Source organism: Oryctolagus cuniculus, chromosome 15 (genome assembly GCF_964237555.1).
Source record: "Oryctolagus cuniculus chromosome 15, mOryCun1.1, whole genome shotgun sequence".
In the NCBI taxonomy this organism is placed as follows: domain Eukaryota; kingdom Metazoa; phylum Chordata; class Mammalia; order Lagomorpha; family Leporidae; genus Oryctolagus; species Oryctolagus cuniculus.
In genome coordinates, this window is record NC_091446.1 from 75,561,934 (window position 1) to 75,706,112 (window position 144,179).

General features: G+C 43.6%; 1 long non-coding RNA gene and 1 pseudogene across 2 annotated transcripts; both read left to right on the forward strand.

Moving 5' to 3' along the window:
* The first annotated feature begins 1,098 nt into the window (after positions 1–1,098).
* On the forward strand, positions 1,099–121,461 carry LOC138845403 (uncharacterized). 2 transcript variants are annotated; one of them, XR_011382494.1, is made up of 5 exons: positions 1,099–8,229; positions 8,308–8,409; positions 20,771–20,869; positions 102,450–102,535; positions 103,202–110,054. It is a non-coding gene; the product is annotated as an uncharacterized lncRNA (long non-coding RNA). The 2 variants fall into 2 exon arrangements; XR_011382495.1 differs by lacking the exons at positions 102,450–102,535; positions 103,202–110,054 and adding an exon at positions 120,317–121,461.
* On the forward strand, positions 73,639–73,737 carry LOC127488775 (U2 spliceosomal RNA; annotated as a pseudogene).
* Positions 121,462–144,179: the final 22,718 nt, after the last annotated feature.

Genomic DNA, 144,179 nt, shown 5'->3' on the forward strand with positions numbered 1-144,179 from the left:
CATTTTCACAATTCACTACTCTTTGTCAAGCTTACTATGTAAGTCATTTGGTTTGAAACTCTCCTTTAGGTCTTCATTTTCTTGAGAATATTTACTTGTACATACAAAAAAAAATCTGGTTGGAGACCCTAAGGAGATAGAGGAGAAATTTCTGCACCCTTTTAATGACAGAAATATCACATGTTTAAATACGTAATGAAAGGGAAATTTATAACCTTAAGTATATAGACTGTAAGTTAGGATTTACTTCAAGACATTAAAAAGAACACATAAAATTAAACTAAAGAGAGAAGAAGGAAAGACATAGTTAGGACAAAAGCAAATATATTAGAATTGAAAATATAACCATTATACCAATAATCAGCAAAGACAACAGTTCTCTGAACATCCTAAATTAACTGATAACCTCTTCAAGGTATTAAACAAACCAAAGAGGATATTTGACCTAAACTCCATGATTAGACCTGAAAACCATCACCAAGGAACCCATAGACACTTTGGAAAGACAGCAGGTGGGCACTAAGTACAATTTTCTATGAGTAACTGAGAATCTGATGAGATAAATTCCTGGCATGAAGAGTCACAAATAATCAGTATTCCCCAGCTTATCAAAGAAATCAAATCTTCCCAACAACTTAGTTCTGATTGGTGAAATATACCAAATATTTACGAAGTAAATGGCAGGAATGTGAAGCAAACTTTCTAGATAGTGGAAGAAGAGGAAACTTCCCAATTCACTTGATGAGGTCAGCGTAACCAGGAAAACAGTTGGCAAAGAAGCCTGGTTTTGTTGCTTCCCACTCCAGGCTAAAATCATGACCCATGGGAGACTGGAAACCCAGACAGGTCTCTGAGAAATGCAGGGTGGATAACCCAGCATTGAATATTCTGTGTCCAGTTCTAAGCTCCCAATGTGTCATCACTAGCTAGGGAGAAAATTCAAGAAAAGATATATGTTTCAAACACCTAAGTATATGAACCACCAGGTTAACATTCTTGAGACAAAATGTGCAATATATATATATATATATGAGATATATAAAGTCTATATCATATTTTATATATATATATATATATATATATATATATATATATATATATATATATAATGATACAGGGCCTGGGCTTCAGAACAGGCAGGAATCATTGTAGAACTGCAATCTGTACTTTAAAAATTATTTATTATATTTATTTAAGAGTCAGAGAGAGAGAGAGATATAATCCAGGAACTCAATGTGGTGGGGACTCAAGTACCAGAGCCTGCACCTGCTGCCTCCCAGGGTGTGCATTATCAATGGGGAAGTGGGAATTGTGAGCAGACTTAGGATGCAAACCCAGGCATTCTCATGTGGGATGCAGGCATCCCAAGTGGCGTCTCACCTGCTGGGTCCAAGTGCCCGCCCACCCCTGTAACCTGCAGTTTTAGTTGGGGACATGAGGAGTAGAGATGCTCTGAGTTGTTCAACATAGATCCTAGACAATGACATTCTTTAGGACAAACAAGTGCCCTGGCTTCGACCCCACCCATTCTCTTTTATTAGCAAGTGACCTTGCTCAGGCCAGCTGCTTCCTTCAGGTCTGGTGCACAAAATCAGGACAGGGTCCCCAAGCTACTGATCCTGGGACAGCCTGCTGGGACCTTCAAATGTAGCTTAGCTCTTCTTCTTATATCATTAATCGTCAAAATATGGAAGTCAGTATTTATCATCCTAAAATAGCAATAGCCCATATGTCAGGATTTAAACATAGAATAAAGTTTGCATGGCTGGCTCCCCCTTCCCTCCAAATCCATCCCCTCTGGGCTGACATATTTTTGTTTGCTCTGAACTTGGAAATAGAACGTTTGTGGCTCTGAGACTCCTCTTGTCTCTGTCTTTTATGAGAACAGTGTAACATATACTTCTATTTTGGAGGGAGACCTTCTGTTTTGAAAGTTTGGGGAGAGAAAGGCCTGCGGCCTTTTGACAATATAGCATATGTCTCTGTGAAGCAGACTTAGGTTTCTAAAAAGGAGGGTGTTCTTGTGGTTAACCTTTAAGGTGCTAGAGCCAGGGACAGAGAGCATTGCGTAGAATCTCAGAGAAACTGGACTACACTTGAGCGAGTGGTATTGGAAGAACTTGGGTCGAGGTTTCATTTTTGAGGGTATGAGTGTGCAGTGGCAATTGGAAGTGTTTAGAAGACAGGCTAAGAATCCCAGGAGCTGCTGTGTGGGAGACAGATTGGACACTGCAGGCACAAAGATGGGAAGGGGTGTCCACCACCAAAAAAGGTGCCACCTGCTTTATAGGGCTATGTTAGCGAGAAGGTAATTTGCCACACAACCGTGACAGTGGGTGACAGTGGACAATTGCACTTCTGGGATTTTACAGGAGCAGAGAGTGCAGGGAAAAGCACAAGGCCTTCAGGGTCAGGTTGGACTTATGAACTGTTGGGATTGGGACTTAGTATTTCCCATTGCAGCTTTGTTTTATTCTTCTGTGTAAGGGAATTATGGTAATAATAATAATGAACAATGAAGATTTAAAAATGGGAAACACGTAGTACATATCGGGGAAGTAGTATGTAGAGTGACTATTTTTATTATAAAAATAACATATGCACATCCTCCAAGAAAAACTCAGATCTTTCAACTTTAAACATCATTATTGATTGCCATTTTTGGTCACTCTATCTATGATAATTATTCACTTTGTTTTATCTCACATCATTTAATAATCAATCAATGACTGCCCAGGAAATAGCATCTTTTTTTCTAACAATAGCAGTTGCAAAATACAACTGTAATTATACAGTATGCATGAGCTATATGAGGGATCTTCAAAGTGGAAAATGTACATCATGAAAAAACTATGCACGCATTAAAGTAAAATTTCACCAAAACAAACCTTAGTTCCATTTTCTTGCACACTTTTTGAAGTGCCCTTGTACTTGTAAAGGTTTCATTTGAAGACCCTCAAGCACATGCATACAGAACTATGAATCTGAGGCGTTCTTTCAGGCTTCCCTTCTCTTATTCTGAAGACGAGAAATCTGACACTGAGGACTGAAGTGCAGAGTTGGAGATGGCCGGATTTGGACACGGTCTCGAGCGAAGCAGTCATCTGAATGCAGATGGCATTTATCCTGCAACATCCCAGGCAGACCAAGCTCTCTCCTGTGTCTGTTCGTTTGCAGAAGATGGCGCCCACAGATCAGTCATTGACACAGAAGCCCAGTAGTTGCCCTTTGGTACCCAGTGAAAACTGAACCCCTTGAAACTGTCACTGTGGGCCAGGGTCTCCTGTGGAGCCGGTGGATGCTTCTGCCATGGTCTAGGGCCTCAGTGATCTCTTCAGAGGCACTCTGTGTGGTGTCTCCTTTGTCAGGGACATGTTCTGTCATCATCTCCATCCTGGGCCAATGCTCTGAACTGGTCCACTGGGTGGCAAACAGAGCCGGGCGGTGGCTAGCTGCATCAGACAGAAGCTTTGAGTGTAGATTCTGACCTGTGCAATGGGGATAAGTGTCCCTAACCCACAGCCATATTTTGAGATGTGGCAAACACATGTGTCTCATTGCCTCCCCTTCAGGTGAATGCACATGTCTTAACCAGACAAGTGGGATTTCTCTAATACTTATTTTAGAAGATGAGAGAGAGAGTGAGAGATACAGACAGACGAAGAAAATGACTCTCATTCCCTGGTTCACTTCCAAAATACCTGCAACAGTCTGGGCTGGGCCAGGCCAAAGCCAGAAGTTGGTAATTCAGTCCAGGTTTCCTGAGTGGGTGCAGGGACTTAACTGTTTGAACCATCACTACTGCCTCTTGGGGTGTGCATTAGCAGGAAGCTGGAATTGTGAGCAAATCCAGAACACAAACCCAAGCACTCCTGAGGGATGTAGGTGTCCCAACCAGCATCTTAGCTTCTGGCCTGAATGCCCTTCTGGAGAAATGCATTTGTAACTGAGCTGTAGAGTGATGATTGGTGAAGATCTAGAAGTTAGGTTTTTTCCTTGTTGAAGTATAAAGTCCAATATTAAGAAAATGATAAAAGAGAAAGAGATCCATTGCTTTATTTTTTTTAAAAAGTTGCATAATTATATTGCCTCAAAGCTATATAATTAGAAGTTATGATTCTTATCCCATTCCAGTAGCTTTGAGCTTCAACAATTTTTAAATTTAAACTGTACCTATTATGTTTATAAAAGTAGAGAAAAATAAAAATAAAACACAATAAAGCTGCAAATTAAGCAGTAATTATTTTGTATGATCTCCCCTCCTCCTACCCTTGGCTGCAAAGATAAGCAATAGCTCACAGTTGTGGATACTCTATTGCTGGACTGCGTGTTTCTCTTTTTCTAAAAGTCAGAAAAATTAAGCCCTTAGCAATTGATTTCAACATTTTAATTCTTTAGACAAACTGTTGAATATCTATTAAAGGATGTTGCATTGAGTTAGTGAGTTGTTCTTCCTCTTCCCCCCCCTCTCCTCCTCCTCCTTCCTATGCTAATATGGTTCTGATGTCTGAGAGTGACAGGACCTCAGGAGCTGCAGGACTGTGTGAAGTGTGGAAGGCAGCTGGGCAGGGCACCTTGACCTTCTCCTTTGTCCGTAGCCAGGTCCTGGCCTGGGTCAGACTCCACTTTAGCCGAGAGTTCCTAGCTAGAGAAGAGCAGGCTGAGGAAGGTGCTGGAAGGAGTGAGCAGGAGAAGAGGTCCTTCTAGGATAGCAAGCAGACAGCAACCCAGCCCTCAGGAGGGTGGAGCATCAGGTTTCACTCGGCCTGAAGCTGAAATCTTGCCTGTTTCAAGCATTCAATCTAAAGGAGCAGGAAGTAGAAGCCCACAGAGTTTGGAGGCAAAGAAGTTTCTGCTATCCAATGAGTGTGGGAGTCACAGTCCTTATCAGGACTTCTGAGCTGATGTGAGTGATGCCAGGAGCTGGATCCCACTGCAGCACAAACAGAACCGGCAGGGCTGAGCCACTGAACCCCGAGTCAGGAGCAGGGCAGCCAGTTCATGAACAGCCTTCAGGTGCCCACAGGAGCTCATTCATCTGCTTTTAGCCTTCCTCCAGTGTGGTTCCCGGACTCCACCCCCTCTGTACCAGCACAGGTCCCATTCAGTGCTGAAGGAGCAGGTTGGCAACATGGTCAGATGTTCACAGCTCTGAGACCAAGAACTCAACTTCCCCCTGTCACTGGGCCAGCAGTCCAGACAGATCATTCCTGAGCACCCAGGACCTGAGGCCAGGGACCCGGAGCTTGTGGAGCAGCTTTTGCCCAGTGATACCCGCATCTCCTGCTCCCCTCCAACCTCACAGTTCTTCCCCTGCTCAGATAAGATACTCACACCAGGCCTGGAGATTAATTATTTAGTGTCAGTAGAGGATGGTATTTTTGATGATGAAGAGATTCACATAACTGCTAAGTATTATTATAATTGGGGCACTAAGCAGATACATTTATCTTGCATCTACTAATTAGGTGGAGAAGTAAATTAATTTTCCCTATCCATGCTCATTTTGCTTGTTGGTTATTTTTATATCAAGTGCAAGGAGAAAGCCTTATCTGGCTCCATATGGATTATATAGGCTGTGCTCTTCTGTCCGGCCAATTTAGATAAAACTGGATCCGCCCTAGAGAAATTTCATTTGGGGGAGTGGAGTGGGAGGAGGAGATAAGGGCTCCTTGTCTAAGGGAGTTATAAATAGTGGGCAAATAAATAGAAAGTCCCAGCTGCTGTTGGAAAAAAAAAAAAAACTGTGGTTTTCTTTTTTCCCCTGCTACTGTATAATTAGCGTGAGTCACTGTCCTCTTGGCTGGGAGTGTGTGAGGGAGAGGACAAGGAGGGTGGAGGAAGACACGGGGTGTGTCTTCCCCAAGGAGGAGACAGGCAGGCCTGTTGAAGAGGATGCTGTGCTCACTGGGTTTCCCACCACCAGCAGGAAGCTCAGAAGAAAGCCACACAAGCAGCTGTCCGGTGCTGCTGATGCCAGGTGGGAGGAAAGAAGCATCATGGTCCAAATGGGCCCTGGGACCGTGCTGTGGATGCAGGTGAAGGGTGCATAGCACCTGCACTTCCTGTTCCCCAGGAAGTCCCAGGGCTGCCAGCCCTTGCATTTCCCATCCTGCATTCCCAAGCACATGTACCTTCTAGAGGGCTGCTCCTCTGGTCCTTGGTGGTTCACTGTGGCCCACAGTCACATTCCCAGAGAAAGGCAAGGCCTCCACTAGCCTGACTGTATCTGAGAAAAACCTGCTGTTCTCAGGGGTCTCACCAGGGTGGGGTGTGACACCTGAACTTGTGGGAAGCCATTCAGTAAGCTGTCCTCCCTGTCTGCTGCTCTGTTCCCACCCACTGCCTCCCAACACACACACACACACACACACACACAGGCATGCAAACTCATGCAAAAGCAGCTGGACTCAGCAGAACCTCCATGGGATGGTCTCCAGCCTGCTCTCTGGCTGCCTGCCATCTTTGCTTTACCACTGCTTTGCCAGGTGGGGGCACTGATCCACTCCAAGACAGAGGCTCTCCAACTAAGGTAGAGGTGAGCTAGACACTGAGCGCAGGAACTTTAAACAGGTGCTCCGTCTTGGGAGATCCTGAGCCTGCACATCTTGCCGAGGGAGAGTCTCCTGAAATTGTGGGCTCTGAGTGTCTGACCCACTCAGCCTAGTCCTGGCTGTGCTCTGGGGCTTCCCTGGTTTTACTCAGTAAACACACAGTGACGAGTTGAATGATGGCCCCCAAAGATGCCCAGGTCCTAATCCCTGCCCTTTGAGGATGCTGATGAAGTTGAGTTTTGAGACAGAAGAATGCCCTGGATTATGTGGGTGGGTTCTGACTGTCACTGCAAGTGTCCTTAGAGGAAAGCAGCAGCACTTTTGACTACAAGGACAGACAAGGCGATGCCATGGTCTTAGGAGAGATCGGACGGCTGCACTGTGGGCTTTGGAGATAGAAGGAAGCTGCCAGCCAATGGCTGTGGGCAGCCAGGACTGGCACAGGCAGGGCCGTGGGGAGTTTGGACCCACTGGAACCCATTCTGGGAACCCGACTGTGAGAGAACAACTTGGTGGTTCTCCGCTCAGCTTCTCACTACTCCAACATCCCCCAAACGGCCTGCATTGCTTAAAAACACACACCGACAGCTGGGCAGAGGGTGGACACTCACTGAGCCAGACACCAGGTCTAATTCTTCAGACACCGAGATTCAGCTTTTGCAGCTGCAAAGCTCAGGGTCGATACCGGTGAAGGCGTGGTGCCTGGGAAAGGGGTGGGAGACTCAGCAAGAATCACAGGTTACTTTATCTCCTCAAGGGTAGCGCACAAGAGAGGTCACTGCGATGTTTACCTAATCAAGGCAGCCAAATTCATGATGAAGATTCAAACAAGGAAATAGAAGATGAGAGGGATAATTCATTTGTCCAGGCTCCTAGTTCAAAAGCGGCATGACAGACTCTTATCTCCCAATCCTTATTATCGCCTTCAGATCAGGAACCCAGAGCCCCCTCCTATAACTTGCCAGATCTGCCATTTAACTTCTGCCACTGGCAGGGAACACTGGCCCAGGAACACTCAGCACTGCCAGCCCTGTGGCTTCCTTTAGATCTGCATGGGGCAAGTTAAGAACTTGCCATGAAGCTCGTGGTTCCCCGCGATGAGCCCCTGGTGTTTCACTTCCACAGGTGTGGCTTTTCTCCCCGTTACCTTGCTGCTCCCCACCCTCACCCAGGCTCTGGCACTGAGCTTTGTGGCATTGATAGAATGGAGAAGCCCCATCTCCCTCGCTTTGGTGGAAACATGGGCTTTCCATGGGTCCTTGTTCCCTCTGCAAACCCCAAACCTGACACTCCATCTCTACCGAGCTTCCTGTGCTCCCCTTGGAAGAGAATGAGCCTGCCCATCCTGGTGCTCCGGGTTCCACCCGCAGCCCAGGCTCACTGCCTCTGAGTGTTTTCCTTCTCCCAATAGGAGACAGCATCTGTATCTTACTAACTCTGTATCTTTTCCCTTAAGCAACTGGGCTCAGTGCCCAGTACATAAAGGTCACTCAATAAATGTTTGTTCAACAATTGAATGAATTAATACATAAATATAATAAAGTGGAATGTTATTATTGATAGAAAATTAATTCTGGTATCTCCGAACAGCACCTTTGACGATTTGCCCCCAGGTGAGATAAAGCCGAGAAGCGACTGAGGAGGATAAATTCCAGGGTGACCCTTTGGAAATGAAGTGAGAGAGCGTGGCACTAGTTTTTCTTTCCTGGTTTTTATATTACATTTCAGTAACTACATCTCTTCTGGCCCACAGTGGAGCTGTGTAACTTACAGAACACATCAACACAGAATGAGATTATGTGGGGAATTGAAGATGAACATCAATTTACTTGTTCCTGAAAATAAAAGTTTCATGGTAAGAAAAATCAGTAATGTGAATCTTCCCTTGAATTCAGAGGCAGATGAATGGGTGCGTCTCAGCCATGATACTCTGAAGGCAGTTCAGCAGATTCTGAGACGTGACAGAGGAAGGATCTGACCAGGAGCTGGCAGAGGTGGGGACAGAGAGGGGCCCCTGAACAAGGCAAAGTCATTTGGAAGGTTCTTGTCTTTCCCCCCTGCACTTAGCTTCTGTCCCTTCCATCCAGAGCCTGGCCTAAGGTTTGTGTGGTTCAAGCCACTTCTGTTCCATCCATCTTAGTCCTTGAGCCCTTCATCTGAGTGATTGTTCTGTCCCGGGCCCCAAATCTGGCTAGGAAATTTGGGAGAGTGTGAGTTGAAGGGATAACTGCAAGCTGCCTGAAGAATATGTTTCAATCCTATAGTACAGAAAAACAAGCCCTATGCAATGTGTCTGGCTTAGGCTAAGTTAGCGCTGTATGTACAGGAGCACTTGCTGGTCTCTGGTTTGGTGGAAATCGAAAGCCATGTGGATTGGACAGAAGCATGGGGAGAACATGACCCAGCCCTGTGATTGGCTGACAGAGGGGCTGTAGGCAGGCCAAGCACCAACCTGACATGGTGCAACGACAACAGGTGTGTCCCCTCTCCCCACAGCCACCCATCTGCCAGGTCTCATGCAGAAATACCATGGCTAACCTGATAAGGGTGTGTTATAATGCTTTGTTAGTTAATGTCAGGACATCCACCTGCCTGACCATTTCTCAGGAAGTTAATTGTCAGTCTCTCCAGGATGGGTTACAAATCTGTGGTTAAGTGTCTTCCACTGTCTTTCACACTACTTTTCAAGGTTCAGTTGCATATTTTCTTTTTTTTTTTTCCTATGCTTCTCACTATGGACATTAAAGGAATACTCTGAGTGTTGCCTACAGGTCATAACATCGGTCTTCAGATCTTGCTTGGGTCCTTCCATCAGAAAGTGATGCTCATGATGCATGCATATGTGTATATGTCTCCATATATGTATATATGCATGCATACATGCATATGTGTGTTTTAATAGAACACATATGAATAAATGGCTCTTAAACTGATGTCATCCTTAAGCAGTAATCATGTATCCAATACCCGTGGCTTCTCTGGAGGCTCTTGAGAATTTGGAACCAGTTAGGCATAAAAAACTGTCGCTTTTGGCACTATACCAATGCTTTGTCAGGGATCTTGGGTTATAAGGAGCAGAAATGCACTCAGCTTCAGGAAGCAGTTGACTGTGAGAGGGTGAACTGCAGCCAGTTCTTGTAGGGTGTGTACCCACTCTGGGCTTGCCTGAGTTAGCTCAAGCCCTCCCTGTTCCTGGGACCATGTGGCCTCCTCTCTCCAGGCAACCTGGCTGGGGCTGCAAGGTTCACAATTGCTGTATTTCTGTGTCCTCACCCTCACATTTGTGGTTTGAATATGACATGATCCCAGCCAACCTCGGCACCTCCTCTGGTTCTGACCCCACATACATTGCAGAGAAGTGTAACGCAGTTTTTGTTTCACAAAGAAAAATGTCCTAGGACAAAAGAAGAAGGTTTCCTTGGGTTGACGCAGTCTCATCTGCTGTGGACAGGCGTGAGGTCAAGGGCAGGTGGCGACCTCCTTGCCATGATGGATTCAGGCCTGATTTGCATTTCTAGTATAGAAGGTCAAAATGCATGGGACAGAAATTAAGAAATGTAAATTTTAAAAATTGCCCTGAATCTTTGATCCATTATTCTATTGGATGGATTGTAGAGTTAGAATATTATACTTAATTCAGCAACAAACTGTCTCCAAAATGTGCAATGAAACATTAACAAGAGTGCAAAGGAAAGACAAATTCTACATTCTCAGCAACAAGGATCAATTAAATTACCACTTAACACAGCCTGCTTCCCATGTGTTGTTTAAACCACTAACTGTTTAGGTTTGATAATCCTTCCATAAGTTGATTTAATAAATAAGATGCAGAAGTATACATATAAGAAAAGCTAAAATATGTTTGCTTAGCAATAAGCATAAATACATTATAGAAATTAGTACTTTCAGGGCCAACATTGTGGTGCAGTGTGTGAAGCTGCCACCTGTGATGCTGGCATTGCATATGCTAGCATTACAGTTCACACTGTGGCTGCTCCACTTCCAATCCAGCTCCCTGATAATACACCTGGAAAGCAGTGGAAGATGGTCCAAGTCCTTGGGCCCATGACACCCATGGGGGGGACCCAGATGGAGTTTCAGGCTCCTGGCTTCAGCCTGGCTCAGCCCTGGCTGTTACAGCATATTGGAGGAGTGAACCAGCAGATGGAAGATTCTCTCTCTCACTCTCACTCTCTTTATGTCTCTCCCTCTCCCTCCCTCTCTCCGTAATTCTACCTTTCCAATAAATAAATAAATAATTAAAAAATAAATTAGTACTTTCCAATGTTTGCCCATGGTAACTTTTGTGTTCATGTGGGTATTTCCGCCCCTTTACCTCAGGTTTTCTGTTTTATATATCTTGTATTTTAAGTACTTTATACTAAAAATAAATTCTAAGTCCTGTGACCCTCTGGCTTCCTCATTCATCTTAGTTTCTGCTTTAGGATTGGACATTTAAACTGAGATGTGTGAGCAGATGAGGTGATAGGCAGACTTGTACTGATATGTGGATCAAAAAGTCAATCCAATGTACTAGATTTGTGGCAAGAAAAATATATTAAGTAGTCTTCATTTTGCCAAATATCAATTAACCTTAAGCCCCTTTTAGACTTGCACAGTATTTTTTTTGTCAACCAGAAGTAACTGATGATTCCTCAATCTGCTGTCTCCAGACCCTTGTGAAGTCTTCTCTTAAAGCCGTCACAAATGGTAGCATTTGAGTGCTACAGTCTGTTACACAATTAAAAGTAATCTTAGAAAATAGCATAGTTTTTTTTTCTTCTTATGGGAGAAAAGTACCTTAAATATGGATATTGGAGATCTATCAATAAAATCTAAAACAGAAACCAGTCAGGCAGAATTTTTAAGGTGATCTCTGGAAAAGTTTGGTGAACTCTTTTGCATCATAATAATTCCTCCTCCCACCTCCCCCTTTTCCTGTCCTGTGCACACTCTTTTGAAAGTGCAGGCTTCTTCATGAGTGAATCAATGCCTTTACATGTAGTCATTATCTGATTACTCCATTTGGAAACTGATGATCCGTTAAATAAATCATTGGGAAGAAAGAAATGCCAACACAGCTGTGTGACATGCCAAGTAGTACTTTAGTCTTTTTCTGAAGCTTAAAAATATTCATGCAAATACAATTTGCAGTATTTTATTTTAATTTATCCACCTATTCACGGATATATTCATTCATGGATTCACTCACTTATTTGACAGGTGTTTGCTGAGAGGCCTGGAAGAGCTCGGGTAGAGAGCACATGGAAAACTATTAGAACTATAGAAGAACTAGAAAGAGCCCTCGCAGGCTGGTTCAGGCAGTCTGCTAGGCCTGGGGGTCAAGTGGTTCACAGGCTAAAGTCCCTGTCCTCATGGGACTTATATTTCAGTGAGGAACACAGAATAAACAGATACATAAAATGCACATGATTTCTCCTATGATGGCCAGGCTGATGGGGCTGTGCCCAGTGCCACTGTACTACCAACTGTCCACATTTGCCAGAGAGCATGGTATTTCCTATTTCTAGCTGGTGAATAGAACAAAGCCCAAAAGAACTGTTTGTATGAAATGCACATCACATTTTCCCCAGCATGAAGTCAGAAACCAAGCTCTCAGAAGTCAGGGACACATATATTATGCACATTATATTATCAAAGTGAAGAAAATGGACCAAGACAGAACTCTGTACTCCTATTTCAACCAAGCTGCCCCCTTTAAGAAGCTGGTATTTGTTCACATACCTAAATAAAATGACAATAGTAAGATAGTAAGGCATGCAAATAAGTCAGACAGTGCAAACAGGCTGGGGCGGAGGAGGGTCCAGGCTGGGACAAGTGTGCTATTTACAGGTACTGTTTGCTCTGCCTTATTATCTGCCTGGCAGAGCTCAGGTTCTGTGTACCGTCCAGGTGCAAGATGTTTGTGAGAGGCCAAGAAATCTCAAGGAGGGATTGCCAGGGAACACAAAACTGATGTCAGCCCTGGACTCTTCAACAAAGAGAGCTCTGGATAGAAAAATCACAGTTATTTATGGCCCATGTCTGGGCCAGTGTTTAAGGAGCGTAGAAATTGCCATTGTGCCCTAACAGGCAAAAAGCTGAACAAACCAAAAAATAAACAGCTCCTCTTAGATTCATTAGTGAGGTGAGATCACAGGATAAATCTCTGCCCTGGACATTGGGAAACCCACAGGCAGATGCAGATAATGGTGATACTGGAGCCAGAAGTCCCCAGCAGCAACCTTGAGGAACTGCTACAGGAACTTTAATTGATGAATTGCTGGAGGCTCCGTGTGCACCAGCCTGTGAGATAAAATCTCAGGAGGAGCTCAGTTATTGAGCGGTCCCCATCCTTTTGTAAGTTTTACCTCCAGGAACTGGAACCAGGAACTCAACAACACAGAAATACTCCCGTGCGCTTCTGGCAGGGCCAGGGGTAAAGGAACCATTGAGAAATAGGCATTCTATCCTTCTAAACTAGGCCTGCACTCAAGAGGAACTGCTACCAGAAACTAATCTACTGGGGTTTTAATAGAGTCAACTGAGCTGGGAGAAGAGAAATACTCAACTACAGCCTCATCTAGACTTGCACTTGGGAGAAGGACATAGTCAATGGCTGTACCATTTGCATTTTGTATAATCTGAGGGAGTGAAAACAAAAATCTCAATCCCAAAACTCCTGGTAAGCTTTTGTGATGCTTATAGACAGGAGCACTGGCTGTGTAGAAGACAGCCCTAATCATGGGCCTCTTTTTGCCACAATGCCTTTTACCCACTTCATCGTGTCCAACTCTCAATGAAAACTTACAAGGCATACTGACAGGCCAAAACCTAACACATTTTTTAAAATACAGTATGAAGAAGCAGAGCAAGCACCAATACTGAACTCAAATGTGGCAGATATATAAAGATGATACCAAGAATTTTCTTTCAATTTTAATGTATTTACTAAAAATGCACTGAGACACACACACACACACACACAGAGACAGAGAGAGAAAACTCCCATTTGCTGGTTAACTCTCCAACTCCTCAAACATTTCAATGCCATGGGCTTGGCCATGCTGAAATTGGGAACATGGAACACCATCCAGATCTTGTCAGTTGCATGGCAAGAACCCAGTCACTGTGCATTAACACTGCCTCACAGAGTCTGCACTGGCAGGAAGCTAGAGTCAGGAATTAAATCCAGGTGCTCTGATATGGGACATGGGTGTCTTAACTGGCATCCTAACCTGCAGGCCAATGCTCATCCCAAGACTGCACATCTAAAGTGACTATGACCAGTATGCCAGGGGCTCTAATGGAAAAAGTAGATAACATACAAGAATAGGTAGGTAATGCAAGCAGGGAGACAGAAATTGTAATCAAAAATGGAAAAGAAATGCCTTAAGGGCTGATTCTGAGGCCAGAGTGCTATTTAGAGATCAAAACCACTGTAGCAGCAGTGAAGAACATGTGTTATCAACTTACTTGTAAACTGGATATGGCTGAGGAAAAACTCTTGGAGCTTGAGGAGTTCTCATTAGAAATTTCCAAAACCGAAAAGCAAAGGGGAAAAAAGAAAGACTGAAGAAACAAAATCTCTGGTAACTATGAGGCAACTGCAAGAAGCATCACATATTCATGGTGAGAGTGTGAGGATGAGAAGAAGAAAAGGAACAGAAGACTTGTTTGAAGAAACAATGACTAAGAATTTCCCTTAATAACCACCAGGCACCAAACCACAAACCCAGGAATCTCAGAGCATCAGGCACTGTAAATCCCAAAAACAAACAAGTGACATCTAGACATATGCTAATCAAACCAGAACATTCTAAAAATAAGAAGAGCATCTTGAAAGAACTTACCTACAGAGGAGTCAAGGTAAAAATCACATGTGACTTCTCAGAAATCACATGTGACTTCTCAGAAACCACATGCACAAAAAGATTATGGAGTAAAATATTAAAGTGTGGCAGGAAACAAAGGAGAGAGGGAGAATGCACAGGGTTAGAATTCTGTACCTGCAATATTATCCTTCAAAAGTGAGAGAGAAATAGAGTTTCTCATACAGACGGATATTTGAGGAATTTGCTGCCAATAGACCTGCTTTGCAAGATATGTTTAAAGGCATTCTTCAGAGAAGAGGAAAAATACAGAGCAAAAATTTAAGTGTGCATAAGGAAAGGAAAAGCATGAGAGAATAAAGAAAACAAGCCAAAATATATTTATTCTTAAATGATGTGGCAGATAGCAATTCGTTGGAAATAATAGTAACTACAAAATCTTCAATTAAAATAAAAGGGGTTTTCAAAAATTCATGGAAGTGCATATATAAGAAAAGTTATTCATGGATGTGAAGATTGTTCACACCCAAATAAAATTATCCTTTAATACCATTTTCCAATAAATTTTTGAAGTATCTACCTGTTCTTACATAAAATCCTGTATTGAGGATATATATATATATATATATATACACATATATATACACACACACACATATATATGTTTATATATAGATACACTTATGGTGCTTATAGGCAACAATGTATCAGTTATACATATCTATATATCTATCTATGTGTATGCTTGTTTATAAGCAAACTGAATAGCAGTAATGGTATAAGGAATAGGAGGGAGAAATTAAGAATATTTTGCTGTTATAAGATTCTATAAGATTCTTTTACTACCTATGAAGCTATGCATTTTTGTTTGTTAGTGGAACTGGATAAGTTGTAAAGGTGTATTGCAAACTGTAGGTCAACCACTAAAAATATGTATAGCTGACACGCTAAGGAAAGAAAATAGAATTATATAAAGTGCTGAATTGAAATAATAAAAGGAAGAAAAGGAATAGAAAAGTTGTGAACATTGAAAATGGATATCAAATATAACATGGACACAAATACTGTAGTATTAATCCACCAATACCAAGAATCATTTTAATCATCAATCATTTAAACATATCAATTGAAAGAGTGCTACAGTGAATTGAAAAACAATATCCTACTATATGTTATCTGCAAAAAGCTCTTTTTAAATACAAAGGTGCATATAGATAAAAAATCAAGGGATGGGGACCAGCACTGTGGCACAGTGGGTAAAGCCACCACCTGCAGTACCGGCATCCCATATGGATGCTGGTTTGAGTCCCAGCTGCTCCTTTTCTGATCCAACTCTGCTGTGGCCTGGGAAAGCAGTGGAAGGTGGCCCAAATCCTTGGGCCCCTGCACCCACATGGGGACCTGGAAGAAGCTCCTGGCTCCTGGCTTCAGATTGGCACAGCTCTGGCCATTGTAGCCATCTGGTGAGTGAACCAATGGATGGAAGACTCTTTCTCTCTCTCCCTCTGCCTCTGCCTCTCTGTAACTCTGCCTTTCAAATAAATAAATAAGTCTTTTCCAAAAAAAAAAAGGTCAAGGGATGAATAAAAACATTCATGCTATGATCACTGATTGAAAGAAAGTTTAATTAGCCATGTTATTTTCAGGCATAGCAGACTTCAAAACAAGAAAAGTTCTCATGAGAAAGAGGAAATTGCCATAGTGATAAAGGGGTCAATTCTCTAGGAAGCCTTAGCAGTCCTTAATGTGTATGGCACATTGTGTTAGAACATCTGGAGCCAAAACAGACCTGTAAGGAGAAATGGGTGAATATCCACTGTTATAGCTGGATGCTTTGAAAGCTGTCTGTCAGAAGTGGACAGATCTAGCTGTCAGAAAGTCAGTAAAGAAATCATTGATACCAACAGCACCTTCAATCAACTGGATATAACCAATATGTATAGACTATGTCATCCAGCAGTCAAATACAATTCTTAAGCTTCTATGGGACATTCATCAAGACAGACAATATCCTGGACCATAAAATACACCTACAGTTTAAAAGGACAAAATACAATTAAACAAACACAATGTCTGCTCTCAGATCATAATGAAACTAAAATATAAATCATGGTAGGAAAACAGGTAGAAAGTCTCAAAATTGTTAGAAAGTAAACCACACACCTATAAATAAGACATGGATCAAAGAGTAAATTCCAAGGGAAATTTTAAAAGTATTTTTAAGTAAATGTGAGGGAAAATACAGCTTGTCAGACTTTGTGGTGTTCAGCAAAAGCAGCACTTAGGTGGAAATTTATGGTATTGAATGCATATATTAGAAATGAAGAAAAATCTAAAATCCATCATCTGAATTTCCACCTTGGGATATTAGAAGAAGAGAAAATTAAATACAAAGTGAGCAGAAGAAAAGAAATAATAAAAGCTTCTCCGGAAACCAATGAAATTGAAATGAGCAAGTGGAATTTTAAATTAAAAATACATTAACATTTACATTAGCACCCCAGAAAAAAGTGAAATACTCAGATATAAATCTAATAAAATATTTTCAAGAAGTAGATGAAGAAAATTGTGACACTTTTTCTCCTCTAAATTCTATGCTTTTTCCACAGAAAATTTCCATTGCTCCAGGGTGTGGGCCATGGTGGCTACCCTGGTCCACCTTCAGCTACCTTAAGACCCAATAGTATTGATTATGATACCTCATGTCTTCATAGCCCATCTCATGTTTCTTCTCACATGGGTGAACTCCTAGTAATTGTGATTCTTTAAAAAAAGTGTATCTTGATGATGGACTGTTACTCAGCTATGACAAGAATGAAATCCTGACATTCACAACAAAATGGAAGCAACTGGAGATCATTATATTAAGTGAAATAAGCCAGACCCCAAAAGACAAATCACTACATGTTTTCTTTTATTTGTTGTAGCTAGTATAGACACAATATAAAGAGTGTGTGTGTATGTTGTATCATTCAGTATGGATCATACTAGTTAAATGACAAAATATTTTTCTTTTCTATGTTAAAGAAATGGAGAGGCAGGGAGAGTGAGGACTCTTGGGTTACCAGAATATGTTGTTCTTAATTTGGATGTTGGTTATGAGTGTGAACAGAGGATGCAAAACTCATTTATTTATACACTTATGTGCATTTCTTGGTATGTATACAGTATTTCAATAAAATGTTAGAAAAGAAAGAAAACATACCCTGGTTTGTCTTTGGCTTCCTGGACACCTTACGGCCTCACTGAAAGATTGACACATCCTTGAGGGGTACATGGGGAATTTCAGCTTTGAAGCTGTTCTTGACAAACATTGCAAGGTGCACACACAAAGAGGCTTTAGTTCTGAATACCAGGTGGCCAATGCTACCACAAACAGATGTGTTAAAGAAGAAGACTTAGTGAAAGGTTAAGGAGAAGTGAGCCTCTTTGGATTTCAGGATCATCACTTGCAGGATATTTCACAGGGTTGCAGAAGACTCGCTAGTGGTTTCCAGATTTTACCCTCTGTGCAAGATAGGCAGGTGGGGAGGATTTTTCAAGAACACTTCTAACAACTAGCATTCTGTGTTTCTTTCTCTAGTTATGCTATAGGGATTTCTGGTGCTCACTGTTTTTCTAATGAATACTTCTGGTATTCTGGGCCAGAATACATCTACTCAGGTTCTTAAAAATCAGTATTTCTACTACATGCCATTTCTACTTTTGAAATTCAATTTGTAGCCGGCGCTGTGGCTCACTAGGCTAATCCTCTGACTTGCGGCGCCAGCACACCGGGTTCTAATCCCGGTCAGGGTGCTGGATTCTGTCCCGCTTGCCCCTCTTCCAGGCCAGCTCTCTGCTGTGGCCAGGGAGTGCAGTGGAGGATGGCCCAAGTACTTGGGCCCTGCACCCCATGGGAGACCAGGAGAAGTACCTGGCTCCTGCCATCGGATCAGCATGGTGCTCCGGCCGTAGCGTGCCAACTGCGGCGGCCATTGGAGGGTGAACCAATGGCAAAGGAAGACCTTTCTGTCTCTCTCTCACTGTCCACTCTGCCTGTCAAAAAATAAAAAAAAAAAAGAAATTCAATTTGTAGTATTTTTTGTTCTTAAGGTCTTTGCATTTTAATGTAACACTCAAGTAAAAGGTACCTTACCCAGGCCACTAGTTTAGATATCTTTGTGGCAACACATCTTGCTCAATTCTCCTAGAAATATCTATAGGTCAGGACAAATATGAATCTCACTAGTATTTTTAATGTATGGTTGTGAAGAAATGATAAATAGACAAAAGATAAACTCAAACATATTTCCGATGTTTTCATGTTAGGGTAAAATTCACTGTATCTCTTTTATTATCTGATCACTGTGAGAAGACAAAAGATCAGATGTCCTGGGCACCAGCTCCTCTCAACTTCACAATTGAACCTGACCCTTACTCTTGTAGGCCTATGTTAACAGGTTGCCTGTTTTTTACCTGTTGCCAGGAATTCCTTGTGCAAAGGCAGCTGACCAAAGCGGAAGTCTTCTAATAGCATTGGAAGTTGAACTGTAGACAAAATATTTTGAATTATTATCATTGGCACTTTTCTGTTCATATGCTGGTGGTCGATGCCACAGTACAGCCCATGGAGTTCCTGCTCACTCTGATCTCACATGTGAATTAGTGCATTGACTTGTGGTTTACCTGGAATAGACTGAACCATCCTGAAGCGTCAGGGTAGGCAGTTTTATATATAGGGCAGACCATACACTCATGGGACAGAGTCTAATTGGCTGCCACATTTTTTCCACATTCTAGTGACTACAAATATGCTTAAATTTGTCATATTTTCATTTTTTAAAAAAGGAAATTTCAATACAATATTTTCTTTGTAGGGCTTGCTTTTGTTGTTCTTGACTTTAAAGGACTCTCTTTAAATTTGAGAGTCAGAGAAACAGAAAGAGATAAAGAGAAATGGACAGGTGTGTGTGTGTGTGTGTGTGTGAACAAGAGAGAGAGGGTGCTCTCATCCACTGGTTCACTCCCCAAATACCCACAATGGCCAGTGCTGGCCTGAAGCCCAAAGCTAGGAGAGAGCCGGGGATGAAATCCAAGTCTCACGTGGATGGCAAGAACCCAATCACTTGAGCCATCACTACACTGCCTCCAGCAGTCTGCTTGCAAGAAAAAGGAGCCATTTCCAGAGCCAGGAATCTAACTGAGGGGGTCTAATGTGGGGCAGGGATCTCAACTGCTCTGTGGCATGCCCTGTCCTACATGGTTCTTTTAAGATAAGGAATATGTAGCAGTGCTCCTCTTTGGGCGGCTCTAGCATTTTCTGCAAACAAAATTACTGGCTATGTGGCTTAGCTCCTGTTTTATTTCTATTAGACAAGGTCTTACTCTGTTTGACCTTTCCTACCTGTGACAAGTGAGTTTTCATTTTCTCTTTATGGATCTGCAAAAATAAGACATCACAATTCCAAATACATGTCACTTCCAAGAAATTTATCACTACTGACAAAGTACATATTTGTTTCCAAAGCACTGACACTGTAGTAGCAGAATTAGGCCATAACTACCAAGATCCCAGCACATTTTTTTCTGTTGCTTTCATAGGTGTTGTGCATCCTACTAATTTAACCATGGCAAGACTATCAGAACCTGATTTTTGCTGAGGATGTGGTCACTAGGAGTTAAAATCCCCGATCTCAAGGTCAAGGATGTGTCAGGTTCTGTAGTTAATTATTTAGTGTCTTCAAATTAAGGCTGCATCTCAATATGGCCCCAGTCACTTTTCAGTTGGTGTGTGTGTGTGTATGTGTGTGTGTGTATGTGTGTGAATGTGTTTGGAGAGGGAGGTGAGGTAATAAACATTTTCTTCCAATTATAATCAGGTAAAGAATCAGGGTATTAGCTGTTTTTCATTCAACTTTAGGGGGTCTGAAATGGACATTTACAGTTTTTTTTTTATTTTTTTGACAGGCAGAGTGGACAGTGAGAGAGAGAGAGACAGAGAGAAAGGTCTTCCTTTTGCCGTTGGTTCACCCTCCAATGGCCGCCGCGGCCGGCGCGCTGTGGCCGGCGCACCGCGCTGATCCGATGGCAGGAGCCAGGAGCCAGGTGCTTTTCCTGGTCTCCCATGGGGTGCAGGGCCCAAGCACCTGGGCCATCCTCCACTGCACTCCCGGGCCACAGCAGAGAGCTGGCCTGGAAGAGGGGCAACCGGGACAGAATCCGGCGCCCCGACCAGGACTAGAACCCGGTGTGCCAGCGCCGCAAGGTGGACATTTACAGTTTTGTGCTACAAAAAATGATGTGTTCCATGGGAGTTCATTCCTTGTTCTACTACCCTCTCCTAGTGAAAGTAATTTATTATTTTTTATCTTTTACTGAATCTGCTTTCGATTTTCTCTTTAGATTGTGACTTGTCAGGATGTCATCCTATTAATGCAGAACAAAAATGCCAAGTTGTATGAAAATACTTCAAAAAAGTTCATGGAAAATCAGAATTAAAAGGTAAATCTATTTGGGTGCAAGTTTTTTAAATACATGCATAATTTTTCACTGTATGCGTTTTTCATGAATTTTTAAAAGACCCTTTGAATGCATTGTTTAGATAAGTAGGTGTGGGTTCTTTCTTAAGAACTGGTGCAGCATTACAGTAATTGGATTGAAGTGTCAAAATCTTACCAAAGTTGGTTTGATTCTGAAACTTTTAAAAGAAAGCAAGAACTTAGAGTTTTCAAAGTTAGCATTCTAATTATAGGAATGCCTATCGGTTTCCCATGGCCAATACACCTGCTTTGGAACTGTGAATGTACAGTGGAGGGCTGAGACATCTAGAAAGGTCAGGTCTTTGATATTTATTGGCTGATATTCTAGTGTTATGAATTTGATAAATTGAAGAATAAATCACCTTTTTTTGTTGAAGTAATGCAAACTTGGATAATGTAATCACAGGTCTATGAATGCCTTCCAATGACATTCTAGAAAAATGCATTGCCTTACAAATGGTATAGGATGTAGTTCCCTTGAGAAGATAGCAACTCCTGATGAATGGATTGTTTTTAGCAGGAAATAAGCTGCTCATGTTAAAGTGATTGAATATTCTCTTTCCAATCTTATATAAAGTGGCCGAACAGAAATGGTTTTTAGTATGATAGGTATTCTCTTGAGTGCCGAAAGCAATAGATCAACTATTAGACTTACAAACATTTTCTTTATGAGTGTTTCCCATATATTTTTCATCTGCTTGGACACAACATGCTATCCTTAAATATTAGATCACAAAAGCCATAAGTCCTACAGTAAATGTAATACATTCTATGTAGTTATTGGGAAATTAATTACTAAGTATTTTGTTTCTTTGATAAAGCTTTTATGAAGTGCTTTGGGGTTTTTAATCTATATTTTTCAAAATATATAATTGCATTCCAGGTTTTTTGTTGAAGCCTTTGACACAAAGAAATATGTCAGAATGTTTTCTTTATATATAATTTCAGCTTTCATATTCTTTGGTTTGTTGACTCCCCCTTTAGGGCATTTTGCTGGAAAGAGACTTACTTTTCACTTGGTGCCTTTGAGAAAGTCATTATTAAAAAAAATGACCACTGGCAATGCCTCTGTCCACCAGCTTGCCGCACTAGTCCACCAATGAGAGAAGCTACAGCCATGCTTGTTAGCCAATTTTTCATATCCACTTACCTAGTTATTATTAGTACACAGGAAAGCTTATTTTAGTAGTTGTTGTTTCCAGGTTAGGCTATTTTCCCCCTATAATTCTAATAATCTGGGTTGGTGACCTCATGATTTGTGCCATGCAAATGTTATGCAGTACTCGTCCACACAGAACGCTTCACAGCATTGCTGGTGATTATATTTCTGGTAAGCAGCCTCTGTAACTCTACTTCTAGAACTCTAGGTGCTTCCCCTTTGATATTACTTTTGGAATAGAGAGCTCCCATCCTCACTCCTCACATCATTAAGCAAGTTTGCAGTCCATGGAAGTGGCCAAACCTTAGCAGGGAAACTGGTTAAGCACAAACTTCTCATCCCTTTAGCCTGGCCCATTTCTCTCCTCTGGCTATATATGTCATTAAACTCTCATTACTTTGAGGAAAACTCAATATAAAATACAAAATGAAGTTCTAGGCCTCAAAAGTTTTATATGTGTATATATATATATATATATATATATATATTTGTTTTGTGTTTTGACAGGCAGAGTTAGACAGTGAGAGAGAGAGAGACAAAGAGAAAGGTCTTCCTCCTGTTGGTTCACCCCACAAATGGCCTCTACGGCCAGTGCGCTGCACCCATCCGAAGCCAGGAGCCAGATGCTTCCTCCTGGTCTCCCATGCAGGTACAGGGCCCAAGCACTTGGGCCATCCTCCACTGCCTTCCCGGGCCACAGCAGAGAGCTGGACTGGAAGAGGAACAACTGGGACAGAAGCCGGCGCCCCAACCAGGACTAGAACTAGGAGTGCTGCTGCCTCAGGCTGAGGATTAGCCTAGCAAGCTGCAATGCCAGCCAAAAGTGATGTATTTTCTTATTGTGTCATTCAACAAATTTGCATTGTGCATCTGCTATGTGTCAGGCTTGGCGCTGTGCTTTTAGGAAAATCCAGGGTAAAATAAGCCATCATTTCTGAAGGAGAATGTAAAAGGGAGAGTAGTAGAAGAGGAAAATTTGGAAATAAACCACAAATGTGAGAGAGAATATTAAGGAAGCCTAATGTTTATTCTTTGGAAAGCTAACAAGATAGACTACAGGAAAAGACTGAACAAGAAAACTGAGAAAATAAAAATCATGCTTAGTGAAAAAAGATGATGACCTTAGACACATTAGAGATTTAAACATACTAAGACAACAGTTATAAAAGAGGAAGCCAGATAGTACACATGTGACAAGCTGCTCAAAATCATTCATAATCTGAGAAATGCAAATGTAAACACCATGAGATATCTTTTTATGCCTTGTGCATTGGCAGAGTCAGAGAGCTAGATGATGTCAAGTGTTAGCAGGTGCTAAGAATCCAGGGATGAAGAACACTGATTCATTGTGAGTACAAATAGACGGGTTCTATCAAGCAGGAGAATTGGCTGATATTGTATAATCTAGTTAAGTATACACTTGTGCTTCATGATCCAACATTTACACTCCTAGTTTTATGCTGTAGGGTGGTTAACTCTAGTGTCAACTAAACTGGGCAATGGTCAATTTTACGTTTGCCCAGATATCCAATCAAATATTATGCTGTGTGTTTCTGGATGAGGTTAACATTTGAATCCATAGGCTGAGTAACACACATGGCTCTCCCTAGTGTGGTGGATCCCATCCAGTCAGTTGAACCCTTCAGTAAAATCAAAAGAATGACCCATCCTTGAGTAGCAGAGCGTTTTCCCTGTTTGATGTCCTCTGAACTAGGGCCCAGGCTTTTGTTTTAAGCTTTGGATTAGAACTGAGACATCAACTCTTCCTGGGTCTTGAACCTGCCAGCTTTGTATCTGCAGGTACACCATTGGCTCTCCTGGGTATCCGGCCTCTGTCTCAGCCTGCAGCTGTGGGAACATTCCAACCTCCACATCTGTAACAGTCAACTTTTCATCTCACTATCCCTCTCTTTTTCTCATTCACACACACACACACACACACACACACACACACAATTTGTTCTGTTCTCAAGAGAAGCTTCACTAATGGACATGTTAAAGCCTTATAAGGATCTTCATTGTGTTTGTGAAGGTACACACTGGATAGGTAAAATGTGATGCAGTTCACATCATGGATGACTAGGCCATGATTGGAAGCAACACACCAAATGTAACAAGATGAGTAGATAATGAAGATTGAATGCTGAATTAAGAAAGTAAGAAGCAGAATGCAATACATTATTCAGTATCATTAGTGTAAAATAATAAGGCATGCATATAAAGCAATAGTATATATTTTATAAGACAAATGTCTATCTTACCAGGATATATTTTTTCACATAAATAGAAATCTATGTGTGCAGGCATGCATGCATAATTCACACACACATGTGGATGGGTGGGTGGATGGATTTTGCCTTACGTGGAGAGAGAAATGAGAGCAGACTATGGAAATAAGAGGGAAAAGATAAAAATTCAAATAAATAAATAATAAGAGCTTTACCTAGGCTAATGCACCAAAAACTGTGGAATGATTAATTATACTCTGCTTCTTAAGGGAGAGAACGAAAATCTGATTGCATCCAACATTAATTAGATTACTTTAGACAAGGCAAATAAACAAGAGTCAAGCTCCTGAGGATCAGAGATTCTGAGAACTGCTAAGTTCCCTTGAGGTTGTTGATCCAATGTACCATGCAAGGCTGAATCATCTCCCCAAGCTCTCTGGGAAAAGGCTGTGCAGCCTGTGCCAGCGCCTTCTGCTGGTGATAAGCTCAGAGCTCATTTTACCTGTGGATACCTGTCTGCTTGAAAGAGCTTCAGTCTACCCCAGGCTCCTGAATGGATCAAGACTTCCTTCTCATAATTTGGTTCCTTTTTCCTAACTTCCTTTGGCTCATTTTGGTCTCAACATATTACCAAAGATATATAAAGACATTTTTCTTGGTATTTAAATCTTGAATGTCTTGACTCCAACTTGGGAAAGCTTGGATAAAGGAAGGGTCCTTTCCTTAATCTTCAACTTCACTGCACAGCATGGAAATATATTTCTCCAGCTCAAAAATCCCATGAGTCATAGAATTACCTTTAATTCTTATCTAACTAAAATGTCACTGAGAATCCCATAAATGAGCATCGATATTGAAATAATTATTACATAAAATATAAGAGTCCAATGTTAAATGTGCAACTTTGGTTTATTAAATAACTTCTATTTGTATGGTCATGGTATCTGGTAAGGACTGAAAGAAAGGAAACTGGGTCCCTACTCAGAAGGAAATGAATACACAGGAGATTTGTGTCATGGAGGCTGCTGCATTCCTTTCATTAGTGTCCATTCACTTAGAAGTAAGCATGGCCCAGCCTGTCTCTGCAAAAGTGTCAACTTAGATAAAATACTATGTGATAGCTAAAACACAAAATACTAAATGGCTCACTCACCATTTTTTGAAAGGATTTATTTATTTATTTATTTATTTATTTTTGACAGGCAGTGTTAGTGAGAGAGAGAGACAAAAAGAAAGGTTGTCCTTCCGTCGGTTCACCCCACAAATGGCCGAAATGGCTGGTGCGATGTGCCGATCTGAAGCCAGGAATCAGGTGCTTCCTCCTGGTCTTCCATACAGGTGCAGGGCCCAAGCAGTTGGGCCATCCTCCACTGCCTTCCTGGGCCACAGCAGATAGCTGGCCTGGAAGAGGAACAACCGGGACAGAACTGGCACCCCAAATGGGACTAGACCCTGGAGTATCGGAACCACAGGCAGAGGATTAGCCAGCCTAGTGAGCCAAGGTGCCGACCTATTTTTTTTTTTGAAAATGGAATTTTCTTTATTTTTTTATTTAGTAAATATAAATTTCGAAAGTACAGTTTATGGGTTACAATGGCTCCCCCCTCCATAATTTCCCTTCCACTCGCACCCCTCCCATCTCCCTCTCCCTCTCCCATTCCATTCACATCAAGATTCATTTTCAATTCTCTTTATATACAGAAGATTGATTTAGTGTATATTAAGTAAAGATTTCATCAGTTTGCACCCACACAGAACACAAAGTGTAAAATACTGTTTCAGTACTAGTTATAGCATTACTTCACATTGGACAAAATATTAAGGACAGATCCCACATGAGAAGTAAGTACACAGTGACTCCTGTTGTTGACTCAACAATTTGACATTCTTGGTTATGGCATCAGTAATCTCCCTAGGCTCTAGTCATGAGTCGCCAAGGCTGTGGAGGCCTTTTGAGTTTGCCAACTTCGATCTTATTCCGACAGGGTCATAGTCAAAGTGGAAGTTCTCTCCTCCCTTCAGAGAAAGGTACCTCCTTCTTGGATGGCTCCATTCTTTCCACTGGGATCTCACTCGCAGAGATCTTTCATTTAGGTGGTTTTTTTTTTTTCATTTTCGATTATCTTAATATACAGAAGATCAGCTTAGTATACATTAAGTAAGGATTTCAACAGTTTGCTCCCACACAGAAACATAAAGTGAAAAATAATAGATGATTTTTTTTTAATGATGATGAAATCAGATCAGACCTATTGTCATGTTTAATCCCAGTGAGAGTCAAGTTGGGAGTTGATAGTTTCTTTTCTTTTCTTTCTTTTTTTTTTTTTTTTTTTTTTTTTTTTACAGAGGATCCGTTTAGTATGCATTAAGTAAAGATTTCAACAGTTTGCACCCCCATAGAAACACAAAGTGAAATATATTATTTGAGTACTCGTTATAGCATTAAATCTGAATGCACAACACATTAAGGACAGAGATCCTACATGAGGAGTAAGTGCACAGTGACTCCTGTTGTTGACTTTACCAATTGACACTCCTGTCTATGGCATCAGTAATCTCCCTATGCTCCAGTCATGAGTTTCCAAGGCTACGGAAGCCCTCTGAGTTCTCCGACTCTTATCTTGTTTAGACAAGGTCATAGTCAAAGTGGAGGTTCTCTCCTCCCTTCAGAGAAAGGTACCTCCTTCTTTGAAGACCTGTTCTTTCCATTGAGATCTCACTCACAGAGATCTTTTGCCAGAGTGTCTTGGCTTTCCATTCCTGAAATACTCTCATGGGCTCTTCAGCCAGATCTGAATGCCTTAAGGGCTGATTCTGAGGCCAGAGTGCTGTTTAGGACATCTGCCATTCTATGAGTCTGCTGTGTATCCTGCTTTCCATGTTGGATCCTTCTCTCCCTTTTTGATTCTACCAGTTAGTATTAGCAGACACTAGTCTTGTTTGTGTGATCCCTTTGACTCTTAGACCTATCACTGTGATCAATTCTGAACTGAAATTGATCACTTGGACTAGTGAGACGGCATTGGTGCATGCCACCTTGATGGGATTGTATTGGAATCCCATGGCACATTTCTAACTCCACCATTTGGGGCAAGTCCGATTGAGCATGTCCCAAATTGTACATCTCCTCCCTCTCATTCCCACTCTTATATTTAACAGGGATCACTTTTCAGTTAAAATTTAAACACCTAAGAATAATTGTTTGTGAATTACAGAGTTCAACCAATAGTACTAGAACAAAACAAAACAAAACAAAAAAACTAAAATTGTGGGGAGCAACTCAGACTAGACTGTTACTGGAATTAAGACTTATTCTATGCATCTGCTCTCCCACAATATGGTGCTGGGAGAGGAGTAAACAACTTCTACACAGCTGCCTCTCGCCAATTTGACTGATGAGCTGCAGGAGCTGATCTTGCTCCTAATTGGAGGAGAGCAGCATGCTCGGCGTGTGGGTAGCAGAGTTGGGATTGGTGGAAGAGGACTATAAAAGAGGAGAGAGACGGCACAGAGGTGGAAGGGTCGGCAGCCAACCCGGAAAGGACCAGCAGCAAACCCGGGAAGGGCTGAGCAGACAAACAGCGCAGGGTCCTGTGTCATTCCTCCACGAATGGGGGAGCGACATAATGGTGCTGTGACTTGGATAGGAAGCCTAGGAGGGATAATGGTGCCGTGACTCGGATATGAAACCTAGGAGGGAAGAAGTGGGAAAATACCAGAGAGAGAGACTAGCAAAGAGCCTAGGGAAAAGCCGGACAGAAAAAGTGCCGGGAGAAATCTAGGGTTGAAAGTGAAAGTGAAAGCAAGAAGAAACGTAGGCTCGGATACGGACTACGGGGGGAAGCTGGGAGAAATCTAAGATTGAAAGTGAAAGTGAAAGCTAGAAGAAACAGACTGGGATATGGACTGTGGGGAGAAGCCAGGAGAAATGAGAGAGAAATATTGTTGGAAGAAAAGTTAGGAAACATACCGGGTAGAGAAAAATATGTTAGGGAAAATGAAGCCGCGGGGGTAGGCCGAAACGGAGACGTAAGCTAGGTTGGGATTCGTCAAGTCAGCCCGGGGAGCAAAAGGTGAAAAACTATACCGGAAGTGGAGACGTAAGCTAGGTTAGGATCCGTCAGATTAACCCAGGGAGCAAAAAGACGGGAAGCCAAACCGAAAAGCGGAGGCGTAAGCTAGGTTGGAATTCATCAGGTTAGCCCGGGGAACTTAGACTGAAGACCGGTAGCAGAAACGTGAGCTAGGCCGTGATTCGCGGAAGCTGCTGAGCACAGAGAAAGCACGTGGGGCACAAGCGGAGAGAGCACACAGGGCGCGAGTGGATAGGAGAGCGCGGGGCTGGCGCGGAGGCCGTGGTGCGGGCATGAAGGGTGCGGAGACCGCGCAGCACGCGCGAAGCCGGGAAGCCACGCAGATAAGAGAAGCGCAGGCTGAAGCCACGCAGAGCCGGGAAGCTGCCGTGGGGTGAGGCGCCGAGAAGCCGCCTCGGGGCAGGCGCCGGGAAGCCGCGGGGATAAGAGAAACAGAAGTATAGAAGTAAAATGAGAGAAATAAGAATGCTGGCAGATAGAAGTAAAATAGGAGAGATAGGAATGCCCAGAGATAGAGAAATAGAGAAAAATAAGGCCTCCCCACAACACAGCAATGAGAGGGCTTGGATTCGGTCTGCCTGATTAGTAAGGCGATAAGCACTTGCAGGCAGCTTGAGCAGAGTGTGCGCTGCAGGGCACTGAACATAGGCATGCATCAGCGCCTAAAAACCTCCTCACAACATGGCAAAGAGAGGACCTGGATTCAGTTTGCCTGATTGGTATGGCTTGTAAGCACCTGTGGGCAACTCTAGCAAGCAGAGCAGAGTGTGCGCCGCTGGGCACCGAAGACAGGCGTGTATCAACGCCAAAGAATAAAAAGAAAAAATAAAAAATTGTGGGGAGCAACTCGGACTAGACTAAGTTACTGGAATTAAGACTTATTCTATGCATCTGCTCTCCCACAGTATGGCGCTGGGAGAGGAGTAAACAACTTCTGCACAGCTGCCTCTTGCCAATTTGACTGATGAGCTGCAGGAGATGATCTTGCTCCTGATTGGAGGAGAGCAGCGTGCTCAGCATGTGGGTAGCAGAGTTGGGATTGATGGAAGAGGAATATAAAGGAGGAGAGAGACAACATGCACCAGGAACATCCGGATAACATCTGAGCAGCCCCCGAGAGAGCTGGCCAGTGGTGTACCACTCCCCTGCGGAAGTGGGGAAAGTGACAGGCGGAGCCGCCCCTCCACGGAGGTGGAGGGGTCGGCAGCCAACCCGGGAAGGACCAGCAGCAAATCCGGGAAGGGCCGAGCAGACAAAAGAACAGTGCAGGGTCCTGTGTCGTTCTTCCGCGAATCGGGGAGCGGCATAAAATGGATAAAGTATTAGATTGTACATCAATAGTCAGGACAAAAGCTGATCAAGTCACTGTTTCTCATAGTGTCCATTTCACTTCAACAAGTTTCCCCTTTGGTGTTCAGTTAGTTGTCACTGATCAGGGAGAACATATGATATTTGTCCTTTTGGGACTGGCTTAATTCACTCAGCATAATGTTTTCCAGATTCCTCCATCTTGTTGCAAATGACCGGATTTCATTGTTTTTGACTGCTGTATAGTATTCTATATCTATATCTATATCTATATCTATATCTATATCTATCTATCTATCTATATATATATATATATATATATATTCTATATAATTTCTTTATCCAGTCTACTGTTGATGGGCATTTGGGTTGGTTCCAGATCTTAGCTATTGTGAATTGAGCTGCAATAAACATTAAGGTGGGCCGGCGCCGCGGCTCACTAGGCTAATCCTCCACTTTGTGGCACCGGCACACTGGGTTCTAGTCCCGGTCGGGGTGCGGGATTCTGTCCCACTTGCCCCTCTTCCAGGCCAGCTCTCTGCTGTGGCCAGGGAGTGCAGTGGAGAATGGCCCAAGTGCTTGGGCCCTGCACCCCATGGGAGACCAGGATAAGTACCTGGCTCCTGCCATCGGATCAGTGCAGTGCACTGGCCACAGCACGCTGGCCGTGGTGGCCATTGGAGGGTGAACCAATGACAAAGGAAGACCTTTCTCTCTGTCTCTCTCTCTCACTGTCCACTCTGCCTGTCAAAAAAATTTTTTTAAAAAATTAAAAAAAAACATTAAGGTGCAGACAGCTTTTCTGTTTGCCAATTTAATTTCCTTTGAGTAAATTCCAAGAAGTGGGATGGCTGGGTTGTATGGTAGGGTTATATTCAGGTTTCTGAGGAATCTCCAGACTGACTTCCCTAGAGGCTTAACCAGTTTGCATTCCCACCAACAGTGGGTTAGTGTCCCTTTTTCCCCACATCCTCTCCAGCATCTATTGTTGGTAGATTTCTGAATGTGAGCCATTCTAACTGGGGTGAGGTGAAACCTCATTGTGGTTTTGATTTACATTTCCCTGATTGCTAGTGGTCTTGAACATTTTTTCATGTGCCTGTTGGCCATTTGGATTTCCTCTTGTGAACATTGTCTATTGAGGGCCTTGGCCCATCTCTTAAGTGGGTTGTTTGTTTTGATGTTGTGGAGTTTCTTGATTTCTTTGTAGATTCTGGTTATCAACCCGTTATCCGTTGCATAGTTTTCAATATTTTTTCCCATTCTCTCAGTTGCCTGTTCACTCTCCTGACTGTTCCTTTTTCAGTACAGAAACTTCTCAATTTGATGCAATCCCAATAGTTAATTTTGGCTTTGAATGCCTGTGCCACCAGGGTCTTTTCTAGGAAGTCTTTGCTGGTACCTATATCTTGAAGGGTTTCTCCAATGCTCTCTAATAATTTGATGGTGTCAGCTTGTAGAGTTAAGTCTTTAATCCATGTTGAGTGAATTTTTGTGTAAGGTAAAAGGTAGGGGTCTTGCTTCATGATTCTGCACAAACAATTCAGAGCAATCGAAAAAGAGGGAATCCTCCCAAATTCTTTCTATGAAGCCAGCATCACGTTAATTCCTAAGCCAGAAAAAGATGCAGCATTGAAAGAGAATTAGAGACCAATATCCCTGATGAACATAGACGCAAAAATCCTCAATAAAATTCTGGCCAATAGAATGCAACAACACATCGGAAAGATCATCCACCCAGACCAAGTGGGATTTATCCCTGGCATGCAGGGATGGTTCAACATTCGCAAATCAATCAATGTGATTCACTACATTAACAGACTGCAGAAGAAAAACTTTTTTATCTCAATAGATGCAGAGAAAACATTCAATGAAAAATAACACCCTTTCATGATGAAAACTCTAAGCAAACTGAGTATGGAAGGAACATTGTTCAGTACAATCAAAGCAATTTATGAAAAACCCACAGCCAACATCCTTTGAATGGGGAAAAGTTGGAAGCATTTCCACTGAGATCTGGTACCAAACAGGGACGCCCACTCTCACCACTGCTATTCAATATAGTTCTGGAAGTTTTAGCCAGAGCTATTAGGCAAGAAAAAGAAATTAAAGGGATACAAAATTGGAAGGAAGAACTCAAACTATCCCCCTTTGCAGATGACATGATTCTTTATTTAGGGGATCCAAAGAACTCTATTAAGAGACTATTGGAACTCATAGAAGAGTTTGGCAAAGTAGCAGGATATAAAATCAATGCACAAAAATCAACAGCCTTTGTATACACAGACAATGCCATGGCTGAGGAAGAACTTCTAAGATCAATCCCATTCACAATAGCTACAAAAACAATCAAATACCTTGGAATAAACTTAACCAAGGACGTTAAAGATCTCTATGATGAGAATTACAAAACCTTAAAGAAAGAAATAGAAGAGGATACCAAGAAATGGAAAAATCTTCCATGCTCATGGATTGGAAGAATCAATATCATCAAAATGTCCATTCTCCCAAAAACAATTTACAGATTCAATGCAATACCAATCAAAATACTGAAGACATTCTTCTTAGATCTAGAAAAAATGATGCTGAAATTCATATGGAGACACAGGAGACCTCGAATAGCTAAAGCAATCTTGTACAACAAAAACAAAGCTGGAAGCATCACAATACCAGACTTCAGGACATACTACAGGGCAGTTGTAATCAAAACAGCATGGTACTGGTACAGAAACAGATGGATAGACCAATGGAACAGAATACAAACACCAGAAATCAATCCAACATCTACAGCCAACTTATATTTGATCAAGGATCTAAAACCAATCCCTGGAATAAGGACAGTCTATTCAGTAAATGGTGCTGGGAAAATTGGATTTCCATGTGCAGAATCATGAAGAAAGACCCATACCTATTTTTTATTTTTTTAGAAAACTTTTATTCAATGAACACAAATTTCATAGGTACAGCTTTAGGAATATGGCGGTTCTTCTCCCCATACCCACCCTCCCACCCCCATTCCCATCCTACTCCCACTCCCTTTCCCAGCCCATTCTTCATTAAGATTCATTTTTACTTATCTTTATATACAGAAGGCCAACTCTATACTAAGTAACTATTTCAACAGTTTGCACCCACAAAGACATGCAAAGTATAAAGTACTGTTTGAAGACAGGTTTTACAGTTAATTCTCTTGGTACAACTCATTAAGGATGGAGATCCTACATGAGGTGTAAGTGCACAGTGACTCCTGTTGTTGATTTAACAATTGACACTCTTATTTATGGCATCAGTAATCACCCAAGGCTCTTGTCACGAGCTGCCAAGGCTATGAAAGCTATTTAGACAGGGCCATAAGCAAAGTGGAAGTTCTTTTCTCCTTTCAGAGAAAAGTACATCCTTCTTTGATAGCCCCTTCTTCCCACTGGGATCTCACTCACAGAGGTCTTTCATATAGATCATTTTTTGCCACAGTGTCTTGGCTTTCCATGCCTGAAATGGGAAGCCTGATCTGAATGCCTTAAGGGCTGATTCTGAGGTCAGAGTGCTGCTTAGGGCATTTGTCATTCTTTTCTTGTTTGTTTGTTTGTTTTGGACAGGCAGAGTTAGAGAGAGAGAGAGAGAGAGAGAGAGAGAGAAAGGTCTCCCTTCCGTTGGTTCACCCCCCAAATGGCCACTACAGCTGGTGTGCGCTGCTGATCCGAAGCCAGGAGCCAGGTGCCTCCTCCTGATCTCCCTTGCAGGCGTAGGGCCTAAGTATGTGGGCCATCCTCCACTGCCTTCCCGGGCCACAGCAGAGAGCTGGGTTGGAAGAGGAGCAACTAGGACAGAACTGGCACCCCAACAGGGACTAGAACCCGGAGTGCTGGCGCCACAGGTAGAGGATTAGCCTAGTGAGCCATAGCACCAGCCAGGGGATTTGTCATTATATGAGTCTGCTGTGTTGGATCATTCTCTTCTTTTTAATTGTATCTATTGTTTTTACCAGACAATTAGCTTATTTATGTGATCCCTTTGACATCTCTTCCCTCTCTTATTCCCATTCTTACTTTTTACTAGGATCTATTTTCAACTGGATTTAAACAACTATGAATAATTCTGTGTTAAATAAAGAGTTCAACCAATAGTATTAAGTAGAAAAAGAAACTGGTAAAAAAAAATAATAAACTGTTCCTCAACAGTCAAGACAAGGGCTGTTCAAGTCACTGCTTCTCATAGTGTAAATTTAACTTCTACAGATTTTCTTTTAGGTGGTCTGTTGACACAGATCAGGGGGAACATGTGATATTTGTCCCTTAGGTACTGGCTTATTTCACTAAGTATGATGTTTTCCAGATTCATCCATTTTGTTGCAAATGACTGGATTTCATTTTTTTTACAGCTGTGTAGTATTCCATAGAGTCTATATCCCATGATTTCTTTAACCAGTATGGGCATTTAGGTTGAATCCATGTCTTAGCTATTGTGAATTGAGCTGCAAAAAACATGGAGATGCAGATAGCTCTTTTATTTGCTGATTACATTTCTCTTGGATAAATTCCGAGGAGTAGCATGGCTGGATTGTATGGTTAGGACTATGTTCAGGTTTCTGAGGTACCTCCAAACTGTCTTTCATAGTGGCTTTATCAGTTTGCATTCCCACCAACAGTGGATTAGGGTACCTTTTTCCCCACATCCTCTCCAGCATTTGTTATTTGTTGATTTCTGTATGAAAGCCATTTTAACTGGGGTGAGGTGAAACCTCATTGTGGTTTTGATTTGCATTTCCCTGACGACTAGTGATCCTGAACAGTTTTTCATGTGTCTGTTTGGATTTCCATTTGTGCCATTTGGATTTCCTCTTTTGAAAAATGTCTAAGTCCTTGGCCCATCTCTTAACTGGGTTGTTTGTTTTGTTGTTGTGGAGTTTCTTGATCTCTTTGTAGATTCTGGTTATCAACCCTTTATCAGTTATATAGATTGCAAATAATTTTTCCCACTCTGTCAATTGCCTCTTCATTTTCCTGTTTCTTTTGCCATATAGAAACTTCTCGATTTGAATTAATCCCATTTGTTAATTTTGGCTTTGACTGCCTGTACCTCTGGGGTCTTTTCCAAGAACTTTTTGCCTATGCCAATGTCTTGCAGGGTTTTTCCAGTGTTCTCTAATAATTTGAGGGTGTCAGGTCCTAGATTTAGATCTTTAGCCCATGTTGAGTGGATTTTTGTGTAAGGTGTAAGGTAGGGGTCTTGCTTCATACTTCTGCAGGTGGAAATCCAGTTTTCCCAGCACAATTTGTTGAAGAGACTGTCCTTGCTCCAGGGATTGGTTTTAGCTTCTTGATCAAATATAAGTTGGTTGTAGATGTTTGGATTGATTTCTGGTGTTTCTATTTTGTTCCATTGGCCTTTGTATGTGATTTATTACTAGTATCAGGCTGTTTTGATTATAACTGCCCTGCAGTATGTCTTGAAATCTGGTATTGTATGCCCCAGCTTTAGCTATTTGAGGTCTCCTGTGCTGCCATATGAATTTCAGCATCATTTTTTTTTATTTCACAGATAGAGTTAGACAGAGAGAGAGAGAGAGAGAGAGAGAGAGAGAGAGATCTTTCTTCTGTTGGTTCACCCCCAAAATAGCTGCTATAGCTGGAGCTACTTTGATCCAAAGCCAGGAGCCAGGCACTTCCTCCTGGTCTCCCATACTGGTGCAGGGGCCCAAGCACTTGGGCCATCCTCCACTGCCTTCCTGGGCCACAGCAGAGAGCTGGACTGGAAGAGGAGCAACTGGGACTAGAACCCGGCACCCATATGGGATGCCAGCACTGCAGGCTGAGGATTAACCAAGTAAGCCATGGCGCTGGCCCCTCAATGCCATTTTTTCTAAATCTGAGAAGAATGTCTTTGGTATTTTGATTGGTGTTGCATTGAATATGTAAATTGCTTTTGGAAGAATGGACATTTTGATGATATTGATTCTTCCAATCCATGAACATGGAAGATTTTTCCTTTTTTTTTCTTTTGTATCTTCTTCTATTTCTTTCTTTAATGTTTTGTAATTCTCATTGTAGAGACCTTTGACATCCTTGGTTAAATTTATTCCAAGATATTTGATTTTCTTTTGTAGCTATTATCAATGGGACTGATCCTAGAAGTTCTTTCTCAGCTGTGGCATTGTCTCACACACCATTAACACATGGTTATGCAAGGCAGACTGCATGTTTTAAGTTAATTTTCTCACTTACAGTAACTCAAAAAACTGGAGGGCCCAGTGCTGTGGCATAGTGGGTAAAACTGCCACCTGCAGTGCCGACATCCCATATATACTTGGTCGAAGTGACCCCATGTTAGACACACACCACCCAGAATCATAACACCATTTCTCGATTCCTCCTTTTACTTTTGGTTCGCCTGGCAAATTCACATAAGGGACTGATCATCTCAGAATTCAGAACCAAGTCATCTTCCCTCACTCGAGAGAGGTGACTCTCTGGAGATACCGTGTGGGCATACAGCCTTGACCTAATGAATCAAGGAGGTCCCCCACTAAGCAGAGGACATACTTACAATCTGATACACTGCTGTCCGTCTAACGTAGGGAATCCCCTGCATAATGCCATCAGCTGCTGAGGTGCTATGAATTTGTTTTGTTATGGCAGAAGTGCTGTGGGTGTCTTTCCTTTGGCTAGAATTGGCATGGCACACCAGTCTTAAGTGCTCAAACATGGGAAAGATACCCCCCTCTCAGAAGCCCACAGAGATTACCAAACATAATGAATCTGTGAGTGATAAGAGCCTGTCAATCCAGGCCTCTGCCTCACAGGCAACAGTTGACTTAGGGAGAGAGAGCTCTGACAGTGAAAATGACATGACAGCAGATAATGCAGCAATGCCTAGTCAGCCACCTCCCAAATACCCATGGGATGAACTTAGATAACCTCGAGGTGATAACCCATGCGAGGTCATCCCATCTGAACCCAGTGAGGATCCCCATATTTGTGGCAGTCCTTGGGCACCCAAGGCTCTCAGGGCAGCCACTAGACCCCATCCCACCTGCATGTTTGCCATTAATGTATGAGCGGATGCAGAATTCAGGCCCTGGATTCCAACGCCCGTAAAAAGGCTTCTGCTAACCAAGGGCAGAGTATATGCTTGTGTCTTTCCAGAGATTGGGGACAGCCCATTTGGTTACCAGGCAGAAACATCAAGCCTGCAACTGACCGTCAACCAGAACTAGCTGAACAAGACTTAAGAGTCTGCCTTATTAGTGGACATACCTGCTACTGATTGTCAAGCTGCTGCCCTATCATCCTACCCTGAAGAACTTCCCATAGCAACATCCACTACTGTTTTATAGCTCTGGTCAGCCATTCGAATGGCCAATAGCCTGCGTGCAGTCATGCTATTCCTGATTACCATCGTTCCTCATTCCTACCCCCATCTGAGCAAGCACTCCTGTGGTCTCCTGTTTTGAGCACTGGTTAGTCAATGACGGGTAAGATCCCCTGGGGGACAACCTAAGACAGGCACAGCTGCATGAGGAGACCACATGGAAATGGGGACAACAATGGTATGGCCCAGAATCATGCCTTCTGTTGCTCAAAAATAAATAAAAGGGGGAAATGTGGTGGAATAAGAAGGCCATGCCAAGATGGCCACTGGCAAGCAAGTGTCAGTTACTCAGGAATGGCTTCCAAACCCACCTGACAAAGGAGTCTGCCTGGCAACAGGCAATGATTAGTTAGGGCCTAAACCACCCCTTGACTGCATTGGCTGCCTCGGCTATATAAGCTGCTGCACCAACTGAAGTAAACAAGTGTGCAAGTTGCTCTCCTCTGGCCTGGTTTCACCCGACTTCCAGGGTCTATGTGGTGACTCCGTGCCTCTTGCCCCCACCACACTTCTCCTCTCAGAATGAATCCACCTCAACATGCATGCACACACACATATGCACATCATGTTCCTCCTCTGTGCATCTCTTAAGAAATGGCTCAGCTTGAGCAAAGTTGACAGGAGTGGAAGGTGGAGCTCAGCATCACCAAAGGTAGCAGCCAAGGACAATGCCTCATTTTCCAGAGATTATTACTGTGTTTTTTTTTTTTTTTCCTCATGGACTTTTTTGAAAGTCTGGTGAATTTCATGGAGCTCTTCTCACAGTAAATTTTTATTTTTTTTTAAATTATTTGTTCAAAAGACAGAGAACCTATTGTTTCACTGTACAAATATCCACAAAAACCAGTGCTGGGATAGACTGAAGCCAGGAGCTAGGAACCCAACCCAGGTCTCCCACACGGGTGTCAGGGACCCAAGTCTTTAAGCCACCACTGCCTCCCAGGGTCTGAAATAGCAGGAAGCTGGAATTGCATGTGGAGCCAGGACCCAAACCGGCACACTTCAAGATGGAATGTAGGCATTCCAAGTACCTTCTTAAACAGTGTGCCAAACACCTGCCCCTCACTGTATTTAGTTTTAGATGTCTGAAATGAAATATGCAGAACAACAAAAGAAAGCAATTATACTAAAGAAGTTATCAAAATGTGCTCTACAATGAAAGGTATCCTTGTTATTCTGTGACATTTGACCAATACATTCAGCCCATTGACTAACACTATAGACCAGATGTAAGAAATGGTTCTATAAATGCAAGAACTTCCCCAGTCTCTTTGTGGTCAATCCTTCCCTCAACTTCCAATCCTAGTGATCACTGGTCTATCTTCTCCCCTATGAATTTTTTTCTGTTCTACAATGTCATCTTTTGGGTCAGTCTTCTTCCACTTTGTGTGTTGCACTTGAGATTCATCCAAGTTGTCTCATATAGCATCGGTAGTTCAATGCTTTTTGTTTCTGTGTGGTATTCCAGTATATCAATGTGCCAGAATCTGCTTGTCCGTTCATTCCCTGAAGGGCAGTTCTGTTACTTTCAGACTTTTTGTGATTAAGAATAAAGTCCCTATAAATATTCATATACAGATTTTTTTGTGTGTGAACACCAGTTTTCATTTCTCTTGGGTAAATAAGGATTGCTGCATCTATTTGCTTGAAAACTCCCAGTTTTAGTTTTTCTTGAAAATGCACAACTATTTCTTTTAAATTCATAACAAAGGCCATATTCAAAGATGAAAGTACTTTCTTCCCAGGAGATTTTCCATGTGTTTCGATCAATGAGAAGAATGGTTTGTTCACTAGCAAAGTCACTGTTCATAATAATTTCATTAGCACTTTAAAAAGTGTCTTGGCTGTCAATGTAGATGACACATTCTTGTGGTTTACTTGACTCACCTGATGGACATTTTCCTACTACATGAATGGAGTGACAGTCTTGCTACAGATGAAGTCTTGGTGTGCTCTTGTTGGTCACTCTGCCAATACCCAGTAGGAGCCCTTGGTCTGATGCAGACTGAGGGGCTGATCACTCTGTCTTACAGGCTTTTCCTTGGAACAGGGGCAAGGGTGGAGGTGGCAGACTCCAGACTTGTTTAGAGAACTTGTGTTAATTCTGCTGTCACCAGTTAACCATATGAGCTATGAGCTGAGCAAGCCTTTTGTCTCTGTGGGCATCCATTTTAGAGCTCACCCAAAGGCAAGATGAATAAAGTGCTCAACGTGCAGAAGTACAGAAGGCACTCACCTTGCGGCTGGCCCTGCACCTTCATAATACTGTGAGCACCGGTTCCTTAAGTGCTGCACCCCAGGGCTTCACTTGCCCAAGTTCAGGTTGTAGTCATCTATACAGTAAGGAGGTAGGTTCCATAATCTTTCCTAGTATTAACTTTTTATGACCCAAACTAATGCTTAGGACAACACACAACCAAAATAAGATTTAAATATATTCAGTTGATTTTGGATAAGAGCCATGCTTGATAATGGAGAACAAAAATACATTTTTCTTTTAACAGAAGGGCATACTTCCTTTTCCCTCCACTTCAGAAAGGCTGTGTGGATGTTCTTCAGCCACCCTGTAACCTCAGTTCTACCCATGGTCCTCAGCTCACTGGTTACGGTACTTTTCTCTGGTGCATAACCCAGATCATTCCTTCTCTTGCCCTACGATGATAGATTCCCATGCACAGTCTAAAGAATTCTCAAAATGTCTGTAAGTGTGGGTTGATGTGGGACAGAGATATTAAGAAGTACACGAGCTACATACACCCTTAGGAGTGATACTTGTTTTATTCTGGATTTGAAATAATGAGAAAAGAAGTTATTAAAATATTTTTAAAAGCTAATTTGTGAGATTATGGTAGATTGCTTTTTTATTTGGCTATTCAATAACAAGATCAAGTCTTTAAGTTATAAAATTGTAATTACTGTAGTGTGTACCTTCAGGAGAGAGTCTAGAAGTAGAATTGCTGGGTCTGAGGGTAAATGGGCCTATGTAATTTTCTAGGTATCGCCAAAGTCCCCCTCCAAAGAGAATGAGCCCTTTGCTTTCTGCTGGTGCTATAGGAGAGTGCCTACACCACACAGATTCGTACCAGGCTATATTGGGCAACTAGAAGGATTTTTTTTTGCCATTTTGGTGGTTGAAAAATAATATCTCATTATAATTTTAATTTACATTTCCCTCACTGTATAAACAAACTTGAGCATCTTTTCATATGATTACAGTCATTTGCATTTCTTTTCCTGTGAATTCTGTTTATTTCTTTAGCCTCTGTTTCAGCAAAGTTGATGGCTTTTTTCTTTTCTATTTTTGAATCTCTATTTTAAGAAAATTCAGATTTGTTTGCCTTATTAGTATGACTCTTTATTTTCCATATGAAATGTGCCCTTTAACTTACATGTAGTATTTGTTTCTTATCACACATCTTTTAAAAATATAAAAATGTATCTATCTTTATTCCTTATCTGCTGCTTCCGGATTTTGAGTGACATAGTAAGATTTCCCAACTTGCAGATTATGATGGATTTATCCATATATTCTTCTGGTAGGTATATGATTTCATTTAAAATTTGAGATACATTTGAAAACCTGATATGCATTACAAAGAATGACCCAATCTATCATTCTCCAGCTGTACCCAAGCTGCTAATTTAAATTTTAATCTTTTCTCTGTATTTTGGAAATTATTCCTGTATCATATACTTGATTTCCATGTGCAATTGTTTCTACTTACAGATTTCCTATTGTATCATTGGCCTGCCAGTACCTCACTATTTTAATCATAGAAGTTTTAGGACACATTTTACTGTCTGATTAGGCTGGAATCCACTCATCGCTCCTTTTTCCATGTTTACAAAATTGGAGAAAGAGAGAGAGGGGGAGAGGGAAAGGGAGAGGAGAAAGAGAGGATGAGGGGGAGAGAGAGAGATCTACCATTTTGCTGGTTCACTCCTGAAATGTCCCAGATATCAGGGAGTGACCCAGCCAAAGCCAGTAGGCAGGAATTCAGTTCAAGGTTCTCACGTAGGTGACAGTGAACTGAACTCTTGAGCTGTTACCTGCTGCCTCCCATGGTGTGCCTCAAGAGTGGAGTTGTGACTCCATCGCAGGCACTTGTATGTGGGATGAGGGCATGCAGTGACTTATCAGCTAGGCCCAATGCCTGTCCCACATGGTTCCTTCAAAAGAAGAATAAAATGGAAAGCATCAGTCTACTTGGTTTTAGAATTTGTTATATAGCCACGGAAATCAAGACAGCATGGAATAGTATTGGCAGAGGGAGACACACAGATGAATGCAACAGAATAGAGATCCAAGAAATATCTCCTCACAAACATGGCTAACTGATTTTTGACAAAGGAGAAACAATAATTCAGGGCAGAAAGACATCCTTTTAACAAATGGTGCTGGAACAATTGGACAGACATAGGCCAAAAAAAAAAAAAAAAGAATAAAAAAGAAAAACAACCTTAACCTAAACTCACATCTTATATACAAATTAAATCAAGTGCATCACAAATTTAAATAGAAAACATAAAATAAAAAGTCTTCTATAGGAAAACATAGGAGAAATTCTTCAGGACACATGGCAAGAAGAAAACATCTTATACACCCCAAAAGCATGACTGTAAAAGGAAATAGTGTTAAAATGTGCTTCATTAGAATAAAACATTTGTCTGCAATTGGCCCTGTTAAAAGATTAGAAAGACAAACTACATACTCCGAGAAATAATCTGCAAAATTTATATCTCATAAAGGACTCAGACTACAGATGCTCTTTGGGTTATGATGTTACCTCTGGATAAACATAATAAGTTGAAAATTCCATATTGAAAATGCATTTAATATATTTACCCCACAGAACAGCCTAGCTCAGCCTCGCCTATCTTAAACATGCTCCAAACACCTACGTTAGCTGGCAGTTGAACAAAAACACAAGTCCTGTTTTATCATCAAGGGTTGAGTATCTCATGTAACAGACACAGATGGACATTTTATAGACATGATGGGATGGGAAAACACAACATGGGGGTGTGATTACTGGGTCATATACTAAGTTTATATTTACTTTATAAATATGCTCCATTAGTTTAGTTTTCTATTTCTGCCAAAACAAACTTAAGAAACTCAAATGCTGCAGACTTATTGTTTTGAAGCGTTAGTGGTCATGGGTCCAGAGTGGTCACACAGGCCAACACAGTGAATGGTCACACAGACTAACAAGAAATGGCAGTAGGGCTCTTTCTGGAGACTCTAGGTAAGAATTCATTTCCTTGACTCTTCCAACAAGGAGAGGTACCTGTCTTTCTTGGATTATGACTCCATTAAACCATCTTCAGTGCCAATAATGTCATCTCTCTCCAACTCTTCTTTTATCCCTAGCATCTGTCTATCTGTCTCTCTCTCTCTCTCACCATACCCAGAAAAGATTCTTTGCTTCTGAGGACTCAAGTGATAAGAAATGGATTATCCAGGATAATATCCTTACCAAGATCTTTATTTTTTAAAACAAATTTTATTTATTTGTTTGATAAGCGAAGTGGCAGAGAGAGAGAGAGAGAGAGAGAGAGTGAGAGATCTTCCATCCACTGGTTTACTCCCCACATGGCCACAACAGCTGGGGCTAGGAGGGGTTAGGCTGAAAACAGGAGCCTATAACTTCATCCAGGTCTCCCACATGGGGGAAAGGGGCCTGAGATCTTGGACTATCACATGCCGTTTCCCAGGCAGTTTTCCAGGGAGCTGGATCAGAAGCAGGACAACCCGGACTGGAACCTGTGGGGAGCAACTCAGACTAGACTAAGTTACTGGAATTAAGACTTATTCTATGCATCTGCTCCCCCACAATATGGCGCTGGGAGAGGAGAAAAACAGTTTCTACACAGCTGCCTCCAGTTCAACCAATAAACTGTAGGACCTGCTCCTGATTGGAGGAGAGCAGCGTACTCGGCGTGTGGGTAGCAGAGTTGGGATTGGTGGAAGAGGACTATAAAGGAGGAGAGAGGAGAGAGACAACATGCACGAGGAACATCTAAGGGGAACACCTGAGGAACACCTGTGCAGCCCCCGAGAGAGCCGGCCGGCGGTGTGCCGCTCCCCTGCAGAAGTGGGGAAAGTGGCCAGGGGGAACCGCCCTTCCACAGAGGTGGAAGGGACGGAAGCCAACCCGGGAAGAACCAGCAGCAAACCCGGGAAAGGCCGAGCAGATGAAAGAACAGCGCAGGGTCCTGTGTCGTTCCTCCACGAAGAGGGGGAGCGACATAATGGTGCCATGACTCGGATATGAAGCCTAGGCAGGGTTTAGTGTCGCTCCTCCACGAAGAGGGGGAGCGACAGAACCAACACTCCAATATGGGATCCTGACATCACAGGTGGCAGATTAACCCACTGTGCCACCACTGCGTAGGCCCCAAGGTCTTTAACCTTGAAATCACATCTACAAGGTCACTCTTGCTAGTTAAGGAATGTTCAAAACAGTATATTTGTGATAACCTAATATTGGAAAAGACCCAAATGCCCTTTGGAGGGTGAATAGCTAAACCATGCTACACTTACACCTTGGAATACTATGCAGTAATAGAAAGGGGGCAGACTGCACATAGATCTCAAGGGCACTATGGCTAGTGAAAAAAGTTAATCTGAAAAGGTCATTTCTGGACTGTGCTCTAACATAGTAGGTTAAGCCTCCACCTGTGCTGCCAGCATCCCAGATGGGCACTGGTTCATGACCCGGCTGCTTTCCCAGTCCAGCTCTCTGCTATGGCTTAGGAAAGCAATGGAAGATGGCCCAAGTGCTTGGGCCCCTGCATCTGCTTGGAAGACTCATAGATAGCTCCAGGCTCCTGGCTTCGAATCAGCCCAGCTCTGGCCATTGTGGCCATTTAGGGAGTGAAACAGTGGATGGAAGACCTTTCTCTGTTTCTCCTTCTGTCTGTAACTCTATCTCAAATAAATAAAATCTAAAAAATAAAATGATGAAAAGCTTATAGCCTGTGGGATTCCATTTACATAAGTAACAATCTTGAAATGGTATAGACATGAAGAATCAGCAGCTAGAGGCAAAACATGTGAAGTAGGAATAGGGATGACTATAAAGGGAAAGACGAGGGACTAGTTGGACCAGCACTGTGGTAAAGCAAGTTCCATTTCTGCTTGAGCAGCCATGGGTCCTGGTTTTAATCCTGGCTGCTCCAGGATTTTTTTTTTTGACAGGCAGAGTGGACAGTGAGAGAGAGAGACAGAGAGAAAGGTCTTCCTTTGCCTTTGGTTCACCCTCCAATGGCCGCCGTGGCCGGCGCGCTGTGGCCAGTGCACCACGCTGATCCGAAGGCAGGAGCCAGGTGCTTCTCCTGGTCTCCCATGGGGTGCAGGGCCCAAGCACTTGGGCCATCCTCCACTGCACTCCCTGGCCACAGCAGAGAGCTGGCCTGGAAGAGGGGCAACCGGGGCAGAATCCAGTGCCCCGACCGGGACTAGAACCCGGTGTGCCAGCGCCGCAAGGCAGAGGATTAGCCTGTTGAGCCACGGCGCTGGCCCTGCTCCACTTCTGATGCAGCTTCCTGCTAATGCACCTGAGAAAGTAGGGGAAGATGGTCCAAATGTTTGGGCCATTGTCCCCACATCGGAGACCAGAAAGAAACTCCTGGCTCCCAGCTTTGGATGGAAGAGCTCTATCTCTCCCCACTCCTCTCTGTAACTCTTATTTCAAATAAATAAAATAAATCATAAAAAAATAAAAATAAAGGGGTAGATGAATGGACTATTCAAGAGGCTAAAAATAAATCTGTTGCCTAATTGTATTGTTGCTGAAGAAATCTACACAGGTTAGAAAATTACCCTGAAACATACACAAATGAGTACTTATGAGCCTAGTGAACTCTAGGTTAGGCATGGGTTGTGCTGACATTAATTTCATTGTTTGGTTACTGTGCTTCAGTCATGTAAGATGTTGCCATTGGGAGGAATTGGGAAAAAAACACAGGGGACCTCTTTGTGTTCATTGAGCAGTTTTCTGTGACTCTATATAATTACTTCAAAAATATAAGTTGAAAATATAATAGAAAAATATGTGGGGAATTCCCCTGTCATCAGGGAGTCTGAACCATTTTGCTATTATATGTAGTGTATGATGGTAAAAAAAAGTTAAGTAAAGCAAAAAAAATTTTTTGGAAAATTATTTGCAGCTGTATCATAAAAGCAATAATTCTAATATAGCAAAGACATAAACTAGAGAGCAACTTAGAGTATCTTCTGAAGACTAATGGACCAAGAATATGAAGTTCATAAAAACATGAACATACCATTCATAGAAAACATCATGTGAGTCACAATGCCTATAACTCATAATCCTTTGAAATTGTGTTCACATCCACTCACAATAAGAGGGACAAAAGGTATAATTGTAATAAGAAACCATTTCTCTCCTGTTAAACTCACAACGACAATGTTTTACAGTATTCCTTACTCTCAAAACTGAGAATTAGGCATTCTCATGAATCTTTGGGGGAAATACAAATTAATTAAATGCCTGTGTAGATATCGATGGTAATTTCTAGGAAGATTATTTGCTCATTTACCCTTTGACCCAGAAATTCTCTTCTAGGAATTGATGCCAAAAGTACACAGACAGAAATATGAAAAGTCAAATGCTCTAGGCATACTTTGCATGGATATTTGAAATATCAATAGACTAGAAGCAGGGGCCGGTGCCATGGCACACTAGGTTAATCCTCTGGCTGCAGCACCAGTATCGTATGTGGTACCGGTTCTGGGCCCAGTTGCTCCTCTTCCGGTCCAGCTCTCTGCTATGGCCTGGGAGGCTAGTGGAGGATGGCCCAAATCCTTGGGCCCCTGTAATCTCATAGGAGACCAGGGGGAGGCTTCTGGCACCTGGCTTTGGATCGGCGCAGCTCCGGCCATTGCAGCCATTTGGGGAGTGAACCAATGGAAGGAAGACCTTTCTCTCCTTCTCACTGTCTGTAACTCTACCTGTCAAATAAATAAATAAAATCTTTAAAAAAAAAAAAAAGACTGTGGAGTATGTGTATTTTGGAATTCGAATGAGTCATCCTATACTACCCAGATTTTATCATCAGTCCCAGTGTCCTGGAGTACTGGAATTCAAACCATGTAGATGTGGTACTTCAAACAGTTCTTGGACCAACAGGTTAACAGCTGCCACTTGTGATGCTGGCATCCTATAGCAGAGGCCCAGTTGGAGCCAGCCCTGGCTGCTCCATTTCCAATCCAGCTCCCTGCTAATGCACCTAGGAAAGCAGCAGAATGTAGTTCAAGTGCTTGGACCCAAGCAATTCATATGGCAGACCCAGATGGAGTTCCAGCTTCCTGGCTTCAGCTTGGTCCAGCCCCAGCTGTTGTGACCACTTGCAGAGTAAACCAGTGGATGGAAGATTCTCTCTCTCCTTCTCTCCCCCTCTCCACTTTTTCCCCTCTCTTTGTCACTTTGCCTTTCAAATAAATAAGATAAAGTTTTTTAAGTACATGGAAAATGCATATTGGCTTTTTTTATTTTAATTCTTTTGATTTATATAAGGCAGAAAATTTCATGTGTTTCATATATACAGATTTAAGAGCATAATGATGTTTCCCACCCATTTTTTCACAAACTTTTGAAGTGTGTGTGTGTGTTCTGGCTTTGTTCTTTGAAAATACATTGCTATGGAAAGCCAAAACACTCTGGCAAAAAAAAAAAAAATACCCTACATGAAAGATCTCCGTGAGTGAGATCCCAGTGAAAAGAACAGGTCATCAGAGAAGGAGGTACCTTTCTCTGAGGGAGGAGAGAACTTCCACTTTGACTATGACCTTCTCTAAATATGATCAGAGTTGGTGAACTCAAAAGGCTTCCATAGCCTTGGCGACTCATGACAAGAGCCTAGGGTGATTACTGAGGCCATAAACAAGAGTGTCAATTTGTTAAGTCAACAACAGGAGTCACTGTGCACTTACTCCTCATGTAGGATCTCTGTCCTTAATGTGCTGTACATTGTGATTTAATGTTATAACTAGTACTTAAACAGTATTTTTCACTTTGTGTTTCTATGTGGGTGCAAACTGTTGAAATCTTTACTTAATATATGCTAAATTGATCTTCTGTATATAAAGAGAATTGAAAATGAATCTTGATGTGAATGGAAGGGGGGAGGGAGAGGGAAAGGGGAGGGTTGCGGGTGGGAGGGAAGTTATGGGGGGAAGCCATTGTAATTCATAAGCTGTACTTTGGAAATTTATATTCATTAAATAAAAGTTAAAAAAAAAAAAGAAAATACCTTGCTAATACAACATGATCACCAGTAACAAAGAATTCCCACAGGACACACAGATGCAATCTTGAAATGTTATTTTTCACTAAAGGGAAGCAGAGCTCTCTTCAGCATGACTTATTTCAAAGCAGGGGCAGGAAATATGTCAGGTGGTTTTAAAATATATTGTTACACCAGAAAATGAGAACTTATCAAAGAATAACAAGGTCTTGCTTGACCAACTTTGAAGTCAATCCAAGTAGGATTTTTATTGGAAAGAAGCGTTGAAATTTGAGCATCATTAAACTGATCCCAGCAATGAATTTAAACACAACAAACAGATATAAAACTAAAGGATGCAAAACTGGATTGAAAGAAAAATAAAACACTTTGATCACCATTGGAAACTTGAAAAGATAGTGAAAGAATCAAGCATTTTTTAAAGATATTATTTATTTTGACATAGTTACACACACAGAGAGAGATATTTTTCCATTGCTGGTTCTCTTACCCAAATGGCTGCAATGGCCAGGATGGGCCAGGAGGTTCTTCCAGGTTTCCCACATGGTTGCAGGGACCCAACTCTGTGGCTTTCCTAGGTGCATTAGCAGGGAGCTGGATCAGAAGCGGAACAGCCAGGACTTGAACTGGCGCCCATATGGGATGCTGGTGTTGCAGACTGAGGCTTAATGTTCTGTGCCATAGTATGGCCCCAAATGAAGCATTTTATCACATCTTTTCATCCTGCTAGGTCACCAAAACCTAGATGAGGCATGATTTCTGCTTATAGAAATACTCTAACTAATAAAAGAAATGATAGAACTAGGACAGCATCATTTGGGACCACCTAATGCATTAATATTACTAAGCACAGATCATCAACCACTGCTACCATTACAAAAACTGGCAAGCAAACATTACATATCTCCTGATGTGGTATATAAATCTGTGTATTAATTAGCTTTTGCTCCACCCAATCAATGCTGCATCTGATTATATTTAGCAAGTCTCAAGATCATATTTAGCAAAGATATGGGAGACAGAATAGTGTTTTGAGCAGCAGCATCTCTGGATTATAATTCACAAGTTCAGTTTGCAGGTGCTCTGCAGGACAGTGATCTGGTTTGTTAAGCAAATTCTTTGCCAGGAGCATGGAGAGGAAAGTGTCAATCCAGACGTGACGGGCATAGGCACTACTTAGAATGTGTGGACGGAATCGGAATATGATTTCAAAAAAACTGTTAAAATAGCATTATGAGAAAGTCCGAAGTTTGAACACTGCCTGTTTCATTTTAACTTGTGGTGTTGGCTACTTAACTCCATCTGCTTGTCAAGATTCACAGAAATGTACACACACAGGAGTTTTTTTCAGTATATAAATTTTTAAATGTTCTACAAAAGTAGTACACAAAATCTATAAATACATGAAAAAGGCAATACGTCATGTATAAAAAGTTTATCCTGTGAATGCAAAGTTCAGTAGAAAAGTCATTTCATGTAAATCTTAATATATTAATAGAAAAAACACAAACACCTCAAGAGCCGTTGATAGGATTCTGCCTTCCCTCGTGTTAAAAACTCTTAGTAAAATGTGAACAGAAGAGGACTTCCTGAATCTGAGAAGAGGATCTCTGGACATCACAGAGCAAAGCACTACAGCTTTCCTCTGAGCACTGGAAGAAAGGAGACAAGACTATCCACTGCCCCAGCATGGCTTCTCCGGAAAGCAAGCGCTGTGAGAAAGTCAGAGAGAATCTAAATGTGAGGTTGACTGTGACGCAGATCGGCGAGATCCTACACTGGTTCACGAAGCCTGCATTTCCCCTGTGTGTGTCTGCCTGCTAGGTCAAGACAGGAAACCCAAGCCTTGCTGTGGCTCATACCCCAGGAGTGTGGGAAAGAGCACACCGAGAATAGAATCCCTACAGCTTTGCAAGTTACCAAGACTCCTGCCCTTCCCACTTGCACACCCTTCCCTGCCTACCTGCCCGCCCCACTCCCCACCTCTTCCTCCTTTCTTTCTGCCATCTTTGACTACTTGCCCAGTCTTCCCCTTCACATAAGCCTTCATGTAGTCACAGCGACGTGTGCAAGCCTCTATTATCATTGGATGGGGTGCTTTTGATGACAACCATCTTTTTAATTGGGATGATAGAATTTTTTCTTGAGTAGAACAGGAGAGGCGGGAAGAGAAGGAAGAAGGAACTGAGCCTACAGTTCCAGAACATTTGCAGTACTGTGTCTTTATTCAGGCTTGAACACAGTTTGTGAAGGCGGGGGCTGGGGGAGCCCTCGAATGGGGAAATCCTCCTGCTACCTCCTGTCATTCATTGTCTGCCAAGCCCAGCAGCAAACATGTTGAACCCTACATTCCCACGCGGACCCCTGTCACCCAGATACAGTGACATGTACCCAATGGGCCACTTTCCATAATGAGAAATGGGCTGTGGAAGTCTTTTGGCAAACAGGGGACGTTGAGCTGTCAAATTAGCCTCTGCTCTGGGAACCTGGGAGAGGCTTGGCTTCTCTTGCCATTTGCTTCTCATTACTCTGTTAGCTTTATTAGCTTCACGATGCTGTCTAAATCCCCATGTAGGAAATCTACGATAGCTGTGGTGAGAAACATTCAAGGTAGTTTACTCATAGGTCAGAGAAAGGAACCATTTCATGGGGGGGTTAAAGGAACCTCTGTCTTTCTCCATGAATTTTAAAACTGCATTCTGAGAAAGGTGTGAGTCCAGAACTGCACACGTGGGGTTGCAATGGTGAATGAAGCAGGTGGCCCACCTTCAAGGAGCTTAACAAGCTGGAGGTTCCCAACACAGAAGAGGGAGAAAGAGCCCGTGCGAGTATGCAGGTCTGTGCTGTGTGCCTCCCACACGCCATCGTGCTGACAGATTCTCAGGGGCTCTGGCTAAAATGCAGGTCACAATGCAGTAGGTCTGGGATGGGTCTGAGACTTTGCTTGTGTAACAAGCTCTCACCCAGTGCTGAGGCTGCTGGCTCAGGCATTGTCCTTTGGGAAACAAGGATCTGGAAATGAGAGAAGTAGGAGTCCCTGCCTGGTGGTGGGATGTGAACAGAACAGGATTCCTAAAGGATTCAAGGCTTGACCAAACCCCAACCACCACAGGATTTACAGTGGAGACCTGAGAATTTATGGTGGAGGCAGGAGAACACTCATGACCCTGACATGTCCCCAGCTACCGTGGAGTTATGTGGCTGAAGCAGAGCAGTGATGGATGGATGACAGGTGACAAGCAGGGAAGCCCAGACAAGATGTTAACATGTACGGGAAGGAGCCCAAACTGGATCTTGTAGACATGAGGAACCCTAAAAAAAAGATGATATTAGGAAATATCTGTGCCTTTTTAAAAAAGATCAATTTTGTTTATTTGAAAGGCAGAGTTACAGACAGTGGAAGGGAGAGACCAAGAGAAAGAGGTCTTCCATCCACCGGTTCACTCCCCAAATGGCCACAATGGGTCTATCCAAAACCAGGAGCCTGGAGCTTCTTCCAGGTTTTCCACATAGATGCAGGGGCCCACGCACTTGGGCCATCTTCCAGTGCTTCCCCAGGCCACTAGCAGGGAGCTGGATTGGAAGTGGAGCAGCTGAGACATGAACTGGTACCTATATAGGACACTGATGATGCAGGCAGAGGCTTAACATACTATGGCACAGTGTCAGTCCATTTTTGTGCATTTTTACTCAGAAGAAAATGTGTAACCAACATCTGTTCCTGTTGAGTGAAGTCATTTGTGAATATGCTGAAGGAAACTCCATCATCTCACTGGTTTTATATAAATATTCATGTAGATGTAATTATATTATGAATGCAGAGCATTTTGTATTTTTCCTTGTGCTTTAGACCAAATAGATGCAGAAATAAACAAATTCTTATTGAACAGTTGGAGGCTATGAGTTGAAGGAAAGACAGTGTGACTGTGTTTTTGATGGAAATAAATTTACTTGACATGAACATCACCAGTTTAATGTACACAATCCAGTGGCCTTTAGTATATGCAGTGTTGTTCGATGCCTATCCGTATTTAGTTCCAAAACATTTCCACTATACCAAAAGGAAATGCCATACTCATGAAGCCTAGGGATTTTCCTATTCAGGGTCTTCAATATTGTTGTGGATTGAATGATTTTTATCCCCTCCCAGTCATCCCATGTGTTGAATGCCTAAATCCTAATGCGGTGATTTCCAGCATGTAGATTTGGAAGGAACATACTAATGGTGAGGCCTTTGGTGTTTGTGGGGGTGAATCCCCCACAAATGGGATTAAAGTCTATGTGATGGGAGGGATTCTGTCTCCCTCATCTCCAGTGTGTGAAGACACAACAGAAGACAGCCATGTGCAAATCAGGACCTCCCAGGCTCCAGAACTATGAGAGTTAAATACTTTTTTTTTTATTTATGCCATAAGTCTGGAGTTATTTGTTATAGCAGCCTGAAATAAGACATATACATATGGAAACATAAAATAGGTAACATTTTGTGACTGGCTTCTTGTACTTGGCATAACTCAAAGTTTATCCATGTCTTAGCATCATCTGTCAGTACTTCATTCCTGATTGGTCAAAGCTGCCTCGAAAATATATACCACTTTAAAAAAAATCAAATTGAAAGAATATTTGGGCTGGCACCGTGGCTCACTAGGCTAATCTTCCACCTTGCGGCGCTGGCACACCGGATTCTAGTCCCGGTCGGGGTGCCGGATTCTGTCCCGGTTGCCCCTCTTCCAGGCCAGCTCTCTGCTGTGGCCAGGGAGTGCAGTGGAGGATGGCCCAAGTGCTTGGGCCCTGCACCCCATGGGAGACCAGGATAAGTACCTGGCTCTTGCCATTGGATCAGTGCAGTGCGCCGGCTGCAGCGCGCCAGCCGCGCCAGCCATTGGAGGGTGAACCAACGGCAAAGGAAGACCTTTCTCTCTGTCTCTCTCTCTCACTGTCCACTCTGCCTGTCAAAAAAAAAAAAAAAAAGAATATTTGGGTTTTTATACCTTTTGGCTATTGTGACTAGTGATATTGTGAATATTCACAAAGAACTTTTTATTTAAATACTTGTTTTCAATTCTTTTGGATATATACCCAAGATTGGATTTGCTGGGTAATATGGTAACTCTATGTTTAAGTTTTTAAGAAAACATAAAATTCATTTATTCACAGTAGACACATTGGTAAACATTCCTAGCAGCATTGCACCAAGGATTTTCAAGAAGCTCATGGAAAATACCTATTTGGGGGCCAGTGTTGTAGAATGACAGGTAGGGCCACTGCCCATGATGCTGAATCCCATACGGTTGCTGTTGAGTCCCAGCTGCTCCACTTCCAATCCAGCTCTCTGCCAATGGCCTGGAAAAAGCAGCAGATGATGGCCCAAGTTCTTGGGCTCCTGCCACCCACAGGGGATATTTGGATGAAGCTCCTGACTCCTGGCTTTGGCCTGGCCCAGTCCTGGCTGTTGTGGTCATCTGGGGTGTGAACTAGTAGATGGAAGCTCTCCCTCTCTCCCTGTAACTCTGACTTTCAAATAAATAAATAAATAGATCTATAAAAAAGAAATACCTATTATGAAAAAATGCATAGATTTTAAAGTGTTTTTGTGTCCAAATAAAATTTCTTTCGCTTCCTTGTTTCCAACAGTTTTTGAATGAGTTTTGATGAGTTTCAGTTTACCTACATTCATTCCAACATGTGTTATTATCCACTTTTTTTTAAATTATAACAATCTTAGGGGATGTAAAGTGGTATTTTATTGCAGTTTTGATTTGCATTTCCTTAATGATCAATGATGTTGAGTGTCTTTTCATGTGCTGGCAGGACATTTGTATATTGTGTTTGAAGAATTGTCTATTGAAGTCTTTTCCCATTTTTATTTAAATTGGATTGCTTATCTTCATTGGTGAATTGAAGAAGTCTTTTGGTTTTTCATTTTTCTACATATTTGGGACCCTAATCACTTAGATACATGATTTGTGAATAAGTTCTCACATTTTTAGGTTGTCTGTTTTACTTTCTTGATGTCTTTTATTGAACAAAGGTTTCCAGTTTCTACAAAGTCTAAATTATCTGATTTTCTTGCATTATTTGTGCTTTTGGTGTGCTAAGTAACAGCCCATCGCCACATCCATGGTCAGGAGAATTTATTAGTATGTATTATTGTAAGGTTTTCCGTAGTTTTACCTCTTACAATTAAGTCTTTTCAATTTTGAGTTCATTTTTATATGGAGTAAGGTAAAGAAGGGTACAGATTCCTTTGTGTGGATATCAATTTGTTCTCACACTATTTTTTTGGAGATCTTATTCTCTGTACTATTGAGTTGTCTTGGCATTTTTGTTAAAAATTATTTACTATAGACATTAGATATATGATGTTTCTAAACTCTGTTTCATTGATCTACATGTCTATCATAATGCCAGTACCATATTGGTATACTATAGACTTGTGCTAAGTTTTAAATTATGAAATGCAAATTTTCCAATATTTTTTCTTTTTCAAGATTTGGAAAAATATTTCCACTTATTAAATAAATAAATAAGGGCATGGAGATTTTCATAGGAATTGCATTGAATCTGTTGATTGCTTTGTGGACTACCATCATCTTTACAAAATGATACTTTTGTATACTCAATATGTGTGAAGATATTTTGTATGATTTTCATAATTTAAAATGTATTGAAACTTGTACTGTGGCCTAATATATAATCTGGTCTGAATAATGTTTTATATGTATACACTGGATGTGTATACAGTTGGAAAAATATCTGCTCTGCTATGGATTGGTTGAGTATTCTCTATATATCTGTAATATCTAGTTCACTTATAGTTCTGTTATAGTTTTTGATATCTTTTTTGATTTTCAGTCTAGAGGTACCATCCATTATGGAAAGTGGTTTTTTTTTATTCCTCCAATTTAGTCAATTTTAATTTCATATATTTCAGTGCTTTGTTTTTAGATGAATATGTTTTATACTTATTACATACTCTTGGTGGAATGACCTTTTCATCAATATATAATGACCTTCATTGTCACTTATAACAATTTTTATGTCTAACCTGTATGATGTTAATATAGCTACCCCATCTTTCTTTTGTTAACTGTTTTCTTATTTTTCCCTATCATTCCACTGCATTGCTGTGTCTTTGCATCTAAAATATAAGTATTTTGAAGAACATATAGTTGGATGCTTTTTCATGCATTTTGCCTATGTCCAACCTTTAAATGGAAAGTTGAAGGCATTTACACTTAAAATAGTTACTGACAGAGAAAGACTTGCTTCTGCAATTTTGCTATTCATTGTTATGTTTGTTATGCCTTTTTTGAGACTTTAGAGGAACTGCAGTGAATCTGTAGATTGTATATCCCTTGATTTGTCTATACTCCTATCTCTCTCCATTACTGCTTTTCTCTATGATTAATTTCTTTTTAATGTACCATTTTGATTCCCTTCTGAATTCTCTTTGTACATTTACTACCCTCCCACAGCTACCATGGTGATTACAGTTAATATATATGTTCATATAAACCATGTTTGAATTTATACCAGTTTACTTTCAGCAGTAGTAAGCAAGCTTCAACCTCTTTATAGCATCATCTATCTCCCTTATGCTGGTATTATTCCAATTATATCTTTAGATATTGGATGTTCATTATTACAGATTAATAATTGTTGTTTTATGCTTTTGTTTGTAAGTCATACAGGATAAAAATATAGGATATATGAACCAAAAGTGCAAAAACTTTGGCTTTTCTTTACCTCTTTATACACTTTACTGATGTCCTTTTTCCTTTGTAAAACTTGTTTCTACCTAATGTATTTTCATTTCAACCTAGTATACCCTATTGCATTTTTTCTTATCCATTTCTACTAGTAATGAACTTGTATTTTTTTTTAAAGCATAAAGTGTTTTGATTTCTCCCTCATTATTTTTAAAGATTTGTTTTTATTTATTTGAAGGCAGAGTATCAGAGAGAGAGAGAGAGAGAGAGAGAGAGATCTTCCATCTACTGGTTTACTCCCCAAATGGCACCATGGCCGGGGCTAGGTCATGCTGAAGTCAGGAACCAGGAACAACATCTGAGTCTCTAACATGGATAGCAGGGCCCCAGGCACCTGGGCCAACTTCCACTGCCTTCCTGGGTGCATTATATGGAGCTAGATTGGAAGTGGAATAACTGGGACTCGAACCAATGCTCTAATATGGGATGCTCGTGATTTAGGGGTGGCTTGACCTACTGTGCCACAATACTTGCTCATCTCCTTCATTTTTGAAGGACAGTTTTGTTGGACATAGAATTCATGATTGACTTTTTCCCCAAGTAAAATTTATGCTGCCATCCCTACTTCCCGGCTTCTGGAGAGGGGTGAACTGTTAATCTTACTGAGTGATTCTGTCTTATGACAAATTACTTCTTTCCTGCCACTTCCAGGAATCTCTCTGTCTTCAGTTTTGACAAGTTGTCTATAATATGTGAATAACCTTGAGTTCATTTTGTTTTCAGTTCACTGAGTTTCTTAGATATGTAGATTTGTGCTTTTATCAAATGTTTAGCCACCATTTCTTCAAAGATTCTTCCTTCCTCTTTCTCTCCTCTCCCTCTGGGGCTATCACTAACATGTTTTTGTGTCTGATGGTGTCTCACAAGTCTCTTACATTCTGTTCTTTTTTCCTCATTCCTCTCTCTTTCTACTCCTCATACTAAATAACTTCAATAAACCTATCTGTAAGTTTACTAGATTTTCTTCTTCTTGCTCAAATTTTATATGAACCACACTAGTGACTTGTTACTGTACTTTATAGCTCCAGAATTTCTATTTGGTTCTTTCCAACAGTTCCTATCTCCTTACTGATAGTCACTGTTTGGTGAGATGTTCTGCTTTCCTTCAGTTCTTTATCCATAGTTTTATTTAGCTCTTTAAAAATATTTAAATGTAGATTTTTAAAAAAACATTTATTTATTTATTTGAAAGTCAGAGTTTAACAGAAAGAGGAGAGGCAGAGAGAGAGAGAGAGAGTCTTCCATCCGATGGTTCACTCTCCAGTTGGCCACAACGGCCGGAGCTGCACCAATCCAAAGCCAGGAGCCAGGAGCCAGAAGCTTTCTTCCAGGTCTCCCACATGGGTGCAGGGGCCCAAGGACTTGGGCTATCTTCCACTGCTTCCCCAGGCCACAGCAGAGAGCTGGATCAGAAGAGGAGCAGCCGGGACTAGAACTGGTGCCCATATGGGATGCCAATGCTTTCAGCTAGGGCATTAACCCACTGAGCCACAGTGCCAGCCCCTTAATATAGCTTTTTTTTTTTTTTTTGACAGGCAGAGTGGACAGTGAGAGAGTGAGACAGAGAGAAAGGTCTTCCTTTTGCCATTGGTTCACCCTCCAATGGCCGACGTGGCCGGCATGCTGCGGCCGGTGCACCACGCTGATCCAATGGCAGGAGCCAGGTACTTGTCCTGGTCTCCCATGGGGTGCAGGGCCCAAGTACTTGGGCCATCCTCCACTGCACTCCTGGCCACAGCAGAGAGCTGGCCTGGAAGAGGGGCAACCGGGACAGAATCCGGCGCCCCGACCGGGACTAGAACCCAGTGTGCTGGCGCCGCAAGGCAGAGGATTAGCCTAGTGAGCCGTGGCACCGGCCGATATAGCTTTTGTCTAGTAAGTCCTTGGGCACAGCTTTTATGAGCTTTTTTTCTCTTTGGAACATAATCCCATGTGTGTGTGTGTGTGTGTGTGTGTGTTGCATGTCTTTTATTGTTATAGAAAGCTGGACTTCCTGAATATTTAATATGACAAATTATGTCCAAATTATATTCTTCTCGTCACCCAGATTTGTGTTCCTATTTGACGGTGGTGTTATGTGTTTATTAATGGTTCTTGCAAACCTCTATATAAAATCTGTTTCGTGTTCTATTTAGCCACTCACATTTCAGTTACATTCTGTTATTTAGTAGGCTAGTGTTTTGATAGAGTGTAATACACCTGGAGCCAAGGAAGGGGGAAGAATGCTGCCTGATCTTTGTAGATTTTCTCTGTTCTCTTACTCAATACCCAGGGAGGACATTTGAAACTCTGCTTTCACTTTGACTTTGCGCTTATGTGGAGCCTGAGGCTAATCCAAAGGTAGAAGCTTAATGCCTTCTCAGACGTTGAGCATGCGTTCTTTCATGAGAAAGTCCTTGGCATTCTTACTCTCCAGTGTATAAAAACACTTTTGAAAGCCCCTATTCACCTACATATTTCATTTCCCAGCCTTTTATTTCCTAAGGGTGTGTGTGTGTGTGTGTGTGTGTGTTGTCTGTTGCTTGTTCTGACTGCTCTGTCTTGCCATAGGCTACTACAAGCTAATGCATTTCCTGTAATAGCTCCTCCAAAGCCACCTCTGCTGACCCGGAACCGGGCGTTTGCATAGGGAAAATCAGTGCTAGCCCTTGTGAAAGTCTTTGAGGGAGCCCCAGACAGGCTGAAGCACACAACCACAGTTGTCTGCGAAGAAGTTCTGTTTTGCTCCCTCTGGCACTTGCGACTTGCACACAGAGTTCAGAATCTCATTTACAGGGCTGCTGATAGTCTGGAGAGCAGGGGATGGCAGGCACATGATTGACCATGGCACAATGCTCTCTTGCTATAACACACCCATTTCTTTTTTGTTAAACTTCCCCTGGTCATGGTAAGTTTTTGATAAATACCAAAGTTCTGCAAAAATCTATTTTGACAGTTTTTTTTTTCATCTGATTACTTACTTTTCTGGATGAACAGAGTCCTAGAGCTCCCTACTCCACCATATTTGCTAAATTCACCGTGATGTTGTCTGACAGCCCAAGGCTGTAATCAATCCATGTTTCTGCTCAGCTGGAGCAGAGGAGGAAGCCTTGTGAAGTTGAGTGTTAATGAGCATGTTAGTTCTGGAGCAATCCCTTTTACTTCCAGAGCAAAAAGAGTGTCTGACTTTCTGTCTGCTTGGATTAGGTCTCACCATGCTGGCTTCCTGGGCACTCAGATGCCCTGCTTCCAGGAGAACAAACCAACTGTTGAGTGAGATAAAAGCCACTTTCCATGGGCCCTGACTGCACATGCCTCTCTGCCTTGCCCTCTTCCTCTCACACAGGGTTTGTTTAAAAGTGGCTTTTGTCATTCTGGAGACCTCTGAGAGACAAGGATTGAGGAGAATGTGGGGCATTCATGTCAGGTTTCATTGGTAACTGTGTTAAGAACAACTGAACCAATAAAGCCATTGTTGTTAAAATGATGTTGGGCATTTTCCTTCAGCTTATTTAAAAATAGTTTAGCCCTACTAGTAACGTTCCACACTGAGTTATTTACCGAATGTCCCAGATAATCCACTCATGTTGGTTGGAACTAGAAAATATCTTTTCAGCACATGGGTTCTGAGAATTGTGTTCTTTACAGATCTCTTTGCCTGTCCTTGGAAGGTTGGGGGTGGAGGAGGGAGCAGCCCTGTGTATACATACAGACTCAAAGGGAAACCTCTAAATATTGTGTTGCTTTTTCTCTGTCTGCCTTCTTCCCCTATGGTATTCATCCTGGAAATTCTGACTGCCACTGGATCCAGGAACTCGGATCTCTGTGTCCTCAACTCAGAGAGGGCCCAGGCCTGTGTTCTCCTTCCCTTCCTCTGCCATTCTCTAGAAAGTAGCTCAGAAATCTGGATGATCACATGGGAGACCTGCATGGAGATCCTGGCTCCTAACTTGGCCCAGCCTTGGCTGTGGCAGGCATTAGGGAAGTGAACGGACAGATGGAAGATTTCTCTATCTCCCTCTCTCTGTCATTCTGCCTTTTAAAGAAATAAAAATAAATAAGAAATAAAAATAAATAATAAATTTGTTTTTTTTTTAAAGAAAGACATCTAGGGGTGATTACAGGGCTCACCTCACTTTCAGTTTCCTCTTCACTCAGATATCACAATCCTGCCTTGCCTTGGTGAAATAGCTATTTCATATATACTGTGTCTAGTTTTCTACTTGTTTATGGGAGGATAGTAAATCCAGTATTTGTTCAGCTTTTGACACCAATTTGGTTTTTAAGCTCTAACTCATCACATGGATTTCATGGACCATTTTAATAATAGAACTAATTGGTCCTTCTTTTTCTCCCATTGTATAGATACGGATCAAAGTTCACAGTCACGATCATTATGGTTTAGAATGCTTTCCCAGGGAAGGAGTGCATTGTGAAGGGATTGGTTTTGACATGGCATGGAGCAAATGGCTCTGATCAAACACTGTGACACAGATGCCTTGGTTTTTATAAATCTGAAACCCAGTTGGGTTTCAGAGTTGCCTGTTTTTACTTAGAAAAAAAGCACATAAATTAGAAAAAATATTTCTATGGGTGTATCAGGGAGGACAGAAATGTATACTGCTGAACATGCTGAAACTCTCTTGCCAAAAAACAAGAGCCAAAGCTACAGGTTTATAGACTATTACTTCTTTGAAGTATGCATCTCTTTCTCACAATTACGTAATGGTAGAGTGTATTGATCTGAAATATAATTCACATACTGTGTATTTCACTCACATAGATTCCATGTTTGGACAGCTCTCAGAATGCTGAGGGTTACCATATACCCAACAAGTTCATGTCATTAACAAGAGAAATGAGTATGTGTATCCACACGGAAACCTGAGCACAAGTGTTCATAGCAGCATCATTCATAAAGCCTAAAAAGTGGAAACAACTCAAATTCTTTAATCTAATTAATGGATAAAAAGAATGTGGCACAGGCATCCCCTCTATCCAGAGGAGACCCTGGAACACTGATGCATTCTTGAAACTGCAGATATTGGGGCTGGCACTGTGTCTTAGAAGGTTAAACCTCCACCTGCAGTGCCAGCATCCTATATGCATGCCAGTTCAAGTCTCAGCTGCTCCACTTCCAATCCAGCTCCCTGCTAATGTACCTGGGAAAGCAGCAGAACATGGCCCAAGTGCTTGGGCCCCTGAACCCCTGTCAGAGACCCAGAAGAAGCTCTTGGCTCCTGGCTTTGGCCTGACCCAGACTCAGCCATTATAGCCATTTTGGGAGTGATCCAGCAGATGGAAGATATCTCTCTCTCCCTTTCTCTCCTCTCTCTCTCTCTTTCTGCCTTTCAAATAAATAAATATTTTTCTTTAAAAAAATTGCAGATACTACTGAACCCTATATATATTATGTTTCTTCTTTTATGTACATACCCATAATAAAGTTTAATGTATAGATTAGACACAGTAAGAGGTTAACAACAACTCATTAGAAATCTTAGCAATGTCGGCTGGCACCATGGCTCAATAGGCTAATCCTCTGCCTGTGGGGCCAGCACCCTGAGTTCTAGTCCCAGTCAGGGCACTGGATTCTGTCCCCGTTGCTCCTCTTCCAGTCCAGCTCTCTGCTGTGGCCCTGGAGTGCAGTGGAGGATGGCCCAAGTCCTTGGGCCCTGCACCTGCATGGGAGACCAGGAGAAGCACCTGGCTCCTGGCTTCCAATCAGTGTGGTGCGCCAGCCACAGTGGCCATTGGGGGGTGAACCAATGAACAAATCCATTTAATTAAAGACATGACTATTTTGGCCTAATTTTATTTAAATAAAAGACACAAATGAATTATTTGTGAGTGTTTATGAATGTATGTCTCTGTCTCTCTCTCTCACTGTCCACTCTGCCTGTCCAAAAAAAAAAAAAGAAATGAAAGAAAAAAGAAAATTTTTACTGAAGGATGTATTTATAGCTCCTCTTTGGTGTATCCAGATTACTAATATCACTACTTTCTGGCACTGTGGGACCATTATTAAGTGAGATAGAACAGCTTGAGCAGAAGCACTGTGATGCCATGGCAGTTGACCTTATGTGGCCAGTAAGTGACCAGTAGCAGACAACATAGAGAGGTGGATGTTCTGGACAAAGCATGGCTTGTATCCAGGGAGGACGAAGTGGGATGGCATGAGATTTCATCAGGCTACTCAGAACAATGCCCAGTTTAAGACCTATGCATTGGCCGGTGCCATGGCTCACTAGGCTAATCCTCCGCCTTGTAGCACCAGTACACGGGGTTCTAGTCCCGGTCGGGGCACTGGATTCTGTCTCGGTTGCCCCTCTTCCAGGCCAGCTCTCTGTTGTGGCCAGGGAGTGCAGTGGAGGATGGCCCAAGTGCTTGGGCCCTGCACCCCATGGGAAACCAGGAGAAGTACCTGGCTCCTGCCATTGGGTCAGCGTGGTGCGCCGGCCGCAGCGTGCCGGCTGTGGTGGCCATTGGAGGGTGAACCAATGGCAAAGGAAGACCTTTCTCTCTGTCTCACTCTCTCACTGTCCACTCTGCCTGTAAAAAAAAAAAAAAAAAAAAAAAAAAAAAACAAAACCTATGCATTGTTCATTTGACATTTTTAGCCCCAGTAACCAGAATTAGCTGAAATTATGGAAAGCAGAATCACAGATAAAGGGGGGCTACTGTATACTCACAAAATGGATTATTATTTGACACTAAAAAGAAATGAAACACCAAAACAGTTTGCAACATGGACAATCCTTGCAAACGTTATGCTAAAAGAAAAAGCCAGTCACAAAAGACCACATATTGAGTTATTTAGCTTATATGAAATGTTCAGAATAAACAAAAGTCTAGAGAGGGGAAGTAGCTTTGGAATGTGAAGGAGCAGGTGGGGAGAGGGGAATGACTGGTAATTTGGAGAGTGATAAAAAATTCCTAAATAAGATTGTGATGATTGTATAATTCTATGAAGATACCAATAAACACTGAACTTTGCACTCTAAATAAGTGAATTAAAAAGTATGTAATTTATCACAATAAAGCTGCTTTTTCCTCCATGATTTTTAAAGAACATAAAAACTAGATGCCATGACAGGTCCTCTGTTGGGTGCTTACAGACAAATAAATGCGTTGTTAAAGATGGTTGGAGAAATTTGAATGGACGTTATTGAGATGAAAATATTGAATATTCACATGGAAGCCTAGAAAAGTAGAATGGCTCCTCCCCAATAATAAAATAAGGACAAATCCAGTTAATTAAAGACATGGATATTTTGGCCTAATTTTGTTTCAATAAAAGACACAAATGAATTATTTGTGAGTGTTTATGTATGTCTGTGCATATACCTGGTATAATATGAAACAAAAGTATACACACTCAAATGTAAACTCTTAGTAGTGAGATTATTATGTTTTCATTTTCTTACTTTGCCTTTCTTGTGTTTTCCAATTCTTTATCCTGCACACACACTGACTTTATAATGAAATTGTATTGTTGCACAGTTCATATGCATGAAACATGCACAAGTAGAGAGAATAGTGATGAACCCCCACATACGCAGCGTTCCACGTCAGAAATCACTAGTACAGCCCAACCCATTTCATCTGAATCTCACTGACTGTCCCTCCTCCTTGGATTGGTGTGAAGAAATTAAAAGATTTTTTGCTCAAAGATGATTGTCAAATTGGTAATTAACTTTATATAAAAGATAGCAGGTCTCTTAGGGTACTTATCAAGCTGTGATTGAGAATGAAACAGGATTGTGGTGGGTGGATCTGTTCTAATGTAAAAGTCTGCATGTATTACCTGTAGAATGTTTTAAATAATGAAAAGTAGAAAGATAATTTGACAGAGAGAGAGAGAGAGAGAGAGAGAGACATACTTGCTTGTATACCAGAAGTACAAGTCTTTTCTTATATTGTTAGTAAAGTAATTAAAGGAACAATGAACTAGAAATCAAGAGACATGGGTTCCACTTCCGTTTCTGAATTATTGCTTACAATTGCTTATAAGGATCACGCAAACCATTCAATCACCCAGTAATATCTTTTGACATCTATAATGTGCCTGACATTTCTGTTATCTAAAGATAAAGCAGGAGCTCATTTTCACAGTTGTCAGGACTCTTTGAGTTGTAAGTAAAGAACACTCTGGGTCAAGCCAGCTAAAGCTTAGACACAATGCAGTGGTATATGAAACCATGCAACCCAAGGATGGGCCTGACTTGCACCTGAATTTCATCAGCCCTTTGTCTTCCTGTCTTTCCACCCCATCCTCAATTCTGCTTTCTTCTCTGTGGGCCTCCTTTGCCTGCAGGTTCTGTCAATATGGCCACTCCTGGCAGCTCTCTGACTGCATCCTCATTCCACTCTGGATACTGCTTTTGTTTCTCTAGGTCCAATGTCACCCCCTCTAAATATTCTCCCATTGAATGCCCAATCATTGTGTGCAAATGCACCATGCAAAATTATGGCATACCTGATAAATTCCAGGTAAATGTTATTGCTCCCTTCCTTTTATCTAATGGATCCAACCATTATGCTTGTCAACCAAGTTCTTTTTTGTTATTCTTCTGAATTTTCTAAAAATTATTTACTTCTGTTGTTATTCATGGTCTACTTTCTGAGGCCACAATTTAGGAAGTACCCACAGCCCCTTTTCTCATGAAGATATTCTGGGTACTTTCTAATGAATCTTCATTGGATGCTTTCCCATTGTAGTCATCAGAGATCACACATGAGCTTCCTTGTACAGCCCAGCCCATGCTATCTACATTCAGCACCAATAAGAGAAGCTAGGCTTCTGTTTCCACAGTTACCATTGCCACAATAAAATGTCCATGATGCCCACCTGTCTTTTGCAGAATTACTTGTAGTTTTCCTTTTATCCAATGAAAAATTACAGCAATAGCAGAGTTCTCCCACCCCTGCCATGGAAAGTCATTTGCTCTTCTGAGCTTCAGTTTTCACAATTATTTCTATCAAGATTTATTTATGTATTTGAAAGGCAGAGTGACAAAGAGAGATATCTTCCAACTATGGGTTCACTCTTCGAATGCCAACAGCAGCTAGCATTCAAGGCTGACCTAGACCAAAGCCAACAGCCAGGAACTCCATACAGTTCTCTCATATGGGTAGCAGGGAACCAAGTCCCCAAGCAGGGAACCAAGTCCATCATCCACTGCCTCCCAGGCACAAAGCAGGAAACTTAATCAGGAATGGAAGGCTGAGATGTGAACCATACACTCCAATATATAATACATATACCCAAGGCAGCAGTTTAAATGCTGTGTCCAACACCAGCCCCACAACTACTGAATGGGGTTAGGAGCTACTCAATGATGTAGCTGGGAGGATTACAGGAAATAAGGGTTGAAAGCTCCTAACATAATTCCTAGGACAAAGCAGACACTTGGTAAAAGCGAGTCACCTTTTCTCCTCCAAAGGCACAGCAGTTTTAGATGTCTTTGTCTAGGGCTCACTATGCTTCTTCTATAGCCATCATTTCCCTTATCTCTTCTAGCTGTTCATGCATTGCTGAAGCTTGTAAATCCATCTTTGTTTCTTTTTATTGCCCACAGAGCTGAACACAATGTCTTTTCATGGAGTGGGGCCCTAACAGATGATTTGTGAGAGTACAACATATAATAACTTGGATTCTACTCCTATTCCAACACCATAGCTAGAAATAGGTTGACGATACAAGCTTTTAATAATCCTATTACGTGTCAGACTATGCTAGAAGATTTTCATTTGTTCTATCATTTAATCATTGTACACATAAGAATATGACCTACCTCATGGAAACAGGTTTGTGGACTCCAAAAACTCACTGCCCAAGTCATTCAACTGATATGTAGTGAAGCTTGTCCTCAGGTCCAGGTCTGGTTGCCCAGTCCCTCTGAACTGATTGGACCACTGCGTATCACCCATCTCTAGATGGTCCAGCACCAGGAATATCTGAGTTTCTCAGCCTGTTATAGCCCTTAAAGGTTGAAAAGACCAGGCTAAGTCATGAAGAGTTGGCAAGAGTCCAGAGTTCAGGGTCAAGGTGTACGTTGTTGTGGGAATGAGTCATGAGCACTCACAAAGAGAAGCTGGGGAGAAACCCAGCTGAGAGCATTCATTTCCAGCCCCAGAGCCTGGCCACCTGTGAACACATTGCCACCTGCTCTGGAGCTCAGTGGTGCCCATTCATTCCTCACTCAGTTCCCTGATTCATTAGTCTTCTTCAGAGGCTCCAAGGTCTAGCCTACATTTTTTGTGGATGCCTTCTTATGTCTCGGCCCTCACCTAGCCAGCTGGTTTGGTCAAACCCAGAGTTATTGTGGGAAGCCAGGAGAAGCAGACTTCCCTACCTATCTTTAGCAAAATAGCATCATGCCTCATTATTTCATTAATGCTTACTTATTCCTTTTTATTTATTTGAAAAGTAGAGTGACAGGAAAAGAGAGAAAAAGAGGGGGGGAGAGAGAGAGAGAGAGAGAGAGAGAGAGAGAGAGAGAGAGAGAGATTTTTCCATGTACTTACTCCCAAAATGCCCACAGTATCTTGGGGCTGGACCATACTAAAGCTAGGAACTAGAAACTCCATCATTGTCTCCCACCTAGGTATTAAGGACCCAAGTACTTGTACTATCACTTGCTGCCTTCCAGGATGCACGTTAGCTAGAAGCTGGATAGGAAGTGCTCCATTCCAAGCACTCTGGTACAGAATGTGGGCACCCTTACAGGAAGTGGTGCCTTAACCTGCTGTGCCGCAAGGCCCAGCCTTCTTGCTTCATTCTTGAGACTGAAAATATGACAGCATGCATATTCCATAGTAGAAAAGCATTTTAGATCCCATCCATTGGCTTTTTTCTACTTGAACCCTTAAACCTTTCTCAACACTGAATTGAGACATTGCAAGCAAAATCCAATGGTTCATGGGTCGAGTCAGGTCTAGGGTTTCAAGGCAAGAAGAGCCCCAAAGTATTGGGTAGAGAAGGTGGAATTTCAAGGCACAAAAGAAAGTTAAAAGAAAGCAAGAAATCTGCAACTGGGAACAACCATCAAGAATGGGTGTAGCACAAAATGATATAAGAATGTGAAACCAAGAGCTGGTATTGTGGTTGAGCAGGTTAAACTGCCACCTGCGATGCCAGCATCCAATATGAGTTTTGGTTCTAGTTCTGTCTGCTTCACTTCCAATCCAGTTCCCAGCTAATGTGCCTTAGAAGACTGTAGAAAATGACCTAAGTGCTTGGGCCTCTGCTGCTGACATGGGAGACCCCCGAAGTGCTTCCAGGATCCTGGATTTGGCCTGGCCTAGCCCCAGGGGCCATTTGGGGAGTGAATCAGCAGATGGAAGATTTCTCTCTCTCTCTCTCTCCCTTTCTCTCTCTCTCTCTGTCTCTCCCTCTTTCCCTCCCTCCCTATCTCTCCCTTTAACTTTATTTATATGCCTTTCAAATAAATAAATAAATATTTAAAAAAGTGCGAAGCTAGTGTGAAACTGGATCATGTGAGTGAAGCATCAGGTAAGAGCATTGTGAACCTGGGAGGCAGTGATGGAGGACCCAGAAAAAGGAGTTAGGCTAGGAAAGTCATTTAATACTAATGTCAATATTTGCTATTACCTCACATGAATTACTTCTCTTCATCTTTCAAAGAGGTCTGTGGTTTTTATTCTTATACCTATCTTATTTCAAAAAGATTTATTTCTTCATTTATTTATCTGGGACACAGAGAAAGACAGAGTGGGGAATCATCTCCCATCCACTAGTTTGACCCCTAAATGTCTGCAGCATCCCTGGACTGAGGCTGAGGTCAGGAGTCAGGTACTCTGTCCAGGTCTCTCCCACATGGGAGGCAGGAACCCAACTAGCTAAGCCGTCATCTGCTGCCACCAAGACTGTGCATTAGCAGGAAGATGGAATCGGGTGTAGAGCTGGGACTCAAACTCAGGCAATCTGATGGAATGCCAGCATTCCATCCGGTATCTTAACCACTAAACCAAATGCCTGCCCCCACTCACTTTAGAACTGGGGAAATTTGAAATGTGAGGAGATAAAGTGATTTTTTCACTGTTCTAGAGTTAGTGGGTGACAGAGATTTAGCACTACTTTTTGTCTGATTCTAGAACTCACATTGATATCCCAGAGTTATTCAAGGGTCTACACTTCAGTATGATGCACAGAAGCAATGATGAGCTCCAAATCTAATGAAACACAAGGGGAGGGTGTTGCTCATGATTTTTTTCCACAATGGTGCCACTCAGGAGAGACTGACATCTCCTGTGGCTGGAGGAGATAGGCTGGAACCTCTAGGAAGTCACACACACACACGGATGAAGAACTGCAGCAGAGACCTTGTCCCAAGCCTAGATGTTTTAACCTGAAAAATTGCCTTCAGCCTCGTCATGCCCCCTTCCTTTGTCAGTTTTCTGTCCCATGGCCCTGTAACGCATCTGCAAGGCTGTGAGAAGGTTCACGTGCTTTCCAAGCTTGTAACCCCACAGGGCATATTCTAAAAATAGAATGAAGTGATCCGAAGTAGGAACGTTCCTGTGCTCAGAGCTAAGCTTCTGGGTTGCTCCAGACAGTCCCCAACACAGACCTGTCCCATCTGTCATCATGTTTCCCCAAGCTGGAAACATGGCAGCCTGGCTGGGTAGAACTGTGTGACTTGAGCCTTTTGTCTCCATTTCATTAAACATGCTTAACATTCATAGTGAGTGATGATCAAAGCAGATAGTGCTTGAAGCATCCCCAGGGTGATGGTGGTACCTGGGGAGTCATCAGTGTGTCCTTGGAGCAGGGGATTACAGGGAAGGGAAGCTACGTGGGCCGGTAGGGGCAGAAGCCATGGGCAGACCTTGTAGAGGGATAGGTTGTGCTGTGCTAAGAGGGCATCCTAATGGCCTGAGCTTTTCAAGGATGAAATGGACAGATTTCAGAGGGAAGGTGTCTCTTGCCGCTAGGGGCCAGGATAAAGGCACAGTGAAGAGTGACTTGCACCCTGAAAACCTGGCCCCTCCACAGGCTGATTGTCAGGCCTGACATTTTGGGAGAGTACCCAGGCACAGGTGGAGACAGAGCTCAGGGCAAAAACTTGTCTGTGTGCCTGACTATAAAGAAAGCCAGCCACCAGCCCTACATCCCCAGAGGGCCATTCCATTCTGGACTGGCATTGAAGAAGGGTGGTAGTTCTCCATCAGGAGCCTGGGTAGTAGTATTAATCCAGTTTAACAGGGGCAGAAGACCAAAAGAAGCCAAACAGGGCATTAGACAGCACCTGAGAGAGTAGGGGCAGCTTCATCTTCCTAGCAGAGCACTAAGTCAAGTCACAGACTCAACCAAGATTCCTATGGGAAGCAGCAGAACACCACACAGGAAGGGCTTGCATGCATGCACCAAGTAGCAGGGCAAGCAGTAGCTGATTGTTCAAGCAGGGGCTTGGTGATTGCACCTGATTCTACCTGCAGTGCTGAGACAGCACCACCCCATGGCCTGAGAGAATCTGTGTTAAATCTGTTTAGTGATGTCAGTCCTTGATTTAAAACCATGATTCTCAAAGTTTAGCATGTGTCAGGATCACAACACAGAGCATTGGGTTCAATCCCCGGAATTTCTGTCTCAGTATGTCTGGATGGGCCAGAGAATCTGCATTTATAACAAACTCCCAGTGACCTCGCTTTGTGCAGCACTGGTCTAAAGTGATGCTAAGCCCAAGTGAGCTTACTTTTCTTCACACTTACTCCACAATGGCAGAACCTTCTTGATTGCAGTTACCATGCCAAGAACTAGTATTGGCCATCCCTGATGACAAGTGGCTTGTAGTTTAGAGAGACAGGAATGGGGATTGTACACAGGGTAAGTCCTAGGGCAGGGGCCTCTCGTAGATTTGATGAGCAAGTGAACTCTTGTGTGCTGAGTCAAACTGATGTGGGGACAACAGAAAATAAATTCTCTGTGACACTGAGATTAGATGCTGGTTTTAGGGTCAGGAAACCCCACATCCACTCTTAGCTCTACCATTTAATGACATCAGGCAAGTTAACTCATCATCCAAGTGGTCCTGACTCATTCAATGCCATGACAAAAGGCATTTTCTAGGCATGGGGCCACTGAGTACACCAGCATGACATATGAGGCAGTCCTCCCGAGAAACAGAACTAAATAAGATGGATAGATGATGAATACATAGATAAATGACAGATGGTAGATGATGGATGGTAGATAGATAGATAGATAGATAGATAATAGATAGATTGATTTCTTATGAGGGACCAGTAACATAATTATGGAGCCTAAGATATCCTGTGATGTGATGAAAGCCACTGAAACTGGGGTTGCAATTCAGTCCACATCTAAAGGCCCAAGAACCAGGAGCACAAGTGTCCAAGGCCAGGTGAAGATGAACACCCCAGCTCAAACAGAGCAAATTCCTTTCTTCTTCCTTTTTACTCTGTTTGGGTCCTGGACAGGTAGGCTGGTACCCACCCACATAGGTAAGGGCTAGTTTTTTTGCCTTCTCCCCATTCAAATGCTAATCTCTTCCAGAAACATCCCCACAGACAGACACACGCAGATACAATGTTTTACCAACTATCTGGATATTCCTTAACCCAGTCAAATTGACACATGAAATTACACCTGACACCCTGTCATTGTTCTCAAGTAGCTTGAACTCTGTCAATGGCAGGGGCACTGCAGACAGGACAATCCCATGCAGAAATGTACAGAAAATGAGCTGTGACAAAATATAGTGACAGGATAAAGAGTGACAAGTGGCAGCGGAGGGGAGATAATTTTAGGGAGGCTTGTGGGGAAGGCCTCTCTGAAAAGTAACATTGGAACTGAGATCTGCTCAGTGGGCAGGTGCCTGTATTTTAACAGACATTCTGTGCCTATGCCTGGATGTTTAAACATATATGTAAATTAAATAACTGATAGTAAAACCATCAATGAAATATGCTCATCATCACCTTCCTGATTCTTGCTGTTATTATCATTATTGCAATAATTATAATCACGATAGTGCCGGGAAAGCAAGCACCTGAGTGAGGGCCCAGAAGGGAGAGGCCTCTGGATCTGTAAAGGACCCAGGTAAGGAGCCTGGACACACAGACATCCAGGAGGCAGGCCAGGCCAGATCTTGGACGTTGTCCTCAGAGCCACGGGTAGCAAGGGAACATGCTTGTATTTGTGCTTTAAGGAAAACACCTTTTGGTCACCTTGCTGCCTTCTGCAGAGAGCACCAGGGAGCCAGTGGAGGGGAGCCAGGGGGAGGTGAGGCAGAGTAGAAGAGTGAGGCTGGAGGTGAGTGAGAGGTTGAGGGTTAACTTGAGCACAGTGCATCTGTCGATTGCACGTGGAGGACAATGGACAGCCACAGAGTGCCTCTTTCCCTGTCTCCTAGAGCTGTGTCCCTCGGAAGAAAAACCACTGAGACAGGCTTTGGAGGAGCTGCTGCAGGATGTCAGGCAGTAGACTCGGCCATGCAGAATGCTTTTCTGTCCAATGGGATATTTCCCAGATGCACACAGAAGGGTATTCTGAGGACTGAGTCAGTTGAGAAGCATGAAAAGCACTTAGGGAACTGTAAAGCATTTTTCAAATGTGAGGTGCTATTTTATTACCCTCCATTTCCCTGTATAGAATGTGGCCCAATAACTGGATAGCGGTGTCTGGCTGCTCCTGTGGGACCATCACAGGAGGAGTTGCAGGGACCGAGGTGCACCTGCCTGGGGCCCTGCAGAAGGCCTGCGTGAGCCTACCAGGGTAACTCCCTTCCCAACAATTCCCTTAATGCATCACTCATTGAAGGGGATTTGCCAGGCAAGGCTGCATAGCTCATCAGAGGAAAGGCAGCCGCCTGGGTTGATTCAGTAGCTGGAGAATAATAATCTCCATCAAGCCTAATGGGAGCCAACATGGCAATGACTTGATTGCCATACAGCCTCCCATGATGAAGCTGCACAGGACAGGGTCTTGTGATGCATACAAGCACCCCACCCCCACTGCCCAGGCATTACCTGGGCAGAATATTAACAAGAACTTAAGACGCATTCCTCTTCATTGGGCATTGGAAACCAATAGCCATTTAGCACTAGGCTGGGGCTTCATGTTGGAGGCCGTGTGACTTGTAGTGGGTCCTCACTCCCACTTCTAGTTCCCATCTCCTCCTCCTCTGCCTCTCGCTTTCCAGTATCCTCCTATAGAATCAGAAAGGCGTCCCATCCCTCCACCCAGGGAAGCTTCCTTGCCGTGTTGAACATTTCAGGTGAGAGTGGCTGGAAGTCTGCAGTCCCACTCCCGCCCACCTCTACTTCCAGAAGTGTGATTGGGGAGGTCGATGCATGGTGCATGGCTCCTCCCATTGTAACAATGGTGCATTTGTGTGTGTGTGTGTGTGTGTGTACTGTGACCCTGCCAGGCCTCCTGTCCTTACACCTCAGCCAAGTAGCTGCAGGACCTGTTCAGAGGGTAGCAACTTCCTGTGCTATGAGTCCCTTGAGGTGCAAAGGAGAGTGTAAACCCTGGCAGACTCATTTTCTGTGAAGGGCTTTATGCCATGACTCCTGCATGGGCCATAGACAAGATCATGTAAGCACTCAGGAGCCTGCTCAGTGTCCTGCCCTCTCCTTACCCTCGGCACCTGATGAGCACAGTACTGCTGGTCCTGGTCCAGTTCCTTTGGTGATCAGCTCCCACCTTCTCTCACGGCCTCCTGGGTGGGCTTCCATCTTCCCAGAGCTGTGTTGTTCTCCTTTCAGGGCCTCAGATACCATAGGATTATTGCCTTTCCCCTGGGGCTCATGCCTTTCCCCTGAAGGCTCCATCAACTCTAGGCTGGATAGCTCCTGCAGTAGGAGCCACTGGCCTTGATCTAGCCTCTGCATAGAGCTGCATTTACATTTGTCCCACAAGTGTTTACACATTACTGATTACCAGGGACTCAGATGAAAATGAGACACAGCTCTTGCCCATAAGAAACCCGCGATCTAGAGGTAAGAGAGAAATGCAAACAATTAAGCACAATAGATGGTTTCACGTGTCTGTTATGCTTTTGGGATGTTTGCATTTCCTGATATTTGTCCATCTCTGGAGAACTCAGGTGAAAGAGACCATCTGACACATAATTCAAAAACTTGGTGAAAAAATGGAACAAGAAGATGTTTATTTTGGTGCAAAAAAATTGAAATCCATACATAGATTTCCCATGACGTGCATTTCTACAGGCTTTTTGAAGAGCTCTAGTATTACTGTAACATAATCCTGACCACAGTCACACAGGGTTTGTAGGCAGCATCTCCATCTTACAGATGAGGAGACTGAGGCATTCAGCATTTAAGTGACTTGTCCAATGCCAGACACTTAGTGGCAGATCTCTAAGTAATATCTTTGTCTGACTCTTTACCCCTGCTACCTTCTTCCTTTGGACTGGGGGTTCCTGCTAGTCTGTAAAAGGGGAGGGAGGATTTTTTTTAGGCCAGCACTATAGCAGACTAGTTCTACTTGTGAAGTCAGGCCTGCATGAGAAACGGACTCCACAAGGGAGCATTTCCCATCCAGAAAGTCATTAAAGGAAATGAAAGCTGACAGATCATTGTTATGCGTGCAGAATCAACACAAATGAGAAGATCTATGAGCACCACCCCCGCATGTCTCTGGGAAAATCTGCAACAGAGATAAATGGACCAGCGTGTGGACAGACAGTGCTTCACCAATAGAACCTGGCAACCATGGGACCAAGCTCACAGGAAACAAAGTCTTTGACGTATTCTGTTCTACAGGTAGCAGGCTCTTTGATGAAATAGAGGAAAGCAGCTTAGCCATCTGTTTCTCAAGGATGAGACCCCTGGCTTCTGACAGATAAAGGAACACCAAGCACATCCTCCTGCATGTAGGCAAAGCCTCAGGGAGTGCTTCTGCAGCTGGTGGAAGCCTTTGGCCATCCCCTGAAAGCTTGGCAGTGCTTGGAGATCAGTGCTGGTTCCACCTCCCAGGGCCCTTGTTGAAGGTGGGAATTGGGATCACCCTGAGAACCTCAGACATAGCATCTACCACAATGTCCCTTAGAGCAATGACTGGTCAACAGCTCCCATCCTTTTGGACAATGTGACAGTTCCCAGTTGATCAAGGGTGTAATCTGATCCCCAGTAGATGCTCGATCACCACCCCATGTTTCTGTTCTACCCCTACTTGGATATATTCTGAATTTCACACAAATCCCAGTCCTCTTGGGGATTTTCCTTGCTTTTCCTCAGGAAATTGTCTTCCTCAGGCACATTTGATTGATCTATTCATGGTAAACCAACAACCCCTCCCATCAGGGTCCTTATGTGTCCATTGAGAAATGTGAATTGCATACAAAATGCAATGGAATCTGCTCTTCTCTACCTAGCATCCACCCTCAGTTCCTACTTTAGCACCTGCGGGTTTTCCTAGAGGAATCTTCTGGAGAGGTGTTGGTCCTCTCCATAGGATTCTCCAGTTTTTCATAAAAGAGGCTCTGAACAGCTACCATGGAACAATATGACCCCATTTCTTTTTAAAAACAAGAATAACTTCTTGGCCTTTTGGCTAAGATCAAGTGTAGTAAAAATAAAAATAAGAATAATGATAAGTTAACTTTCATCCAATTTTTGAGTGCACATACTCTGGTAAGCGATTTTCATATATTGTCTCATTTAATCCTCGCACATAAATCTCTGAAGGAAGCCCTATTCTATATGCAGGGAGTCAAGAGGCCCGGCAGAGCTGAATCAGATGTTTGCACCCAGGTGTCTCTGACTTCAAAGTCTGCACTCTTGGCCACTGTGCTCCTGGACGGCCCCCTTTTGAGATTTACAATGCAAATTAAAGAGCTGAATGCTCCCAGAAGTACTCAGTAGAGAAACTTATTGAATATTGCTTAATCCTTCATTAAGCTCTGCCAAGTTGTGTTGCAACAATCAACAGATCGGTCCCTTCGTCATGCACTTGCCCAAGATAGTATAATGGTGTAGTAGGAGCAGTAGCAGAATTGGTGTTTCTCCTGTGTTGGCAGGAGCCTTACCTTAGGGGAGGCCTGGTTTCACCCTTGCAGGGCTGTAACCATCCAGGTAGCTCTGAAAAGATCTGATTATTTCTCTTCAAAGTCTTAAACGTGTCCACCTTGAGAAAGAACAGGTCCCCTTGTGGGTCCCTCTGCTGTCTTGCTATGGACAATTTCCAGGACTGGTTGGTTACAAGTTCTGCTATCCGCCAAAGAGCTCCTCCCCAGGATTCTGGCAGTGGAAGGCAGTCCCCAAGCCCCATTGCAGCAGCATGGGCAGCACTCACTGTGGAACTCTTTAGGCCAGGAGTAGATTGAGGATGTGAGATACACGCATTTCAAAATTGAAGCAATAAAGCACATTTTCCCCTCAGCTTGCAATTGCCCCTTAATTGGACCATGAATAGCAATTACACTATAAAGCCCAACAGGAATTTGTGGGTAATTACAGAATGTCTTGGGCAGTGGCTTTTAATGGAGGATCCCAGCTAATCATTGAGTGACTTTCACCCTCCACCAAGTGATAAAATCTTCATGCAATGCCTATCAATCACTCAGAGAAATTGCAAGACCAAGGAGGCTGGAAAACCTCACCCTGCCCAGAGGCTCTGTGTCCTTGAAGGAGTGGGAGAAGCAGAAGCAAAAGGGGCTCTCCTGGCCCAGGAGCTCACCACACCCTGCTGCACTGCTTTGTACCTGTTGCTTGCTGCTCTGTGTGGGGCATAACTTTATGTCTGTTGCACAGACAATAGCATTAGCTCGAACTCTTGGAGCTTGGAAGTTACAGATCCAGAATAGATACTTAAGTGTTTTATTCTCCAATGTCTATGTCCTTTTGACTCCCCCATAACCACACAACAGCTATTCAGCAACTACTGTGGGCCTGCAACTCAGCTCTCCAGAAACACTCGGGAATATGTTCAGTAGCTATGTGCAGTGTTTTTGGCACATGTATGAATGAAAAAATATAATTTGGACAGTGGTGATTCTTATGTTAGACTATTGCTCTCCTTCACCCTACACACACACACACACACACACACACACACACACCTTCCGTCCCTCCATCTGTTTTCCAGTAGCTGAAGTCACCTATCTTTGTGTTCTTTCAAAAGTCAGTGGTGAGACAGTGATAAAACAGACGGTCTGAAAAAGCACCAGCGAAGAAACAGAGAAATGACTCAAGGAAAGAAAGACCATGGAAAAAGGACAAGATAGCCATCCAGCCACCATTGTCAGAGTCAGGAGTCTGGGGCCCTGCACATCAGCATCACCCCACTAAGGGGAAACAGACTGGGACTCATCCATCAACTTAGTAAGGCATCCTGGATAGGGGCCAGTTAATTCTCCATCCAGACTGGGGCAAGGATAGACAAATGGATTCCAGAGCACATGAAGGCAGTCCAGAGAGGAGTTCAGGTGGTAAGGACATGGCAGGCACCAGTCCAACAGCTAAGAAGCAAATGGGCTTCCTGTGGCTGGGAAGGAAAGGAGAGGTGACAGGAAGCACAGCTTTGGAATCAGGCAGACCTAGCTGGATGCTCTTGCTGTGATCGACTCTGGCTGACCATGGCTAACGTGTCCATCCTCTTTCACTCAGTGCAGGTCAACTTACACAGGAGCCAGGGGGACTGAAACCCACAACCCATCGGCATGGTAGCGGTGGGTGGGAGATGAAGGCTCCAGGGGTTAAAATCTGTCAGATTCTAGAACAACATTTACCCAACATGCAGTTGCTACTCAAGATATATGGATCCACCTGCCCCTTGCAAATTACCCTAAAATATAAGAGATGGTTTCTATTCCAGTTAACACATCAAATACTTCTTCATATGTGACATTTCAGTCAATAAAGTAGAATATTTGGGGCTTATGGATTTCTTTGAAAATTGACTGAAATCTACCAGCTCCCTTCCCAGAAATGCACCATTCAAATTCATGATTCCAGAAACTGAAGAGGTAGTTCCATGATTACAGGAAGGAAATCCATATTTAAGCAGAAGTTCTTTGAGTGAATTCACTGTTTTTCCTCCTGTGAGTCTTTCCCTAGAGCCCTAATCCTGGAGGGGATGGAAGTGTGGACCCTAGAAAGAAGCCACCCTAAGAGACATCTATGGGTGACTGGCAGCGTGATATGACACTTTCCTGTATCAGGGCTCCCAGGAGCAGGGGCACATATTTCAACAGGGACACGAGCCTTTTGTGAATCATTTGCACAGTGCAGCTTTGGGCCATTGCTTTCCCTTCATGTCAGCGTCCTTCCAGAAAATGATTTAGGTCAAATTCAAGGATAAAATGCTGACTGGTTTATTCTCAGTTCTCAGTATGAGAAGAGAAGGAAGGCAAAATTGTAACCAAGTTGGGAAGTATTTGATGCTGTGGTCTGGATGTCTGTGTCCTCCCAAAACTCCTATGTTGAAATCATCTGGCCCAATTTGATGGTTTGAGGAAGTGTGGTCTTTGGAAAGGGCTATGGTTGGAAGGTGTCTCCTCCCAAATCCATGCATTGAAACTTCACCCTCTTGTGGTGCAGCTAAGATGTAGATTTTGGGGAGGTGATTAGGACATGAGGGCTCTGTCCTCTCGAGTGCATGAGTACTTCATGCAGGGGTTCTGGGGAGCCAGGTGACTTCTTTTTCTGCCATGTGACAATGCAGCATTCATCTCCTTCAACACCTTTGCTTTCCACTATGTGACTGCGACACCATAGGTAGACATCACGGAGAGAAGAGACCCTCAGTAGACAGAGAACTGCCTAGGGCTTTGGCCATAGGGCTTTCAAGCCTCCAGAACTGTGAGCAGCACATTTCTGTTGTTTATACGCCACTCTGTTTGTGATATTTAATTATAGCAGCTCAGATGGACTAAGGCACACATCCTGCCTAAGAGGTGGCCATCTTTCTCCACACATAAGCCAATCTTACAACATCTGGAATCTAAGTCTTGGCCAGCTCCTTCTAGGAAAGAAAATCTCTGCAGGGCTGAGAAAATATTTCCCTACTTTTCTGGAATCATGTTCCTCTCTGTTGCATGCTGAAGCTCCTCTTCACTGCCAAGTGGCACAGGTCAGGACCACAGAGCACTGGTGCCCATCACTTACTGGACCTTGGCCTTGTCCTCATTCTCCTCTCCCTCTGTTCCTTCCTTAGCAACTCCAGAACTTCATCTGTGCTCTCCAATGAGGAGCCCTGCTGTTTCTACTTTGTGCCAAGGGCCTCTTCCACGTGAGGATAGACTTCGTTCCACTTAGGCTCTGAGTGAGCAAAGCAGGAGTGCTTAACCACACGTCTACTGCCAAGCAATCCCTGTGCTTCCCTTCCCATGGAAGAGGAATCTGCTACCATCTGTATGTGACAAGAGCCAGTGGCTTGGGGCCTGTTCCAGTCACTCTGTAAGGATTTATTCTGCCTTCAGAGATTCAAAAAGAGGCACAGTTTATGTCTTTCCCACATTGTACCTCTCTCTTACCTTCATTTGACCTCGATAAAGTACATTGTTGTTAACAGGCCTCTCAAATGCCATGCAAGGAGGAGATACACAAGAGGCATGAGAGTGCAAGGAAAATAGCAAGGATTTCAAGGCCTCCTTGCACCCCCTGCCCTCCTCACCTGCCTCGCTAGAGATCGGCATGAGGTGGAACTCTGGGGACTTAGGCTTGAGACCCTGGGAGATTTGGGTCAGAGAATGCAGCCTCCACTTAACAGCTCTGTGACCTAGACAAGTTCTTCTCTCAATATCTGTGTCATCGCCAACAAACTGACAGCACTCATATCTCTCCAGGATGTTATGTCAGTGACATGAAACAATATTCATGAATTATTGGTCATAAGTGCCTTCTCTCTCTCTGTAACTCTTTCAAATAAGTAAATATGCAAATCATTTTTTTAAAAGGATATATGGGGGCTTGTGCTGTGGTATAGCAGGTAAAGCCACCACCTGCAGTGCCAGCATCCCTTATGGGCACTGGTTCTAGTCCTGGCTGCTCCACTTCTGATCCAGCTCTCTGCTATGGCCTGAGAAAGCAGTAGATGGCCTAAGGCCTTGGGCCCCTGCACTGATGGGGGAGACTTGGAGGAAGCTCCTGGTTCCTGGCTTTGGATCGGCCCAATTCCAGCCATTGTGGCCATTTGGGGAGTGAACCAGTGGATGGAAGACCTCTCTCTCTCTCTCAGTGCCTCTGCCTTTCAAATAATAAATAAATAAATAATTTTTTTAGAAAAAGAATGTTTGACTGTAGGGAACATACCTGGCCTGCCCATACCTTGTTGTGGTCTATAATGGGGCTATCAGATAAAATACCAGGTATCCAGTTAAATATGACTCTAAGAATATCTAAATGTTGTACTGGAGAGACACTAAAAATCATTCCTTATTTATCTAACCTCCAAATTTAATGGTATGGGGTGCATTTTTTTTTTTAAACTTTTATTTAATGTATATAATTTTCCAAAGTACGACTTATGGATTACAATGGCTTCCCCCCCATACCGTCCCTCCCACCCACAACCCTCCCCTTTCCCACTCCCTCTCCCCTTCCATTCGCATCAAGATTCATTTTCGATTATCTTAATATACAGAAGATCAGCTTAGTATACATTAAGTATGGATTTCAACAGTTTGCTCCCACACAGAAACATAAAGTGAAAAATAATAGATGATTTTTTTTTAAATGATGATGAAATCAGAGCAGACCTATTGTCATGTTTAATCGCAGTGAGAGTCAAGTTGGGAATTGATAATTTCTTTTTTTCTTTTCTTTTTTTTTTTTACAGAAGATCAGTTTAGTATGCATTAAGTAAAGATTTCAACAGTTTGCACCCCCATAGAAACACAAAGTGAAATATATTGTTTGAGTACTCGTTATAGCATTAAATCTCAATGCACAGCACATTAAGGATAGAGATCCTACATGAGGAGTAAGTGCACAGTGACTCCTGTTGTTGACTTTACCAATTGACACTCCTGTCTATGGCATCAGTAATCTCCCTATGCTCCAGTCATGAGTTTCCAAGGCTATGGAAGCCCTCTGAGTTCTCCGACTCTTATCTTGTTTAGACAAGACAAGGTCATAGTCAAAGTGGAGGTTCTCTCCTCCCTTCAGAGAAAGGTACCTCCTTCTTTGATGACCTGTTCTTTCCACTGGGATCTCACTCGCAGAGATCTTTTGCCAGAGTGTCTTGGCTTTCCATGCCTGAAATACTCTCATGAGCTCTTCAGCCAGCTCTGAATGCCTTTAGGGCTGATTCTGAGGCCAGAGTGCTATTTAGGACATCTGCCATTCTATGAGTCTGCTGAGTATCTCACTTCCCATGTTGGATCACTCTCCCCTTTATTTACTCCATCAGTTAGCATTAGGAGGTACTAGACTTGTCTATGTGCTCCCTTAGACTCCCAGTCCCTTCACCATGACCAACTGTGAACTGAAACTGATCACCTGGAACAGTGAGATGGCATTGGTACATGCCACCTCGATGGGATTGAATTGGAATCCCCTGGTATGCTTCCAACTCCACCACTTGGGGCAAGTCAGCCTGAGCATGTCCCAAATTATACATCTCTTCCCTCTCCCATTCCCACCACCATGTTCAACAGGGATCATATTTCAGTTAATTTTCAACACTTAAGAATAACTGTGCATCAATTACAGATCTAAACCAGTCATATTAAGTAGAACAGATAAAAAAAACTACTAAGAGGGATAATGTATTAAATTGTTCATTAACATTCAGGGCCATGCTGATCAAGCCACCATTTCCCATAGTGTCCACCTCACTCCAACAGGTTTCCCTCTTGGTGTTCAGTCAGTCGTCACCGATCAGGGAGAACATATGGTATTTGTCCCTTTGGGACTGGCTTACTTCACTCAGCATGATGTGTTCCAGATTCCTCCATTTTGTTGCAAATGACTGGATTTCGTTGTTTCTTACTGCGGTATAGTATTCTAAAGAGTACATATCCCATAATTTCTTTATCCAGTCTATCGTTGATGGGCATTTAGGTTGGTTCCAGGTCTTAGCTATTGTGAATTGAGCTGCAATAAACATTAGGGTGCAGACCGCTTTTTTGTTTGCCAATTTAAATTCCTTTGGGTAAATTCCAAGGAGTGGGATGGCTGGGTCGAACGGTAGGGTTATCTTCAGGTTTCTGAGGAATCTCCAGACTGACTTCCATAGTGGCTTGACCAGTTTGCATTCCCACCAACAGTGGGTTAGTGTCCCTTTTTCCCCACATCCTCGCCAGCATCTGTTGTTGGTAGATTTCTGCATGTGAGCCATTCTAACCGGGGTGAGGTGAAACCTCATTGTGGTTTTGATTTGCATTTCCCTGATTGCCAATGACCTTGAACATTTTTTCATGTGCCTGTTGGCCATTTGGATTTCCTCTTTTGAAAAATGTCTATTGAGGTCCTTGGCCCATCTCTTAAGTGGGTTGTTGGTTTTGTTTTTGTGGAGTTTCTTGATCTCTTTGTAGATTCTGGTTATTAACCCTTTATCTGTTGCATAGTTTGCAAATATTTTTTCCCATTCTGTCGGTTGTCTCTTCACTCTCCTGACTGTTTCTTTTGCAGTACAGAAACTTCTCAATTTGATGCAATCCCAATAGTTGATTTTGGCTTTGACTGCCTGTGCCTCCCGGGTCTTTTCCAGAAATTCTTTGCCTGTGCCAATATCTTGAAGGGTTTCTCCAATGTTCTCTAGTAACTTGATGGTGTCAGGTCGTAGATTTAGGTCTTTAATCCATGTTGAGTGGATTTTTGTGTAAGGTGTAAGGTAGGGGTCTTGCTTCATGATTCTGCACGTGGAAATCCAATTTTCCCAGCACCATTTATTGAATAGACCGTCCTTGCTCCAGGAATTAGTTTTAGATCCTTGATCAAATATAAGTTGGCTGTAGATGTTTGGGTTGATTTCTGGTGTTTCAATTCTGTTCCATTGGTCTATCCATCTGTTTCTGTACCAGTACCATGCTGTTTTAATTACAACTGCCCTGTAGTATGTCCTGAAATCTGGTATTGTGATGCCTCCGGCTTTGTTTTTGTTGTACAAGATTGCTTTAGCTATTCGAGGTCTCTTGTGCCTCCATATAAATTTCAGCACCATTTTTTCCAGATCTGAGAAGAAGGTCTTCGGTATCTTGATTGGTATTGCATTGAATCTGTAAATTGCTTTTGGGAGAATGGACATTTTGATGATATTGATTCTTCCAATCCATGAGCATGGAAGATTTTTCCATTTCTTGGTATCCTCTTCTATTTCTTTCTTTAAGGTTTTGTAATTTTCATCGTAGAGATCTTTAACGTCTTTGGTTAAGTTTATTCCAAGGTATTTGATTGTTTTTGTAGCTATTGTGAATGGGATTGATCTTAGAAGTTCTTCCTCAGCCATGGCATTGTCTGTGTATACAAAGGCTGTTGATTTTTGTGCATTGATTTTATACCCTGCTACTTTGCCAAACTCTTCTATGAGTTCCAATAGTCTCTTAGTGGAGTTCTTTGGGTCCCCTAAATACAGAATCATGTCATCTGCAAAGAGGGATAGTTTGAGTTCTTCCTTCCCAATTTGTATCCCTTTAATTTCTTTTTCTTGCCTAATAGCTCTGGCTAGAACCTCCAGAACTATATTGAATAGCAGTGGTGAGAGTGGACATCCCTGTCTAGTTCCAGATCTCAGTGGAAATGCTTCCAACTTTTCCCCATTCAATAGGATGTTGGCTGTGGGTTTTTCATAGATTGCTTTGATTGTATTGAGGAATGTTCCTTCCAAACCCAGTTTGCTTAGAGTTTTCATCATGAACGGGTGTTGTATTTTATCAAATGCTTTCTCGGCATCTATTGAGATAATCATATGGTTTTTCTTCTGCAGTCTATTAATGTGGTGTATCACATTGATTGTCTTGCGCACATTAAACCATCCCTGCATACCAGGGATAAATCCCACTTGGTCTGGGTGGATGATCTTTCTGATGTGTTGTTGCATTCTATTGGCGAGAATTTTATTGAGGATTTTTGCATCTATGTTCATCAGGGATATTGGTCTGTAATTCTCTTTCAGTGCTGCATCTTTTTCCGGCTTAGGAATTAAGGTGATGCTGGCTTCATAGAAAGAATTTGGGAGGACTCCCTCTTCTTCGATTGTTCTGAATAGTTTGAGAAGAATTGGAGTTAGTTCTTCTTTAAACGTCTGGTAGAATTCAGCAGTGAATCCATCTGGTCCTGGGCTTTTCTTTGTTGGGAGGGCCTTTATTACTGTTTCAATTTCTGTCTCAGTTATGGGTCTGTTTAGGTTTTTGATGTCTTCCTGGTTCAATTTAGGCAGGTTGCATGTGTCCAGGAATCTATCCATTTCTGATAGGTTTCCCTGTTTGCTGGCATACAAGTCCTTGTAGTAATTTCTGATGATTCTTTTTATTTCTGTGGTGTCTGTTGTTACATTTCCTTTTTCATCTCTGATTTTATTGATTTGGGTCTTTTCTCTTCTTTTTTTAGTTAGTTGGGCCAATGGGGTGTCAATTTTGTTTATTTTTTCAAAAAACCAGCTCTTCGTTTGGCTGATTTTTTGTAATGTTTTTCTTGATTCAATCCTGTTGATTTCTTCTCTGATTTTAATTATTTCTCTTCTCCTACTAGATTTGGGTCTGATTTGCTGTAGGTTTTCTAGATCCTTGAGGTGAATTGAAAGCTCATCTATTTGGTGTCTTTCCAATTTCTTGATGTAGGCACCTATTGATATAAATTTTCCTCTTAACACTGCTTTTGCTGTGTCCCATAAGTTTTGGTATGTTGTGCTGTTATCCTCATTTACTTCCAGAAAGTTTTTGATTTCTCGTTTAATTTCTTCTATGACCCATTGTTCATTCAGGAGCATGTTGTTCAATCTCCATGTGTTTGCGTGTGCTCTAGGGATTCCTGAGTTACTAATTTCCAACTTCATTCCTTTATGGTCTGAGAAGCTGCATGGTATGATTCTAATTCTTTTGAATTTTCTGAGACTTGCTTTATGGCCTAGTATGTGGTCAATCCTAGAGAAGCTTCCATGTACTGCTGAGAAGAATGTAAAATCTTTAGCTGTAGGATTGAAAGTTCTGTATATATCTGTTAGATCCATTTGGGCTATAGTGTCGTTTAAATCTACTGTATCCTTGTTGATCTTCTGTCCGGATGATCTGTCTATTTCTGAGAGTGGAGTATTGAAGTCCCCCAGTACTACTGTATTGGGGTCTAAGTCTCCCTTTAAGTCCGTTAATAAATCTTTTAGATAAACTGGTGCCCTGTAGTTAGGTGCATATACATTGATAATTGTTATATCTTCCTGTTGAATTGATCCCTTAATCATGATATAGTGTCCCTCTTTGTCTCTCTTAACAGTTTTTGTGGTAAAGTTTATGTTGTCCGATATTAAGATGGCTACGCCCGCTCTTTTTTCATTTCTGTTGGCATGGTATATCTTTTTCCAGCCTTTCACTTTCAGTCTGTATGGATCTTTGTTGGAAAGATGTGTTTCTTGTAAGCAGCAAATAGATGGGTTTTGTTCCTTAACCCAATCAGCCAATCGGTGTCTTTTAACTGGACAGTTCAGGCCATTCACGTTCAATGTGACTAATGATAAGTGGTAACTTTGCCCTGCCATTTGCTTTCCTTCCTTTATCTTCTTTCATACTGATGACCGTGTTTCTGTGTTTCTGTGTGTAACACATCTTTAAGCATCTGTTGCAGGGCTGGACGAGTGGCGACAAATTCTTTCAATTTCTGTTTGTTATGAAACGTCTTTATTTCACCTTCATTCACAAATGATAGCTTTGCAGGATATAATATTCTGGGCTGGCAGTTTTTCTCTCTTAGTACCTGGGCTATATCTCGCCATTCCCTTCTAGCTTGTAGAGTTTCTGATGAGAAGTCAGCAGTGAGTCTGATTGGCGATCCTCTGAAAGTAATCTGACGTTTCTCTCTTGCACATTTTAGGATCTTTTCTTTATGTTTCACTGTGGAGAGTTTAATTACAACGTGTCGTGGTGAGGATCTCTTTTGGTCGTGTTTATTAGGGGTTCTGTGAGCTTCCTGTACTAGGATTTCTCTGTCCTTCTCCAAACCTGGGAAATTTTCTGCTAATATCTCACTAAAAAGGCCTTCTAATCCTTTCTCCCTCTCCATGCCTTCAGGAACTCCTAGAACCCGAATGTTGGTTTTTTTAATAATATCCTGAAGATTCCTGACAATATGTTTTAGATTTCTAATTTCCTCTTCTTTTCTTTGATCTGACTGTATCCTTTCCTGTTCTCTCTCTTCTAAGTCCGATATTCTCTCTTCTGCTTCACCCATTCTGTTTGTAAGGCTCTCTATTATGTTTTTCATTTGATCTATTGAATTCTTCACTTCAGTCACTATCCCAGTTTCCTGTTGTACTAGTTGTTTCGTTTCATTTTGATTCCTCCTTAATATTTCATTTTCACGAGAGAGATTTTCTATCTTGTCCATTAAGGCTTTATGCAGTTCAAGAATTTGTTTTTGAGAACTTCTTAATGTTCTTATCAATTTTTTGAGATCTGCTTCTTGCATTTCTTCTATGTCATCATCTTCATAATCTTGAATTGGGGTGTCTTTTTCATTTGAGGGTGTCATGGTGACTTCCTTGTTTTTATTACCTCGGTTTTTGCATTTGTTATTTGGCATATTGGAGATATTTGGTTTCTTCACTGTGGTGCTTTTTCTTGTTATACTATGACTCTAGATTAAGTGGACTATCTGTTTTTGATGGAGCCTTAGGGCTTGAGATGGGTGTGGCCTGAGAGCTCTGTTTGGTGTCCCAAAGGTGACACTCCCAGGTTAGGAGTGGTAAATCTCTCTTTCTCTCTCTTTCTTTTTTTGATTCAAAAGGGAAGTAATTCCGCACAGCTGAACGAAGTTGGAGGTAGTTAGCAGGCAAATGATATACCCACAGGAGCCAGAGATCGGAAGCTCTTTCCCAAGGACCACACAGGGAATCTGTTTGGCCCTCAGAGTGGGTTCAAATTCTCCTTCAGTCTCCCACTGGGTTGCCAAAGTTACGGAATTGTAGCGTCTCTGGAGAGTACTCAGGTGAATTCCGTGAGTTCTCTCCCCCACCGTCTCTTTTTTCACAGTCTCAGTTCAGTAGCACCACAAATTTACTAGGTCCTAATCTCCTGTTAATTCGCCCCGCCCAGAGTCAGGGTTTTCTGCTAGGCTCAGGGCCGGTGCAGACCTGAGGTCGCTCTGCTTATGACGTATGTCCAAGATGGCGCCTGCTCTTTGTCTTGCTCGCCCTTGAGAGGTGAGCAGAGAGAGAGAAACCCGTGTCCGTACCAGTCACCTTTTTTTTCTCTCTCTCTCTCTCTCTTCCAGTTAGCCTGGTGAACTTTTCCCCCCCGGGGGTCGTTCCCTCTAGTCTCCTCTCTCTGCTTTCCTGCCGGTGTCTCGGGCTATTGAGGTTCGGCTCACCTTGTGTTCCAGCGCTGGTGTGTTGAGTCTGCCGCTGGTGTCCCGAACTGTGGGCTCCCACGCTCTCCACACAGGTCCGCTGTGAGTCACGCGTTCTGGAAGAGTTTCTTCTGCTGTTTCCTCCCCTACTCTTCCTTGAACCTGCAGTATCTCCACTTTTATTAAACTATCTCTCCCCGGACTATCAGTGTGCTCCCTTCCTATTCCGCCATCTTGCGATATGGGGTGCATTTTTATTTACTAAGTATGGCTGCCTACACGTGCATAGTCTCAGCACCCTAAGTTGCTTTACCTGGTTGAGCTCTGGGGCACCAGACAAATTAGGTGTCCCCAATTTGGATCCCAAGCCATGATGACTGTCTTGTGTAATCTTAATTATGTTTTAGGCAAGTTTGAAAAGATATTAGCAAGCTTCAGGCAAGCAGCTACAAATATCCTTTTATGATATGTAGATTTGCCAAAAGCAATACAATAGCAAAATGAAAATAGAGAGGCTAGAATGAGATAAATAAACCATGCTACCTCTTCATTCAGAGGCATCAATCTATACAGGAAATTTAAAACTTTTGTTGTAAGTGTGTGGAGATATACGTTTATGATATGAAGATGTGCCAGCAGCAATATAAAAGCAAAATGGAAACAGAGTGGCGAGATCCCCTCGAAGGCTTGTTCCTTCCCATCCAGGAGCATCCGTCTCCAAAGGAAATTTTAAGATTTCTTTGTTTGGAGGATATTTCTTTATCTCTGCTCACCTAAGAGAGTGGAGATGCAAATTTCCCAGAAGGAAGATTAAAGCTGTTTCCATAGCAGGTGCAGTATGCCCTTCCTGATACCTGTTTTGACCATGGCCTTAGTAGAAGACCAGTAAATTCCTGGAAGGATATTCAGCTAAGAGCTAGGATCACAGTCCAGGTTATACAACCTACATTAAAAAAAATAATCACACATTTCCAAGTTTGCTCTTTTCTTGTTGTCTGAGCTCTCTATTGTTATGTAACAACTCTCCTTCTCTCCCTTCCAAAACTGCTCCAAAAGAATAATGATCATTTATTATCTCTCCTGATTCTGAAGCCCCTTTGGCCTCTGCTCCTCCTTCTGTTGGCTGGGTCTCCCAATGTGTGCACACTCAGCCAGGCTGAACAAACAATGCCTCACTCACTGGCTGTAGTATGATAGCTCTGCTGGCCTCAGCAGGTGCCTGTCTTCCACTCAGCCTCTCCATACTGCTTGACCATCTGCCAGCATCAACCAGGCTCCAAGACAGAGTGTTCCCAGGGCATTAAATCTGTGTGTTGCTCAAGGTCCAGGCTTGTGCAAGTTATACAAGGGCAGACAAGTGTCTGATAGTGGCCTGGGACCCACCCTGGTGCAGAGCTGGCTTCTGAGGCAGGGCTGAACACAGAACTGAGATGCATGGGGAATAGGGTGCCATCAGCACTTCTGCATTTGACTTGCACCAGATCTTTGGCCCTGCTGCCTCTGTATCACTCAGTTCTTTGCGGAGGACAGGGCTCCCCACTGCCTGGGACATGGGACTTTGTTTCTCCTTTCCTTGATCAGAGCTGAGTCTCGGCGTCTAAATCACTCTTGCGCACACACATTAGTCACCCACACCTCTGCCCTGTGGTCTGAGAGAGAAAAATTACCTGACAGGTCTGCCACATGATTTAAATCTTGACTCCCTTTGGGCTCATCCCTCCCTTCCTTGTTTTTTCCTCCCTCCCTTTCATTTTGTCCTCCTGCTGTCTGTCATTTCTTTATCCAATGCCTAGGCAGTGACCACCAGTGATGACCACCAATGCTAAGTACTGGGGCAGATCACAATGTAAGTCACTGGATACACTTGTGTCTTCACGTATCTTTGCCTGCTACCTTATTTATGCCTCCAACAGCAGTCATTTTAGGTAGTAGTTGCAAGATTTTGTGCTGGTATAGGGAAGACACACAGCTGGTGAGCCTGTAGAGGAAGTAACATACAAACACTAACATGCAGAGAGCTGTATCGGAAGTGGAGCAGCCGGGACTCGAACCAGCACCCATACGGGATGCTAGCACTGCTGATGGTGGTTTTACCCGCTATGCCACAACACTGGCCCCCAGAAGAATGCTTTTAATGCTAGTCTAAGGACTTGGGTCTTTTTCTGGGCTTAACATAAAGTCATTAAAATTTTTTGAGCTGGAGAAAGCTACTTTAGGAGTTGAATCTTGGGGAATTTTATCAGGAAATGCAGTAGAAGCATAAGAAAATGGGATGACTGGAGTTAGCCTTATCAATTAGCAGTTGAGAGGGAGGACTGCCATTTAGTCTTTTACTAAATAAATCTTGGAACTGTGGTGTGCATGGGCTTAGTCTGACTTCAGACACTGCTAAACTTTCAGAGCTGTGGGCAGGGGAGGCACTGAGGTTTATTTGTGGTATCCTGTCTGTGTTAGGAGGATTCAAGATTCCAGGGCCAGGGCACTGGGATTTAAGACCTGCTGGAAGGCAGGGGAGATGCAAGACTCAGGAGACCATGTCATGCAAGACACATTCTCTGGATTACACAAGAGCAGGCAATTCTTCCCTTAGCCATGTACCCTTGAAAAATGAAACTTTCCTGCCTCCAGATCAATAGTCGCCAAGCTAAAGAATTGTTGGAGATAATTTTTAACTCATATATATTATTGTCTATAAATCATCTGTATTTTTACATCCATTTATTCACAAATATTGGTTAAAAGTGCACTATGGCCCCAGGATATATAGCACACGGATGCTGCTGGAGGCAGGGACATGCTGGGAAAGAAGCAGTAGTCCACGCTGAGAATGCAGATGCAGTAATTGGTGCATAGCAGTCCTCTGGTTCAGGCTGAGTGCCCACACCATCCCTTGGTAAAATAATGAAATATAGGGAGCTCTTCATATCATGTAGTCATGGAAAGACTGTTCTTTATTTTGAAATGGCAGCCTTCCTGTTTTTTTTTAAACATCCTTTCTCATAAAATTATGGTGATGATAGATGGTGTGGGTACAGTCTTATGATGGGTAAAAACAGAAATGCATTCTGAGAAATGCACCATTTGGCAACTGTGTCATTGAGTGAACATGATAGAGTGTACTTACATGAACCTAGATGGTGTAGGTCAGTTCCTTCACGTGGTCCCTAGATGCAACTGAGAGATGGCAAACACAAGATGTGGGGAGGTTGCCACTGGCATAGCACGGCACCCTGTTTTACAGTAACAAGTTTTATATAAAAGTAGGAAGAGAGTGCTTAGATAACAACAAAAAGCATAATAGTTAAGCTAAATACATGAAAACCAGTAAAATTATCATTTATTATCACTTGCAAGTCTTATGTACTGTACATATTGTAAATATTATACTTTTACACAACTGGCAGGCAGTAAGTTAGTTTACAGCAGTACCCCTACACCATTATTATGCAAGCACATGAATAACTCCTTGGGCTATGATGTTATGGGGGCTATGACATCACTAGGCAATAGGAACTTCTCAGCTGCATTATAACATCATGGAACCACCATTATATACACAGTCTATAGTTATATGGGACTCTCCCTCCCCTTTTTTTTAAATAAAAAAAATCACTTGACTTGACAGAACACAATATTGGCAACCTTTTGTTAATGTCCAGCTTCCCTCCCTAGTCCATGACTCTAGCTCCAAAGTCACTGCTTGAGAAAAGGCTGCACATGTTCCTTGTTGTGCTCAGATGCTTATCACACTCATAAAAGCAATGATGGGCCGGTGCCGTGGCTCACTAGGCTAATCTTCCACCTGGTGGCACCGGCACACTGGGTTCTAGTCCCGGTCAGGGAGCCAGATTCTGTCCCGGTTGCCCCTCTTCCAAGCCAGCTCTCTGCTGTGGCCAGGGAGTGCAGTGGAGGATGGCCCAAGTACTTGGGCCCTGCACCCCATAGGAGACCAGGATAAGTACCTGGCTCCTGCCATCAGATCAGTGCGGTGCGCCGGCCACAGCGCACTGACTGCAGCAGCCATTGGAGGGTGAACTAACGGCAAAGGAAGACCTTTCTCTCTGTCTCTCTCTCACCCACTCTGCCTGTCAAAAAAAAAAAAAAAAGCAATGGTGGTATTCCAATCAAGTTTCTTCATGGCAAGAATACAAGAGGTGTCAAATATGTGGGTATCTGATGTGCTGGGAGGATCTTCAAAGGCAGCAGGAGACAGATCATGGCCTTCCTCTGCACCACAGAGGAACATGGTGATTAAGGTCTAGGCCAAGTCTGACCCTGTGTCTGGAACAGGCCAGAATATGCTGAGTGACACTGAGAGAGAGGAGGAGTCCAGGAAAAAGTACACAGGATGCCAACACCATCATTTTAGAAAGACAAGAAGAAAACCAGTGAAAGGCTCAGGTGTTTCATAGGGAAAGAGATATCTTGAGGAGAAAGAACAGCCTGAAAATGGAGATTTCTAGGTGGGGCAGGATATGGAAATAATGTGGTGAGGGACAACCTGGATACGCTAGAAACAAGATGGTTTGGCAGAATCTAAGATGTGGTCCAAAGTGCTGAGTGCACAAGTTTTGAGGGGCAGGAAGTTGAAATGTAGACAGCAAGGTGTGAGAAGCAAACATTTGGTTCATTTTCAGAGGAAGGTGTTTAGCTCTGAGTAGACAACTAGTTAGAATAAGAGCTTGCAGACAGGTGGCTAGCTGGTGTAACAGCCAGGTGACATGCACCTGAAAGTTCTTAGCCAAACAGGATGTTGGTGGCCAAAAGAGCTGAAGCCAGTGCCAAGAAGATAGTAACCTCACAGCCACTCAGCCAATGAGCAACTGGGGGAGGGACCTGTGTGCTAGGGAATCAACAGCTTGCTATAAACCATCCAGCACCCAGTCCTACAAGATCATTAATAAAGTCTCACTTTCTCTGTGCTTCTGGAGTCTGAGTCCATCCTTTGATTGGATGAGTGAGGCTGTTTCTCTCAAAGCAGTGTAAACAGAGAATGGCTCATGATGGTCCTATACCTAAGGCAGACTGATGGGTTTGTGACAACTGCTCATTTTCATGTCTTTAAAATCCTCCTGTAGTTACATAATCTTCAACATGTGGTATATCCAAAGGAGCCCCCTAGAGCGATTCAGATCTTGGAGAGTTGCATGCTGTCCAGGAGATGGAGCACTGGAAATCATGTTAGGCAGAGACCCTTGTTTTCCCCATTGAAACAAGCATTTCCCTTGCTCTCTTCTCTGCCTGTTTCATTTTGTTGGCAACAGAACCACAAATTTGACAAATGAGCAGGTGAGCCGCCTTCAGCAAAACAACAAAGGCGGTTTTTTAAAAAGTATTATTTTATATTTAGAATGAGCTTGGCTTTTGCAAATCTGCCTGTTTTCTAAGTCTGTGACATTTCAAATGGGCCTCCATTGTAGAAAGTAAACACCATTCTTTCTCACAAGCCTCTTAAAGCTGAGACTCTGTGTGTGAGAAGTACATGGGGACAAATACACATATACTTAGAACAAGCTTTCTTCACGGCACATTCATCAGTAGGTATTATAATTTCTTTGAAAACTGATACCAGCAATTGGGAAGACAGTCCCTGGAGCACCAATATAAAAGGTTTAAGGACCCCAAATAGTTGTAATACATTCATTAGTAGCCACAGTCCGAGTCTAGGATTAGACCTCTCTCCTTGTCTTTTTCAGTGGAAATCTCAAGAGAAATAATGATTCTTAAAGCCACTGGAGCAAGACAGGATTGTCTAGAAGGAATGGGCTTCTCAGGAGATGGGAAGGGAAGCTGCGCAGAAAATTTGCAGTCCATCTGCCCGAAGATACACCAGGCAGCCTGCCCCTCCACACATGCTGGAGCAGAGGCTGGACTGGCAGCCAGGAGGTGGTGTGGAATGTTGATGAAGGCCAAGTGAAGAGAAAGTCCTCCAGCCAAGTCACCTCCACCCATGCCTGAGCCCTGCCAGCCCTGGGCTGGTAACCCTTGTCATAAGACGGCCTTGCTGATTGCCTTGGTCCTTTTTGTGCTGCTCTGGTGGAATACTGCAGAGTGGGAAATTTGTAATGAGCAGGAATGCCTTGGCTTTCAGTTTGTGAGGCTGAGTTTAGGATCAATGGGCTGACATCTGGTGAGAGTCTTCCAACTACATGGACACATGGTGGAGGCCGTCATGTGGGAGAGAGCAGAGAGAGTGAAGGACAGTGCGAGAGATGAGGGACAAAAAAGGGGAGATGGTCAACTCACTCCCATGATTACAAACCCACTCTGGGATTGGTGCTGTGGTATAGCAAGTAAAGCCATTTCCTGTGATGCCAGCATCCCATATAGGCAGTGGTTTGAATCCTGGCTGCTCCACTTCCTATTCAGCTCCCTGCTAATGTGCCTGGGAAAGTGGCAGTTGATGGCCCAAGTCTTTGGGCCCCTGCACCCATGTGGGAAACCTGGAAGGAATTCCTGGCTCCTGGTTTCTGCCTGGCCCAGCTCTGGCTGTTGCAGCCATTTGAGGAGAGAACCAGCAAATGGAAGATCTTTCTTGGTAACTCTGCCTTTCAAATAAATAATATGTCTTAAAAAAAAAAAAGCAGTAGGAATGTCTAGGTAGATGTAGCTCGGTATTCAAACATATGAGTGAGTAAGTAAGGTCTTGAGTACCTCTTTCCTGCACTGAAGTCAGTGGGGTGATAAGAGGGTGTGGAAATGATGAGATCAGAAACTTAGGGTGGACCCAAGTGACCATTGGCATGTCACTTAACCGTCCTCAGTCCATTCATTCAATCATCTTCAAGACCCTGACTCCAGGAGTGTTTTGAAAGCCATTGAAAGCAGACTGTATTTTTTTTCTGGACAGGCAGAGTTAGACAGTAAGAGAGAGAGAGAGAGAGAAAGAGAGAGAGAAAAGTCTTCCTTTTCCATTGGTTCACCCCCCAAATGACCGCTGAGGCCGGCGTGCTGTGGCCAGTGTGCTGCGCCGATCAGAAGCCAAGAGCCAGGTGCTTCCTGCTGGTCTCCCATGCAGGTGCAGGGCCCAAGTACTTGAGCCATCCTCCACTGCCTTCCTGGGCCACAACAGAGAGCTGGACTGGAAGAGGAGCAGCCAGGACAAAATCCGACGCCTCAACTGGGACTAGAACCAGGGGTGCTGACACTGCAGGTGGAGGATTAACCAAGTGAGCCGTGGCGGCAGCCAAGAGCAGACTGTATTTAACACGAGAATATTTGGCACTGACTTGCTCACAAGGAAACAGGTGATGCCCTTGTCAGATTCTCATTCAGGACTCTACAAAGGTGTGCACTCTGGCCTGAAAGATCTGGAACATTAGCAAAGTGAGCCTTGCTGATGGCTGGATCCCAGACTCCATGCCTGTCTGTGAGACGCCCAGTGCCCCCAGGAGAATGCCAGCATGAAGGAAGAGTCATCTTCCTCCCCGGCCAGCACTGGTGGGTGGTGAGGTCAGGGAGGCAGGAAATCACCCTTGCAGGGAGCTGTTGCTGTGGGGAGCAACTCGGACTAGACTGTTACTGGAATTAAGACTTATTCTATGCATCTGCTCTCCCACAATATGGCGCTGAGAAGGGAGAAACAGCTTCTACACAGCTGCCTCCAGTTCAACCAATAAACTGTAGGACCTGCTCCTGATTGGAGGAGAGCAGCGTACTCGGCGTGTGGGTAGCAGAGTTGGGATTGGTGGAAGAGGACTACAAAGGAGGAGAGAGACAACATGCACCAGGAACATCTATCTGAAGGAACACCTGTGCAGCCCCCGAGAGAGCCGGCCGGCGGTGTGCCGCTCCTCCGCGGAAGTGGGGAAGGTGGCAGGGGGAACCGCCCTTCCACAGAGGTGGAAGGGATGGTAGCCAACCCGGGAAGAACCAGCAGCAAATCCGGGGAGGGCCGAGCAGACAAAAGAACAACGCAGGGTCCTGTGTCGTTCCTCCACGAAGAGGGGGAGCGACAGTTGCTCATTTCCTGTGGTGGAATTTGGGAGGCTCTCGTTCAATCAATGTCATCCCCAGGAAGAGAAGGAGCCACTTCATACATTCAGTCTGATTTTGCACAAAGGGAACCCTGGATGAGGCTGTCTGTGTACATCCATCATCCCCGTAACACGTCCCCACCTGAACCGCCAGGCACCTCCACCCGCTGCACACACAGGACAGCCCGTAGACAGGGTTCTCTTTCAGACTCTCTGCCTTGTTTCTGGGAGGTGTTCCCCTTCTGGCTGGCTCCCTCCTTCACTGGTTGGGGCTCCTGGAGGCTTTGCATTTCTCCTCCTGTAGCATGGCTAGCTTCTAAGGGGGCTCAGAAACACACCCACCCTCAGCAGCCACCACTGGCCTGGCCGATCCTGTCCCTCTCCTGATGTTCTACCACCCTCCTCATTTGCTTTTTGCCTCACCTTCAGGGCTGGAGGAATTATCTTCCCAGCCATGAATTTCTACTTAGGTCTCTGATTCCAGGCTCCCTTAAGCTGAGATACTGTCCATGTCACCAATAGTCTTTAGGAGGCTACTCCCTTACGCAGTCCCTGGGTGAAGTCTGGGCACAATCTGTACCATTGTTCTCTGTAAGCTGGCCTTTTCATACCCTCTGTATTGCTTCACTTCTGGTATAAACCACCCCCTTGAGTCCCCTGCATCATGATAACCACTTACCTGGTCTGTCTTGCCTGGCTCTAGGCTCAGAATAGCAGCAGCAGAGGGACTCATCAAATGTAACTAAGAACTGCCCATTTTGGAATGCTGATTTGAGTCCTGGCTGCTCCACTTCTTACCCAGGTCCCTGTTAATGTGCTGAGAAGGCAGTGGAAGATGGCCCAAGAACTTGGGCCCTGCAACCCATGTGGGAGACTTCAGCCTGATCCAGACTTGGATGCTGTAGCCATTTGGGGAATGAACCAGCAGAAGGAAAACCTCTGAATTTCCCTCTTTCTCTGTTGCTCTCCCTCTCCAATACATAAATAAATCTTTTAAAAAGCTTCTCAGAATTTTCCAGTGGTTTCCCTTCTCTCTGGGAGGCTTTTTGGGAGTGGGGTCTCCACCCAGCTCCATCCCATCTTGCCTGCTTTCTAACCTCACTGCTTGTCTCCACCCTCTGACCCCACCACTCAATTGCTCCTAGCTGTCCTCAAACAGGCCCAGTACACCTCTGCTGCAGAGAAACACTCTTCTCACAGAGATCTGCACCAATTTTCTTTGTTTCTCCTCATTCCTCCAGGCCCACAGTAAGAACCTTATTTCAAATCACAATCCATCCTGGTTAGTTTCCTGTAGCTATATGTTGTTATATGTTATATATATTATATATTAGTTTCCTATAGCTACATGTACCCAGTGTCTGGGTAACTTATGAAGAGTAGAAGTGTGTGTAGATTGTGATTCTAGAGGCTGGGAAGGCCATGAGCATAGTGCTGGCATTGTGTGGTCTCTGGTGAGGGCCTTCTTGCCGCATCACAGTGATGCCATGGATGGCAAGAGAGTACTGAGGGAGCTGACCTTACTTTGATAACAACCACTCTGCACTAACTGACTCACTCCCATGAGAGCAGCATCCGTCATTCATGAGAGGCCAGTTCATACCTAAACACCTCCGAATCCTGCTTCAGTGGGAATCAACATTCCAACAGCTGAAAGTGTACGGATGTATTCAAACTATAGCAAGTCCTTACCTCTTGTTCTCTGACATCAGTCCTTCCTCTGCACTCCTTTGCTTTAATATTTTCTTCACAGTACTTGTCATTTTCCAACATATAACACTACACATTTCACTAATCTTTGTCTGTCTTCTCCAAACTGGTTTTTTAAAAAGGATCTTTTTATTTATTTGGCGGGGGGGTTGAGAGAAGGAGCAGAGACAGAGATCTTCCACCCATTGGCTCACTGCAAAAATGGCCACAACAGCCAAGGCTGAAGCCAAGGGCCAGGAACTCCATCCAGGTTTCCCACATGTGTGGCAGGGGCTCAAGTGTTTGAGCCATCTTCCACTGCTTTTCCAGGCACACTAGCACGGAGCTGGATCAGAGGCGGAGCAGCCACGATGCAGTCAAGCACTCTGATACAGGATGTGAGCATCAAAAGTGGCAATTTAACCTGCTGTGCCCAGTGCATTTGATTTTGAGTTCTGCAAGTATCGGAGTCTGTGTATCTATATCCCAGCATCCATCACTTCCTGACACTCACTGAGCTCTCTATCAATGCCCTCTGAATAAATGGACTCTAATGAACAGCAGCCAAGACTGGAACCTGGTGTTCTCCCCATCCATCCCCTCACTACAAGACACACGGCCTTGTGAATAGCCCTGAAGGCCACACGTACCAGGGGTATGAGAAAGATATGACTGCTTTATTCAGGAAACAAAGCTTTCTGGACTTTCTCCACGTCATTATTTATTTCCTAACGCAACTAGATTTTTCATTACCGTGTGTCACTGACTTTAAGTGACTCCACAGAGAGTGGATGACCTTGGACACACCTATTCCCCATTCAAGGGCCATGTTCTACTTGCTGACAGTGGGATGCCATGGAGATGAAGAATGGCCCAGTTATTATTAGAAGTTGTCAAGAAACTTCCTTGGGTTGATCAATGCAGGCAACCTTTATTTAGAGGGAAGAGAAAAATCAGCCCAATCAGTTATTTGACAAGGTGTCAAAGACACAAGCAGCTGTCTGACTGAAATGAAATTTTTCTATCAGGTGGCTTGGTTTTGTTTAGATGCTTTTCTCTCTTCTGAGACTCTGTAAAGTACACATTTTAAAAAATTTAGAGAATGGTCCCAAGCTTGCTTCACTTAGTTCCCCTAAAACCAGACATCGCTAATTGAAGATGGACCTGGGGAAAAAAGACCCTAACCCACTGTCCTAAACCAAGTTGATCCGATTTAGTGCTCATGGGTGGAGAGACACTGTAGCCTGCTTGGGGTTGGGAGCTTGTGTTTATGGAGTGCTCTTACTTATTTCTCTGAACAGATCTCTGAGATAAGTTTTATCATCAGGAGTTATGGATGAGAAAACTGAGGCAGGGAGAGGTTCAGAGATTCTGCAACATCACTTGATACATAATGTCAGAGCTGAAATTTGAGTCCTGTGCTGCCTGATCCCAAGCTCATATTTCTTTAGCATTTTAATAGGTATCCTTGGTTCTCATTCTTCCTCTTCCAGGCTGGTTCTTTGGCCAGGCAGATGAGAACTGTGTTTAAAGTATCCAAAAGTTCAGAAAGTAAAGTAGATTAATTATTCAGTTTCTTGCCCTTGCCATGTCTTTGGAGTGTGTCTACTTTCCAGCTATGTGCCCACGTATTGCGGGAGCAGGGACAGGGATCAGCAAATCTCCAGTTAAAGCCAAGGTCAACCATTACTTATTTAATTCTATAAGACACACTGACTTATTAGAGGGAGGAATCCACTTGGAACTGTTTTAAGGAACATGGGAAACATATGGGCTCCCTGAAAACCCAATGATTACAGTGGAACAGAGGCACTCAGATGACACCATGTCTCTCTCATGCCCTTAGCTTCTTCACTGTAGCTTTTTGTCACCAAGCTCCCCCCTTGTGGTGGAAAGCTACATCCGTCACTATCAGTTACACATATCTTACTTAAGCAACCCCAGAAGGAATAAAATGTTTGCAGTAAAATCCAGGAGTTGAGCCTCACTCTTCCTGGCTTGAGCTGTGTGCCCATCCCTGAACCCACATGAGGGTCAAGGCAATGGAACCGTCTTTGATGTAGTTCAGGAAATGTGGTTGTCTCCTCCCAGATCCAGCCACTGAAAGTAAGGGGAGGAGATTCCCAAAAGCAGATCAAAGTATCACACCAAGAAGAAAGGTAAATGGAAACTGGACAGGAAAAAGCAATGAATGGGTACACAACTAGGAGTAGTAAATGATTCCCCTCTTTCGATGTCTGCTTCCTTGCTGTGTATCTCACAAAGAATTGTTTCTTGCAGCATTTTTGAAGGATTCCATAATGTTTGAAATTGTTTAGCACAATGCTTGGTTGTTTGTAAGTGCTTCAAATAGCATAGAATTATCTTATCTTAGAATGGCCAGGCCTCAGGACTCCCTTACACATTCCTAGCTGCAGCCAGATTACCTTGTTTTCTCTTCCCTCTGCCTCAACGTTTAAATGGCCCAGCATTTCTCAGTCTTAAGCATTGTTCTTAGCCAGAAGGCCCAGGGGAAGCTGGGACTCTCAGAAAGGCTGCTTCCAGAGCTGCTGGCCTCCCTCACCATTCAGCAGGGAACAGGGAGGTGTGTGCAGACACAGAGTGAGACAGAGGTACACATCTCATCACTCTCTTACCTCTGTACCATGCCAATGTTTGGCCATCATCTCCTTTACCCCAGAGACAAGGAGGGAGAAGCCGAACTCAGCATCAACACAGAAAACAGATTGTGCTTTGATGTACTTGAAAATCTAGGGAGGGGAGGGCGAAATTATTTCATCTGTAGAAAACACTGAGTTCTTGAAGTCTGGTCCCTGTAGCAATTAAGTGGTTGGGGAATATCACTGGGGGGGAGTTGCACTGAGCAAGCTGAGCAGAAGAGCTTCTGGGAACAGCTTTTCTCTTCTCTTTCTCCAAATCTGTTCTGTCAATATTTCAGGCTAAATGCTGAAAGCTATCGTGGCCTCCCCGATGGTGGATATCATTGCTTTAGAAAACACAGTTTATAAGCAAGATTCTCTGGAATACTTTTTTGTTTTAATCAAAAATCAGCCAATTTTTCACTGATGGAAGAGACAACTAGCACAGGAAACAAAGGAACCTGGAACAACAGATGACAGTGACAAGAACAAATCAGTCTTCGATGTTCACGTGATACATCTTTTATCGGAGCATAAACTTTGTTTCCGTTTCAGAAGGAGAATGTGCATGGAGATCCACATCCACTCATTGAACCAGCATTTGTTCTAGGTTCTAGAGATGCAAGCAGGAGCAAAACAGACAAGGTCGCTGCTCTAGCCAAGGAGACAGAAAATCAATACATAATTAAGCAAGAAAAATATTAAGCAAGAACACATGCAACCCAGAGAGGTGAAATAGGTTTAGGTGATGCTCTGTGCAGCTGGCCACTGGAAGCTAGGTGCTTGTGCAGTGAGCTGACAGCTCTCTACATCCTACATACAAGTCAATGCATAAAGGATGTCTGTGGCCAGTGGCTTAAACCTGCAATCTTTTCAGCCCATGGCTGATAACAGCATATTTACAGAGAAGCCTGTGACAGACTGATACAGTACAGAAAATCCTGGCAACTTATTTCAAGCAGGCCACCTATGAGGTGTGCTTTAGGCTCTACCCGAGGCCACGGATCAGCCCAAGGCCGGATTCTGCCTGAGACCATATCCTTGCTCTCTGTTTTCTCTGCCCCTCTGTGCTGCCCTCCCTGTATAGGTTTTTCCTAGGTTCACTCCTTGAATAAATTGTGTTCTCCCAAACTCCTTTTTCAGTTTCTGCTTCTAGGAGACCCAATCCAAGACAGCAGTCAAGAAAGGCCTCTTTTAAGTTATGGAATTGAAACTGGAAAGATGAGCAACCCCATGTGCCAGGTGTGCAAATCTCCAGGGCATCAAGTTTGACATGCTCAGAGAACTAAGCAGGGAGCACAGTGAGAGCACAGTAGGAGACTGAAAGTGTAAGAAGGTGGAGTCTGAGATTACAGGCCTGTGACCTGCGGGATTTTAGTCCTAGTGTGATGTGAAGTTGTCAGAAATGTTTGAGCAACTGTGCATTCTGGCCTATGTTTTTAAAGAACTCCTCTGAGATCAGAATGGAAGCAGGGTCACTAGTTAGGAGACTGTGCAAATGACGATCATAGTTTGAGCCAAGTAGTATCTACTGTGTGTCTGTTACCTGCTGGACATGTATACACACTTCCTAAGTATGTGAGGTAGGTATTGTTCGATTCATTTTAGAGAGGAGGAATTGGAGACACAGTCTGCTTAAATAGCTAATGCAAAGTCACCAGGCTATGAATGAAATGCTAAAACTGGCATTTAAACCACACTATTTAAACCACCTCAGTTTTTATTCCTATAGTAGACCGCATCGAATATCCTCGCATGTCACTTTCTCATTCACTGTGACTTGCCATCTTGAGACATCAGAGACATTGAAACACTGCTGCCCCACTGGGGTAGGAGTCCCTAAGCTCCAGAAAAACTGGTTGTCATTATCCAAATGCCTCTGTTGGTAATTACAAGATGCCCTTACACTTTGCCTTTTTGTCAACATAATTACTCTCTATGATGTGAACACCCTGCCCTGGGCAGCCCAGAGACCCATTCCCCTGCCAACTGCAACACTGGATTTTCGAAGTCCCTATCATTGCAGTCCAAGCATACAGTCTCTCTTCCCAGCTCCAAGGACAAGAGGATTCCAGCCCAAAATCCATATGAATGGAAGTCACTTCTGGCTGGGTCTCACTGTGGTAGTATACAATCAGTGGTTAAATTACACAGGATCATGTTTGGAACTGTAACAAAATCAATATATTTGTCAACTAGAGGGAAATTTTTAATTGATATTCCACTTGGACATGCACATCTCTTGCTGAGACAAGCCATGGCAATCCCAAAGCCCCTTCTTCCAACATGAGGCTGATAGAAAAAGAGAAACCAAACTGCTGGTGACAGTCAGTTCTGAATCTTGTAGGAAGGGACCCTCCAGCATTCAAGCAGGGAACATGTCTGAGGAAAAGCAAGTTAGGCCACAGCAGTAGCGAGAGCTTTGCGCATCCTTGGGCATTCTGAATTGAGCTCCGCTAATGTACCTGGGAAGGCAGTGGAAGATGGCCCAAGTGCTTGGGTCCCTGCCACCCATGTGGAAGACCTGGATGAAGTTCCTGCCTCCTGGCTTCCACATGGCACAGCCCCAGCCATTGTGGCCATTTGGGGAGTGAACCAGTAAGTGGAAGATCTCTCTCTCTCTCTCTCTCTCTCTCTCTCTCTAACTCTACCTTTTAACTAAATGGTAAAATACATCTTTAAAGAAAGATTCTGAATTAAAATTCAAACTTGGAGAAATGGTAGGTTGAAAAGTTCTCTGTGATTAGCACAAAACTGAAGCAAACCTGGGATAAGCCCAGTGGTCACTAGAATATGGAAGGACAAGGAGAATTGATAGTATTCAGCCACACTCTTACCAGTCATATTCAAGGCATTTACTGCCATAATGATATTAAATGCCCGTGACAGCCCTATGGAGGACATGATTGGTTCTCTAGAGGAGGAAACAGACCCAGAGTCTATGAACTTAGCAAACAGCACATACAGGTCTGGAGCTCTAGTCTCTGTGATTTCAGTCTGCAGTCATGACAATGGAAGAGTGAGTAAACAAAGGACAAGGAGAAGGAGAAGAAAACGTGAATAGGAAAGAGACATTTTCCTTGGAGATGAAGAGGGCTCTGCCAGCTCTTCTGTTGATAATAGGGTGAGGAGACAACACTGACTCCTAAATGAGTGCCTAGTAGCTGCAGCTTCTTCCGTGCATGTATGTGTGCAGCAGAAATAACTGCATGCACTGCCTGTCATCCACTCCATAGCATGTGGTTCATCTGCTCCCACCTATTCCTCTGACCCCACGTAACACCAAAGAACCACTAGAGCCTTCTCTCGCCACAGTATCAGAGCTGCAGAAACACATCCCAGCACTTTGATGGGCAGGTGACCACACCCCAAAATAAGGCAAAGCCTTGACAAGTTCATTTCTACTGTGGCAGGCCTGAGCTTGAACCTGTACTGCTGAGCAGGGGCGGTAGGGGCATTAATTGTCCTAATTCTCACCCCACACCTGTAGGGATCACGTGAAGTTAAATGCACACGGAGGGCAGAGCTATGGGTAGGAGTCTCTCCAAAGCATTTCAGTGACCTACTTGGCCTCTCGCTGTTCTGGCCTACATTTTTTGCCCATTTCTTTGAGCAATTCTCCCTGTTCTGGCAGCTGCATAGGTATTGGCGGACTTGCAGGCTGACTCAGCACATGCTCTGCCTGAGGAGAAGTTGCTCTTGGGCTCCCTAAATGTAGTCCAGTCTCCACTTTGTAATGTCCTATTTGGAAAAACTTTTTGGGACACCTGGGTTTTAGCCTGGGCTCCTCCCTAATTCCTCTTATCCCTGGTAAGGTAGTCCTGCCTCTATTCAAGAAACCAGGCTCAGTCTGTCCTTGATGGCAAAGTTAGTTTCTTTCTTTCTTTGCACACCAATCTGGTTCATCCTTTGCAATTTTCCCCTTGTCCACCTAGAACTCAAGCTGGTCTCCTATGAACTCTTTTCTGAATAATACACCACCAACTACAGCGGATAGAATTTTCCTTTATCCTCTGGGATGTCCTTTGAGAATTGAGAAATGCACCTGCCAATCTTAACAGGGTTCAAAGAGAGCTGCATTCAGAAAGGATAAGTGGAAATATGATCAAGAGAGCATTTTCAAGTCTCAGTGAAATGCATTTTGCTGAATTGACAAGGCCGAGAAGCCAATTTACAAAAGGCAATCTTCTACCCAAAACAGCGTGGTGATGTTCCCTGGCTTTGCAAAAACTCTCTCCCAGCCAGAGGGACGGCTATGTAGCTGGTTCAATTATAGAGAATCCTCTGAGAATATTTAGGCTATGGCAAACTCTGGGCCAGCTTTCATAGATTCCTTTTCCATGAGTTTCTAATTGGGCCACTGTGAGGGACATCAACATAGTGACAACATTGTCAATTCCTGAAACTGTGTCAAGGATTGTTCTAAGCATTTTTTCAATGGATTATCAGTGACAGCCTTATGAGGATATATTATGAAAAACTCTACTTTACCAATGAGAAAAATGAGGCTTAAGAGAGATAAAGAGTTGCTATGGCCACTGTACACATCGATCTGACAGCAAGTTCAATACTCTTAGCACTATGTGCACTCTATATTTCAAGGGGAACTGCAGATGATGGTCCCAGGCAGGAGAGGGAAGCCTCACCACTCTTGGGTGTTGGGAGTGAGACAACAAAAGAACTCACAGGTATGTAGTGCTATCCTGTGTTCCAGACTTTGGGTAAGGCCAAATACAGATTCTTTATAACCGAGTCCTCACCAAAACAGTTTCAGCAGGTTGATTTCACCATCCCCTTTGTGCATTTATGGAAAGATGGGTTCTGCTTGGGGATGCTAATGTGTTCACCAAAGGCATTCATTTATGCACTCATTCATTCAACAAATATCCTAAGGAAGTATCTCTAAATATCACATCCTGTATTGAGTGTTGGAATGAATGAAATTAGTGAAGTCATAGCCTAAGGAAAGCATTGAATACTAATCACTCAGCCACACAAATGGACATATGATTACAACTAGTACAAGTGCAGGCCGTGCTGCTCTCAGAATGAGCATCTGCCTAACCAGGGGGCAGGGAAGGAAGTGATGGTTGAGCTGAAATTGAAAGGATTCAAATGAAGCTCCCAGTAAGAGGAGAGGGAAGATCACTTGAGGCAGGTAGAAAAGCAAGTTGCTAAGACCATGTCTGAGGAGGGCATTGACCCATTTGGAGCTGAAAGATGACAGAAAGAGTAAAAGAGTGACAGGAGGCCATAAGACAAGTCAAAGAGCTTGAGCAGGAGCAAGGCTTAGCCATGCAGTGTGAAACCATGCAGTTAGCTAAGGGCTTTGCTCACACTGTCCTTTTGTACAGGTCTGCAGAGTTCCCCGGGGTTGTCTACAACTCCAGAGGTGCAAAAGAAGCTGAGGAGCAAGCACAGTACAGGCCAAGGCTGGCCTAGTGGAGGAAGAGGGCAAGGACTGGCTCAACCTACCTTGGAAGAAAAGATTGGCTTGGGCACCCTAGATCAAAGGAAGTACTCATTGTGTTGCTTGACTAGACAACTGTGGTAGGGAGGCCACATTCCTAAGGGTACAGAATGTGTATGTATATGGGGTGGAGCCCAGGGCAAGGTTCCTGCTTTGATTCCTTTTGTTGTTGCGTATGGCAAAATCAGAAGGCCCTTTTGGGTCTTAGGTTGGTCATCCTCCCTTAAAGGGATTTTTCTGAGCCCTGTATGGAATGGTGGGTCTTATGAACTGGAACTACCAAGTGGGGGCTCTACAGAAGTCTCCCAAGTCTGGTGTGTAGTTATTTTCAATCAGGTTGGGCACATCCTGGGCTGAGTGAGGCCTCTTGTGGTATGGAGAACAGATACATGGGGAGCTAGAACTGCATGTGTCCATTGTGACTAGCGGATCAATACATTACAGCCTCCCTGACCTGCCTGTAGGTCTGAGAACCTGTTAGCAAAGTCCATGTAGCACTTATTTGGGGAGCACTATTATGACAAGCTTGGTATCAAGAATCCCTCTCCCACCAAGCCCGTACAATTCCAGGCATATCTATTCAATAGAACTCAATATACATCTGGATTCTTGATACTAGAATCACTGCCCTTCCAACACTATTCAACACTTGAACTTGGCTAGTGGAGAATTTGTGCATCAAAGGTACCTGTACTTGGTGGGATTCTAGGGTGCTATCTGAATGTTGGTCATCCTGTCGATATGCTGTTCTTCTTTCCACCAGTGCCTCTGCTGATCTCTGACCTTACTGGTGATTTTCTGGACTTCATGTAGACCACTGTCACCTGTTGCTAGCTGCACTTCCACCTATACTTCTGGTAATCAACAGATGCAGTTTGGCTGCCCACCTGTAATACTCAGGACACCAGATGTCACCCATCTGCCACTTGTCTGCTAATGCTCTACTTGAACAGCCACTCCAGATACTGGATTCCATCTCAGCCTCTTGCCAGGGCCACTCACCTGCCACCTGTTCACCCTTCCTTGGAACAGATGGCTCGCATTGGTGACTACCTTGCCCCTTCATGTTGGCTTCTTACAGAAGCAATCATGTTCCCTTTGAACCTTGAGGCCTGGGATCTTCTCTCTCAGACTGTGCTGGGACTGAGAAAAGCTGCCTAGGTTTCAGTAGGCAAGAGCATTTGCAGAAGGGGACTGGATTAGTTTTGCTGCCCTAACGCTGCTTGGCAGGTTATCCTGGGTAGATCGTAGACATGTGAAAATCCTAAGACATGTCTGTAGTTACAGGGTATCTGCCTGCCTGCCCCATTTCTCTGTTTGTTCTCTGGCTCTTCGCACTTTATGGAGGCCTAACATCCTGCCCAGTCACTGCCACATTGCTCTTCCTAAGGGTGTCCTTGTCCCTTTAAATCTAGTCTCTGCCAAGGGTTTTCTACCAAACTCACAGGGCTGCCACCCTGTGACTGTGCATCACCCATCTCCTGGGGACTGCTGTCTATCTGAAACAGTACTTGGACTATGGCTCTTACCACTGAGGTAAGTCCCACATCTTCCAGTCAACTCACCCTGCTCAGAGAAGCAGTGTGATATAGATGTTAGGAATTTAGATGCCGAGTCAAATTGCCTGGGTTCAAATCCTGACTCTGACTTTTTTTAAAGATTTATTTGTTTATTTATTTGAAAGAGTTACACAGAGAAGGAGAGGCAGAGAGAGAGAGAGGTCTTCCTTCTGCTGGTTCACTCCCCAAATGGCCGCAAGGGCTAGAGCTGTGCTCATCAGGAGCCAGGAGCTTCCTCCGGGTTTCCCACATGGGTTCAGGGCCCAAGGATTTGGGCCATCTTCTACTGCTTTCTCAGACCATAACAGAGGGCTGAATGGGAATTGGAGCAGCCGGGACTCGAACTGGTGCCCATATGAGATGCCGGCACTGAAGGTGGTGGCTTTACCCATTATACCACAGCACTGGCCCCGGCCCTTTTACCATCAAGATACCTTTGTACAACTTCTCTAACTCTTCTGATCTTCAGTCCCCTCTTGTAGTGGAGTTAACAACTGTGTTTGTATTATGGGGTTGTTGTGAAGATGGAAACATTAAGACATATGCACACAGGGCACTGTGGATCCATGAAAGTACTTCAAAAAGAGGAAAATGGAAATAAAATTAAGTTTATTTTGGTGCAAAATTTTTTGAAAGCCATGCATAGCTCTTTTCTTTTTTCATAAAACACAGTTTCCAAGAACTTCCTGGAGACTGAATCAATTCTGCTTTGTGAGCCAATGGAATCCCTATCAGACAGTGCAGTCTCCACTGGTGGAAGAAGCTAAAATGCTCCTCCATGTCACATGCCCCTCATCCTTGCCAGTGTCCCCACATCTGGAGTTGGACTGCAAGGGGTGGTTTAAAGCAAATCCTCCATGGAGCGACCACCCTATGGTGGGTGCTCTCCCTGGGGCTCAACTCGTTCCCCATCCTCCCTACCCTGCAGTATGCCCACTGCCCCCTACCCTGCTGCTCGAAGTCCCTGGTGGTCTGCAGCACACCAGTGCATCTCATCTCTGTGCCTCTGAGTCTCTCAAGTCCTTCAAGGCAAGGTCCTCATCTGTCTGAATGATCTGTGTCCTTCACCAAGCCAGTGCTCCTCAGTGCCGTGATGCCAAGTGAGCATTGCTGGCAAACCAGAGCAGGTATTCATCCTCCTGGAATAAAGCAGAAAGCCACAGCCCCATACATCTAGAGTACTCTGATCAGATTTGGAAATATGTCCATAATTAAAACTGCCAAGTTGAATGTTAGTTCTAAAAATTGGTTTCATTAGTAATGGGGAAAACTTTCATGCATCAGATTATAGATAGCATTGCTTCTTTTTAGCAAGAAATGAATTTTTAACAGAAAGAACACAATAAGAGGTTAGAAAGTCATCAGTCCCAGGCAATGAGGAAAACGGTTCTGCTGAAGTTCTTATTCCTCCTCTTCGTGCACCTCTCCCCCCTTATTTTTTTCTTTTTTAAAGCTCTCAGATGGTCCTCAGTGATAGGAGGGCTAAAAGGAACCACTGGGGACACGAATGCCCTTTAGAAATTTTTCTTTTACTAATTTCCGCAAGTTAATTGATTGCTTGATTGGCTGGCTGGAGGATGGATGGTGGCTGGCTGCAGAGGGGTAAAGGGCTCTGGAATGCGGCCTGGCAGCTGGAATGGGCCAGCAGTCATCCATCTGGCACGCAAGTGGGTATTAATCTAGACCGCATCTAAGTGCAGCTGAAAGGCTCCGGGACAGAGTGGCAGCCATGAGTGGCCCAGGCAAGAGAGAGGTGAGTTCTCATCTGAATGTAGACTCAGTTACTGGCTCACTGGGGATCAAGGTCAAATTGCTTCACCTCACTTGGTCTTGTTAACTCAGATGGAAAATTGGGTTAGCAGCAGATCATATACACGGGGAATGGCTGCAGCTCCCCAGGCTGGCTTTCACAGGGCTGTGAGCTCTCTAAGGAACAGAGTTAAGGAGGAGGAACAGACAGGGATGGGGCTGTGGGGGAGGCTCCCTGGGGAGTAGGAAAATCTTCTGCCCTCAGCAGATGCGGTGCTGTAATATCTTTACCATGTTCATCATCTATTGTGGCCCGAATCATCCCTGCCTCCTCTCAGACCCACAGTCAGGGTTGCTGCCCAAAGTTGAGTTGGGCCCCTGAGGGTGATGGGAAGGGAAATGGGCATTGGCAGAATGAGCAGAGCTCTCTGGATGGAGACTACTCGGGCCCAGCTTGGCCAATGGAAGCCAAAGGAAGAGTCACACTTAATGCTGCCTCTGGCTGACAGCTTAGGTCCAGCTTGAAGTGCTGATCCTCTGGTGGCGGCTGCAGGGGTTCCCCTTTGCTCAGCCGTGACTCTGCCCCGTGGAGCTCCCAGCCCGATGAGCACTCCTCCAGGCTGCTCCTCTGGGTCCTTGGCACCTTCCCTTTCCCTCAGAGTCCTTTTGGAAAGACTGCTCTGCCAGGCTGAGGACTGACCACCAGCACTCCCCCTGGGAAGTGCATGCCTCCAGGAAAGATAGTGATGGAGGGCCCGAGCCAGGTGTGCTTGCTCTCTGCACCTGCAGTCAAGTGTGGCCTCTGAAAGGAGAGAGAAATTGGTGTTCTCCATTCACCATATAAAACTGAAAACTTTCTGCGGGGTACCCGGAGACGGACGTGCAACCATTGATCACCCTGAACAAACATCCTTCAATAAATCTTTATCTCTTTCAAAGGTAATTGGGAGGACACTGGCTTCTCAGTTGATTCCCTTTTACCAGTTGCCTCCCTTTCTTTCTCCTGGGTATATTTGTTTTCAAAGCCAAAATGTACCACCCAGCCCCATCCATCAAGCTGAAGGGTGCCCAGATGACTTCCTGTTTCAGCTCCAATGTGTCAAGCTACAGAATTCTCTTAATCCACCTGCTCTGTGCGGGGCCTGGCATTTTCCATCACAGGTGGGCATGTCATGTTGCCTAATTCTCAGCAAAGGATGTGTGCACACTGCTAATCCCATTACCCTGCCTGGGTTCAGGACACTCCCTCATTCTCTTCTTTCTGTTCAATTACTCAGTTAGTCATTTCACTAGGAATCCAAGCCATCATATGCCAATCTCTATGTCAAGAGGTTCAGTTGTTAAAGTATACCCAATGGCCTGTTTTAGCATGTGTGTAAGGAGATCTATACAAACATAAGGCCCTGGGATTCCAGTTTCCTGATCAATGCCCCCATGGTGTGCACCTAGGCAAAAGGTATCCCTTGGTGATTCCATCCATCACTGAATGGTACCTTTTTTGGTTTTAAAAATCACTTGCAACATTCAAAGCCTTAAGCTTAGTGTTTTTGATTTTCTGAATTCTTAATTAGCTTTGTAGCTGCTACCTCCATATCTTAAAACTCACATTCATTTTTTTAAAATGTAGGTTATTATAATGGATAGCTTTTAATAAAACCTTCCAACTACAGCCATGCAAATCACAGAAGTCCTGAAAGGTCCATGCATCAAAGGTACTGCCTCGGTATTTGCATAATAACCTTTAAATAGAAGAGCCTGTTCTTAAGCATACTGGCCCCTGCAAGGGGCCCGCCCACATGATTGAGGGGCCCAGCCTCATGTTGCACCCTTGTGTGCAAATGTAATTGAAAGACTTTTAATGTAGTGGAAACAAATGCTGATTCTAGGAAGGGGATTTCACTGGGACCTATTGTGCTGGAAGGTCATCAATATAATGTAGGTGGTTCTTCTTTGTAAGGCTAGGAAATGCAAGACATACAGTGGCTCCTAGGAAGGGAGAAAGATGTCAGATTTCACCATGAAGACTGCATACATTTGGAAACAATCAAGAAAGATGAACTGAGTTTCCTTTACAGTGAAGAAGTCTGGAGAGCCCGTGTTCACCACGTTATCAACGTTAACCTCACCTACAGGGGAATAAATTGCCTTCGTGAGCCTTTTGATGGGATGGACTGAATGGGACAGAAGATTGCTTCTACAGTACTTAGTGCTCAGCCCAGAGCTCATCATGAGACAAGCACAAATTGGGGGATGTATTACAGAAAGAACATCTTGATTCTTCAAAAAATGCCAAAGCTATGGAAGAGAAAGAGAAGAAGAGAAACTGGCTCCATTTAGAGGAGATGGAATGAAAGTTCTGTCTCTGGGTTAGAGACTGGGCCCACAAGAGAAAAGATATAGATAAGATAAAGACACAGATAAGATAGTCTATCATCTATCTATTTATTCACCTTCTCGTATTTCTATAATTTTCCCTGCACACTCAAAACTCTGTATCTGTAGGTTCCATATCTGCACCTCAAACATTCAAAAGATTAAAAAAAAAGAAATTGGGTGTGCACAGACTTTTAATTATTCCCTAAATTGTACATTTTGTTAACTCTTCACCGAGCATTTACATTGTACGATCATGATAAGTAATCTAGATATGATGTAAAGCATGCAGGAGGCGACGTGCAAAGACTGCTCTATTTTGTGTAAGGGATGGGAGCATCCCCAGGGCTGGAGATCTGCCCACGCACACATGCACATGTGGGTGTATGACCTCTAAAGGACATGCCTTCTCTTGCAGTATCGTCACACAGATATCAGTAGTAGGAAACCTAACACTGATCAAATAAAATACAAACATCTTCTAATCCTCCATCCACATTCTAATTTGTTCAGTTGGCCCAATAAAGCTTAGAGCAAGGGTCTACCAACTCCAGCCCACCTACCGTGCATTTTCATAAGGAGTTTTATTGGATAGGCAAAACATGTCTGTTAGCTTACACACCAAACCCTGGAGCTGAGAAGCTGTCAGAGAGACTGCATGGACCAGGTTGTCTAAAATATTTACCATGTAGCCCCTCATGGAAATGGTTTGCTTTTGTGCTGTCCCATCCAGCCTTATGTTTTGCCCCAATTTCCAGGTCCTTCAAATCTCCCTGGACCTGGATTAGTTCCTGCCCCTTTGCTGTGTTTCCTAACATTGGTATTTTTGAAGAGTATACATTTTGTAGAATTGCACTCAGTTTGGGTTTTTCTATTTCCTCATGATTGGATTAAAGTTATGCATTTTGGGCAGCAAATGTAGTAAATGCTACCAGTGGGCAATACAGGTAAAATGTACAGAGATGTCTATTGTACTCTACTTTTTCATTTTCCAAAAAGATTCATTTATTTATTAGAAATGCAGAGTTACAGACAGAGGGGGAGAGAGAGGGAGAGAGAGAGAGAGAGAGGGAGGGAGGGAGGGAGGGAGAGAGAGAGAAAAGGAGAAAGGGAGAGAGAAAAAAGAGAGAGAGAGAAAGCTCTTCCATCACTCCCCAAATGGCTGCAACAGCTGGGTAGGGCCTGACTGAAGCCAGGAGGCAGGAGCTTCATCCAGATCTGTCATATAGGTGGCAGGGCCTTAAGTACTTGGGCCATTGCCAGCGCTGCGGCTCACTAGGCTAATCCTCCACCTTGCGGCGCCGGCACACTGGGTTCTAGTCCCGGTCGGGGCACCAAATTCTGTCCCGGTTGCCCCTCTTCCAGGCCAGCTCTCTGCTGTGGCCAGGGAGTGCAGTGGAGGATGGCCCAAGTGCTTGGGCCCTGCACCCCATGGGAGACCAGGATAAGTACCTGGCTCCTGCCATCGGATAGGTGTGGTGTGCTGGCCACAGCGTGCCGGCCACGGTGGCCATTGGAGGGTGAACCAACGGCAAAGGAAGACCTTTCTCTCTGCCTCTCTCTCTCACTGTCCACTCTGCCTGTCAAAAAAAAATTTTTTTTTGAATTTTAAAAGTACTTGGGCCATCTTCTACTGCTTTCCCAGGCTCAAGAGCAGGGAGCTGGGACTCCTATTGGTATCTACTTGGGATGCAGGCATCACAGGCAGCAGCTTCACCCATTGTACCACAGTGCCAGTCCCATTACTGCTCTCCCTAATTTTTACATTTATTTTATTTATTTGAAAGGCTGGGAGACACAGAGGTTTCCTGTTCTGGTTTACTCCCAAATGCCAGGAACAGCCATGACTGGGCCAGACCAAAACTGTGAGCTGGAACTCAATCCCATCTCCCACATGGGTAGCAGGGATCCAGATACTTGAATGAACACCTGCTGCCTCCAAGTGTGCACATTCACATTCAGAGGGGGTTGGAATGGAGAATAGATCTGGAACTCAGGTACTGCAGCAAGATGTGGGGCTCCCATGCGGCAGCTTAACCACTGCTCCCAACTTCCGTGTGGCTTTACATATATATATATATATATATATATTTTTTTTTTTTTTTGACAGGCAGAGTGGACAGTGAGAGAGAGAGAGAGAAAGGTCTTCCTTTGCCGTTGATTCACCCTCCAATGGCTGCCACGGCTGGCGCGCTGCGGCTGGCGCGTTGCAGCCAGCACACCGCGCTGATCCGATGGCAGGAGCCAGGTACTTCTCCTGGTCTCCCATGGGGTGCAGGGCCCAAGCACTTGGGCCATCCTCCACTGCACTCCCTGGCCACAGCAGAGAGCTGGCCTGGAAGAGGGGCAAGTGGGACAGAATCCAGCGCCCCGACCGGGACTAGAACCCAGTGTGCCGGTGCCGCAAGGTGGAGGATTAGCCTAGTGAGCCATGGCGCCAGCCGGCTTTACATATTTTATTAAGAGGATGACATCATGATTATCCTACATCATCAGGCACACGAGATAGGATGGAATGGGCAGAAGAAAGTGAACTAAGTGAGATTGAGCTTGGAAACCATCATCCCCCTGCTACTGTAAGGAGCATTTGTAGTGACCATGGCTGATCATAAAGGAGTTCTAGAAGGCAGAACTTGCCAATATCACGCTCCCATCCCCTGGCATTCACTCATTGACTGGATAAGATTGATTTTTATTTAATTAGGTGGCATGCCTCAGTAGAGCTTCTAGTTTACCAATGAAAGCTACAAATTCCAAATCACTTAGAGCAACAAAATAGAATAAGAAAAAAAAGGTACAGCAATAAATTGTAAGAGAACTAAAGCAAGCCAAAACATTTCAGACATCAGATGAACTCAAATTATTAAACTGTGATGTCTCCCATAAGGTCAGCACACAAAAGAAAACTGGAATGTTAGGTACTTGCATGCAGACGGGTCTGAAGCACAAACTACCAGAAGAGAAGAACAGCAGATCAGACAAATGAATACGCAGAGAGGAGTTGCAAAACAGTGAATACCAGACAAAAGATAATAGAAGGGTGAAAGTATTAAAATACATTGATGGATTCAAGCCTTGTGGTGTGGCATAGTGTGTTAAGTCCCAGCTTGCAGTGCTGGCATCCCATATGGGCGCTGGTTGGACTTCCACCTGCTCCACTTTCAATCCAGCTCCCTGCTAATGTACCTGGGAAAGCAGTAGAAGATGGATGGCTCAAGTACTTGGGTCCCTGCACCCACGCGGGAGACCCATAAGAAGCTCCTGGCTCCTGGTTCCTGGCTTTGGCCTGGCCCAGCCCTGGCCATTGCAGCCATTTGGGGAGTGAACCAGTGAATGGAATATCTCCCTCTCTCTTTTTCTTTATAACTCTGCCTTTCAAAAAAATCTTAAAAAAATACTGACTGTATTTTATATTTTAGAAGAAATAATGCACACAATGAAGACATAACACTCATGAACTGAATAATAAATCACTGAATAACATACAGAAAAAAATCTGTGAGAAACTCAAGGAGAAATTGATAATTGCATAATTATAGTGAGAGTCCAAAGCACAAATTGCAGTCTTCAGTACATTGAGAAGACAAGAATTGCTGAAATTTAGGAGAGCACTTCAAAAAGTTCATGGAAAGATAGATGCAAACGATAACTTTATTTTATTTTTAATTTTTTAATTTTTTTATTTTTTTATTTTATTTTTTTGACAGGAGAGTGGACAGTGAGAGAGAGAGAGAGACAGAGAGAAAGGTCTTCTTTTGCCGTTGGTTCACCCTCCAATGGCCACCATGGCCAGCGCTGCGGCTGGCGGACCGTGCTGATCCGATGGCAGGAGCCAGGTACTTATCCTGGTCTCCCATGGGGTGCAGGGCCCAAGCACTTGGGCCATCCTCTACTGCACTCCCTGGCCATAGCAGAGAGCTGGCCTGGAAGAGGGGCAAGCGGGACAGAATCTGGGTGCCCCAACCGGGACTAGAACCCGGTGTGCCAATGCTGCAACGTGGAGGATTAGCCTAGTGAGCCACGGCGCTGGCTTTGCAAATGATAACTTTATACTGATGCAAATTTTTTTTTTTGAAATCCATGCAAAGCTTCTTAATAACATGCATTTTCATGAGCTTTTTGAGAATAAATAACATTTATTTAGTGTAGAAACTTTCTGTGCCAAAATAAACATGTTTTAATTCTATTTTTCCATGTACATTTTGAAATATCCTTGTACATGGGACACCTCCTTAATTAATGTTTGATTAGTAGACATATATCAATTATGTACCTATAGAAAGCAGATTTTTAAAATTCTAATGGGACATTTGCATGTACAGATTATAATCAGTATTAAAAGAAGAGAAAATCTTGTTAACTCCAGGAATAGCCAATTCTACAAGTCACAATTGATTGATTATATTGCAAACAAATCAAATACTTAATAGTAAATAATATCCTTTATTAAATCACCACTAATAATTGTAAAATGACAAATGTGCAAAAACAAAATGACACAAAATTAATCAAAACTTTACAAACGCTTATTTTTTTAGATTTATTTATATTTTTTAAGATTTATTTATTTATCTCTTTAGATTTATTTATTTATTTATTTTATTTGAAAGGCAGAGTTATAATGAAGCAGAGGCAAAGAGACAGGTCTTCCATTCACTGGTTCACTCCCCAGATGGCCACAACGGCTAGAGCCTCCTGCAGGTCTCCCAAGTGGGTACAGGGGTCCAAGGACTTGGGCCATCTTCTACTGCTTTCTCAGGCAGAGAACTTTCTCAGGTAGAGAACTGGATTGGAAGTGGGAAAGCTGGGACTAGAACTAGCACCCATATTGATGTCGGCACTTCAGGTGGCTGCTTTACTGCATATGCCACAGCACTGGTCCCATGCTTATGTCTTAACTTTTACTTTTGATTGGAATAAAAGCCAAAATTAACATTTAATGGTAATTTATCAAAATCCTTTTTCAAAATTCATTAATATTAAGTTCAAAGATGCAAAGATGATCTCACACAAACCTACACTCACAAAATTCATAAATTTATTAATTTATTCTTTAAAAATATATAAAAATACTGATGAACCAAAAATTTAACTCCAGAAGCACAGAGAATAATAAGACTTTCTTTAAAAAGCCATTGAAAATGTAGTGAAAATAAAAGCAGAAAAAAATTAGCATAAGAGTCAACAAAATTGGGACTGGTGCAGTGGCATAGTGGGTGAAGCAACTGCCTGCAGTGCCTTCATCCCATATGGGCACTGGTTCTAGTTCTTGCTGCTCCACTGCTGATCCAGCTCTCTGCTATGGCCTGGGAAAGCAGTAGAAGGTGGCCCAGGGCCTTGGGCCCCTGCACCCATGTGGGAGACCTGAAAGAAGCTCCTGGCCTCAGATCGGCACAGCTACAGCAGTTGCAGCCAATTGAGGAGTGAACCAGTGAACCAGTGGATGGAAGACCTCTCTCTCTCTCTCTCTCCCTCGCCTCTCTCTGTGTAATTCTGACTTTCAAATAAGTAAATAAATCTTTATAATAAAAAAAGAGTTGCCGGTGCCTCGGCTCACTAGGCTAATCCTCCACCTTGCAGCACCGGCACACCAGGTTCTAGTCCCGGTCAGGGTGCCGGATTCTGTCCCGCTTGCCCCTCTTCCAGGCCAGCTCTTTGCTGTGGCCAGGGAGTGCAGTGGAGGATGGCCCAAGTGCTTGGGCCCTGCACCCCATGGGAGACCAGGATAAGTACCTGGCTCTTGCCATCGGATCAGCGCAGTGTGTGGGCTGCAGCGCGCTGGCCATGGTGGCCATTGGAGGGTGAACCAACGGCAAAGGAAGACCTTTCTCTCTGTCTCTCTCTCTCTCTCACTGTCCACTCTGCCTGTCAAAAAAAAAAAAAAAAAGAGTCAACAAAATTGAGAAATCAAGGACCTGATTCTTAGAAGAGAATGATAATGTAGATATATCTATGCCAGTACTAAAATTGAAAAAAAATAAGAACAGAAAAATGCACAGTGTTATACATTCAAGATAGGATATTTACATAGAGTTATGAGTGAATGAATTATTACCATTGCAAGCTTGAAAACATGTAGTCCATTGGTAAGTTAATGATTACTTAGGAAAATTTAAATTATCCCAATTGATTCAAAAAAGTTAAAAGAGGCAAATAGGCCATTCACTGTGGTAGAAAATGATTAAAGCTGTCAAAGATGTCCTCCAGAATGATTTCATGATTCGAATCATTCTTTACTGGAATTTTATCCAATGCTATTTATACCATCAGGGGATAAGAACCAGGGGTCAGCACTGTGGTGCTGTGGATTAAGCTGCCCTGTGATGCCAGCATCCTACATCAGCTCTGGTTCCAGTCCCAGCTGCTCCACTTCTGATCCAGCTCCCTGCTAATGGCCTGAGAAAGCAATAGAAAGTGGTCCAAATGCTTGGGCCCCTACCACGCACGTAGTAGACCCAAAGTAAACAAACAAACAAACAAAAAGAAGTGCAAGAAACCAATGCCAACTTCTCAATTAATGATATAGTATAAAACTGATTTTCAAAACTTTGGGACAATTAGGTAATATAATATATAGTAATTGATGCTGGAAAATAAAGTAATAAGGAATAAAAAGAAACCAAAAAATATTTCAGAAAGTGTTAGATGATATACATGATAACAATTCACTAAAAATGGAAAAGATCATCTGTTTTTAGCATTAAGCAATTGATAAGCATTCAAAAACATACTCAAAGATATGTATTTGGCATACATGACAAAAATTTAAATCAAAAGTGGAATAGCTTGCTTATTTTTAGTATTAAAAAATAGTAAGTCATTAAAAACCATAATTTTGATGCCTACTCCACAATTTAAACAAAAAAAGTCTGCTAGATTATAGATTTAAATAAGTGGCAAATAAAATCATGAATAAAATCAGGTAATGTCAAATAGATGTTAATTTTTAGGCTCTGAGAACTTAAAATGGCGCTAAAGGCAAGGCAGAAACTGTAAAGAAAACTCTTAATAAATTTAATGTCACTAAAATTTAAAAGTTACATAGGAAGAAATTCACCATAAATTAATTATAGAAGTAAGCGAAAAGCTGTGAAGACACACTAAGACAGCAGAGAATCTACTTTAATCTTGAAATTAAAGGGAAAAAAATCCTCTTGCAAGTAATAAGTAAAAGACTAATGCAGGAGAATCTATTATTGAGCCTAATTTTAGGGATATATCAAAAGTAAATAATTAGAAATGAGAACTTGGGCAAATTTGTTGGAATTTGTTCTCTCAAGGAGGGCATTTGTCATGGCAGCAAAAACACCATTAGAGATGCCCGCATCCCATTTCAGAGTGCCTGGATTTGAGCCCTGACTCTGCTTCCAGTGTCAGCTGCATGTTAATGCACAACCTTCGAGGTGGCAGGTGTTGGCTCAAGCTGTAGAGTCCCTGCCACCCATGTGGGAGACCTGAACTGAGTTCCCATCTCCTGCCTTTGCCCCTGCCATTGCTGGCATTTCGGGAGTGAATCAAATTTGGGGAGATAACTGTGCCATCTCTCTCATTCTATCTCTGTGTCTATTTTGCTGCTTCTCAAATAATTTCTTAAAGGTTTATATTATTTATTTGAAAGATGGGGCTGGCACCGCGGCTCACTAGGCTAATCCTCTGCCTTGCGGGGCCGGCACACTGGGTTCTAGTCCCGGTCAGGGTGCCAGATTCTGTCCTGGTTGCCCCTCTTCCAGGCCAGCTCTCTGCTGTGGCCAGGGAGTGCAGTGGAGGATGGCCCAAGTGCTTGGGCCCTGCACCCCATGGGAGACCAGGAGAAGTACCTGGCTCCTGCCATCGGATCAGCGCGGTGTGCCGGCCGCAGTGCACTGGCCGTGGCGGCCATTGGAGGGTGAACCAATGGCAAAGGAAGACCTTTCTCTCTGTCTCTCTCTCTCACTGTCCACTCTGCCTGTCAAAAAAAAAAAAAAAAGAAAGAAAGAAAAAGAAAAAGAAAGAAAGAAAGATGGAGCTACAGAAAGAGAGGGAGAGACACAAAGAGAGGGAGCTTCCATCTGCTGGTTCACTCCCCAAATGACCACTACAGTCAGGGTTGGAGCAGGGTGAAGCCAGGAGCCAGGAGCTTCTTCCAGGACTCCCATGTTGAGTGCAAAGGCCTAGGACCTGGACCATCTTCCACTGCTTTCCCAGGTGCATCAGCAGGGAGCTGATGGATCAGAAATAAGTAAATTATTTTTAAAGATGTATTTATTTATTTGAAAGACAAAATTACAGAGAGAGGAGAGAGAGAGGGAGAGATCTTCCATCTGCTAGATTACCCCACAAAGGCTAGGGCTGGGCCAGGTGGAAGCTAGGAGCCAGGAGCTTCTTCTGGGTCTCCCATGTGAGTTCAAGGGCCCAAGCACCTGGACCACCTTCCACTGCTTTTTCCCAGGCTGTTAGTAGGGAGCTAGAAGGGAACCAGCACCCATGACTTCTGGGGCCATCATTCCTCATTTCCTAATTTTTCTCCCTTTCTATACCACCCATTCAGTCTATCAGTAAATCCAGTTATCATTACCTTGAAAATACATCCAGATTGTTATCACTTAGCCCCTGCATTTTTGACCAGCCTCAGCCTGCAGTCTCCCAGTGCTCTCCCCCATCCATCCTTGCCCCATTATAATCCACTTGTTCTCCATCCACAATCCTTGAAAACCTCACTTGAGTCCTGCTGCTTTGTTTAAATTCCCCCAATAGCTTTTGTCTTATTGAGAGTAAAATCTGGACCTCTGACATTTGTGCACAGTGCACCCTCCCCCAGCTTCTTCCTGCAGCTGGGCTGATCCCTAGCTGCTCCCTGAAAACTGTGAGTGTGTCTTAGCCTCAGGAAAGACTCTGGCTCTTCTGCGTGGTGTGCCTTTTCATCCAATACTGGAAGACTGGCCCCCTTACCTCTTCAGCTCTCTGCTTGACAGGGAGGCCTCTCTCATTGTCTACATGAGCTCCATGAGAGGGCTAGCACTCTCATTCATGGCTGTATTTTAAGGGTCCAGAATATTTGCCTGACCTAAAGCAGTCCTTGGTGGGTGGTGGTGCAACAGATGAATTCATTGATGACATTTTAGGAGTCAGAAGCCACAGAGATGTGAGGGAAGCTGATAGGCATTAAGGAAAAGCCACAGACTGGAGGAGCAGATGGACAAGGGAGCGTAAGAGCCAGGGAGTGGCTGAGGGAGTGCCTGCCTCTGGCTGAGTGACATTTCCTTAGCCCTCACAGCTCTATGACAAGGGTCTGTGGTCTTCATCCCAAAGAGGAATTGGAAGACCATGTTGGGATTTCCTCAAATGGGCTGACATGGTTAGTTTTGTGTTTTAAAGAGATAGCTCAGGGTGCTTCATGGAGTTGGTAGAGCAGCGGATGAAATAAGAGGCTGCTAGAATGTTCTCTGTGAGAAAAGACACCTGACTGAACCTTAAATCATATGTCAGTAGGGAGGGAGATAAAGAAATGGCTTTTAGAGAGAGGGAGGAGGTAAAACCCTAAAATTCATGAGTGCAAAACCATAAATCAGGCTTCTTGGGAGGCTGTTAGCATCCTGAGAAGCCGTCTCACCTTATCTGCTTTTCATGCCATTCAAGGGAAGCATTTAGAACTGCCTTCAGAATGTCCTCTTTATCGCAACCAAGGTTGTCATCCTGCAGAAATGAATGTGACTCTAACCAACTTCAACCCTACATTCAGTCACCTGTTCACAGTGCCTGCCTCCCACAGCTCAATGCCCATCACAGGATAAGAGAACATTTAGTCCACAGAGAACCAGGTGAAGAGCTGTATGCCCAGCAGAGGCAACTCTGCTTTTTCAGCCCCTAACTTGGCATTGAACACCCTGGGGCAAGCTGGACAGGGAATTCACAGCTCAGTATCTTTATCTTAGCCTGCATTTAAGAGAGATCAAGTCTCTGACTCTGGGGCCTTAGGACTGGCAGCACAGAGCAGATGCAAGGAAAGAAGCATGTGGGCTCTACACAAGGGGACCCTTGGCAGATAAGCAACTGAAGGTAAGATGTCAGAGCCCTGCCACCTGTTACCACCATGCAGAAGTCGTCATCACCATGCATTTATTAACACCATGTGCATTCAGTGCTGCTAAAGAAGTGTGGCAATAGACAATCATCTGTCATCCCCCTGCACTTCCTGCCTCAGATGTCCAAGTAGCTCCCTGGAGATGCCGTTATTCATATCAAAGATCTCAAAGAACCCTTCACTGAGCCTTCTCCAAATCTCTGTTGAGAGGTGCTTTCTTTTGGTGTGAAAAGCAGTCATGACCAGCAATAGGGCAATCTGACCCTGTTGTGATTTGAAGGTGGGAGCTCAACATACTGCTTATCTACACTTTATTTTGTTGCATTTGAATTCATAGGTCATAATAAAGTATTGCATGTCCACAGATCAGCAAGAAGAATTAATTAAGAGGAGCCTTTTAATGTAGAAAGCAGCTTACTGAGATAATGGAAAAGGCTTTGGTAAGACTTGGCTTAATTGGAATTTTAAGCAATTCTTCACTTGTTGTACCAGATTTTTACTGTTATAGAGAGGATGAGCAAGCTGTTTAAAAGAGCTTACTGGCAGAACTGGACGCAGAGGTTTCAGCACAGGTGGATTTGGCTCAAACAATCAGGGCTGCCTCAGAAAACAGCAAGAAGGAGCATAGGTTTGTTCCCTTGTCACTTCATGAACTTACAAGGCTTATAGCCCTCTATTGTCACAGGTGACCCAGAACCTGGAGGTTGAACCCTAAGGTCACATTCAAGTACAGCAAACGTGTTGCTTGCTTCAATAAATATAAACTGGGATGATATGTATGGGAACCAAATACAGAATGTACCCTTTGGTATTTGAAATGCATGGTGTATGCCCTCAATTCTACCATGTATTTCCTAGTAAAGTCTGGAGACAAATGCCCACCTCACAGGAGCAGTGTGGGTATTAACTGTTCATGAACACATTAAACGCACAGTGCTATGCTGCAATGTGCAATCCTGTCTGTGTAGAACACATCATTGGACAAGACACAGACACTACCTTTGGGAAGTATATAATGCCACGTAGATGGCAGACGAATTACACTGGCTTGGATGAAGCCTTTTCTATTTGAATCATGGTCTATGAACCGATCAGCTGGAAGACAAAGCCAATTGAAGTGCATGTCTTTCAAGGACATAAAAAGGCTGCAGGGAAGAAGAGAGAGCTTTTGTCTTCTTGTGCTTGGCTTAGGGTGGACAGAGGCACCAGGAGACCACTGAGAACTTACCATCACTTGCTTGTCTCACTCTCCCCCCAGGTCCAGATGCTTCTCGTCATACACACCTCTGCCTGCAATTCAGTGGGAACTTCTGAAAGGCTGTTTTCCTGGAAATTAGCTTGATTCACATCTCAATTATCAATAATTATCAATGATTAGTTGATTACATCTTGACTTGAGCTTCAATTGCTGTAAAATGCTATATATCACCCTAAAATATATTCCACTGAAGGCTGTTTCTGTTTGCTTCTTGTTGTCTCATTGGGGCTGAACTCAAATTCTCTTGGCTTACCTCCTGGTGGCTTCAGGGAACATGAATGTATTCCTCTCTCATGACATTTCTTCAGAGTGTGAAGAGTAATTCCTTGGTCTCAAGGTTAAGGATAGGAGCAGCACTTTCAAGGGTGGCAGTTTCTTTATCAGAACATGGTTTCTGTTCTTGCAGTAACAAAAGGATGAAACTGAATCCAGGGTATTGACCTGAAGCTTTTTCCAACTTAGCAGATATGTATGATTTTGAAAATAAGCAGTCTTAAATAAGACCCTGAGGCAAGGAAAGATTCAGCAGAATGTGCATTTGCTGGAATAATAAGCCTCTATCTATAGCAGCACAGAGATGCCCCAGGACAACAGAAAATTCCAGAATGATCTTCTCATGAGTGGCTGGCCAGTTTATAAGAAGGAAAAATGAACCTATATTGGTTCTCTCCTCAGTGTACATTGTGCAGTTGCCTCATTGAGTCCACTATCGTTAAAAGTCATCATGTTTGTCCTCCAACTCTATCTGAACACCAAACCTGATAGACATGTGTTTTTATCCCCACTCACAAATTAGGTCACTGAGGTTGAGAGAAGATATATACTTGTCCTAGCTTCAGATGACCATCAGGAGGGAAGACTGACATATGGAATGTCAACTTCTCTGGCAAATCAGCAAGAGTTGTTTTACTCCAATGCAGTGGAGTAAAATACAGGAATGTTGTTCTGCTTTCATTTGACAATGACCTAGAGCCACTTTCTTGTGGTTCTGCCATAAAACTCTGACCATTGCTCCTGTCACAGCAGCAGCCACTTCTCAAGACCTTCCCACCCCTGGCCAAGACCTCCCAAACATGAGTGCAACTCAGAGTTACCTGCAAGGCTTCATAAATTCTCAGTGCTGGGTTGTGTTCCAGATTTACTAGGTCTGGGTGAAGCCAGAGAATTTGCAAGTTTTTTCATCAAGATATATATATATATATATATATGTAAATATTGTAATAGCTTCATTGAAATGTGCTTCCCATACCATAAATTTCAACCATTTTAAATGTACAATTCAATAATTTTAAAAAATATTTATTTATTTATTTATTTGAAAGTGAGAGTTACACAGAGAGAGAAGGACAGGGAGAGAGAGAGAGAGAGAGAGAGAGACATAGAGAGAGAGAAAGGTCTTCTATCCACTGGTTCATCCCCCAATTGGCTGCAATGGCTGGAGCTGCACCGATCTGAAGCCAGGAGCTTCTTCCAGGTCTCTCACATGGGTGCAGGAGCCCAAGGACTTGGGCCATCTTCCACTGCTTTCCCAGGCCATAGCAGAGAGCTGGATCAACAGTGGAGCAGCCAGGACTGGAACTGGCATCCATATGGGATGCCGGCACTACAGGCAGCAAATTTACCTGCTATGCCATAGAGCTGGTCCCAGTGGGTTGTTTTTTTGAACTTCACCTACTTATACAACCATCCATGCAGTCTAGTTCTAGGACACTTCCATCAACTAACAGAGATCCTGTGTGCCTATTTGCAGTCACTCCCAGTGACAAGGTAATTATTATTTCACTTCCTTAGACATTTAAAACATTTTATTGACATAACAATTGTAATATTTCTGGGGTAAATGTAATATATGTGTGTGTACATATATAATATGTGCATAAATATAAAAATAAATATGTATACACTATGTCCTGACCAAGTCATGGTAATCATGTGTGAGGTGCATTCATGCTGTGGCATGTGGCAATACTTCCCTCCTTTTCCTTGCTGAATCATTTTCTGTTCATTACTTAGCCCACAAAGTATGCATCTGTTTACTGAGAATTTGAAATTGAGACAAGTTTCCAGGTGATGCTGAGGCCATAGTTCCAGTAACTATATTTGGAGGAACTTTGTGGTGTAAGCCAATCGTTCTCAACCTTGGCTGCCCATTGGTATGTTAAAAATACACTTGGTCTTGAGGCTGGCGCTGTAGTGTAGCAGGTAAAGCCGCCACCTGCAGTGCTGGCATCTTATATGGGTGCCGGTTCAAGATCTGGCTGCTCTACTTCCCATCCGGCTCTCTGCTGTGGCCTGGGAAAGCAGTGGAAGATGGCCCAAGTCCTTGGGCCCCTGCACCCAAGTGAGAGTTCAGAAGAAGATCCTGGCTCCTGGCTTCAGATAGGCACAGCTCCAGCCATTGTGACCAACTGGAGAGTGAATCATCGGATGGAAGACCTCTCTCACTCTATCTGCCTCTCCTGTCTCTGTGTAACTCTGACTTTCGAATAAATAAATCTTTACAAAAATACACTTGCTCTCATCCAGATTTTGATGTAAATTGACCAAGGTGTGGACTGGGAATGGACACTGATTAGAACTCTCCAGATGATTCAAGGGCAGAGCTGAGGCTGAGAGCTGCATCTCTCAGTCCTTGTTATTCTAAGTGTCTTTTTAGGGCCAGCAGCAACAGCGCATGACCTAGGAACTGCTACAGTCTCCAAATCCCAGGCCCTACCTCGGGCTTCCTGCATGAGAAGTGCATTTTAACAACATCCCTGGTTGATTCTTAGACACATGGGGGTTTGAGAAGTACTGCTCCACAGCAGGGTTTAATGCTGAGAAGCAGAAAATAAGAACAAAAGGAAATTTTCAGTGTTAGTCAGCAACTGTAATGAGAGCCAAAGAAAAGGCTGCTGATGAACAGGTGGTTCCTTTTGTCTGCATTGTCAAGATGAGCTCCCACATTGATCAAATCATGGGCTAATTGCCGACCTTTCTCCCCGTGCCTGTGGCTACAGATGAACTCAATGATGGGAGCCGGGTTAACTGGCTGCTCAAAACAGATCTCATTCCCTTCCTGGAGTGTGGATGGGACATACTAATGAGCCTCATCTGTGCCCATCCTAATGAGGTCACACTGGGATTTCTCCAACAGTGTCTTGCCTGCATGGCTGAAGCTGTGTGGAGTCCATGGCACCTCAGCATATAAACCAGATTCATTAATCCAGCTGTGTGTAGCCATTTATTTGTGTGAGCCAATCTTATTGCGGGCATGGTTAAGAAGGCATTAGGGTATAAAGATGAAGATAGAGAGCCTGCTTGGAGGAACTCAATGGACTAGGGGGTCAGAGGCTCTGAGAGGTACTTAATGCCCAGTGTGAGGAGAGTGGTGGAAACCCCAGAAGGAAAGCCCCATGACCACATTCGGAGGAGGTTCACAGAGAAGGTGATTGTCAGGATCATGTTGAATCATTCCTATTAACTCCCCAGGCTGTAAGGATGAGAAAGGGCAAGGGGGCATTAAGCAAACAGAGCAAGAGGGAGAGCAAAGTCAGGAGACATGAAATTTCTGGAAATCTTGCTTCTCTTTTTTTATATTCAGGGTTTGTAAAAAAAAAAAAAATTTTGGACCTAGAAGCTCAAATTGTTTTCTTTTGCGGAGAGTGATTTATGCTTAATTTTGAGCTTGAAGCCTGAAATATTTAGTGTGGACAGAGACCCTAAAGGCTGCTACAGTCTGAACAGAAAAGCATAAAGCAAAAAGGAAGTGAATGCACTGTTTTAAGTCTGGGGGCCCCTGGCACACAGAGGTCTACTCAAGGACACTTCTGATGTTTTTGCCCAGGACAAGCAGTCAAACAACCTCCCCCTGGAGCTTTGTGATATAGGGATACACGTGGAGGAGGCATCTCTCAGGAAGCAAACAGACCCAAAAGGCAAAAGGAGACTTGACAGGGACTAAACTCACTCTAGATGTCAGTCTCTGGAGCTCTGTATCGGAGATGGAGTCAGAGACATGGGTTCATATTAGAGCCTTGAAACCCAGCAACCATGAGAAAGAGAAAACGTCTGAATAAAACACCAAACACGAGGCCAAGTTTGATATAGGTGATCAACGCCAATTCCCCACCTGGCCACAGCTTCCTTTCCGTGCTAGTGCTCTGGGAGCCAAACCCAGATTTCAGTGGTAACTAGCACTGTTTGCTTCTCTTTGACTTCTTGTCTTTAGCGAGAGCCTCTCTTGCTATTGGGGGAAGATCCATGAGACAGTCAACAAAAGCATTTAAATGTCCCCCTCTCTTCCTTTCTTTCCTTCCTTGCTCCCTTCCACATTAAATAAACCCACTGCAGCTGTCTGCATTCTGAGGGCTGAAACACATTCAGAACGAATGCAAGGAATTAACATTCAAGGGATTATCTCCTTTCAATCCTCAAAATAGCTCTATGAAGTAGATAATAGCATACTATTCCCATTTTACGAGTTTAGAAACATTGAGGCATGTAATCTTGCTCAAGACCACTCAGCTCCCAAGTGTTGGAACTGATCTGTCCAAGTTTACCCTGGATTGGGCTGCTTTTAGAGGGACTGTTTCCTAAGCCAGTGGCTCAGTAGACACTGCAGGCTCATATGACCTCAGATGCCCCAGTTGCCGTGGTGTCTGGGTCACCACCGTGTAAAAAGACTCCGATGATCTTGGAACAGTCCTGAGATGGTGAAATGTTGCCGTGGGTATGGGTTCTGTGACCTGAAGCCAGATAGCCTAGGGCTGCCTGGAGAGGGTTCACATGAAGTGTCCACGTGTCTCATTTAGAGTGTGTGTTGTATCGTGGGATCAACGCAGGACTTGGATCCAGGGAAGGGCACATGAGTCACAGCTGCAGAATGATTCCATTCTGTTGGATGCTAGCAGGCAAGTTAGCCTGAAAACAAGTTATGCTTATGGAAGGGTTGGATGAGTCCATTGTGGACAGCCCTGAGTGTAGCGGGTCATTTCTTGTCCGTAATTACTCTGGCCTCTGTTGGGGATGGAAAATAAGGTTAATCCATTACAGTCTGTCCCTAGAGCCAAGACCCCCTTGCTTATTTCCACTTTAAAATCCCTTGTTTTATTCAAATGAATGTGATTATTGTTTTAAATTTGTAAATGAATATAATTAACAAAGAAATTCTAACTCAAGTGCAGGATTACATTTATTTGGCATCTACTCCATTAATGTCTAGTGTTGAAAAAGCATTGTTAATAATGTGCACACTGTTAATTAACTCAACATGTTAAATGGTTATTTTCTTAAATAACTAGTAGGCCACATGTAAACGATCTTTCAAGCATTCACATTTCATTGTGTAAAAGAGTAAAGCACAGAACAGATTGCTCGACACATTAGGTTGAACATGGCCCATGGCTCACTTGTGCTGTCTTAGGGAAATGGAAAACCCTCCTCACCACCTCAACCTAATGCCCATACAAACCCAGAGGGGCCAACATTCCTGCACTTGAAAATATTACCACATTGTCAAAAGAGCAGCAGATCTGCAATGTAAATTGTGAAACATGTTGATTCTGTTTTTCCTGTAACTGTAAACTCAGCAATCTTTGAAGCTCAGAAACAAAAATCATAACATATATCACTACCTGTACACAGGATCGGTGCTGGGGCAGGCACTGCCTGCAGCACCAACATCACATATAGGTACCAGTTCGAGTCCTGGCTGCTCCACTTCTGATGCAGCTCTCTGCTATGACCTGGGAAAGCAGTAGAATGGTGGCCCAAGTCCTTGGGCCCCTGTACCCATGTGGGAGACCAGGAAGCTGCTCCTGGCTCCTGGCTTCAGACTGGCACAGCTGCGGCCATTGCAGCCATCTGGGGAGTGAACCACCAGATGAAAGACCTCTCTCTCTCTGTCTCTCTCTCTGCCTCTGCCTCTTTGTAACTCTGCCTCTCAAATATAGATAAATCTTAAAAAAATAAGGGGGGAATGGGTGCCTATTTTCATTTCACTCTCATGAAGGTTCTACAATTAGTCTATGTATCATCCCATTTTATAAACCCAGGCAAATAACATTAATTTAATTTCCCAGGGTCACACGCCTAGTGTGGTAGCCACAGGGACACTTGGTGGACATTTCCTATTTATCTAAATGGGATTGGCCAGCAGTTTCTTTGGTAGTAATAGCTAAAAGCAACTGATTACCCTGGCTGACACTGTGGCACCACAGGTTAAGCCACAACCTGCAGTGCCATCATCCCATATGGGAGCTGGTTCGAGTCCCGGCTGCTCTACTTCTGATCCAGCTCTCTGCTATGGCCTGGGAAAGCAGCAGAAGATGGCTCAAGTCCCTGGGCCCCTGCACCCACATGGGAGACTGGGAGAAGATCCAGGCTCCTGGCTTCAGATTGGCCTAGCTCTGACCATTGAAGCCACTGGGGGAGTGAACCAGTGGATGGAAGGTCTCTGTCTGTCCTTCTCTTAAAAAAAATACCCCACTTATTGCTTGTTGAGCAACTGGGCTCAGCATCTGTAGGAGATAGAAGATTCACTCTCCAGCATACCTGGAAAACTTCTTCTGTAATCTTGCTTGACATCTTGTGTATTGAAACAGATGTATTAGTCTGCTCAGGAGACAGGAGGCTGTAAGTGTTTTTGACTTTTGTGGTTTTTTTGTTTGTTTTTTGTTTTTTTACTTATGATGCAGGGATGCACCATGGTGAATATAGAGGAAGGAAAGAGGGTGTGTGGTGTGTGTGTGTGTGTGTGTGTATGTGTGTAGAAAAAGATGAGCAAGTGCATGAGCAAGACCGAGTCAGAACTAGAGATGTGTAGAGCAGCACATAAGAAAAGAACTACACTAACATATGAGGGTTCTTGGAAAATGAATCTTATGAGAAAACTATGCATGGAAATTAAAAAAAAGTTTTTGTAGCAAAATATGAATGTATCTTTTATTTCAATTTTTCCATGAACTTTTTACATATCTTGTGTGAATGCTGATAGATGCAGGATGTTTTCCTCCTTCCTTGGTAATTCTTGGGAAAAAAAACAGATATGATCAATGTGGAAATGAATAGCAGCAACATCCAAGCAAGTATCTGACTGCCTGAAAACACAAATCACCTCATTGAATGCTCATCAGTGCATTTAGATTGAGTAGAAACTGAACTTGTTCTCCAGTAATCCAGTGGGAGTGACAGTCTACACCCACAAGTGACAGCTTTTCACTGAGTATTGGAAACTCCTCCACCATGCAGGTGGGACCCAGCATCCTGGTAGCCTTGGTGAGTTAGAGACAGGTAACACTGCACACATAACAAGAACTCTCCCAGACAGTAGACATACAATGAGGCTGGGGCAGCAGGACAAGGCTAGGTGTGCAGTGACAGAAGTGAATGAAATACAAATTAAGCATGCTAAATAATTTCAGTTATTCTACACCAATTTACAACTGTGTTAAATCTGGAGGAGCTGAAGGACTTAGCAAGTGTGTGATGAATCAAGGCCAAGGTGGATGACAAGTGAGAAGGAAAGAACAATTCAGCCACGTACAGCCCAAGACACTGCCAAAGATGTTGCTCAAAGCACAGGTGCCCCAGAATTTCACCAGTGCCAGTGTTTTTAATTGCATATTTAAAATTTTTCAATTCTTGGAATTCCATGGGGTTTTTTGTTTTGTTTTTTGTGTTTAGTGTTCCCTAATTTGTGGCCCATTTGGCCACATTTCCATTATTTTTGAGTCACAGACAAATTAATGGCTGTTTAATGGTTCAAATGTGTGTGTCTATTAAGAGGAAAAAGAGAGAGAGATCTTGCGTCTCATTCCCTTTGGAGAGTTAACTGCATAAGGCCAGTGTAAACCACGATGTATAAACATGCTTCAGGAGTCCAGTAAAGATGCTGATGACTCAAGGCTCTCGTCCTGCCCCCATCTGACAGGGTGAAGATAATGGTGAGGATAGATTGCTCTTCCTGAACTTCCAGGCATGACAAGGAGTCCAAGCCACTGTGCGACAGCTCTGAAGAAAGGCATATGCCTCTCAGAGACTGCTGGCTCACTAGATGCCTGCCCTGCACTGGGTGAGACTGTCCCAAGGTCATGATATTTTACAACTCTCTCTGCCCATGCTGTTCACTTTGCTTGCACCCCTGCCATCCCATGACCCCATTCTAGTCTATCCCTGCTGCAAAATCCTTGAGACTGCATAGAGATGTTTTTGCACATAGCTCTGAAGGCTGGGTAGTGCAACATCAAGTGCCGACATCTGCTGAGCACCCTCTTGCTGCATCATAATGTGGGAGAGGACAGAGCAAGTGAGCTAGCCTGGGTCTGTTCTCACCTTCTTACAAAGTGACAGATGCCATCCTGGGGGCTCCACGCTCATGACCATATGTAACTCTGATTACCTCCCAAAGGAGCTTCTTCTGGGTCTTCCACGTGGGTGCAGGGGCCCAAGGACTTGGGCCATCTTCCACTGCTTTCCCAGGCCATGAGCAGAGAGCTGGATCAGAAGAGGAATAGCCAGGACTTGAATCAGTGCCTATATGGGATGCCTGAACTGCAGGCTGGGGCTTTATCCACTATGCCACAGTGTCCCCCACCCCCACTATGAGCTTTTGAGAGACACATTCAAACCACAACTGTTCACTTTGCTTCAGAGTGAATTCACTCATGCATCCCTGACACCACCATTACTCAGCTCCATGCTGCCTGGAATTTTCTTTAAGATTCAGCCCACACATTAACATACACTGTGAAGTCTTCTCTAATTGCCCAAACGGTGTTTCAACATATATTTTTGTCAATGTTTCTTAGACAATCAACCATTGACAGCATTGACTGTATCTTATTTCTCTGTTTAACTCCAGAGCCTAGCAGGATGTCAGCACAGCTTCTTAAATACATAAGTGATGGACTCCCAGGAAAGTAAAGGGCAAGAGGAGGAGTTTAAATTGGAAAGAAGAAGGAATAAGAGAGGGACAGAAAGGAAAACTTAATTTTCATCCACATCCACCATGGAATATAGACTAGAACCCAAGGCAAGTTCCCAGACTGTTCCTAGTATTCTTCGGCTCTTGCCTTTGTGTCCATCACTAAGACTACTACTCGGGCTGACAGCTTCTGGGGAAAGATTTTCCCAGGGTCCCTCAGACATTGGTGCAGTCTCTGACATTCCTCTTGACAGCATGGATGCCTCTTTATACTCACTATTTTGGATCTCAGAACCATTATAGAATTTCAGCTCTTTCCAATCAGGTCATCCTACATCTCTGAGAGCCACTTGTCTCAAAAACCAGTGGGAAATTCTGTTGAACATCAGCACATGGGGTATCTCATGGTGTCCCTCATTGTGTCCTGAAACTCCTGGGTGTATTCTAGAAGCCAAGGCTGCTGAGACCTCCCCAGAGCTTCTTAGTCCTCACTCCAGAATCCCAGGCTCCCTCTATCCAGACAACTGACATCTCCTCAACTGGGTAGTTGTGCTCAGCTCATAAATAAATGATACCCAGATTGAGAGTCTTTGAGTGAGGGGGACCTCAAGAAGGAGGAGTCTTCCTAATATATCTTTTTTAGCCCCAATTTCTAGGACCAAGTTCCTGAATACCAGCACATGTCCAAACAATCAGAATTTGAGGGAGCTACAGTGGAGATCTTTGTTTAGAGAAAACAGTATAATGTAGACATTGCCCATCTTTATTCCACAGATAGCATGGCAAGGAAGTCACTGCCATAAGTGTTTTACATGATGATCTTTGTAATTCTGATGACAGCAATAAATTGCTTTTGAGATGTACTGTGCTCAATTTACAGAAGAGGAAACTGAGGCATGGGGCTGTGGCACTGGTTGGGTTCTCTGGGAAGCAGTTGCTAGATGGAATAAGGAGTAAAAAGGGTTATGAGGCACAACTCCTGTGAAAGAACAGAACAGGAAGTAGCATTGATCAAGGGGTACCATCAGGCCAGAGTGAAGACTTGCTAACTCAGTGGGGAGCAGAGCAAAGATAGCCCATTAGAAGAGTCTCTCTTTTGAAAGAAATGCCTCACTAGGGAATGTCTTCCACCACCATGCTTAGTCACTTGTAAGGCTGCCCCAAGAGTAGCAGGACCTCTCCATGAAAGCTGAGTGGACCCTACTAACAGTGGGAGGGAGTCAGCTGCCCACACTCCCCTCCACGGAGCAGTGAGTCTGTTCTTGGAGGGGCAGCTGAGCAGCATAGCCCCATGCCTGCCACAGGTGGTGACCTTTTCCACTGTTATCCATAGTGGTGTGTATTGGCAAGGCCAGGATATGAACCCAGGTTATATGGTTCCAGCCCCTGAGCTATGTATGTAAAAGCCTATGGCTTTTCTATAGTGGTCTGTAGTGGACAGTTAATCCTAGACACACTACAGACTCTTCCACCTCTCTTCTCTATCAAGTTGCCAAGGCCCTCTGACACCTGCACAGGACTTCCTTATAAGTATGCTGATGTTCAGGACAGCTCTGTTGGTGAGGGCCAAGAAAACCTAGTCTAGTCTTTGTCATCTCTTCCTTTCCTTGCAGATAGTATGGGCCCTGAGTTTCCTCCGGAGGTTGTATGCTTTGCTGTCAGCCCCACTTCCTTGTCTTCTGGGTCTTCATCACCCCACTTTTCAGTCTAGAATTTTCTAGGAGAGAGTAAAAGCAACTTTACCCTTGTATTTCTCAGTATTCCAACCCACATCCCTTCTCTCTTCATGCTTGTTCTATTGTGAGAGCAATCCTGTTGGTTTCACTGCCTTGCTGTTTCATCCTGTGTCCTCTCTCAACAAACTCCAGGCATAGTCTCTGTAGGATTTGTCTGAAGAAAATATCTGCTTCTACAGCATCATATTCAAAGTCGACTCTTTTGACTGCTCAGGTGCCAACATCTTCACTGTCCTGCTAAGCGGACATCAGAGCATTACTGATCCCAAGTTTAACTTCAAAATTACAGATGACAGAGTCTCTCCCCCCTCTCTCTCTCTCTCTTTCTCTCTCTCTCTCCCTCCTTCCTCCTTCCCACCCTCCTTCCCCCCTCCTTCCTTCCCTCCCTCTCACCTTCTCAAATGCCTATCAACTAAATAGAACCCTCAGTTGCCCACCTTGACATGGTTCAACATGCCGGGGCTCTTTTTGAATGGATTCCCAAAAGAGAAATTGCCCTGCACCATTGCTATATGGTCACTGAGCTGACCAAAGGGGCATTCAGCAGAGAAAGAAAGGAGATGATCTTTGGGGAGATTTGCTTCTGTCCCCCAACCTGACTGAGATTTGAATTTTTCCTGGACAAGGATGACTTTGTACCCAGCTGTTCCCCTATGGAGTCTGCTGTCAGTGTATTAATGTGATCCTTGTGTGGCCCCGAGTGAATAATGATAACCTGGCAGACACGCAATTATGCACTGACGATTTCAGAGCTGCCTCTGCCAGTCCATCCTCCCCAGCCACAGGCAGCTTTTGAGCCTGAATTCTATGTGTTTTCTAAATCCATCGTGACCTAGGTAGGGGCCAGCAAGCCCACAGATGCCTGGGTGTGATGGGGTTGAAGCCCAGATATGGTGTCCCCTCCCCAGGTGCAGTGAGCAATTGTTGGAGTCTGTTTGCAAGATGATACCCCAAATGTTTTGACATTGAGGCTACATCTGCAGCAATAAGCCAATGGAAAATGTAGCTGAAGAGATGATAACGTGGCACCTGGGAAATGAAGCAGCATCAAAAATCTAATTTCCATGAGCAAATTTCCAGAGCACTCACTGACGGGACCATCCTATTCACCTACATCTTTAACTGAGCATTTACAAGCTCTGATTCTATTAGATTTTATACCAGACTATGCCTGTGAATGCTTTTTAATAGAAAAACTAATTAAAATAACCTTATAGTTTATCAAGTGTGAGAGTTTCTTTAAAAGGCAAATATAGGTGACAGACCAGACTAAGCTATGGCTCTAGCTTTTTCCTGGTGAATATGATGAAACAAAAGAGATCTTAAAGCCCTGCTGGAGATTAAGAGAAAACCTTACTGTAAAATTTGGGGGTTGTGTGCCAATTTTTATTTAATTTCTGGTTCCAGTTGATATCACTGTTCTTTTCATGCAAGGCTAGTGTAGCCATGTGTTCTGTGAAGGGCACACTCTTGGCCCGATGCCCCCAAGGGACCACTAGCTTTGCACTCTGCAGCCAGCCCTCCCAGGCCCAGTAGGGAGATCAATCACTCAAGCATCTCCCAGGACGCCAGGTCAAGTGGCAAAAGTTCATCCTCCAGAATCTTCAGTCCTTGGGACCTTTGCAGCATTGGTTGTCAGCTTGATGAGACCAGCTGAGTTTCTGTGCACAGTTTCCAGACAGCACTGGGCAGAACAAAACCTGAGAGGCCAGTGCTAAACCCACAGGCTTTCTGAAGAGGAAGAGTGAGATAGAACATCACGCTGCAGTAGGAAAAGCAAACCATCAGCCTCGCACTACCCAGTGCCCTGTAAAATGAACCAGTTGCACTTGGGATTTTGTTTATTCATCCTTAAATGGCCGCAGTGGGTGAGCCACTCTCTGCAAAGGCATTATCCTGTGGCCTCTCCCTCATCTTCCTCTGGGAGCAGAGAGCCCTTGCTGTCAGTTACTGTTAGTTCCCTCTCTCCATATCTGTGGTCATTCCACATGCGTAGACAAAGAGTGGATTGAATCTTTATGTGATCTTGTTGGAACTGGGCAGAAGACCAACAAGACATGGAGGATAGTCCTTGAATGACATCCTCAACCCAACACCACTCTGGGAAGAAAAGTATCCATTTTGAAAAATCACATGTGGATCTTATTAAATGACAAATGCCGAAGGTCACAGTGGAAAAGTCACTTTGGAAAAGATTTTCAGATTATCAGAGCCCTGTCAGGTCACTGCAGGGAGGAGCTACTAGGGGATCCCTAAGGAAAGTTCACACTATCTCACACTCATCAGAGGGCGGCTAGCTTGAGGTAGACACTAGACAGTCCCTGATCAAGGGTTCTATGTCTAACCCACAGGGGAAGGGAGAAAGCAAATGAAGAGAGCTAGAATTTCCCAAGTATTTCTAGAGATATCATTGGAAATTAGGAGAGAGAGAGAGAGAAAGAGAGAGAGAGAGAGAGAGAGAGAGAGAGAGTCCTAGTAGATCAGTTTCCTTTTCTGGAAGACTGCCCACCTATTCAGCACAGTCCTTGGTTTTCATTGTCCTGCTGAAAGTGGGCATCTCTGGACACAACAAAGCTCTGCATATCTGCACATGGAGTGTTGAGTTCCCACCTTTCTCCCATAGAATAACATCCCTCACACCAGCCCCACTGAGAAATGATGTGTATCAAGTAATGGAACCAAGCTTCTTCGCAACCATCGGTCTCTGTGTTGTGATCTTGGTCTCTCTGGTCTTGAAGGGCTACAAGTCCTTGTCCCTCCATCTTTGCCTGTGCCCTTTCTTTTGAGTGGGTTGTGCAGCTGGAGCAATCCAATCTTGAATGCAGTGGTTTCTAGGGAATCATGGCCACAGAAGGTTACTGCCTTTCCCCTGGACATGGAACCCCAGGTTGGAAGTGGCTGTAGGCTCTTGAAATAGATTGTCATACATAGGCATGACTTCTCTGAAAAGAGTTTGTTTGGTCCATGTTCCTGTAGAGACATTTCTATGTGCAATCCACTGTGTCTTGAAACCTGCAGAGGGAAACACGTCTGTCCTCAGGGAAGGTGTCAGTCCTGCAGAGGAGACTTGGAAATACTCATCAGACAGGAGCCTATGGGGGTGGAAGCAGGGGCCAGAAGGACTTCCAGGCAGGGACAGCTTGGCTGCATGTAGCCCAGGGTCGTGTCTCTGGCTGGCTGTAGGAAGTAAGTCTCAAGTCTCTGCTTCTGTATGAGGCGGCTTGTAAAGGGCAGTTGCCCTGGGCAGTGGTAAGGAAAGCCTATTCCAACTGCTCATTATTTGAAAATCAAGTGCTATTTTCTAATATGGGGAAATTACAGGTTGATAATGTGATTCTGATGGGAACAAAATACAGTGGTTGATCCCTCCCATCAGTCAAACCCTGATGTCAGCAGGCAATCCCCATGCCAGGGGTTAAATTACAATGGTTTGAAAGGGGAGGCTTTTAAACATAAATATCAGGTATTTGTGTTTTACTTTATGGAAATTCTTGACCATTTAGCAGTTTGGTAATTGCTATGCACAGCTGAATAAATACACAGTGAGTTCTAAGTCATTCACTACTAAAGAAATGGAACTTTTTTCTTCCCCTCTCACTCCCTCTCTCTCCATATACATTTGTAACTTGTTCTTAGAGCAACTCCCTTTGACACCGAGGTTGGCAGTTCTTTCTGTCTAGGACCAGAGGTCGGCTTGACTTCCGGGAAATTCCCAAACTGCCAAATATTCTCTTTCCTTTCCAATTCAGAAGCGTTGACTGAAGTTGATGGGAAAAGAGAACATGGGATCCCTCAGAAATGAATGTGTTTTCCCTGTTGCCCAGCCCGGCTCTCCCTGAGCAGGTTGGATACCTCTGCAAACATATAAAGTTATTTCTTTCCTTCCTCTTCTCTAGCAGCCAACATCAAGACAGAGCTGCAGCAAGGTGGGGCCTCTTGGAGGGAGACTGACCCAGGACACACTGAGCCAGCTGCCATGCCACTCAGGACATCGGCAGAGGCCATGCCTTCTGACTGGGAAACACCCACCACCCTTCTCCTGGCCACCCTCCTCCCCTTCCTTCAGACATACTGTGCAAGTCCCCACCACCCCAGACAGCCTGGCTCCATCTGAATCCTACAGACCAGGCCCTGTCCCTGGTTATTGGTTCTCATTGTGTCCATACTTCTCTTTCCAACTTAGCACAGGGAGTACATAAAGATTCTAAGTGGCAAGCAGGAGCCAGAGAGCCGGAACATAGAGGTCTTGGAAGTCCAAGACAGACAAGCTCTATCCAATCCATACATGTACACTGTTTCAGTCTCCCCTAACACATCAAAGCGAAAGCAAACCACAGAGGAGATAACTTCCAACTGAAGTCAGCTACAGCAGGTGTTTGGACCTGCTCTCTAAGGATCCCATCAATGTCCACACTTATGTTAAATATTCAACTAAGCTGTGCTGGATTTGCAACATAAATAGGAGACTACCTCAAAAAGTTCAAGGAAAGATGGAATTCAAAAGAAAGTTTATTTTGTTGCAAAACAATTTTGCAATCCAATCATGGGATTTTTATAATATGCAATTTTCCATGTTCTTGAAGACCCCTGGCATGCACAGATTTCAAATATTTTGGGAGTGGGCATTTGGCACTCAGTGTGTAAGACACTGCTTGGGAGGCCCACATCCTATACTGGACTTATTTGGGTCCTGGCTCCTCTGCTTCTAATCCAGGTTCCTGCTAATGTGCATTGTGGGAGGCAGCAGGTGACAGGTCACATATTTATGTGCCTGCCACCCATGTGGGAGATTTGGATTGTGTTCACCATTTCCAGTTTTGCCCTTGAGTAACCCCAACTGTTAAACACATTTCAGAAGTGAATGAAGCGATGGAAGATCTTCCTGCCTGTGACTTTCAAATAAAGTACGATAAAAGCAAATATTTTGCACCAAAATGAACTTATCTTTTAACTCCATTTTCCACAAACTCATTGACATTCCCTCACATATTCTACTGCCTTCAGGGTAATTCCCCAAGGTGAGTTTATTTCCAACTCCTGGCTCTTCCTCTTTGCCTTTGTTCTGAGAGGCTGTGTCCTCTCACAGTGAGCTCAGCTCCTCTTCTTCTGGCTTCCTTGCCCTGTGGTCTCCTGGGCTTTGGCCTCCATTGTGTCTGTATTCATTGTGTGTGGTCTACACCAGGCATTCTCAGCTGGGCCTTGAAAAGAAGTGGCCAGGTCTTAGTTTTTCCCTAGGGTCTAGGAAAAGAATTCAAATCAATCATGGCAAGGAAGGAAACTTTAGAACAAGTTTTGATTTCTCAATGGTGAGGCAGGCATTTACGTCTTGAATTCAATGATCAGAGTTGCAGACTCATCAGAACATGGGATGAATATAGAAAGTAGGGCAAGAACTCCTGGTTTCCTTGTGCCAATGTTTAGGATTAATCTTGAGGCTGAGAACTGGGTCTAGGTCTGGTGTTTAAAGTCAGAAGCCTCTATGGGTAGGTGGGAAGATGCAGGTGCACATTCTTAGAATATCTTCTTACAGGTCTATTCTTAACATCCCTCTCATTCCTTGAGAATCACTGGCAATCTGAAAAGCCCAGAAGCCTCAGTCAGTGTTATTTCCAGCCACACATTTTCTTTCTAAAAGAAAGGATGGCAGCTGATGTTGGTGACTTCATTGCTGCAATCCAGGACTGCCTGTGCATGTAGCAATGTACTCCCCTCACCTTACAAGAATTGTGCCCAACAGCTCCTCTGGGCCTTCACAGCTCATTATCACCTCGTTAGAGAGGATTGCAGGTCAAACTCTGGCACCAAAAAAGCCACTGTAGATAGGTCCTCAGTGACATGGTTATTTGTGTACTTTTGTTCAGAATTGAATTTGCATGCTAATTACCTTTGAGCATCTATGCACATTCCACAGGGTTACCTGTAGATGGTAGGGACTCTCTTCCTCCTTGAACTCTAGTTTTGTTAAACTGCCATCTTATTGACAAGCAATCATACGCACTGAGTCTTTTAAACACAAAATTGAAGGCAGTCCTATTACAAAACTTCAGAAGGCTGTTCATTAATTGAACTTCCAGACTGGGGGCCAGGGAGGTGCCAAGGTCAAGAGGACCACACTCATCAACACGGGAGAGGGCTTTTTTCTCGCTGGAATCAGTGTGCATGACAATATGGAAATTTATTGTCTAACATGCAATCCTGGAGATCAAGTGACTCCTCTCTACCAAAATGTGGCTCCAAAGTCCTCAAATAGTTACTAAGGGAACCATTGTGCCCACTGTAGTGTGTTTGTGTGCAAGTGTTTTGAAGCACAAAATGCCAAACTGTGTGCATTAACTGCAGCTGACTCTTCCCAGATTTTACTCTACAGTTTTAATTCAAACGTAATTGACCATGGTAATGCTGAAGGCACTGAAACCCTTTCTTTAGGGGGATAAACTCCCAAGCATTGCACCCACTGGTGAGACATGCTGCTGCACAGGAAGGATTTACACAGATGCCCTGTTGAAAAGTCATAGGTAAGACATTGCCTGGAAAAGAAAAAAGTGGTCCTTAGAGGGGTCCCTGGCCCCCAGTCTGGAAACTCCTTAGAGGAGTTGCACAGAGAGAGAAGGACAGGCAGAGAGAGAGAGAGAGAGAGGTCTTCCATCTGCTGGTTCACTCTCCAGTTGGCCACAACGGCCAGAGCTGTACCTATCTGAAGCCAGAAGTCAGGAGCTTCTTTCCAGATGGGAAGTGGAGCAGCCGGGACTCGAACTGGCACCCATATGGGATGCTGGCACTGCATGCTGTGGCTTTTCCCACTATGCCACAGCACTGCCCCCCCACCATCTATTTTTATGGCCATTTAATAAGATGGACTTGACGTGACAAGCTGAGCTACTCCTGGGATGCCAAGGTCTCCCAACCGCCTTGCTGCATTTCCTTGAATGATTTGTAGGTTCCACCCACACTGGGCCTTCTACAAGGGACTTCAGCAGAGGAGTGAGATGGAGAAGATATCAGGATTCTATGAAACTACTTCAATGCTTCTCCTAAGTTGGAACTATAGGACTTGCTGAGAAAATGCAGTTGAAATTGGAGCCTGTCCCTCTGGTTGAATAAGACATTGCGTGGGAAACTTCTCAGGATTCTGAAAAGCCATTTGGTGTTTGGGCCGGTGTTATCACCAAGCTTGAGAAAGCCTGATGTTTACCATGGGGTCTCATAGACACCTCTCAGAGCACCAGGCAAATGCAGCAAGACCACTCGGGATGAGCTCTTGTGTCACCTCCTCCCCATCCCAACTGATGTCTCCCCAATACACCATCAAGACACCCTAAGACTTCTGCCACAGCAACTATGTACGCTAAGAGCACCTGGTCGTTGCACAGCTATCTCTCCCTAGAGTGCCTCCTTCCACTACTGTGTCGTCTTTGTCTTTATCATTCCAGACCCTAGTAGATGCAGAATCAACCCTCAGGTTGAATAATGAAAGAGCACCCAAGTGTTTCCTATGACTCAAAGAAAAGTTCTCTTACTGTGTGCTTGGCTTGGGCTAGCCCCCATCCTCCCTCTCCCAGGCACGTTACAACCCATATATAATTTGTGGTCTCCTGGCCCCTGTGCCAGTGGGCACTGGCAGTGTCTGCTTCCAAGCTGAGAGGATGACAGCGCTTGCTGCAGTGAGAGGAAACTGGGACACTCCACTTAGAAATGCAGCCCGAATGTTCCCAGGGGTATCTGCAAGGTAGGTTCATTAACCATTGGCCACTCTATGCAGGAATGAAGGACGCAGCATCTGGAGAGTTATGGAGAAATGATTGTTGCTGGTCGACCCTGTGGGAGATATCCAGGCACAGAGTTCCAAGAGAAGAGCCCCTGACTTCTTTGTGAACGATGCTGAGCAACCTCCTCCTTTGCCAGTCCATGTGCTGGAGCTCCCTGGAATCTACAAATCTCACCCTCTGACCATCTCCACTCTAAAGAGGTGATGGTGACAACATCACAGATGTTAGGGGTGGGAGGTTGAGATTTGGGCTGGGGAGTGGTGTTTGTGGGGGTAGAGAGAGACCAGTACAGAATTGCCCTGATTATATGCTCTGCTTCTGAAGTATAACAGGCATTTCCTAGATTGGCTTCATGCAAGGAGAGTGTTATGGTGGGTCTAGCCTGGGACCCCAGAAATGCCCAGCTCAGTACTGAGCAGGAGAGGGAAGGGAGACAGAGGGAAAAGAGGGCTTAAACTGCCTCGCCCCTCCCAGTGCAGACACATTACACGCATTGTTCCATTTCAGTCTGGAAAAACCTGGGTCACTAAATATTCTTATCTCCATTTTACAGAAGAGAAAATTGCATCTCATAAACACTTGAAAATTTTGAAGCCAGTAAGTGGTTGTAACACCGCACTGGAGGGCTCTGTCTCATTCCAAAGCCCTGGCCCATTCATTTTACTCAGGAAAAAAGAGAAAACGTGTGTGTGTGGTGGCAGGGGGAAGCAAGCAACAGACAAACAAGAGAAAGAGAAAAGGAAATGTAGAAAGAAAGAAATGAAAGTTGAATAAACCAGGAAAGAAAAAGAAGAGGCGTCTGAACCCATGAGCCACCCCCCTCCAATCTGTATTCTAAGGCCATCTCAGGACAAATGATAATCAGCAGATCTGCCGGCCTTTCCAGCTCTTCCTGTCTTTTCCTCAAGCTAGTTTCCTTGGCTGTTTGGTTCTTCATTTCCTTCGGGAAGTAATTTGAATTTTGGTGAATTTCTGTACCAGTAGGGCTTAGTAGTTAAGCATAATAGGGCAAAAAGCACGTTAATTTAAGGGCAGTGTAACAAATGAACCAAGAACTGCATGAGTTACTTCCTTGTGGGAGAAAGATGAAGGGGGTAATGCCAAGGTATCCTGATCCACTGCATGGCAATCAGTGACATTCAGTGGTGTAGGTCCCTTCAGGATCCATCTCACTGTCTAGTCTATCAGGCCGGACAAGGCACCTGCACCCCTCCAGGGTGGACCAGATGCCCTTAGGAACGGTGCTTACAATCTCACCATGGTGTCCACTGGAACATCATCTCAGTGTTGACTTTTGCCTTTGGGAGATTAGACACATTCTGATTTCTGCACCTTTTAATTTGAACTTAGTGACATCTGTCCATCTTGTTTGATGGAGCATTCTTTTGTTGTCTATAAGATGAGAAAATTCTCCTCTGTGCACATGGCAAATATTTACTTCCATGTGACTGAGCTATCTTGTGTGACTTTTTATTTTACATTGAAATTTATAGAATTTATTTGGAGATATTATTTGAGGTAGGGAAAAAATTTATTCCCAATCATGAAATATCAGGCATTAAAGGCCTTAGTCCCATATTTTCATCTTTTTTAAGATTGGGATATTCTTTTTTTTGACAACTCAAAATTCTTGTTTATTATAGTCCTTTTCTCCATTCATTCTGATTATTTTTGTAAAGGAGGAAAATCTTTTCTAGCAGTGCCTAAATTTCAATTTATAAGTGCTTTACTATATTTGCCTTTTCCATTTATTCATATTCTCTCTCTCTTCTCCCCACACCCCCAATAAATCTTTGCCTCCTCACTATCATCTGCGGCCCCTTCTTTTGATTTCTTTAGTAATATCTCAAACATCTCTTTTAGCATTAATTCAATTTTCTGCACCATCAAGTTTATTAGTTTTTGGGCTGGATGCCAATTTTAAATATGACATAGCTTTTTTGGGGAGTTTTATGGAAGGCTTTTAAAATGTAGCTTATTTTATTTTATCTTAGAACTTTGGCTTCTTTTTGTTATTATTGTTGTTGTTGTTTTTCAGATTTATTTATATATTTGAAAGGCAGAATTACAGAGAGGAAGAGGCAGAGAGAGAGAGAAGTCTTCTATCCATTAGTTCACTCTCCAAATGGCCACAATGACCAGGCTGGACTGACCTGAAGCCAGGAGCCAGAAGCCTCCTCCTGGTCTCCCACGCAGGTGCAGGACCCAAAGCACCTGAGTCATCTTCCAGTGCTTCCCAGGCCATAACAGAGAGTTGGATCAGAAGTAGAGCAGCCAGGACTCGAACCGGAGCCCATATCAAATGCCAGCACTGCAGGTGGTAGCTTTCCCCGCTACACCACAGTGCAGCCCCTGTGTTTTGTTTTAGGTCACCTACTTTTTCCTTCTGTGTCATTTTCTTATTCCATGGTCCTCTTTATCTTCCTAAAAACAAACACCCAATAATATTTTTAAAATAAGATCTATTTTCTCACCCACTGTCAAGGATATGTTTTTCTCTGCTGCAGAATTTTCTTACAGACCACAAAGTTACACATAGTAAGATACTGAAATCTTTGGCAGGAATCCAAACTCCCTCACCACTTTCTTTGCAGCTCGGTGCCTCTGAGGGCTCTCAGGGAAGTACCACCGGGGACACACTCTGCATCTGATTTGCTGCTAGCTCCTCTTTGCTCCCAGGTCTGGAGGCACTCTAGTCCAAGTCAGCCCAGGTGTGCAGCCTCACTGAGGCATGAGAGAGGTCAACATTTGTTGGTAATCTCTCTATCCCATGCTACTGTATAAAGGAAGCTGGAAGTTTAGCTTCTTTTCACAATTAAAGTCCCATCTCTAAGTCTTCTTGATGGAGACATTTGCAGCCTATGCGTAGGGTGATACTTTCAATGACTGTTTGCCACCTAGATGGCCATGTACCTGTTTGGATCCTGATAGGAAAACCTTCCCTGAGGGAGTGTGTCCATCCCCTCACCACATCTGTAGGCAACTCCATCAACCAGAAATACAATTGTTTCTTGTTGCCATCACCTAAGTAACTCCCATAAAAGAATGAAAACAGAACGTGGAGGATTTGAGGGCACTTCCAAAAGTTCATGGAGAATTGAGCTGGAAGATCTATTTACCTTGGTGCACAAAATTTGAAATCCACACTTAGAGGGGCCCAGCAAAAAGTTCCTGGAAAATGTGCATTATGAAAAACCCACGCATGGATTGTAAAATGTTTCATACAGAAATAAGCTTATCTTGTAATTCCATGTTTCCATGATCCTTTTGAATTCACACATAGAGTCTTTTAGGTGTTGCCTTTCCTTTAAACAAATCAAAACAGAAATGATTATCCACCACCGTATATGATGTACAGAAAGTTTGTGGAAAATGAAATTAAATGATGACTTTCTTTCAATGCAAAATGTTTGAAATTTCTTCATAACTCACATTTTCTGCAGACTTTTTGAAAACCCCTGAAACTTATGCTCCTCCAGGTGTTACTGCTGCCTCACCTGGTCTAACACACACACACTGAACACACAAGGCCAAACTCCCAACATGTGCTTTTCCACCTGTGGGATTCAGAACTGCTGTATCATGGTGGGTATTTCAGAGGGCAAAGGAAATGGGAAACAGGTGAGTGGCAGGGATTGGAAATGGATACAGATTCAATGCATGAGTTTTGCTTCCTCCGGCATTTGTTCCATCCCTGTGCTGCACCATTTCTAGTACAGTCTTTGCCAACATTTAGTGTACATGAAAAGCACCCCTGGTTAGACACAGACCCTAATTCAGCAGACTGGAGGTGCAGCCTGCATGTTTGTGTCTAACAAGCTCCCAGGTGATGCTGATGCTTTTGGCTCAGGGGCCACACATTGAGTTCAGGTTTCAGAAGTCTGCTGTGCAGGGGTGTGTGTAACTGTTTTAGTCTGGAACTTACTTATCCTCCCTGTCTATCTGGGTCCTGAGCAGTGCCCTGTTCCCCCTTTCTCTGGGCTGGAGGGCACTCTGCTGAGTACAGGTATGTGCACCAATCGCACCTGAGCTTGTGTGTGTTCAGATAGACACGCATGCACACAGTCACCACTCCTGTCACAGGATCACTGTCCTGCCAACAAACGGCTAAGTTAGTGCACTCCATGGTAGCCATGCCAATTCAGTGGAGCTTGATCAGTCAGGAGAGGGAAATTATCTACGCACAGTTTTCACAACGTGCGTTGTCCATGAACTTGTTGAAGACCCCCATTGTATGCATGGATTTCAAAAACTTTGTGCACCAAAATAAAATGACCTTATGTTAAATTGTTATCTATTTGTTGGGGGGCAGGGAGGGAGAGAGAGAAAGAGAGAGATGTTCTTGTCCTTTGCTTCACTCCCCAAATAGCTACAATGGCCAGGGCCAAAATCTAGAGCTGGATCCCAATCCAGGTCTCCCCATGAGTGGCAGGAACCCAACCACTTGAGCTCCAGGAAGCGGGAGTCAGGAGCTGAGTCAGTGCTCAAATCTAACTGCTCTAATGTGGGAATGCAGGTGTCAGCTGGGCCAGGTGCCAAATGACCACTCCTACACGCATCTTTCACTTCCGTTTTCCGTGAGCTTTTGGCAGTGTCCTCATGAAAGTAAATTTAACAGAGGATGTTGAGCATATGGATTTGTGGAGCAGATACAACATCTTGAATGATGCGTCACTGAGGTAGAACATGAGGAAGCAGTGCCCACACTAGATCAGGGAACAAAGTGAAACATTAGAGTTATGCAGATTTAGAAGTTTTAAAGAAGGGGCCAAGCAGAGTTAAAACTTACCCGGTGTTGGTGCTTGAGCCCAGAGGGCAGGACTCAGGGGCCCAGGCCAATCCTCCAAGGAGACAGTATCTGGTGGGTGCTGGTGCCTCTGAGACACACAGAAGAATGTTGGCTCTGCAAGTGTCCGAGAAACTGCAAAGCGGCTCCAGCTGCTGCTTCGGGAAGAAAGTGCCCTGGCATGTAGGAAGTGCTGCTGGGGTGATGCCCCCAGGAAGAAGAAGCAGATGAGGAGGGTGTCTCCTGTCCCTTCCCCAGCTGTGAGCCTCACGCTGTACAAACAGAAATACAAGGGAACATCACATGAGTTAGCAGCATCAGGGAACCATGCTATAAGAATAGGCCTTTGATTTCATAAGCCATGAGCTTGAGTGACTGGTGCTAGCCAGGTGCCCAGTGTCCAGGCAGCATGGTGCTCATCACCAGATGTCACAGGAACCTGCCAAGAGGAACAGGAACCCTCATGGGAAGTAGAATTCCCTTGCCAACCTCCCTGGAGGCCAAATGAAACCTCCACCAAAGGAAAAATCAGTTCTGGTAAGGAGTTGGAACCTTGAATTAAACCAAATGATTAGTTTATTAAACAACACTGAGGTGACATGAAAATGGCTTTTTAAATGAATGAGGTAGCTTTAGATAAACAATATGTATTTATCTCCAACACCCCCCC